This window comes from Sander lucioperca, chromosome 2, assembly GCF_008315115.2.
Source record: "Sander lucioperca isolate FBNREF2018 chromosome 2, SLUC_FBN_1.2, whole genome shotgun sequence".
NCBI lineage: Eukaryota > Metazoa > Chordata > Actinopteri > Perciformes > Percidae > Sander > Sander lucioperca.
This window is the reverse complement of record NC_050174.1, coordinates 42,779,128-42,923,306: the sequence shown is the minus strand read 5'-3', so window position 1 is coordinate 42,923,306 and position 144,179 is coordinate 42,779,128. Positions and strand designations below refer to the sequence as shown.

The following is a 144,179-nucleotide window of genomic DNA, read 5'->3' as shown; positions in this document are numbered from 1 at the left end:
TTTTCTGTTTCCGCACTCTTTTGCTGAAAACGGATATAATGTAGTCGCCATCAGCGGTACCGTATAAACAGAAAATATTTAGGTGAATCATTGGTAAAAACAAAATTCACAATACATATGATTTGGGATCCCCCCCCCTCCCCCTAGTAATCATGGTATCAGAAATGATCAAGTGTCTACCTGATGACCACCTCGGTACGTTTAGTCTTCTCACAGTGCACCTGCAGCCGCTGTAAGATGCTGTACGCCTCAGTGCTCCGGTTCAGAGCCTTCAGAACTTGAGCTTTCCTGTCGGCAAACGCACAAACACTGTGACAGCTACTGACACAAATAACACGTGTGAGACAGCCATCGTTACGATTGGAACTGAAGATTTGTGCCTTGGCGTTACCTGTAGAGACCTTCTGTTTTGTTTAAGGCGGAGATCGCCGTGACTAGTGGCTCTGCCAAATGGTATTTCCCTTCGTTCATATGTCTCTCAAACTGGATTTTCAGATCGCACAGCATCCAGAGCTGAATTGGGACAATTTAGGGTAACGAAACAAAAAACAGTTCACGTAATTGTTTTTACATTTCCCCATCATGGATTCTACTACATTATATCAAGCACCGCAGAATAAAGCAAGCAAGTTTTCACCTCTGCGCTACAAACACAATAAAATGGACTAAAGAATGGAATCAGACTTTTTGACAAAAATATTATGCAATGAAATAAGCATGTGAAAATAGCAGTAACTACAAAACAAAAGCTAAAAACCCAGCGTAACTTCAGTAAGTTCTCTCTGAGTTGGTTATATAGAACAGTGGTTCCCAACCTGGGGTCTGGGGACCCCTCAGGGGGGCGGCAAAGATCACAGGGGGTGCGCAAGTCTTTATCTGGTTTGATGTTGAGGTAAAAAAAAAATATTTGCACATGTTAAACAAATTATGATAATACACTACAATATATAATGTATACAAAAGTCTGTATAAAAACTATATATTTTTGTTCTCGCTTAAAATTGTAAGCAGGCTACTTAGTAGGCCAAACCTCCGGGACCTCTTAACCTGTGGCCCTTGCTGTCATCAGGTCAGCTGCTAGCTGCTATCATCCTCATTTTTCCTGCCGCCACGGCATCACTATTTTATGAACGAAACATAGTGGAGAAACATATAAGTGCTGATAACTCCTCTGTATCAAAAAAGAAAGTAAGGCTCTATCTCGAGAGTTACCTCAACTTCGGTTTCGGAGGGGGGGCTCAGCTTTTCTTAGACATAAGTAGGGGGGGCGCCAAGGAAAAAAGGTTGGGAACCACTGATATAGAAGGTGCCGTCACAAAGCAAAATCATCAGTTATCATAAAGGTTCTATGGCGATGATTTGTTGGGTTACAAAATGAGCCTAAAAAGACATCAAATAGAGGCATTACAAATTCCCTATATGTTCCACAATTTGCCAGCCAACCTGATAACCTTTCTCCACCTCTTTCTTTCTGCAGATACTGCTCTCTGCCTTTATAGGGCAGCACTGAATAATACAGTATGGCTGAGAGAACACACCTTGGCATGATGCGAGTGAGGAGGAAACTGTTCTTTCAGATGCTGGAGAATCTCAGAAACTGCACAGTACAGGCCCTGCAACAGAAGCAAACATATACATGTTGAACTCTGCCCATGAAGACCTGATCGATGTTAATTACCTTCCCGCAAAGCTGGGTCAACTGACTAATGGATATTGCAGCAGCGGGCCGGAAAGCACACAGATGAGATCAAATTAAATGTGTTACCTGCTCAGCGTGCAGCTCGGCCAGGTGGCACAGAGCCACGGCGAACGCCTCGGTGTTGTTCTGCTGGACCCCGAAGTTGACTGGCTCCAGACTGCTCATGTTGAGAAGCAGCTGGGCCTGCTGCAGAGCCATGGTGCTGCAAGAGACACAGGCACGTAATGGACTTTGAGGAAAAAGTGCTGGTCATGCAGACACTTCGGAGTCATGTAGTTTTACACCTAAACTTGTTTTTTGATGCTCATGACAGGTTTGTCTTGTACATTAGATGTCCGAAATGTTAATCCGTGCATATAAACATTTGACATTTTTAACCGTGTTTCACAGAGCTGATTTACTGTCAGTAACAGTGAACACAACTGACAACTGTGTGTCGGGGTGGCGAGTTGAAGAGGCTGACCTCTTGCCGAACATCCTCCATATGGACGTAGTCTGAGCCAGGCTGATCTCGATCAGCTCCGACAGACTGTGCTTCCAGTGCAGGATGTCCGTGTCCTTCAGTGCATCCATCAGTTTGTGGGCTGTCTTACCCTGTGTCGCCCCCTGCTGGACCAGAGACTGAATGCCCAGAGATGCCAGGTACTACAGCAGGGAGAATCAGAATCAGAATACGTTATTTATCCCCTCAGGGAAAGTCCGATTCAAGGTTAAGTAAGAAAAGAGCTAGTCAAAACGTGTATGGTCTCGCTTTGCCAGACCTTCCTCCACAGCGCTGCGGAGGAGGGTCTGGCTAGTCCACACAGCATTATGGGAAGGGAGAAAAAGGTGCTCTGGTTTATTGGCATTTCTTTAAACCAATCACAATCCTCGCGGGTGGCGCTTTGCTCCGCACGGAGCCGCTGATAAATAGCCTCGGGAAGGAACTTGTTTTGGTGGAACATGTGTACGTTCCAAAGTTGTTTTAGTCGTGCGAATGAAAACTCAGATCGGACAGATAGTCTAGACAGGCTGTCTGAATTTACCCTGCAGAGATCTGAGGAGCAGTGAACCATAGTGCTCAGAAATCCACCGGAGTTTAGAATTCCCACACAAAGAAATGCATCCGGCGGAATTTCCTGCGGCACCAGAGCAATCCCGGAAGTGGAACGTCGTGGATAGAGACTAATAAGTGTATAAAGTAACATAGCAACAGTGCAAGAAATAAAAAGTTATGTAGAAGTAAAGTAAGATTAGGTTTAAAGTTAGACTGGGTTAAAAGATTAGCTAAAACAATGGAATGTACAAATGCTAATGTAGTGCAGGGTGAACATAAGTACAGCATAAACATAAAGTACAGTGTGAATATATAAGTAGCAGCAGTGAATAAATAACAGATATTGCATATGTAACTGATACATTATTGCACTGAGGATAATAATAATAATAATAATAATATATACTTTATTGATCCCCAGGGGGGAAAATTACAATTTTATCAGTGTGGTGGACAATACATGTCAAAAATAACATATGCAGACGTACAATAACTGCTGGATGATGCTTTCTATGTTGCTTTTATGATGTGTGGCAAGCTGTGTTTTCTTTTGCAATCTTGCTTCATATTTGAAGCGTTCTCTGTATTCCTGCATGTTATTTTTATGAAGGAATATTTACTTAAAGAAAAAAACGTTAGAACAATTAGCTAGAATTCCTAATGAGAGGTGCTGAATTGCAACTAACATGTTTATCTAATGCCCACCATGGAACAGCTGTTACTGTATATAATTAACATGAAGAACACCTCTATTCCCGTATTTCATGATTGCTTTGGCTCAGTTTAGTTTTCACAAGCAGTTTTAATTGACAAAACTCCTAATGCAAAGAGCCAAACTGACTTTTTAAGTTGTTCTCTACATTCTCGCTGTAGAGGCTAAGCCCAAGCTTGCTGTACCACGGGCTGAATGGTTGATGCACTTTTTTTTTTACCTTGTTTGATCAAATAAAGTTCAAGTCGTATTTGCAGTTCAAAGTAGAGATGGCCCGATACCATTTTTTTCTTCCCGATACCGATTCTGATACCTGAACTCGCGTTATCGACCGATACCGAGTACCGATCCGATACCAGTGTGTCATATTTTATTATGTTTTAACAACTGTATACTACTATCCCTGTATGGATGTGATATGATTTCTATCTTTGTTGTCGGTCTGGCTCAGGCTCTTGGTGAAACATGAACAATGAATGCCACAGAACTTTCTTTTATTATGCAGTTTGACAGTCAGTTATAACGGAAAAAGAACATAAAAAAACTACTTTAATGTAGATTTTCTTTAGGGCTTTATTACGTGGTATCGGATCGGTGCATAAACTCCAGTACTTCCCGATACCGATACCAGCGTTTTAGGCAGTATCGGAGCCGATACCACATCTCTAGTTCAAACCAGTACACAAACGGTGACTGTGTGTGACTGTATTGGTATGCGTATGGCTGTGTGGTCTGCGGTGGTGTGGTGGTCAAAAACTGTCTGTGCTTCCGGTGGAACACCTGACTAACCAAAGATTGGTTCCTAATTCTCCCCTGAGCGCTAACTGGCTCCTAAACTCACCTTTAAAAACAGAAAATGCGGCCCTTGCTGACAAAGTGCAAAACACTAAATCACATAATAAGTCCTCAGAAAAGCAGCTGCCTCATATTAGCATAATGCTTTTTTTTCTAAGAGTACAGTTCACTGAATCAATGCAACAGGTATTTAAGCATTTCTGCTTATTTTAGAATTATGCAGTTGAGAATTGCAACACACCTGAAAACTTTTTATTACTGTCACAAACTATTTTGCTAGAAACGGATATTATGAGTCGCCGTCAGTGGTACCGTATACACAGAAAACATTGTTAATGTGACTCATTGGTAGAAAAAACAAAAGAAAACGAATATATATATATATATATATATATATATATATATATATATATATATATAAAATGTATGTATATAAAATGTATATATCATATTGTCTCTAATTGCTGTGATAAAGGAAATTCAATAAATAAAATTAAGGTTTTAAAAAGTCTTTCTTACTCTACTCTATACATTATTTCAAATACCTCTACTTTGCACATTTGTTCTCATTAATGAGCATTTTCTTTTCTTTTTTAAATGCAACCATGTTTAAAATTCAGTGATGAACATATATAATGTTGAGGTGCTCTGGTAAACTTCCGGTGCAATGTATTACCTAATTTGATAGCGATCCCATCGCATGATGGTGTCTAATTTCATTTGGTTTGCTACGTGAAGTTTACAGCATTTTGTGTTAAAAGTTTGGCAAACTAAAACCACTGGGAAAAGTGAGCCAAGGCAATTATGAAATAATGATTACAATAAACAGCCATAGCCCTTTTAATATAGGCATTCTGTTTTAAGAGCTCACGTAGCACTCACTGGCAGGCAGAAATGGGCAGCCATTTTCACTGAATCCTCAGTCAACACAGTGCTGTCAGATCCCTTCATCTGTTCCAGTGTGTAGAGCCAACTCTGATGTGGAACACAAAGAGACAGGCAGAAATAAACTAGGCACACTCATTAATTCGGGCAGAAATAAACTAAGGCACACTCATATTAAATTCAGGCAGAAATAAACTAAGGCACACTCATTAAATTTAGACATAATGAACCATCGATCATGATGCAACAGTGACACGCAGTAAAATAATAACAGTAGAATTTTACCAGACAGTGCTGTAAGCACACATGATCATTGGACTCCTGGGCAATGCGGATAGCTTCCTGTAGAGCCAGATCAGCCTGCTGACTGAGGAAAAAGAGAAAGGGAGCCATGTTTTATACACATCCACTCTTTGTAGGAACTCCAGCAGGTCTTGTACTCACTAGTGGCCGAAGCGACAGTGCAGGCTTGCCAGGTTGAGAGCAGCGTAGCGGAGACTTCGGCCGTAGCCCTCGTCCCCGTTGCTCTTTCCCTCGCTTCCAGACAAGATGAGGCGGTCAAAATAATGCAAGAGACTGTGGGCGGAGAGGAAGATGTCCTGGACTCTCATGCTGTTCAGGTAGTTCAGGTAATGCTGAGGAGAGAGAGTGAAAAACACAGCGCTGATAAAGAACATACTCCCCCCCCCTCTGGTAGAAGGGTTAATATAGCAGGGAAAGTTAAGTGGATGGAGCTCACCGCCTCAGCAAAATCAGGGTTAAACTTCAGCATGTTGTTGAGCTCTTCCTGCAGCGCAGCCGGCTTCAGGGCTTTGTTCTCATCGTTCTTTAGAAGATATGCCTGTAGAAAGATGTTGGAAAAAAAAAAGAAACTGTAAAAAGCCCCTTAAAAAAGTATTTCACCGCCGGAAAGAGGGGCTTTTCATTAAACTGGGCTGTCCATGCAGTAGGAATTGTCGGTGCTGGTAACAAACGATCTCGTATATAACAGTTAAACAGTGAACTAAAACATGTTGATGAAAACATTTTAGGCAGGAAACAGGCAATACAGTAACAGAATTCTTGTTTATATTTGATCAGCACTGCCTAGTTTTACAGCTTGATCTGAGTTGGGTCAGAGTTTGAGAAAGAGAGAGGGACGGCTCTTTCTCTCCCGATTCGCTTCTATACTCTTTGTGTCCGTATGCCAAAGTACAGTCTGTAGTTCAAGCAACAGGCCCTAGGGCCAGCATCAAACCTCCAAGTGACGCGTTTTGCGTCAAACCCGCCATTAGAGGTTTTTCTGCTGGCCTGCGAGTAGGGAGATCTGGGCACCCGGGAAGATGGAGGGAAGTTCACCATAGTTCCTTTACACGTACTACCAACATTATTATGATACAAAGTTGGTTGAATATCGGCAAAGTATCCCTATAAGGGATACAAAAGCACATCTAGATTTGAAACTCTTGATGTGTGGTTCTTTTTTTACCTATTGTGTCAAATCTGCTGGTTTGACCAAGACAGGGTTTCTGCAGGTTTTACCACGTCAAACTGAAGACTTTAAGACCTTTATGAATGAAATGTAAGACCTATATCACGACATTAAAGTAAAACGAAATGCAGAGTCACAAAAGTACTTTCAAAGATAAATACATGTATTCAAATTGAATAAAAGCGACACAGAGTAATAATAATCTCTTCATATACAGCTAATTATATTTGGACGAGCGAAAGAAAGAACTACAACACCACGGAATAAAAAAAAAAAAAAAAAAAAAAACATTTATTATTTAAGACCTAGAACCCAATGCTCAACTAATTTAAGACTTTTTAAAGGCCTAAAATTTTGATTTTGAAATTTTAGACTTTTTAAGACCATGCGGAAACCTTGCAAGATGACGTTCAAAAACGATTCTAGATTAAAAAAAGCAATTCACTGTATATGAATGTAGTTACTTTTCCCCATGTGATTGCAGTACACATACAATTTAAAAGAAAAGAAACGCAACAAATTAAATGTAGTTTGATATTACTTTATATGTCTTCATACAAAAATAGAAACTTTTTCAACTAAAAACTGCAAAGTGCCAAGCTTTGGCCAGCTTTCAAATACATTTAATTCAAGTATAAATTAAACTGTTAAATAAAAAGAGCTTTTCGTTTAGAGTTGGGTGGGAGTTTAGAGCATTGAAAGAGAGTGCGTTGGTTGACTGGCATGTTAGGTACTTTAGGTTGTTGTTCTTCCATGTTTTTAATGTTAATCTCTGGATGATAGCGTACCATGTGAGTTCTCAAGTTTGTGGTGTTTCCAAAATACTTAACTTTCGCTTTGCAAAGCCTGCATATAGCACGATTCCTATCAAGTTCCGTCTTCCCCTCGAGGTTATAAAAGCCGAAATGTGCCCAAACTCTCGCCTTCAATGAGGATGGAGCAGGTTGAATCATTCTTTCTGTGAGGTTTGCCATTGTTTGCGCTGACTAAACTACTTCTGCTGCACTCGTTCTTCTTTTGATTGATGACAACAGTGCCCAGGCGTCAGTGTGAATTTGACGCAGTGCCATCTATGGGAATGGCGAGCTAAACTAATTTCAGGACAATAGTATACACGGCATTACAAAACAAAACAAAAAATATATATATATGAATCGATTTTTGGAATTCTATGAATCGATTTTGAATCGGTAGAGCTTGAATCGCGACACGAATGTGAATCGTTTTTTTTTTTTGCACACCCCTACTAATGCCCTTCAGTTAATTCCGGCCTTGATTTAAACACTCACCTGTTTTGCAAGAAAGTATTCTGCTTGTTTTTGTGACAGGGGACCTCTGCTCGGAGTATTGTCATTTCTAGAGAAGAGCCAAAACAACAAAGACATGAGATCTGCGTTTAACAATAGTCCCGGTGCATTAACATTAAAATAAAAGTCTTTCCGATTATCATAGACATTTTACAAAGTAGTAGGTGCAGACAACCAAAAAATAAGGTCGACATTTTGAAGATGAGGTTGAAACACTCGTTTTCCCCCCCCTAAAGTAAAATATGTTACACTAAATCAAAAGATTTGATCCAAGAACAGCATCACTAACCGAAGCTCTGACTCGTGCAGCGGGGTGTCCAACTCCTCTCTGTCTATTCTATCCCCAACAGTATCCTCGGTGCTGGTGAGGTCCATGTCGGAATCGTCAGCAACCAGCACTGGCAAACTCACCTGGCCATCGGTAGGCTTGGCGTAGTGACTGTGGTAGTAATGCTGCAGGGACTTGTACAGCTTGTAGACCTGACTGAAAGACAGCTTGTTGTAGGCCAGGAGCATGTGTCTCATGAAAAGACCTAAAACAAACAAACAAACAAGTGAGGTGTAGCTTAACGCAAGTCTTCTTAATGAGAATAACACAGACGTTTCACAAGTTGTAATCAGACTTTAAGAGCTGACAAATCGTGTGTGGGCTACTCACCCACGACACTGGTTTTATAAGCCTCTGAATCAAAAGCAGAGAATGGAGTGGGAAGAGTGGAAAAGAAGTACTCCATGTCTTTCAGCTCTCCGTCTGCCATTTCATGCAGCCTGTGAAAGAGGAAAAACAGCCTCAGAAACTAGACAACGTCAATATTTTAACATTATCCTGAAATTGTATCGTCTGGGACCGCGGTTATTACATCAGTCAGTAGATGTCATCGCTAAAAGGCTACATTACAATTCATTTAAACTATTTTGCTCTTTGGGGAGCATAGGTCATTCATGAACTTTCTCCAGCTGGTTCGGTGTTGGCCGGTCTTCTCTGCTTCCTTAAAGAATGATGACGTTTCCTTGACTTGTGCCTCCACAGACCATCTCTGGGTTTTCCTGTTTTTTTTTTCTACCCCTTGTGGGTTCCAGGTTAAGGCCTGTCTGGTTGTGGTCGAGGGAGGTTTCCTCAGGGAATGCCCTATCCAGCCCCATTTCCTGCGTTTGATTTGTGTTTCAATTGGTTCTTATTTAGTGATTTTCTGCTATCTGTGAGGCTTTAGTGGCTTGGTACATTGTTCGGATGTTCCAGGCGCCAATCCTTGCAGTGTGTTTGGTTGTAAGGAGGGAGATCAGCTGCACAACTTCCTTTCGGCTTTTGTTGTGCAGTAGGGCTGGGCGATATATCGATATTATATCAATATCGTGATACGGGACTAGATGTCATCTTAAATTTTGGATATCGTAATATCGTGACATGACATAAGTGTTGTCTTTTACTGGTTTTAAAGGCTGCGTTACAGTAAAGTGATGTACTTTTCTCAACTTACCAGACTGTTCTAGCTGTTTTATTATTTGCCTTTTCCCCACTTAGACATTATGTCCACATTACTGATGATTATTTATCTAAAATCTAAGTGTGAAGATATTTTGTTAAAGCACCAATTGTCAACCCTAGAATATCGCCGCACTATCGATATCGAGGTATTTGGTCAAGAATTTCGTGATATCTGATTTTCTCCCTATCGCCCAGCCCTATTGTACAGCATCATGCTTGTCTGAGGGAGAGACACCTTCCACTTCCAAACCTTGCTATATGGTTTTCATGAACGTTTCTGGAATCGTTTCTATTCCACTAAGCGGATGTGTGGTCCACCTAGCTTTACCAGAGCCCCGTTAATCAGCATGTTTCCATGTAGATCCAGGCTGGCCTTCATGGTTAACGTAGCAGCCCAGGTGGCAGAGCCATGCATCATACTTCGCCCTGCCCAGCAATCCCGTACTTTACCTGTTTCCACCTCTCACGACTTGGACGAGGGGTAGGATTTGGAGAGGCTACATTACAATTATGTGGTCCAATTTTCCTGAACTTAGCACCAGTAGTTAGTAGCGTTTAGTTACCCTAATATTGATACTGAAGCAGCATACCTGAGTTTGACAGCATATGCAGTCTGAGGGCAACATTCCTCCACAGCCTTCAGGAATTGGCCAAGAGTCAGGTCTGGACCCTGAACACCCCACAAGAAACAAAAGATACAACTATGAAACACCTGCTACAACACAGCGGTATGCAAGATAACTGCATTAATGAAACCAACCTGCTGCAAGGGCAGGATGAGTTTGTTAAGTCGTCTCCTTTCTGGCAGTGTGATTTTGGACGCAGTCATGTCGTACAGCAGCGCCAGGACGGAGATTTTATACGGAGTCACCCAGTCTTTGATACCAAACACGTTAGCATGGACCACTCCGTTCGTCATCATAGGGTTGAAATACAAACTTTCATGCACACTCGCCATTTTGACAGGTTGTGTTAGGCTACGGCGATGAAATAACCCAATGTTGAGGTACACTGGGTCAATATTTAGCGGAAATAAAAGTTAAAGACAGCCAGCAGCAGCAGCTAACATAACGTTAGCTAGCTAGCGTCCCAAGTTTATTTAACGTTAGTCTCGAGAAGACGGCAATAAAACATCAACGATTAGTCTCTGCTAATTTGCAGAAAACGGAATCTTACTGACAGTGAACGCTCACTTTGGTCTTGTCAGGTAATTTGGTTTATTTACATGTTGACAGAAATTGCCGCTTTGCTTTCAAACTACCCTCCTTCTGTCCTCCTCCTCCTTCTTCTTCCTTCTTTTCTTCTTGGTGTAGTATTACATTACAGCGGTTGGCATCCAGGTCATTGGTGCATTACTGCCACCTTCTGCTCCGGAGTGTGGTTTAGAGTAAAGTTAATTGTGTTACAATCATATACTGTATAAAATAAAATAGGTTACAATGCATAATATGCAGTTCTAGGGACATTGGAGCTGTCTTCACCATCATTATTAATTATACATAGGGACGTGCACAGACATTTAGAGGGGCTATTGCTCTAATCTGGAAAAAAGGCAACCTAATATTGTGCTAGGCCTCATCTTGAATAGAATTATTAGAATCTGAATAAAGTATACTGTACTTTTTACTGCTAAAAAACTGAACACTGACACTAGTGCTGCAGTTGACCTTTAGACTGTGGCTGCTTTCAATGATTCTGGTTGAGATAACTAATGTTATGATTTGGCACCATAACACACACACACACACACATATATATATATATATATATATATATATATATATATATATATATATATATATATATACAGTGAGGAAAATAAGTATTTGAACACCCTGCTATTTTGCAAGTTCTCCCACTTAGAAATCATGGAGGGGTCTGAAATTGTCATCATAGGTGCATGTCCACTGTGAGAGACATAATCTAAAAAAAAAAATCCAGAAATCACAATGTATGATTTATTTACTATTTATTTGTATGATACAGCTGCAAATAAGTATTTGAACACCTGAGAAAATCAATGTTAATATTTGGAACAGTAGCCTTTGTTCGCAATTACAGAGGTCAAACGTTTCCTGTAGATTTTCACCAGGTTTGCACACACTGCAGGAGGGATTTTGGCCCACTCCTCCACACAGATCTTCTCTAGATCAGTCAGGTTTCTGGGCTGTCGCTGAGAAACACGGAGTTTGAGCTCCCTCCAAAGATTCTCTATTGGGTTTAGGTCTGGAGACTGGCTAGGCCACGCCAGAACCTTGATATGCTTCTTACAGAGCCACTCCTTGGTTATCCTGGCTGTGTGCTTCGGGTCATTGTCATGTTGGAAGACCCAGCCTCGACCCATCTTCAATGCTCTAACTGAGGGAAGGAGGTTGTTCCCCAAAATCTCGCAATACATGGCCCCGGTCATCCTCTCCTTAATACAGTGCAATCGCCCTGTCCCATGTGCACCCCAAAACACCTTTAACACCCCCAAAGCATGACGCTACCACCCCCATGCTTCACAGTAGGGATGGTGTTCTTGGGATGGTACTCATCATTCTTCTTCCTCCAAACACGGTTAGTGGAATTATGACCAAAAAGTTCTATTTTGGTCTCATCTGACCACATGACTTTCTCCCATGACTCCTCTGGATCATCCAAATGGTCATTGGCAAACTTAAGACGGGCCTTGACATGTGCTGGTTTAAGCAGGGGAACCTTCCGTGCCATGCATGATTTCAAACCATGACGTCTTAGTGTATTACCAACAGTAACCTTGGAAACGGTGGTCCCAGCTCTTTTCAGGTCATTGACCAGCTCCTCCCGTGTAGTTCTGGGCTGATTTCTCACCTTTCTTAGGATCATTGAGACCCCACGAGGTGAGATCTTGCATGGAGCCCCAGTCCGAGGGAGATTGACAGTCATGTTTAGCTTCTTCCATTTTCTAATGATTACTCCAACAGTGGACCTTTTTTCACCAAGCTGCTTGGCAATTTCCCCGTAGCCCTTTCCAGCCTTGTGGAGGTGTACAATTTTGTCTCTAGTGTCTTTGGACAGCTCTTTGGTCTTGGCCATGTTAGTAGTTGGATTCTTACTGATTGTATGGGGTGGACAGGTGTCTTTATGCAGCTAACGACCTCAAACAGGGCATCTAATTTAGGATAATAAATGGAGTGGAGGTGGACATTTTAAAGGCAGACTAACAGGTCTTTGAGGGTCAGAATTCTAGCTGATAGACAGGTGTTCAAATACTTATTTGCAGCTGTATCATACAAATAAATAGTTAAAAAATCATATGTTGTGATTTCTGCATTTTTTTTTTTAGATTATGTCTCTCACAGTGGACATGCACCTACGATGACAATTTCAGACCCCTCCATGATTTCTAAGTGGGAGAACTTGCAAAATAGCAGGGTGTTCAAATACTTATTTTCCTCACTGTATGTGTTTCATGGTGCAGGTTGGCGCAGTTTGTTTTTGTTGCCATTTGTGGAGCCTGTGCTATCTACAGAGACCACAGTTCTTTACAGTGTGTTCAGGGGACAGGCAGCTCGCGGATAGTGAGGAGATGTTTGCTGTATGTGACAAAAAATGTCGTAGCCTAAAAAACGCGTGACATCGCTTAGGGCACCTTTAAATTTAGCATCCTGCTAATGGGCATCTGGAGAATATTGTCAATCAGCAAAGATCCTTTTTGTTCATTCTGCAGGTTTGTTCAGACTCACGGTCTGCGTGCTAACTCGCTGTTTTGTGTTTGGTGGTTTATGATGCTTTTTCCATAATTTTTACTTGACAATTTCTATCTGATTAAATGGACTCCTGATCAGGCACATACTGTTATAGCTGCAGGAACAGAAACATAAATTTGCAAACATTAATGTGTAATTTATGGCTGCAACAACTTATTGATTTATTAGTTAGTTTTTAGGCCTAATTAATCGAGGTCTGAGAGAGATATAGAGGGTATAATGTAACATTGCATTACGTTTAGTTTTTGAAATACTGCATGTCCGTAGTCAGAGACAGTCTGAAGTGAATCCTTTATTTCTTAACAACAGAAATGTGAGCAATATCTTATCAAATATATAGACACTGTCCATGTTTACTTCCTGTCAGCTGGTGTCATTTCATCAGACTGCTGTAACTACAGAGCCGTTTTGATTCATTATTCTACACAGTTTCTTCTGCACATCAACAGGCGTGTTGGAGACACATTGAAAACAGTTCACACAGCTCTTCCTCAGGACCGTTCTTACTGATCCCACAATGTGCCCAAGGGAGCCGGGCCATGACATTACCAATAGGCAGTCTGTAGCGCACATGTATCCAGTTATAGATATAGTTATTAATCAGATTTTCTCTGTGTGAGAAAAGTGAGGTGTGGCGTGTGAAACGTGTCAGTTGCGTGAGTCTGACAGTCACCTGAGAGCTGGCAGCCCTTTTTCTGCCTTAATCATATTTTATACATGGATAATCAGCTATTTGTTGGTCTGAACTAGTCTATATCCAAGACGTTCAACTTCCGGGATTGCCAGCTCATCGATTTCTGAGGACTATGGTTAACTGCTCCTCAGATCTCTCCAGGGTAAATCCAGACAGCTAGCCAGACTATCTGTCCAATCTGAGTTTTCTGTTGCACGACCACCAAAACAAGTTCCTTCCCGAGGCTATTTTGCAGCGGCACTGTGGCTCTGTCGGGTTCTTAGTGCCGCCCATGACGATTGTGATTGTTTTAAAGAAATGCCAAACCAGAGCACGTCTTTCTCCCATCCTGGAATGCTGTGTGGACTAGCCAGACCCTCCTCTGCAGCACTGTGGAGGAAGGTCTGGCAAAGCGAGACTAGTCAGATTCATTTTAAGACTGTAAATAAATGTGCAGCATGGGTTGGGTGACTTGGTCAAGATGTTGTGGTATTCTCCATTTGGACCTTAGCTTTTGAAGTGTGATAATGATGATGATCTCAAGCATCTAGTTAGACATGGTTTAAACATAAAGATGTGTGGCAATATGTAATGGCAACTGTTACAAATTACTCTTTTCCTCCAGCGTGAGTGAGCATACAGTAAAATAACCTCCTGTTCTTTTCTTTCCACAGCATGAGTGTATCTCCATCCACGTTCTTTAGGCTGGTGTCCAGATTGGCAATGCTTGCTGGGAGCTTTACTGCCTGGAACACGGGATACAGCCAGACGGACAGATGCTCAGTGACAAGACTTGCGTAGGAGGAGACGATTCCTCTAGCACCTTCTTCAGCGAGACTGGAGATGGAAAGCACAGCCCCAGGGCTCTTTGTGGACCTGGAGCCCACTGTCATCGGTAAACTCTCACTAAATATATAGACGCTATAGGTACGTTTTTTATAAAGTCAAGCCCTCAAGTGATTTTTTTGGGGGGCTTTTTTTGGTCTTTATTTTATTGACAGGACATACTATTTGTGGGCTAATTGCTACAGGCAGAGAGGCCAAAACAATTCCATAACATTTTAGAATGCCAATCTGAATTAAAATAGGCCTTTTTGTTTTCCATTTGCTAGGCAGAGGAAATAAACAATACAAACTACAGTTTTTGCAAACAAACTGACTCATAAAATTATAATTATATTTGGGCAGTGGTGGCCTAAAGGTAAGAGATGCAAGCTTGTGACTGGGAGGTCGTCGGTTCAATCGCCAGACTAACAGGATAAAATCTGGGTGGGGAAAGTGAAAGAGCAGCGCTTGTCCCTCCCTCATTACCACCACTGAGGTGCCCTTGAGCAAGGCACTTAACCCCAACTGTGCAAAAGGCTCAAGTGCTGTGAGCATGGACAGAGCATGGACAGCGAGTGTTCGTTCAGGCCACGCCCCCTTTTCCTAACATGTTGAGACATGCCCTGGCTTGCAGAGGGCTGTCAGTTGAGTTTCAGTTTATCAGTTAAGTTTCAGTTGGTGTTTGTGTGCGTCAGTGACCACAAGTAAGTTACAATTATATTATATAGATAAGTTAATATTAGCAATTTATTATCGAGTTAACAGTAAGTGACAGCCTTTATCTCCATTGTATAGCTTTATGGCATTCTTATTGTAGTTTCTGTTTTCAGGACATGTTGAGCACTGTATATTTAAGTAACTAGGGAGTCATTAGCCTCAATTGTGTTTATGTTAGTTAACATTGATGTTTATTTCTGTTTCCTATAGAACCACACCTACACTGTAAAGTGCTCAAGATATAGTGCCTGTGCATCTGTATTAGAAAGTATATATTAAAACCTTCAAAGAATATCCCTGCCTTCCGTGTCCTGACTAGACACCCCATATCGGTGACTAATTCCATAACCAGTAAGAGTCCCCATTACACCAACCGCTCCAGTGGAGCTGCTCAGTGGCCAGCAGATCAGACTGTGGTTGTACTGGGCAGCTTCCAGGTATGAATGTGTAACTGTGTGAATGTGATCAGGGCGTTCCTGCAAAAGAGAGGCTGCCTCTCAGTGAACCTTCCCTGAATAAATAAAGGTTAAAAAAAAATAATTTGTGCAGACTTGAATCAAAATAATTAAAGTTTGCAAGGCAGAAATAATAAAACATTACAAATTACAGTACAAACAAACTGGATCATAACATTATAAAATGCAGACTTAAATTAAAATAATTGAAGTTTGCAAGCCAGATATAATAAAACAATAAAAACTACAGTATTTGAAAGTAAAACTGGCTTACAACAGAAATGCTGCCTGCCGCAACTTGAGCTAGTGGTACCGCATCAGCCGTCTCTTCATCAAGAGTCATCTTCATTGTAACTTACATAAGACCGGCTGCTGCTGCTTGGTTTTATAAAGTAATTTGCAATATTTCTCTGTTTCACCATGGCTTGGGCTTTGATTTTCCCGCTTGCTTGTCTCTATTTGTAGATTGTAAACCTTCTACTGCATTCATTCAGAGTGAGTACGCAACATGTATTTTTTTTCTTTATCGCATACACTACAGTACAGTACCACTATTGCAGAGGCCTGGGCTTGGCTGGACCACAAGTTTGATCTGATTTACGCTAAGCGGGCCTATGTTCACTGGTATGTGGGTGAGGGTATGGAGGAGGGAGAGTTCTCTGAAGCCAGAGAGGACATGGCGGCTCTGGAGAAGGATTACAAGGAGGTTGGAGTCTACTCTGTTGAGGGTGAGGGGCGAGGAGGAAGAGGAAGGAGAGGAATATTAAAAGGGACAAGAAGGCACTAGTTAAACATGAAACAATTGATTCCATTCCTCATTAAATACGTTCCAGAAAAAAAAGAAATTTGTCTATTCATTACCAGTTTGGCTGTTTAGAATTAAAACTCCTGAAATGAATTAATGTAATGTGGAAGGCTTGTATCATGCGACGTGCCATTAGTTTTGTTGTCATTACTTAGAATTTCTCATAGGGGTGGCAGAAACTACGCACTATAGCTTTAATTGATTCAAATTAAAGGCATTCCACTATCAAATAAGAGTTTTAGGTTTAAAAAAAAGTGATCCAAAAAATAAATGTACATATGAAGTTGTCTTTTTCAAATAAAATAATATATAAAACATCCTTTAGTCAATCAGATAAGGAAACTAGTTTGACAAATTGCTGTACACCAATAAACATTACAAGTTTTGCAGAAAACAAACAGTACCAACAGTGTTGGTTCTACTTTTAAATCTTAATTTAATTTTAATAAATTAAAATAAGCGTAAAGGTGCTGTAGGTAGGATTGTGAAGATCCAGGACTTAGCCAACATTTTTTTAACATCGACATCTTCTCAGTCCCTCCCTCCTTTCTGCTAAAGCCCAAACGGTCTCCTAAGCCCCTCCCCCCACAAGGGAGAGCTGTGCACGATAGAGCGCGTGTGAACAGGGGGGAAGGGGAGGAAACCATAGACAGTGAAAGAAATGGACACATCTGACTTCGACAGAGACCAGTGAAGGATATTAGACTTTCCCGGTGATGGCTGAGTGTTGCTGCGCAGCCTCAAACTGAGCTTGACGACGTAGATGTGACGTGAGCAACCTGTCTGAAATGTGTAAGTCTTCTGGTAGCTGTGCCAAGAGAAATCTGAATCTGTAAAGAAATACAAGCTTCTCCTGACTATACGGTAATTTCTCTACTGTGCGACAGTAAGTCGCATGGTTATGATGACCCAATCGTTAGCCTACTGCTACGGGGCCATAATGTGAGATACAAGGTAATGGAGCCTTTTATACATTGTCGTGTTTCTTTAGAAATAAACAATGGACAAATAGAGTCTTTAAACGCTTCAGATGTAAAGTTATTCGCTGTCAAAGTGACGCCAAAATGAATGGGAGTTAATGGGATGCTAACGGGAGGTGATGGCTTGTTAGCCTCAGAATTTCCCCATAGGAGGTACGTTTTCCGGATGCTCGCTTACCCCGTTGGAGGAAACCTATCTGCAGCTTGTGCGCAGGGAAGGGGGAGGGGAGGACGCTATGAAATGCGTGTGCCCGAGCAGTGATTGACATGCAGTTAAACACCCCCCCTGGCCCTGATTGGAGCATCTGAACAGGGAGGGGTGGATTTTTGCAAATCACACTACAGGCTGTAGGTGGTGCCAGAGGAGCCAGATTTTTTTTAAATGACCTGCTTCATGTAGTAAGTCTTACCTACTGCATCTTTAAGGGGTCTTCTGTTCAGAACTTTACATTTTCAGTTTATGAATATCGTTCAAAAGTCCGTAGCGGACAGGTGTCTTTTCATTGCTGCCTTTGCAGTTTAAGTTACATTTGCAAGACTCAATCATCATCACCATCCTGCCGAGGATCTCTTCATGTTTGCATCGGAAGTGGACAGGTAACGTCTGGGATCGGTAAGGCCTGCAGCATTGGCCATCAGAGCACGACCCACAGTACCTTGGTTGGAACTTTTTCAGGCTACAGCAGCCTGCGTGGGACAGTTTAACTGGACGTCTGGCCTTTTCTATGTGGTTACATTTCTGACCTTTCTGTTAGAGGGAAGACATCAAAAGCACATGTAAATTGTAATGTTATTCATGGTTAAAGCTATAGTGCGTAGCTTCTGTCTTCCCATGAGGAGTTCTAAGTAATGACAACAACACTGTCGTTGCATCCACATGATGCAAGCCTTCCGTGATCGTGCATCACCCACACCCAAGGAGGACACGGAGGATTAAAAAAACATGATGGACTCTTCAGAAGAGGTAATTATGTTCACTCAAGCTTCTGCGCGCGAAAGTCGCCAGACTACACCATTTTGTAAACATAGACATACTGAGAAATACTGAGTTTTGTGAAGCTGTCTTAAATTAGTTTTGTATCAACTCATTAGGTAATTGTTTGAATATTAACGGATGTCCATTATTATAAAAAAAAGTTACAAACTAAAGCTTTAAGATCTAAGACACATAATGCTTACATTAGATTAAGATTACAAACCACCATCAAATGAAATAATTAAATTGTATCATGCTAAAGAATAAATAAAGTGTGGAATGTACCTTCAATCTGGTAAAGGTGTTTTGGTTGCATGGTCGGACTTCACAGATCTGAGTCTCTTATACCAGTTTGCACTGAGTGTTGCTGTTGGTCACCCTGGTGGATACTCCTGTACTGTGGTTTGAGACACACACTCGACTCCTCTGACCAACATGTGGCCTGTTGGGTGACTCCGGAAAGCTGCACAGAGATAAAAAAACAAGCTTTAGAAGAGTTTAAAGGCAAGACATCTCATGTACATGTCTCTACGTTTGTAATCTCACATACATTTCCTTATATATTTGTCTTTCTCTTTAGCAGTGACACCAGAAAGGATACTGTGCAAAAAATACTCACCAGGTAATGAATTTGATTTTCCTCTCCACACAGGAGCCAGCTCATTCTTGTTGGTAAGGTCGTCTTCAGACGGTCTGTTTTTGTCTTGCTTTTTCTGCGTTTCTTCACCACAGAGCTCTCTGTCTTTGCCTCCTCAGGACAGACTAGCTGTTCACAGCACCGTCCCTGCACCTTGACCCGCTTGGGCTTGGCGCAGCCCAGTTTGGACAGCGTGAGGGAGACACAACAGCACCGTCCATGCAAGTGCACTGGTGTTTGCAGTTTGGCTGGAATATTTCCCCATTCTGGTAAATCTTCTTGTTGTACTATATGTTCTTCCATCTGATTTGGCTGCTTTAGAGAAACAGAGAAAGTAGTGAGGTGGTTTGACATGAGAGGAGTAAAATAATAAAAAAGAAGAGAAGGGAACAGAGCAAAAGTCATTGTACATTTACAGCATCCACATCCATCCAGCATGAGACTGACTCCAGCTGCACATCTGGGGTTGTCAGGGGGACATTGACAGTCCTTTGGACATGAGGCTGACACCTGAGATAAAATAGACATTTCTAATCAAATGTTTGCTTCCAAAAACGGTCCTCTTATAACAGCTAGAAAAGCAGCTTATGAATGAACAGTGATTATTTCCCCACATGTGTAACACAGAGGATCACAAAGACTTTCCACATCTTCAGAAGTTAAGTAATCTTTAATCTTTCCTGAGTGAAATCTCTCTATCAAACACAAGACCTGGCAGTGAGTCGATGAGTTCTTTCTCTCCCTCTTTTGGAGTCCCCATCTCCTTTTATTCACTCCGAGCAGATCTGACGTATGCACGGGCTGAAGAGGTGTCCCAAAACTATGGGAGGAATGCGTCTCCACGAGTCCTCCCATAAGAAGTACCCCCCTACTGTTCTCTCACTCAGTGACCCAAGAACCGTCTAGCTTCCATTCTTTCAGGGCTTTCTCTCCAATGTAGCCATGTAATTGTCATTTTATACAGTATCTGTTATGTAAGTCACTCTTCTATCATAAAGTAAACCAGTTCCTTAAAAATATTATTTCTATATAATGAAACACTACAAATACAAGTGGCTTAATTACATATTCTGTCCTGAAAACGGAATTGTATACTCTTCAAGCAATGCATTACATTGTTTGCTGCTATTATGCACTTCATACCTCAATGCATCCTAATAGGACATTGTATGTGTGGGCCTACTTATGTGGTTTGAAAGTTATTTATTAGAGTTGATTTTGTATTGTATGCATTGTTGTAACATTGTTTTTTATGTCACCTTCTTGGCCAGGTCTTTCTTAACCCCAACTTTACCTGATAAAGGAAAAGAAAGATAGAAACACCACCGGTAAAATATGGTTATGCAAAGTATGCAAAGTATGATACCTGATTTTTTTTTTTATCACCAGCCCAATGCATGTGAGAGCAGCCCTAAAGAAGGATTCGACATCGGGGCACCACAAGTTCTGACATAAATATTGAAGAAAAGCTACATATTTCTATAACCAACTGAATTTCTATCTTGGCTGAAGCAGTGTTTAGACTGCTGCATGTAGTCTGTGATCAGTGTTTGTATTCTCTAACTTCGCTAGTGTTAAAAGTCACAGATGAAATTCCCTTCAGTCACCTGTAAGTGCGTGGATGGATTAGAGTTTGTTTGACTTAAAGATGACTTAAAACTAATTGAAACTGACCCTATGTTGTAGGAGAACATAGAACAATTGATTGTTAGTAATCTGATTGTGTCAACATTACTAAAGACTGTATGCAGCAACATGTATTTGTTTGCATGGGACCAGTTTAATAAAAACAGCTTATATAGCATATTTCTATGAGAACAGGTTCTGCTCTCAGACATATTGATCAAATGCATAGGTCTCAAATAACATTTCCTATATTACTGGTTTCCAGCTAATTTAGTGGCATGAATTAATAAAAACAAAAAAATTAAGTAATTAACAATTGTTAATTAATGATATAGAGCAAATTCATAGTGACTTGTTCATTTCTTAATTCATGATACATCCTGCATTGTAATGCAATGTCATCATCAATAATGCATTATAGTTATACATTACTTAAAGGGATAGTTTGGATTTTTTGAAGTGGGGTTGTATGAGGTACCTTATCCATAGTCAGTGTATTACCTACAGTAGATAGCGTCGAGTAATCGGCACACGCCTGATTTGGAGAAGCAGGAAAGAGGACATTCACATGATGCTGCTAGGGCAGCAGCTTTGATGTGGACGTCTTTTTCATCTATCTGCTGCCTTTTCCCAAACCTTCACTCAACAGACAGTCACACAACTATATGCCTACATGGCCTGTAAGGCTTCTACATAACAAGTGCTAGCCATAAAATTAAACTTTGCAAGTTAGACAGTGTGCAGGAGTTTCTTTGCAACTTTTGACCTACTCATCCCTCTCCTACGCACCTTCCTCATCTAATAGATGTGCGAAGTATTTCTCCATTCTGAGCTATACTTTCTGACACGACAACCAAAACCTTAAGAAGGTTAATGAATCCGTATCAGAACTGTTGAACTGTGTCTTACCTTGAGTTTTCCTTTTACAGTACAGGAGGGCAAAGAGCTGGCAGTACTAGTTAGCGAAAGAGAGAATTTCCCTACACAAATGCCTAAATTGTCCATTCATTATCACTGTGGCATATTATGTGAGCCAGGTTGTTAGTCAGTGCGCTATGAGGGTTTTAATTTGAATATCAGATAGCAGTTCTGGCTGTGGCTTGTCTGGATATGCTGCATTACTGACCTTAACTGCTCTTGTTTCTTTTACAAAAGATAGCTGGGTCAGGTCTGGATGTTGGCTTTGCCCTCATTTCACCCAGCTGATACCGGCTGTTCTCTGACTTCAGGAGATCTGATGGCATTCACATGTAGGTCATCTAAGGGGAGACACTGCAGGTGAATAGGAAAAAAGAATGAACTAATAGATATTACCATGAAACTTCCCCAGTTGATTAGTTACATTAAGACAAATATCTTTTGTATTACAAGTTTTCTGGAATTTTATGTTTAAATATGGAAATTAAGCATTATCTTGTTAAATATGCACTAATTTGTATACATTTCCAGAGCAGAAATCTGAACATTGGAAAAAAGCCAGGTTCAAAATTCTTCTTTTATTTTGTTGACATATTAGAGTCAAATGTTTTTACAGAGGGGATTTTGGATATCTCCTTTTATCACTGCATAAATCAGAATATGGTGTCAACAGCCATGAAAAATCCATTTTCGCCACGTTTTTTAGGTATAAATTGTTACATAATTTAGGAATGATTTATGAATGATATCTGAACAAACCCCTCTGTAAAAACCTTCGGAATATAGATAGGAATGTATCTGGAAAGTTTGGTGTATGTAAGTGCTACTGAAGTGGAGATTTCTGGCCAGAGTGTGAGAAAAACCCATTTCGAGAAAACGACCTTTGAAGATATGAATTATAAAATATCAGACATTTTGCAAGACATAATGAAACTAACAGATATCAACATGAACCTTTCCCAGTTAATTACTTACATTAAGACATATATTTTTGTATTAAAAGTTTTCTGAAATGTTTTGTTAAAATATTGTGGTATCTGAAGGTTTACAACTTTGACTTAAGGTTTGCCATATAAGGGAATTCCTATGAACTTTACCCTACTGTTGCTGAAACATTTGGAAACTGCTAACATTAGAAGGGGCCCCCTAAGACAGAAGATATTCTGTAGGAGCTATACCATGTATAAGGCCTTAAATGGTCAGTTCCCTACTCCAAGCATATACTCACACCCCCACTTTAGGTTATACAATGCACAGAATATATACCATGTGTTAACAGCAAAACGGGAGAGCGACCATTTTGGAAGATCAGGTCTGTCGTCTCTCCGAGCTCTGCAGGGCTCGTAATTGATGCTGAAATCTTTGATGTAATAAACCTTTTTATACTCAAGATCAGTGTCAGCAGAGTTTCTCCTTCACACATCGGCAACGCAGCACTGCAACTAAAGACACAACAATATGCAAATGAGGCATTATCTAAAGTTTTAAAACTTTTGCTGAATTTAGGAGAAATTCACAGGTGCAAATACACAAAGTGCAGTAAAATAAAAACATACACATAAACGTGTATTTTAGATGTATTTTTCGCCAATAGTCTGAGGAAGTAAAATAGCCCAAAACTCAAAATTGAAAAATGATGGTTTTGCCGGGGGATTTCTCACCTAACGACGGTCAGCATATTTGAATTTTGTCTATATATTTATACCCAATTATGCATGTCATTGTTTTAAATGTGAAAGCTTAAGTTATATATTAGCCTTTTACATGTTCAGAGGTAACATTATTGTAAAGAAATATGTGAATGTCGGGCGCCTGGGTATCTCACCTGGTAGGGGGCCCTGGCGCAGCACCCACAGGTTTGGTTTCGACCGGCGGCCGTTTGCTGCATGTCATTCCCCCTCTCTCTCCCCTTTCATGTCTAAGCTGTCCTATCAATAATAAAGCCTAAAAATGCCAAAAAAATAATCTTAAAAAAATGAAGAAATGTGTGAATGTCATTGCTACAGAGCTCTTAAATTTATCCTAAACCGTGCGGTGAATAATCTGTCGGGATTCATATCATCTCAATTAATCTATGTTGGTGAATTAACTAACAGACTGCACGTCAACCACAAGATCATCATTTGTTTGATCCTTTTTAACAGTAACAGCAGCTTGATCATTTAAGAATGATGTGAGTGAATGAGGTAGAGATGATGTGACCCTGCCCGGAGGAAGCCCGGGGCCCCCGTCTGGAGCCAGGCCCAGATGGAGGGCCCGTCAGCGAGCGCCTGGTGGCCGGGTTTGCCACGGAGCCCGGCCGGGCACAGCCCGAAAAAGCTACGTGGCACCTCTCTCTAACCCCATGGGCCCACCACCTGTGGGAGGAACCGCTGGGGTCGGGTGCGCTGCCACATGGGTGGCAGTGAAGGTCAGGGGCCTCGACGGACCAGACCCGGGCAGCAGACGCTGGCTCTGGGGACGTGGAACGTCACCTCTCTGTGGGGGAAGGAGCCGGAACTTGTGCGGGAGGTGGAGCGCTACCAGTTGGATCTGGTGGGGCTTACCTCTACGCACAGTCTTGGTTCTGAAACCATACTCCTGGATAGGGGTTGGACTCTTTTCTTCTCCGGAGTTTCCCAGGGTGTGAGGCGCCGGGCGGGTGTGGGGATACTCACAAGTCCCCGGCTGAGCGCCACTACATTGGAGTTTACCCCGGTGGACGAGAGGGTCGCCTCCCTACGCCTGCGGGTTGTGGGGGGGGAAACTCTGACTGTTGTTTGTGCGTATGCACCAAACAAGAGTTCGGAGTATTCGGCCTTCTTGGAGACCTTGAATGGAGTCCTGTATGGGGCTCCAGTGGGGGACTCCATAGTTCTGCTGGGGGACTTCAACGCGCACGTGGGCAATGATGGAGACACATGGAGAGGCGTGATTGGGAGGAACGGCCTCCCTGATCTAAACCAGAGTGGTTGTTTGTTGTTGGACTTCTGTGCTAGTCATGGATTGTCTATAACGAACACCATGTTCGAACATAGGGATGCTCATAAGTGTAGTTGGTACCAGAGCACCCTAGGCCAAAGGTCAATGATCGATTTTATAATCGTTTCATCTGATCTGAGGCCGTATGTTTTGTACACTCGGGTGAAGAGAGGGGCAGAGCTGTCAATTGATCACCATCTGGTGGTGAGTTGGGTCAGAGGGTGGGGGAAGACTCTGGACAGACCTGGTAAACCCAAACGGGTAGTGCGGGTGAATTGGGAACGTCTGGATGTCCGACAGACTTTCAACTCACACCTCCGGCGGAGCTTTTCGTGCATCCCTGTGGAGCCTGGGGGCATTGAACCCGAGTGGACAATGTTCAAAGTTTCCATTGCTGAAACTGCGGCGGGGAGCTGTGGTCTTAGGGTCTTAGGTGCCTCAAGGGGCGGTAACCCACGAACACCGTGGTGGACACCGGTGGTCAGGGAAGCCTTCCGACTGAAGAAGGAGTCTTTCCGGGATATTATCCCAGAGGACTCTGGAGGCAGTTGCAAGGTACCGAAGGGCTGCAGCCTCTGCCGTGAAAGAGGCAAAGCAGCGGGTGTGGGAAAAGTTCGGAGAAGACATGGAGAAGGACTTTCGGTCGGCACCAAGGTGCTTCTGGAAAACCGTTCGCCACCTCAGGAGGGGGAAGCGTGGAACCATCCAAGCTGTGTACAGTAAGGATGGGACGCTGTTGACCTCAACTGAGGAGGTAATAGGGCGGTGGAAGGAGCACTTTGAGGAACTCCTAAATCCGACTAATACGCCCTCTATGGTAGAGGCAGAGCTGGAGGATGATGGGGGATTGTCGTCAATTTCCCTGGTGGAAGTTGCTGAGGTAGTTAAACAACTCCACAGTGGCAAAGCCCCAGGGATTGATGAGATCCGTCCAGAAATGCTTAAAGCTCTGGGTGTGGAAGGGTTGTCTTGGTTGACACGCCTCTTCAACATTGCGTGGAAGTCGGGGACGGTGCCTAAGGAGTGGCAGACCGGGGTGGTGGTTCCCCTTTTCAAAAAGGGGGACCAGAGGGTGTGTGCCAATTACAGGGGTATCACACTTCTCAGCCTCCCCGGTAAAGTCTACTCCAAGGTGCTGGAAAGGAGGGTTCGGTCGATAGTCGAACCTCAGGTTGAAGAGGAACAATGCGGATTCTGTCCTGGTCGTGGAACAACGGACCAGATCTTTACTCTTGCAAGGATCCTGGAGGGAGCCTGGGAGTATGCCCAACCGGTCTACATGTGCTTTGTGGATCTGGAGAAGGCGTATGACCGGGTCCCCCGGGAGATACTGTGGGAGGTGCTGCGGGAGTATGGGGTGAGGGGGTCCCTTCTCAGGGCCATCCAATCTCTGTACGACCAAAGCGAGAGCTGTGTCCGGGTTCTTGGCAGTAAGTCTGACTCGTTTCAGGTGAGGGTTGGCCTCCACCAGGGCTGCGCTTTGTCACCAATCCTGTTTGTAGTATTTATGGACAGGATATCGAGGCATAGTCAGGGTGGAGAGGGGTTGCAGTTTGGTGAGCTGGGGATCTCATCGCTGCTTTTTGCGGATGATGTGGTCCTGATGGCATCATCGGCCTATGACCTCCAACACTCACTGGATCGGTTCGCAGACGAGTGTGAAGCAGCTGGGATGAGGATCAGCACCTCTAAATCGGAGGCCATGGTTCTCAACAGGAAACCGATGGAGTGCCTTCTCCAGGTAGGGAATGAGTCCTTACCCCAAGTGAAGGAGTTCAAGTAACTTGGGATCTTGTTCGTGAGTGAGGGGACAATGGAGCGGGAGATTGGTCGGAGAATCGGCGCAGCGGGTGCGGTATTACATTCAATTTATCGCACCGTTGTGACGAAAAGAGAGCTGAGCCAGAAGGCAAAGCTCTCAATCTACCGGTCAGTTTTCGTTCCTACCCTCACCTATGGTCATGAAGGCTGGGTCATGACCGAAAGAACAAGATCCAGGGTACAAGCGGCCGAAATGGGTTTCCTCAGGAGGGTGGCTGGCGTCTCCCTTAGAGATAGGGTGAGAAGCTCAGTCATCCGTGAGGAGCTCGGAGTAGAGCCGCTGCTCCTTCGCGTCGAAAGGAGCCAGTTGAGGTGGTTCGGGCATCTGGTAAGGATGCCCCCTGGGCGCCTCCCTAGGGAGGTGTTCCAGGCACGTCCAGCTGGGAGGAGGCCTCGGGGAAGACCCAGGACTAGGTGGAGGGATTATATCTCCAACCTGGCCTGGGAACGCCTCGGGATCCCCCAGTCGGAGCTGGTTAATGTGGCTCGGGAAAGGGAAGTTTGGGGTCCCCTGCTGGAGCTGCTACCCCCGCGACCCGATACCGGATAAGCGGATGAAGATGGATGGATGGATGGTGAGTGAATGCACTCGTGCACCTGTAAAATTAACACCCCTCGTGAACCATTTTGTGTACATTTCCACCTGTACTATTTGGTCATCGCACCAGGGCACATCAGCATTAAAACTCTAATCAAATAAATAGCAGGATGTATCTCTTACTGTTTAACATTGGGTTCTCCTTATTTACCCTCAAAATCTGACACCAGTATTCAGTATCAGGAATTGTAGGGGATCATATAAACTCATTGACCTGCTTATCCAAATGACATGTCTGATTTTCAAGTAAAAAGTTAAAGGTCCTATGACATGCTGCTTTTTGGATGCTTTTATATAGGCCTCAGTGATCCCCTAATACTGTATCTGAAGTCTTTTTCCCGAAATTCAGCCGTGGTGCAGAATTACAGCCATTACAGCCAGTCCCACGAGGAGCTTTCCTTAGGACGTGCCAATTCTGTGTCTGTAGCTTTAAATGCTATTGAGGAGGAGAGAGGCCGGGCAAGGTGGAGGGTGGGGGTGTGGCCTTGACCAACTGCCATGCTTCACTCTCTCTTTCTCATGGGCGGGCCACATTTTCTGGATGGGCAAAGCTGAGAAAGGGGAGGTAACCTTGCCCCTTATGACAACATAAGGGAGAGATTCCAGATCGGCCCATCTGAGCTTACTTTTTCTCAAAGGTGGAGCAGGATACCCAGGGCTTGGTTTACACCTATCACCATTTCTAGCCACTGGGGGACCATAGGCAGGCTAGGGGAACTCATATTAATGTTAAAAAAAAACCTCATAAAGTAAATTTTTCATGCCATGGGACCTTTAAATTTAAATTTGGGTTTAAATACGAGCTGTAGTTGACAGTCCCCTCTGAGGTGAACAACCTATAATGAGAGACCGATGGGTTTTTTCTCCACTACATACACATGATTTCTGTTCACCACAGAAACATTAATTAATAATAATAATAATAATAATTAATCCTGTTAATCCACTCCCCCACAGACAGCATTCTGTCTGAGCGCACAGTTTGCTTTGCGAATGCTGACTTTTCCATTTTATTACTACAGGGCCATAAAGCAGTTACTTTAGTTTTAGTTATGGAAACATAACTTTTAAAGCAATAATGGTCTGGTGGTTGCATTGCATTTGAATTTGAGTCAGTGTGCAAATGTTTTAATCATCAAACTTGGTTTGCAGAGAAGAAAATGTCAAAATATCATTAAATGTGACTTACAATAGTTATTCTTTCATTCATTTATGATAACAGAACATTTATGTTGCATATGAGTTTGTTTACAAGTTTTGGAAAGACTTTCATGATTAATGGTCTACCAGCTCGTTCCTAAATTTCCCTAAAATAATTGAAATGTGGATTTATCCTGAAGTGTTTCAGTATAACACAACCAGTGGTGGAATGTAACTACTGTATGTTAAGTACATTTACTCATGTAGATGTACTTGTTGGCGTACTTTTACTTGTACCTTTTATAGCATATGTCATTATTTAACTTTTATATTTTTTGTAATTGCATGGAAACAAAATATTCAGAATGACTGATTTATTTATCTTGCCTTTTGTTGTTGTTGTTTTGTTGCCTATTTATATTTACCTGTCATGTTCTGTTTCTCATATTGTGGCTTTTGACCTTATTTTTTTTTACATTCTCTGGTGTTCACACATCCTCCAGCAATATATTGCTGGTGGAACCATGCTCAGCTGGTTCCAGATCAGCTTTCAGCAAAGAAAGTGGACTCACCGGTCAGTGACAGGAGTCCAACTTATATGAAGTTAAAGATATACATCCTAATTTTGTTACAGAGCTGGTGTGTCCTCACACTTCAATGTTTATATTTTAAACAGCAGCCGTGAAATTCTGGGATTTCAGGACACTACTATAAAAACCAGAAGAGGATATATATTTCTTTCTTTTTTTACACTCTGTCTGCATGCAGTTACTGCTGCCTCCACAGTTACCACTACAACTACTATTAATGGTACAACAACTAAATGCATTACTGCTACTTCATCTGTTAGTACTTTTCTTGTTTATTCTGATCTCACCTCTCCAGTTCTCCTCCTCTGATCCAGATGATTGCTCTATTTTCTAGAGTCTGCAAAAAGAATCTCAAGTATCTCTGTGGATATAACACCTCAAAAACAGCCTCATGAGGACCTTTAGCACATCTGTCAAAGTAAGAATGTGAATTAGAGCCAATCACCTGCCAATATCTGGACGTTTCTGGCTGCCTTCTGCTTTACAGTTGACAAAGACATTTTCAAGAGTAGTAAATGTTCATTCAGCAGTGTTATGGTTCATTCAGACCTGTTTAACTTGGTCTCACCATCAGTTGCATCAAAGTCTTCCAGAGGGGTTGTCCCAGGTTAACTGATGGGGATATCCTGAAATATGACACGTTACTAAACGCAGTCTATCCAAGCGGGATGATGTGTGGGCGGACAAGAAACACTTTGTTGCTGATTTACTACGAGAGGGTGAAAACATTGAATAATAACAGCCTTGAGTTAAAAGCTTTGTCAGCTTATGTCAGGATCAAATCTGTCAGCTGGTGTTGTAGTTTGGAAAAAATTAATGAATGCATCTTTAAAAGCATTTAAATTTTTATTCAAAGAAAAAACACTCCACACGATAACAACTTCAGAAAAGTTGGGTAGGTACTTGTATTTAAGACATTATCAGTGATGTACAATGTGTGAACCGTGTAAATACTCATAAATTTAAAAACAAGTAAGACATAAACTGAACAATTTTCACAGACATGTGACTAACAGAAATGGAATAATGTGTCCCTGGACAAAGAGGGGGGGGGTCAAAATCAAAAGCCCTCAGTATCTGGTGTGGCCACCAGCTGCATTAAGTACTGCAGTGCATCTCCTCCTCATGTACTGCACCAGACTGGCCAGTTCTTGCGGTTGTTGTTGCCATCCTGTACCTGTCCCGCAGGTGTGATATTCGGATGTACCGATCCTATGCAAGTGTTGTTACAAGTGGTCTGCCACTGAGAGGACGATCAGCTGTGCTTCCTGTCTCCCTGTAGCGCTGTCTTAGGCGTCTCACAGTAGGGACATTGCAATGTATTGCCCTGGCCACATCTGCAGTCCTCATGCCTCCTTGCACCATGCCTAAAGCCCCTGACACACCAACTCGGACTGATCAGTCAGCTCCCCGAGATCCAAAAAGTGCCTCGGAACGCACCAAAGCGATGCCGTCTTGAGCGTACGTTCTGCCCGTGCGCGAGACGTAATACAAACAAATGAAAACCGGAAATGACAATGCGTCACGTGGGTCTGGCTTCTCCAGCCGATAGTAATGGCGGCTTGTTCGAAATACGATCTCGTATTTTACGAAAAGGTCAGTTTAAAAGATTTTCGTCAGATTTTGAGAGGCGTTCGTCACTCATCCCGCTCGTTATTTCCGGGTTAGCACTCCAGCAATCTGATTGGTGGAGTGAGTCCGACTACCTGCCCTCCGACTCAGCAAGTCAGGTCAGCCAAAATGAAGGCCGACAGCTCCTCCGAAGGATGACGGCACGGAACACACCGGACAGACTCAAGTCGCTGACCTCGCCAGACTGTCCGACGGCCGATTATCGGGTTGGTGTGTCAGGGCCATTAGGCACGTTCACGCAGATTAGCAGGAACCCTGGGTGTCTTTTTTTTGGTGTTTTTCAGAGTCAGTAGAAAGGTCTCTTTACTTACCTAATTTTCTTATAACTTTGACCTTAATTGCCTACCGCCTGAAAGCTGTTATTGTCTTTTCGATCATTCAACAGGTGCATGTCCATTAATTGTTTATGGTTCATTGAACAAGCATGGAAAACAGTGTTTAAACCCTTTACAATGAAGATCTCTAAAGTTATTTTGAAGTATGTTTAATACAGTGTCCTGAAAAAGGGGCGTTTCTTTTTATGCTGAGTTTATGTGACGTGCTTTTTTCAGTTTCCCTTATGTTTTACAAACAATAGCTGTATAAGTTAATAATTTACAAGTCATTTACAAAATGTTTTGCAGCACTCATTTGAAGTGTAAATATTTCATAATGAGCAAATATGAAGGACATTTTCTTTTTCTTACTTATTCCAAATCATCCATAAATCTTTTAATTAATAATGTACGTAGAAGTAATTTACAAAACTGTTTGCAGCTGATAATCTGAATGTATTCACATATATGGTGTACCACATAACCTTCATTATGAAACAAAAAAGCAAAACACAAGTAAGCACAAAAAATTGTGTTCAGTTCTCTGAAACCTGCAACGTGTATGATAAGCTGTTTAGCAATAGCTGGTTAGCCCAGAAGTTAGCAAGTTTGATAACCATTCTTCATATTTATCTGTTCACCACTCCACCAAACTGTTACATAGTTAGCATGGGCCAACATGGTGTGGCTAAACAATTATCTGACAATCTCCGGACAATGCTGATCTTTTAATTATGTACTGTATATCACCGTATGTTATTTTAAGGAAACAATTCCTTCAAGGATACAGAGTAAACCTCTGCTATTATATATGCAACAAAATATATGATGTAGATATGATACAGTATACATACAGGTGACAACATTAGAATTAGTTTCAAATTTCTAAGGAAATGTTTAGATTTCTAACTTTGCTTGGCATAGTTTACATGCACAATTACATGCATCCATCACCATAGTAACACAATCTCACTAACTGTAGGGCTAAGTGGAGATGAGTTCACCAGGAATAAAATAATTGGTTAAATCCACTCCTGTAGTAGAAAGACAAATCCTTTCTCTACATTTAAATTGTCTGTGTCAACAATGTGTTTTGTCATTGGTTTAAAGTTTAAGTTTAAAGTTGGGGAGAGGAAGCATCATGATTGGACGGGCTGGGAATGTTAACAGGTTGTGTGGAGAAAAGTAGGGGATGCTTATGACAGTACAACAGGCAACGTTACCCAGAAGATGGCAGTATTGAACTAGCAGATTATATTGTCTGGTTCAAAAATTGGATCTCATCAGGGACAGGGTTGTGAGAGACAAGAGACACAAAGAGTCCAAACAATGTGGTCCTCTCCACCCCCACCATCACCCACCCACTCACCTCTCTCTCTCTCTCTCTCCCTCTCCCTCTTTCTCTCTCTCGCTCTCTCTCTCTGGGTAAGATGAAGTCAGTACATGGTGTACAATGACACCTGTCAGAGCTGATATTTTTGAAACGCTTAAATGAATTGACTGTTTGCCCCTGTCAATATGAGTCACTGTAAGCAAACATTACCAACTGTATGACTGCACAGTTTGGAGGATTTGATACTCAAAGGATCAGTACAAACAATCTTGTGTTGTGTCTTGTACGCCTGAGAAACTGTCGTTAGCATCTAGGTTTTGTGATGCAACGGCTAACAAAAGAGTTGTACTTTGACTTTCATGTAAATCTATCCATCCATTCATCCATCCATCCATCCATCATCCATCTCCAATCATCCATCCATCCATCCATTTATCTCCAATCATCCATCCACCCATCCATCCATCCATCCATCCATCTCCAATCATCCATCCACCCATCCATCCATCCATCCATCCATCCATCCATCCATCCATCCATCCATCCATCCATCCATCCACCCATCCATCCATCCATCCATCCAGAATTATGCTATCACATAGTTTGACTAGTCTAGGCCAATAATAACTCCAAACACTAACTGATGTAGTTTAGTTTGTGTTTTAACCACATGCTAAATGAACACATTTCCCGAAACTAAAAGAATATAGGTTTCAGATGAAGCCTCATACATGCTTTATGGCCTTGTGGTTCTTCTGTTAGAAGCGTTTCCATTTGGATATGGCGCATAGGCGAAAAATCAAACAAAAAGAGGTGGATATGAACAGGTTTTAACAACATTGCACACAATGATTTGCTCTCAACAACAACAAGCTGTGGCTGAAAAATTACACATTTGAAATTGTACTAACCATTATAGAAAAACATATTTATTCAAACACAGATTTAACACAGTACACTGGTTTGAACACCCCTTTTTTGCCTTGAATGGAAACAACATCATAAAATAGTATAAACAGGAAGGCACTTCAAAATGACGAGGAAGGAAATATTAAAAAGGCTTTATTATAGTGGCTAAATAAAAAAATAAAACCTTTAAAGCCCTGTTGAATAAAGGCTTTTTAAATGTCCTTCTTCATTGTCATTCTGGAGTGCCTGGATTGCCTTCCTGTTCATCCTGTTTGATTCGGTGTTTTCCAAGAGCACCAGACACTTGTTTGAACTAAGTTTGAGTATACAGAGCAACCAGTAACCTCTTCTTTTTAACTTCATAAAATACTTTTGAAAAAGTAGTAGTTGAGGAGGTAAGCTAATTGCTTTGATTACTGGCACATCATCAGTCCCAAATACTTTACACTTTAAGTGATTTCTCTGGATTTCCATTACAGGAATAGTTTGACCTTTTGGAAAAATATGCATATTCCTTCCAAGAGTAAGATGAAAATATTGACATCACTCTCTGTCAGAGTGTTGTCAATCTTCTCATCTCACTCTTGGCAGGAAATCAAATAAAGTGTATTTCCCAAAATGTAAAACTATACCCTAAAGGTTTCATGCTTATGACTGTCAAAAATGTTCATAACAGATCCATTCTGTACAGTACATACAGTAATAAATAAGCACACTAGCATACTAGCATACTAAGCTAGTGGTGGAATGTAACTAAGTACATTTACTAAAGTACTGCCCTTAAGTATAAATTCAAGGTACTTGTTCTTTACTTGAGTATTTCTGTTTTATGCAACTTTATACTTCCACTCCACTACATCTCAGAGACAAATTCCCTTCCTGTCCAGTGAGAACCACGTATGTCCAGATGTGTTGATATTAAATGTATGTGATGAACTGAAGTATGAATAGTTCCTTGATGGGTTGAGAACATTCCTCTACTTCTTAAACTTACAGTGGTTAGAAAGCAAAACCAAACAGGATTTGAAGTAGAGTGAGACCTCTTCCTGCAGCTCTCCCTCTCCCGTCTCTGTCGCACCGGCATATGCAATGTGCAGAACAGCCAATAGGAACACTTTCTCTATCTGAAATGACCTGTGATTGGCCAAAATCTTCCGTCACGGGCTAGATTTACTAAAGCTAGAAAACAGAGCCAAGAGGAGGTGTAGAAGTCTACTCTTCTCTCAGACCACTTGAATTACAATACGCTAATATGTTATTATGAAATTATTGCCCAACAACACTCAAAATAAATTGCTTACCACAACTTTAAGCTAAATAAACAATTTAAAAAGCATCTTGGATCAGCTGGAAAATGCATCGTCAAAAAGCTAAAAACAGGGCTGTTTTTTTTTTAGCTGATGAAAAGTAGATTTTTTATAAATACATGGTTCTCAGAGTACAGTATCTTATGGAATATGATGCATTACCTTTCAATTCTGTTGGTTAAACTACCCAACAGTATATAAAGGAGTTAAAACTAGCCCAAACATAAACATCTACAGCAATAAAATGCAACATACGCATTATTGCAGCAGTATATTGATCCAAAAAACATCATATATAATAGTAAAACACTGACAGGGAACATTTCACTGCACAATGACTTGTAGTGGAGTATTTGCACGATGTGGTATTAGTACTTTTATTTCAGTAAAGGATCTGAATAATTCTTCCACCACGGTAAGCTGGTCAGATCAAACATTTCTGTGTAGCTAGGAGCTAATGTCATCAGGTAGGATATTACTTCAGTGTCAAACTATAAACCATGGAGCTATATATCACCTTTTTAAAGTAAATTCTCTTGAAGAAGCTATATTGAGACATTGGGGGAGGGCACAGGTAGTTCTATATTTTCTCTAATGGCTGGAACTTTACTTGTGAAAGTCCATCACATCATCTTTTTTTATAATCAGACTTGTTCCCAGCTTCTACATCACTTTTCTCTCTGCGGTAGCGCCAAAAGTTCACAGCTTCTTTGTTATCTAAGCCACCACACTGTATATTCCATTTTCACCAAATCTCTTCCTCCTTTCTTCTGCGGGTACTAATAGGAGAGTCAGCGAGGCCGCTGTGTCCCCAGCCAATCTTGCTCTACCTTGGATCATGGCCTTATTAATTAACATATTAAACTGCTCCGTTTTCAAAAGGTATTTTTCTCTACCCTTCGCAATCCAAGGATTATGCATTATATATTTTTACATCAACACAGCGATGTCCTTACTTTCATGTTTTGATATGTTTTAATCATCATGATTTCAAAACAGGATAATTGTGTTTTTCTTCTGATTGCCTGCTGTTTTTGTCAGACTCTTAAGCGTGTGGAATAGATGAGAGATAAACTTAATGTGCCTCACGTGAGAACTGACAGACCTCTGTGTACACTGACCCTGACTCAGCTTGCTGCTGCTTACTCAGTGTCTCTAAATGGATTAAGTTGTCAGTTGGACAGCCCTTCTGCGATTTTTAATATCCAGCCTGAGGTATATCAAGCAACCGTCTGCCAAATGGTATCAGAGGGATTTACTTTGGTTTTATTGCAAATTTCTTTCTCTCTCTTTCCTCCTTTTCTAATCTAAGATATGGCCATGCCTCCTATGATTCCTTGAGGGTGTTTCACTTGTACATTAATAACACATTTAGGAGAGGGAATAAAAATATATTCCACGAACACCAGAGAGAATATTATGTTTTATAACTGCAATTTATAGCATATGTGAGGTGGAGAAATGAAGACCACTTTACACATTATTAACTACTTCTTCAAGCATTCATTTAGCAAACGTGTAAATTCTGGGCTATTTTTACATCTCGCAGGTTCCCATCGTAATTGTGTTGTTTCCACCCAACCAAAAAATACACGACCGACTCTTAATGGATTTGGGAAGAGGCACAAAACTGACCAGAAGCTTATTGACCTTAAGCGAGAGGACACAGAGCTCATTGGAGCGAAAAATGACACCGACCGCTCCATGTATGCAATAACCGCCCATTTCAGCCTCTTTGGAGGGATTCAATCTCTTTAAATAAACCTTGTCTTCTTCTGTCCGTGGTGCTGAAGTACTGCCCATAGTCAGTGTTAGGAAGGATACTTTCAAAACGTATTCCATTACAGAATACAGAATACATGCCCAAAAATGTAATTTGTAACGTATTCCGTTACGTTACTCAATCTGAGTAACGTATTCTGAATACTTGGATTACTTCCACATTGAATTGCATTTTATAAGTGTAGGAATGTGGCCATCACATACAGCTTACTAAACAGGCCTATTCTGGTGTGTTCTTCTGTTCCAACTGGCTGAATGTGTACATGAACAAGCAGATACATTTTTGTATTTGTAGTCCCGAACTGCATACTACAGAAATCTAAGAAGTCTAAGCTACCACGAGCTAATTTTAGCTAACGTTAGCTAGCATGTCAAACGGGGCTAGTCAGTCTTTCAAAGGCTCTAGGGCTAGTAAATTAGCACGTAGAAGAATGTAAAGTCACACTTCAACTATAAAATAGCAAGGTGACCAGTAAAACTACAGCAGACGACTACACTTGGCTAATTAAAAAAACAACTTACTTTAAGATGCTTCTTCAGGTTGGAGGTGGAGTAATTTGGACGCTGAAAGGAGGTTGGTTGCTGGCAAGCAGAGGTTGCACTGCACAGTTATATTTTGTTCTCACTTCTCTTTCTTTAATGTGAAATGGTGTTTGAATTTCCAAGATAGAAACGCATTCCTGCCTTGGCTCTGTGGTGCCGGTTCCGGCTCCATCACTACCTCAGTGGTTACGCAAATAGCTAATTTTTTCATTTTCATACAGTATTGGGGCTTCTGGGAAATGCATGGAGTTGCGAGAGTGAATAAACTCGTGAAACAGAGAAGTATGTAATCCATTGATTTCAACAATGTAACTGTATTCTAAATACCAACTATTTAAATTGTAACTATAACGGAATACAGTTACTCATAATTTGTAATACATGTATTCCGTTACTCCCCAACACTGCCCATAGTGCTGAAACACTTTAGTATAGAATGAAGTCTGTGACAGTGCATTTGGACCGATTTCAGCACATCAGGCTTCCACAGAGACAACATGTCAGCTGTTTGTGTGTGCTCGTGGATTTCCTTCTCTGGGAAATGTGTTTGGTTTTTTGAGTCTGTTATCTGTGCTTCTTTGTGTATCTATCCGTATTGTGTGTGAGTGGGTGTTTTTTATACCACAACAATATTACGAAACTGTTGCTGCTGGTCGTGACAGAACAAAAAAACAAAAAAACCTGAGTGAAATATAGTTAGAAAAGTTTTCAACTATCACTCCAGACGTTACAGTTAGTTTTAAGCAGAGAAAATTGGTCAATTAGGTGTAGCACATTACATTACTGCTTAATTTCCAACAAGAAAATACACACATCCTTTTTACACTATTTCGTACAAGTTTCATCACCACAGAGAGGGTCTGAGTATTAGCTTTTTTTTTTTCAAGTGTTTGAAAAAGAATTTAAATTATTATATAAAAGGGATTTATAAGCAATTGCTGTTTTCCAGAGGAGTTTCCATGAAAGAACAGCTAAAGACTTAAAGGTCCAGTGTGTAACGTGTTTAGTTGTTCATTATCAAAATCCGTGTTGCCCGTTCACAAACTTGTCCTTTTTCATGAATATTTACCACCACCATCAATTCCAAGTATTCCTTTTGGCTTGAAATTTTACATTTGCATTCGCATGAACTGGGGTAGACGCTCAATATTCATGCACCATCTTGAAATACGTTAGTCGGTAAGGGAAATACAGGACATACTGCTCCGCCTTTCGCATTTTCGCTGTCACATGATAAACTCACAGGTGCTGCTAATGCTGCTAATGGGTATCGTCGCTTCCCGGCCACGGCAAGTTTGAAGAAGGAAACATGGAGGACCACACGTATTCAAAATCCAAATTTCAAGAACAGGAGTCTTCTTCTTTGCCCAGAAAAAGAAAAAGGATATTGAAAAGAGCAAGAGACCGGCTTTTTGAAGCGTGAAGGCTACCGTAGCTGTAATACGTACTTTGAACTGCGTGGCGCGAGAGAGTTGATTGCGACATATGATCTCAATGCTAGATGGGACAAATTCCTACACATTGGACCTTTAAAGCCCCTGAAACTTATTTCTCTATTTGTTAAGACTTTACCCCAAGAACTCTTCATCAGGACTGTGAGAGTGGTCTGATCCGGTTTGATTGACAGCTGATGCACAGAAGTACAGGACATCACCTTTTTCCAAGTGAGCCCCGTCCACTTCAAACCTGCGATAAGGGCACAGAGAAACAAAAGAAATACAGAAATCTCTCTTGTCAAATAACCTAAACTGTTTGATCGAAAACAACATTACTCATAGTAGGAAGCTGATTGACAGGGCCTTAAATGACTATTTTGACTATTTTTGGGAAAACATGTTCTCCATAATCGTTGATTTGTTTGCCCCCCTGTAATTTACAACACGACAGAGAGACAAATTTGACATGTTTGCATGTTCACGACCTGCTGTGTATGAAACAGAAAAAGGCTTTCACAGTTCTGCTTGCAGCTACTGTAGTTTGATTTAGTTAATTGGTGGGTTAGGGTTAGTGACTGGAACTGAGCAATAAGAGATACCGCAGGCGAATCACGGGACGCGTTTTCACCTCCACCGAACAGCTATTTGCAATCGTTTGTTTTAATCCACTGTGATTTTCTTGCATGAAATATCTCAAGGACACCTTTATCAGCTCCCACCCACAGATCGGCGCTCTCCTTGTCTCGCAACGTTCCAGCTAATTTATTTAACACATTGCAAAATCATTTATCATTTTTAAGGAGTGACAAGAACAAGGAGGCGGCAGCAAAGGCTACATGATTCTTCATGGTACTAAAAGAACTTTGAGTTTGATTAGTATCTCCTGTCTTGCCGTTTTGAAAGCATTGGGGAGGGGGAATAAACATCAGAGATTTCGCCATGCAGCCATGGCAACTCAAGCATTGACGTAACTCTCTCAGGAGTGTGTATGTCTTCTTTTCAAAGTGACTGAGGCTGTGTCAAGCTTCTCACAGCTGGAGGTTAGCTCAGTCATTATTTTGAACTGATAGCATATATCATGTAGAACTTTTGCACAGTTTTATATTTAAACATCAAGGTTCTTCTACTAACTATACCAACATTTCAGCACACAAATAAAAAACATTCTGCAATAGTAGCATGGGAGACAAAAGAAAACAGACAAAATAATCCTTTAAAGCTCGTTCTGCTAAAATCTATCATCTCTGAAATGTCCATCCAGTGGACATATGTGAGGATGATCTTCACGCCTGCTAAAAATGTTGGCGAAAGAAATGCCCCTAAATCAATTTTTCTTGCTATCACCCCTCATGCTGCTCCCATTGTCCTTATGTCACGATGACATACCGTCTCACCTGTCGAATTTCAAGTTGACCCATCGGATATCATTATGGGTGGCCCGACAACCGTGAAACTGTCAAAGAATAATAGATGTCTTGGAATGGGTGTTGCTGAAGCTATACATCATCTGATCTCGACCAACTTACCTTTTTTTTTATGATAGAACATTACAGAATATAATAAAGCGGCAGCATCCGACTTAAGCCTGTCCGCAGAAATGCCTGCTGTTATTGTAAATTACCTTGTTAAATATAAATTCAGTTCAAGAGTGATTTTGCATGGCAACATATTTTCTATGATTAAAGAAGCCAATCACGCTCTTTTGTTTAAGCATTCTCACACCAATTTTCTTTTACTAAGTACAGTGGCTCTTTATGTAAATTGCCTACACAATCATAACTTATAAGTAGCTGTTTATGGTTCTAAATGCCATCCACTGTTGCACTCTTTTGGTACAGGGTTTAATTCTGCTGTGCCAGCATCCCTGGGACTGCCATTAAATGGAGCTGAGCCGTTGGAAATGATCTCCTCTTTTCTGCTGATGAACTAATTGTCCTCGTATGCTGTAATAACGGCATTAAAATGCAATACACTTGGGATCATTCCTTCACATTTGATATAGTTTGCGTATTGCAGGTCAAAGAAAAAGAAAGCAAGTGCTTCAGTGACAACAGTGTTTACTCACTGGTGATGAAATCTACTTTTCAAATCAGGAAAGCTATCCCTCAGTGGGATAAGTGACTATAAAGGGAGGTGTGTTTTTCTTTTTCATCGTTGAAAATTGTTCTCCACGGGTGCGTTAAACAATCAGGTGAAATAGAGGGAGATATTCAAGTATTACGGTGTAGAACTACAGATAAGAAGTAATCTGAGGTTTGTGAAGAAAAAAAGGCAGTTCCAGCTGGTGGAAGTGAATGATGCAATGCTGTCATCTCAGCCTTTGATGGAAGATCTTTCATTTTTTTTTGGTCACTAATGGGAATTCTGACAGTGTCAGTGAAGTCCTCATTTCAATTCCTTTTTTTAATATATCACATACTGTAATTTCTTCAGGGCCAAGATAATAGCATGTTTGCCACAGTATTCTTGCATTTTTAGGGACTTTGGATTTTTTAGAAATTCCAATAATCTATTGTGGCCTATTTGGGGAGATGAAAGTGACGATTTTAGGAATAAAGCTAACACTGCACACTAACTTACACACGCGTTCATGCAGACACACACACAGCCACGGACAGTTAAACATATTGTGGCTTCAGTCTGGTTTTGAGCAACATTCAGTCCCACCAAAACAAACAGTTTAAAGTTTTCTTTCCAAAGCCAGCCAGATACCCTTCCATTAAGGGACATTCATGACTTAAAAGCTCAGACGGAGTACAGGGATAGGATCGTGGTTGTATTAAAGTCCCAGGATTTTCATAGTGTAGCATTAATGAATGTAGCAGTGGGAAAAGGTCCTTGCCAAGAATAATGAATTTAGATGTGAAAAGACTTTGATATTGACTTTACATAATTAGTCAAGATGCAATAACACTGCAACCTTGGAGCAGCGCACCTGGATAATGAGCGATCAAACAGCCCCATCCATTCACACTTGCCTGTTGAAACAGGCCGCTACCTTGAAGCTAAAGCTGATTAACTCTTTCAGACCTTGTTATGCACTCCCGCTTTGACACTTTGCGAGTGTGTGTGTAATGAGTGTGTGCCCGCATTAATACCATGCTATCAACATGGGTCTTTTTTGTCTAATGAAGGCTACCACCACAGCCTTGTCAGATGAATTCAAGGACTTCATTATTGAAACCAGCCATCGTGTTAATTTGAATTGATTTAAAACTAGATGTTCACACTACGATTGTTGTTGCTATCAGGGACAGAGTACCCATGGAGTCCTGGACTCGGACTTGACTCGAGTCGCTATTCTCTGGACTCCTGACTCGACTTGGACTCGCGCACTGATGACTTGGACTTGGACTCTGACTTGGGATTTATTAAATCTAACTGGAGCATTCATAAAATAGGACTCTGGAGTTGGATGAAGTTTCTGAGTACTTTTATGTGTAATAGCTCATAAAAATGTTTATATAAGATTTTGTTATATATTTAGTCTGTAACTGTTTCATGCAGGGGTCAGCGATGGAGTACTTGAGTCCTGGACTCAGACTCGAGATGCTATTCTCTGGACTCGTGACTCGACTCAGACTCGAACTCAGGTAATGGTGACTCGACTCGGACTCAACTTGGACTATTGGTGACTCAGACTTGGACTCGGACTCGAACACTGGGGACCCTGAATTGACAGTTGGTGACTAAACTACAACACTGATTGTTACAGTAATTTTTTTTCCATTACGTTAAACTGTCAAATTTACATTTACATAACTACTGAGTGGAATCTATTTCAACAGTTTATCCATTAGGTTCTCCAATTAGTTACTTTTTGCTAACTATTATAACCATGTATCCATTACTTTTGACCATTTACTTTAATAATATCTATTTAAACCAGTTACACATTATTTAGCTAAGGCAACCATTTATCCATTACTTTTAGCGAACTATTTCAACTGTTTATCCATGAGCTACTTAGCTAATAGCCATACATCTATTACTCAGCTAACTATAGCCATTTTTCTATTAGCCTACTAAGCTAACTTCTGTATAGCAATATAATATATAACAATTTCAACTGTGTAATCATTACTCAGCTACCTTTTTTAACTGTTTTACTTTTAGCTACACTTTTAGGCAATTTGAACAGTTTATTCATTACTTTTAGCTTATGCCAATAGACATCCCTGCTTGCTTGCCAACTAGTTCAGTAGTATCAGGCATGCTTAATCACAACATAGTGAGGTGTTACAGCTGACTCAAGTTTATATTGGCTATATATTTTGAAAAAATCTTTCTTTTTTCAAATTAAATTGAGCAGTTTGTCCTTGCTAATTTTTCATAATGTTTTATGTAAAGCACTTTCAATTGCCTTGTTTCTGAAATGTGAAGTATAAATAAAGCTGCCTTGCCTTGCCTTCCTCATACCCTGCGGCAACTGTAGAGGTTCCCCCTAAGGCACAAATACGCCTGGTTGGGAATCACTGATTTAAACAACCTGTTAGTCTGTCTACTACTATCTACTACTACTATCTACCACTACTACTACTACTACTACTATATACTGTGAAAATAGTATTTTTTCTTACTTTCCCTGTATTTACTTTGAAGGAATAAAAAGTATGCATAACATGACCAATGCATTACAAATTTTACAAAGGTCCAAAACACTAAGACTCATTTGAATCAAATACAATTTGAGTGCAATTTATTTAGAGGCCCTTATCAGTGAAATTATGCTGTTTTTCTGTTTAGGGAATCCAGGTGCAATCACTGAAGGGGGTGGAAGTGAATCTGTTGCTTAATTTATTTATGTAAACTTGGCTTCTCTCCAGTTTCAGCAGATGATTTCATTTGTCTGAGCAGAGTGCCTGATATAATAGGATTACAACCTGACTGTTGGAAAATTGTCTGTGGACCTCACATTTTTCTGAAGGTTTGAGCAGGTCTGTTAGCCCATAATGGCATCTCCATATTTTTTATTCTACATGTTTATCTGGCATTTAACTATACATTATATAATTATATATTTAAGGATGATCCTGATTAGTGAAATAACTAACTGATTGGGATTTTCCACTCAAAAAAAAGATGTGGTCATTTCAAGTTGAGGCACTGTTCAAGGTGTTTTAGGCTCTTTAGCGGCTAAATGCTCCGCTATATTCACCAACTAGTTGCTATACCTGCTGTGTCTGGAAGTGAGACCAATGAGTCGCAGGCCAAAAAAAAAAACAACCAATGAGCTCAAGAACATTAAAATGCTCAGTAGAGCTGACAGGAACTGCAGGGTTGGGTGATAATTCTCTGTGGGTTGGTCACAGGACCCCAAGAAGTGCATTGGACATACTGTAGTGGCCAAACAGTGGAATTACAACTTCCCGGCCCGTCACGTGATGCCCTCTGGCCCAAAAATACTTTTTTCCATAGACTTCCTTACAGTGGTGGCCTAAAGCTTAGAGAAGCGAGCTTGTGACCAGGAGTGGTGGCCTAAAACTGCCTACACATGGCCATTCTGCTGTTTTCCTATGGGGAGAGCCGTTCCGCCCAACTAGGCACTCGGAATTGCCGGAATAAGTTAAAATTATTTCAACTTTGACCTCGTTGCCGCTGACCTTTCAAGGCGCAACCAATTCCAGAACGTTCCTGCGCTGCGCTTTGCCTTTTCGCTCCGCACCAACTCGCGGTTTTGCCGCGGATCATGCGCAGGCGGCTTTAAGCATAGAAAAGCGAGCTTGTGACCGGGAGTCGTGGTCTAAAGCTTAGAGAAGCAAGCTTGTGACCGGGAGGTCGTGGGTTTGATCAAATCTGTGTGAAAGTGAAAAGAGCAGCATTACCACCCCCTTCATTACCACCACTGAAGTGCCCTTAACCCCATCCGCTCTTGTGGAGCTGCTCAGTGGCCAGCAGATCAGGCTGTGGTTGTACTGGGCAGCTTCTAGGTGTGAATGTATGTAACTGTATGAATGTTATCAGAGCGATCCTGCAAAAGAGAGGCTTCCTCTCAGAGAACCTTCCCTGAATAAATAAGGTATGTCATTAAATCCCTATTCAAGTTAGCGGAGCACTAAATCGGAATAGTTTGTTCGGCCAGCAGAAGTCTCTAGTGCACCTGCTCTATGGGCCACACAGTGCAGAAGCAGTGCCTAACATCCGTGTAATTTTATACGCGGTTTTGGCTCAATGATGGAGCTTCATGTGCCACTGAGGACCTTCATAGGAATGAACTGGCTCCTGACTCAAACGTTGTATCCAGTTCGTTTTATACTTCAATGGTTGTTCATTATGCAACCCCTTTAACATAACAAGTATGTAACATAATAAAGACAACATGCAAAATACTTATCACATTCTTTGAATGTATTGTACTATAGTGTATTTAATAACTGCAAATGAAAACATGGTGAATGCTGGACATTTGATATGTCCAGAAACACTCTCACAATTTAAATGGAGCCATTATAACTTCACTCAAGTTTCCTCTTGGGAGACGTTCCTCTGCACTACCCACCCCCGTTACCGAACTGTTAGTGCGTCAAAGGGAGTTTGACTTTTAAAAGAGATGAGAGGATTGGCCGTGATTTTTTTCTTCCACCCCTCACTTACCCACTGATAAATAATGATAATGAATTCTTCCTGTTCCTAACCTGTTTTTATGTGCGTCCTGGCCTCCTACCCACAGAAATACCAAAAATGCACCACCACCATGCACCCGACACCTATATTCCCCATATTAGCACTGTCTGTCTCTTCCAGTTACCATTCACCGTTACCAGGGACGCCAACATGGAAATGAGGTTCAGTGAAGAAAGACTCATCAGAGGCTCATGTCTCCAAGGCATATTCACATATAAATTTCCTTGGAGACATTTGGCAGCTTCATGAATGTTCTAGGTGGTATTAAGGATAACGTTTTTTCACACCAGGGACCCAGTCACACGGGGCACTACGTGCTGCAGTATGAATATAAGACTAACTCATTATCTATTATTCAAAATATGATGTTCAAATGCATTTAAAAGTTTTAGATGCTGTTGGTTTTTTATATCACTAAGGGAAGGTGTGTTAATACAGGGTTGAACCCTTTACTCAGTTGTATTTCTTTCTGTTTTTGGTTTATTTACTCACACACGTTTTTGTTATTACAAAGTTATCATCACATCCCATTATGTAACTATTGTATGACTGATGGGTTAGAATTTGCATTTCATTCAGAAAGCAGTATTTGCTTCTCTCTGTCAGTAAAATGGGTTTGTGTGCTTATTCATCTTGATTTGTTTTTAAGCATTATAAAAAAAGCTAAGCAGTTTTAAATGTAATGCTTCAGCTATTTTTGTCTGCAGCACACTCTACAGAGCACAGTGCCACATAATCCTTGAGCAAATATACAAGTCAAAGAATCTAGAGGGATCAGGCATATACCTTTATGTTAAAATTAAGCACTGTTGTCATCTTACAAGCAACAGTGCACAGGGCTGCGCATGAGTGGGTGTACTGCAGTGAGTACCAAAGGAGACAGCAATCTGCATTTTATTCCCTAGGCTACCTACTCTGAACACAGGCTCAGATACTCAAACAGGGTGAGACCCAAAGAGCAACAAGGGTGAAAATATCTCACAGGCGGAATATATGATATGATAGATGCGCTACGAACAGAAATGAGGTGCAAATGGGGGAAAACAGCTTGTAAGAGCACATCTCTAAATAGACTGCGGGGCTCATTTTCTGTTTTCTGTTTCATTTCCGTCTGAACTTACACTATGGAAAGTTTGTACTATTTCATCTCGGCAGACACAAATCCTGGATGACATGGCAAATCCATCCATTGGTGATTAGCACCAGTGACGCAAAGAGAAAGAAATTTGTTATTTGACTTTAGGCCCGACCACCTACAACACAAGCTCAGCATGGCTCCTCTCTCTCTCTCACCTGATGTTTCTAAGAGCCCACTGCGGGCTCCCCGAGCACTACTTCATTGAGTAGGATGTCAAACATAATGTTGACAGTTAATGTGGTCATTTGGTGCATGGCTGGCAGTGATGGCTTTTCAATTAATACAGCCCAAATGGCAAAAATGCTCAATTAGCTTTAATGTATTCTACTCTCTGATGAATGCTGTGTAAGTGGATGAGGGGGAAGTAATTTATCTGCTGCATTTCTACCTATAATGACTTAACCTAAAGTTGCAATGTTCAGCAGACCTACAGAACCAGTTCATTTATTTCATTTTGTTTCAAGCTAAACCTCGGACATGATACAGACTGTTGTCTGAAAGACTTACTGGGCGGTGGAACAGACAGCAGGAAGCTAGACAGAAAGACATGTTGGCAAAGCTGGCTATATGAAAAGTGAAATTCCAGCTGCAGCACAAAAACTTCTTATACCCGCACAGACAAGAGGAACAGATGTAGATACACTGGTAAATATCAAACACTGACAGCCTTCAGAAGCCATGTGAGACTGCGGGCCCCCCGAGTGTTGACTACAATTGCATGGCACATGCTGCTTGTGCTGGATTGAGTTCTTAGTTGCAGTTATTCTTCCTCATTCTTTCATCATGCCAGCCCTGTGTGTAATGTGTGTGGTGTAAACAACAAACATTTTAGTATAAAAATGTCACTGACCACAGTTGTTTGAATTGAATATGCAATCCCCGGCTCTGGCCAAAACCAGCAAGTGGTGTCTATAAAACTCAAACTGGGTAATCCTCAAACTGCCTCTGAGACCGGTCTTCGAGTCTGCAAATCTGAGTTGGATTAGACCGAGTAAACAGGATTGCCTTGGAAACATAACAATATTTATTTTAGTCCTCAAAAACAGAACCAGCTACACTTTATGTACCGCTGCGTCAGGGCGATGCACGATGTCGAGGCTCTAAAGTGTCGACCAAATGCAGTTCTTCTCAGGAGGAGAATAACTCAATAAAGTCAGAGAGGCTCTTCTTGAGCATTAGTTCCAGATGTTTGGCCTCAGACGTTTGCACCACACTGACAGTATGGGTGTGTATATATGTCTGCACGTGTGCATGTGTGTGCCAGTCCTTGAGATTTATCTGCTGGTGCAGTTGAGCGAAAGCCAACAGCAGGTGTGAGATTATGGTTCGCTCGTGTTTTGAGGTGAGCAGATGTGGTGCTATTAAAGCCTTACCGGATACAAAAGCTGCTCTTTTGCATCATTCTTTTCATCATCCATCTAATCGCATCTACTGTAGGACTCCAACATGAAACCAGGCAGCGGGGATGACGGCTTTGTTAAGACAGATCTTTAACTATCTATCAATCTAAACTTGCTACTCACGTGTATGATGGCATTCTTAAAGACATTTCCTGAATATTTTCTAAAAGGGAAACACTCATGATTTCCAAAATTATCTCTGTATATTGGTATTTTGACTAACAGACCATTAGCAGCCATAAAACTAAGCAGTCTTCAGCGTTTCTGCGAAAAACTGGTTACTTTGTTGTACTGTGAATTTGCTAACTACATTTTTTTCCCATGGAGACTAAGTACCCATGTTCATAAATTAAGAAGCTTAGACTTTGGGTTTAACATGTAAAATAATATGTAAGTAAACCTATATTATTACCTGGTTCAACTGTTTCTTTTTTTATTTAAGGGCAGTGCAATAAGATGGAAACAACATTAGCATAATGCTGTGGTAAGATGTCGCTGTTCGTAACGCTAGATTTGGTTTATCAAAGATGCTAGCAAAGCAAAACAATACAGCAAATAAGCACAGCAGAAACGTCACATAGGTCGGACAACCATGTTTACCTATTAAACGTTACAGTTACGGCTGTAAATGATAACAGTAATAAACAAGTTTGCTGATTTTACATATCTCCACAATTCAAATCACCTGCCATTTGTCTACCCTAAAGTGATTTTTGTGTTTTGCGTGGGGATTCAGTCTATTAGTCTATACATTGTTTTTTAGGATAATCCTGCATATTATACATAGACTGTTAATATTAATGGACAACGCATGCCTTATGCATGAAGTGCCTTAAACCTGCATTCTATCTGAATTCCAGCAGGGGGCGACATGTGCGGTTGCAAAAGGAGTTCGGTTTCTGTAGAAGTCTATGAGAAAGTGACCCACTTCTCACTTGATTTATTACCTCAGTAAACATTTTCATAATGAGTTTATGGTCTCAGTCGCTAGTTTTAGGTCTTCTGCAATACAGAATGATGTTCATTTTTTGAATTATGGTCTCGTTGATTTCAAAATCGGCGATAAAGCAGGGGGTGTTTTAGGGCGTGGCTATGATGTGATTGCCAGTGAAAGTGTGTAACATAACATAGAGTATAAGGGCCCGGTGCGTTCCATGCAGACGCTAAAGGAGTGATTTTTGCGTCGGTATCTGACGCTGAGAGCCACTGTCCAAGCGTCAGTATTTTACGAGTTGGGAGTGAGAACAGGTTGTGCCGGTACATAACGTGGTGTTGAGTAGTCGTGGTCATTTCACGTATTTCTGTGAGATCAGATCAGGCTGAGGGGAAAAGCAAAGTCAGGTGATGATTCACTGTGGGCTTGTCACTACAAGTGACCCATTTCACAGCATTTTTTATCAATTGTTTGTATAAAAATATTGATAAGAGCTGGTTTGAGGAAACATTTTAGAAATGAATTCCTTCGCGCTCATCTTTTAGGAAGCAGAAGCATTTCAGTGAATATAAACTAGCACTATGAAGACTCTAAGAGATTCTTTCGACAGCAATATTTGATCAAAAGATTTAACGTTGAGCTGTGGATCATTATTCTTCTGACAAGGGACTGACTCTTCACTTCCTGCTGCTATAAATGCCATTCATTTGTCCATAGGTTTCCAAGCAGTAGCTGTAGAAAAGGCTGATTGGTGCTTCATCTCAGACAGATTTCCTCTCTGCCACTCAGGCACTGAGCAGCTCGTAGAGGTCTGGGCTAAATGTTCTGGTCATTAGTTGAAGACCATTGACTTGATAATCTCACCTGGGAAGGACAGGTAATGGTTCCTATCGGCGCAATTATGGCTCCTCGCACAAACAGCTATTCCTACTTGTCACGTACATATCTGCTCAATTTCTCTGACCTCGGGAGCTAAGTGGTGGAGCCTGACATCTGGCACAGAGCTTAGAGCACAGTCACAAAACACTGTCACGTTTCTGCCAGTATTTTCTAAAGTTTAAGAAAACATTCCACACAGTCATACACATTTTTAACAGTACTTCTTGGTACATTACTTTCTTTTTTTTTTACTGCTTAGTTTAACTGGTTTTAAAAGCTAGTTGATTTAAAAAAATGTCTTTTTTTGTGCATTTTCTCACAATGCAATCTTTGTATTTGGTATTTGGTATCTAATTAAAGTTATTGTGTGATATTTTGGCATCATTTTGAATCTTGCCTTTTCTTAGTGTTCATCTCCTATTCTGTGTCTTTGAGCCTCACCAATGACAAACAACAGAGGAGTCAGTCACCCGCAACACACGCAGACTCAGACGGAGAAGATCAGATGCTACAGGCCTTGAGAGGTGACTACGTATCCTCGCTGTAGAGAATACAGTATTAAGGCGCTGTCTAGAGGAAATGAAGGAGCAACAAGTGTACTACTCACGTTTGAGGCATCATAGCCCTGGGGCCAGGGCTATCTCCATGCACACCGATTTCACAGTGCATGGAGACGTCTCCAAGCTGTGGTGTGGATCCCATGTTTCAAGACTCCTAGGAAAGTTGCCTCATGATTTAAGAGCTAGCTTCAGGAGATATGTGAATCCCATAAGAACTCTCATTCCCACTCTTCTTGATCTAGCTGAATGGCTAGAATATGAGGCAAGGGTGCAGGTGGATGTTTCACAGTTCAATGTTGACTACAGCAAGGAATGCCAGTGCTCCAAAGAACAACGCAAGGACCGCCAGTCAAAGCCCAGGTCCACAGCAGTGAGCCAAAAGCATCCCAGTTAGAACCAAAATCAAGTGGTTCAGATCGGCCCAGCAAAAAGCCCAAGAAATTCTGTCCCTTTTGTAACACCACTCAACACTATCTGAATCAGTGTGCAAACTTCCAGATCCTCACTACGGAGCAGATCGGAAAGTGGATCCGGTCCAATCAGAGATGCTGAAGTGCGGAAGGAACACTTGTCAGCCGAATGCACTTTGAGGGCCAAATGTAAGAAATGTGACAAGCGGCATCTGGAGATCCTTCATGAGGTGAACACAGGTGGAGGTAAGACCGCCACTTCCATGAAGAGCACTACCAGGTTTTCAGTGAGTGCCAAACCAACCAGCTCCACTACTGAAACCCTCTATGTGGACAGACCCACCAGGAGAGGAAAGCCACATGAGATCCTTTGTAACAGAGGAACAAACTTCAGGGGCGGTGACAAGGAACTGAAAGAGGCATTCCAGGTCCTCCAGCCAGCCCTGAAAGAGCTGGCTGCCCAACAGATTGATTTCCACTACAACCCACCAAGTGCTCCCCACTTCGGCGGCTCATGGGAACGGGAAATACGATCCATTAAGGCAGCACTGTACACAGTTCTTGGAGCACAGACTGTGCCAGAAGTGGTGCTCAGGACAGTCTTGGTAGAGATTGAAGGCATACTTAATTCCAAACCTCTGGGTTACGTGTCCTCGGATGTCTAGATGGAGGCACAGTCAAATCCTGGCTGACCAGTTTTGGGCCAGATTTGTACGCCAGTACCTGCCAATGCTACAGACACGTCAGAAGTGGCAAAAGGAGAAAGAGAACCTGACCAATGGCACAGTGGTGATGATGTTAATGCTAGGACATGCTAGTTGCTAATATGCTAGCTTTCTTATTTGTTTCATTGTTAGCCATGTTGCTATGTTAATGCTAGGACATGCTAGTTGCTAATATGCTAGCTTTCTTATTTGTTTCATTGTTAGCCATGTTGCTTAGCCTCAGGCTGTGTATTAGCTTAACAGGTCAGGATGTAATGTTAGCTATGCTAATTGCATGTTTTCATAGGACATTGAATTGTCTTACTTTTTGTTGTTTATTTCAGAACCACACCCTAGCTCCCAAGCTTTCATTCACCTGATCCATCTCTGTTCTGTGTTGTGGGTGTGAAGACTTAATGTAAAATAAATCTTTGAATGACCTTGACAAGCCTGGTTTCTGTGTTCTGACTGGACACCCTGTAGAGGTTGCTACCAGAAATTAAGAATGATGTCCCTCATCACCCAGAATCCTTTTCACTTTTGTTGCTGGTGTTTAGTGTTCTGTAAAACAAAGACATGCAGTTACCTTAATTTACAAAATGTATGTTTTCTCACAGATTACATAAAGGAGACACAAATACAGAACTTGCGCAGTGCCATCAGCTCTGACTACAAGAATGTAATTTCCACTGAATCTGTGTTAACAAAATGTAAATTGTTCAAATTTGAATTACATTTTTCAATGTTATCAAAACAACTGTGTACCAACAAAGTGCCCAGTATCTCAATGTTTGCACATGAACACACACAGGAGATGACTTCCTGTATCCCTGCATGTTTACACCTCTGTGCTCCCCACACTATTCTTTTTCTCTTTGTTTGTTTTTTCACCTGCCCAAAATACAATTACAGAGACATCCAGGATAGCATTGTGACATTTCACAGGCAAGTGTTGGTCTTTTTCTCAACCCAACAAAAGGTCACGTCCAGTGATAAAGGTATCGGCACAGTATAAGGCATTATTCTTGCCTGAAATACATCAAAACAAAGGGAAATAAACTGGAGAGAAAATAAATCTGTCTTGTCACTTGAGGCTGAAATAAAAAAATAAAGGAAACACTTCTATTTCTACTTGAGACAGTTTAAGTGCTGGGGATGTTAAATTACATACTCAAGCACTTCAATACCTACCCCACCACCAGATATGTAAATGTAGGCCTATTATTGTCTTAAAAATACTTTAATTCTCTACAGAAGATTAGAAAAACAGATCATTTTGTTGAGTTTTTAGAAAACAACAGGTTAAAGTTTTAAGTAATTGAACCACACTGTAAAACTAACCTTCTATCTTCCTAGACAAGATGTTGTATGCTATCCAACATGACTCCTGCTCACTTTAGTGCCCTACATTCCTTGCCTTTCAAATGGAATGTTTTGGATTTGATTGATTTCCAACTTGATCTATCTCTGCACCTGTACTCAACCACCTCCATCAACTTGGCAGAAATGCAACTAGAGCGCTATTGATTTTCCGTAGCCCTGAAATCACTTAGAAGAGGATATACGCTTTGCTCTCACTGTACCAAAAATAATTTTATCTCTCCAAAATGGTTTCCTATATTCTCAATTTCACAAACTCATTTCATTCAGGGGAACATTACTGTGGGGGGAAATTGAACATGGACTGGCTGTGCCCAGGTCAATGAAACTTTAAGATATAGAGCCAACATTTACAGTGTGTGGAAGTGCTGTGCAGCCCACTGTGATCAGCGACACGTTGAATGTAGAGCTGGTCTTATAGGTTGCAATGGATATTTATAAAAGAACCCAGAATAAAGAATGACTTGGTTCACATAGAAAGATTGCTGTTTTCATAAATCCAATTTAAAGTGTGAAACTTCAGTGGTGTTACAGTAATAATAGGAGCCTATGGTCAATATGATGTACTGGCCATACAGTATCCGTTAGATCTGTACTGTGGACACAGCAGTTTTCATAAACCAAATACTATATCAACAAAGAATTTAGGATCCATGTTTACATCCAAGAGCCCAATGGCCGCTTCTTTCCCAGCTTATCAGACGTTGTTGCACTGAAATTGACAAAAAAAAAAGGCCTGCTCCCACATGACAGAGTGTCATCCACAGCTCTACTCTTTGTGTCAAAGTCACCTCTGGTGTCACCGCTTCATGGAAAGCTGCCCAATGATGAGCTGCCAGGTATTAGGCATTTTTAATCTCACTTAATCTCCCACGAGTTTCATCCAACCTTCCACTTTCAAGGAGTTAAAACTTTATGATTTGTGATACACATTTATGATTCTCATATTTCCTTCCTTCCCCTTTCCTTCCCAGTCCCTACAGTGACATCAAGTGTGCATTTTACTTTCCTATGCTGTATATATACTTACTGCGACGGAGAAGCAAATGACCTACATGGAAACCATCACGTTCTTGATGATTGAATCTTACATCTCGTGTAACACTTAGGGTCTCGCTGAAAGAAATATCAAAACAGATTAGCAGTAAATTAGATTGAGAATAATCCCATTTTTTAGAAACGAAATCCTATCTTTTTTTCATCACTGGGTGTTTTGTGTGATGCCCTATGGCCAAGTATGTCACCCTAAGACTTGAAGACAGAGCCGTAGTCGCAGTAGCCAAACTCTGCATGTAAACTGCACAATTTAATTTTACAGAGCTACATTTAGTCTAATCCTGTTATCCCCTGCACTAAACAGTGCAGTATATTCAAGGCCATGTACAACACATGAAATATAAAGAGGACACGCGCACAACCACCCCACACACCCGAGGGGTCCTTAAACAGCTGGAGATGGTCTGTGAAGCCTGTCAATCAAATCATGTGTTCATTTAATTCCAAATGATATTATATTTCAAGGAGATATAATTAAGTAAATGGATTTTTAAAAGAAATTAAATTGTTCAACAAAAACAGACGGTGCTGGGTTGAGTGTAGAGAGCGCAGGCTGTTTTTCTGCACAGCAATGCTGATCCACCATTTCTCCCTCAAGTATCTCTGTTTCTTTATCCGTCACTCCTGTTACCCCTACATAACATGGCACCGGTGGAGATAGATGCGTACTGCCCATAGGTCAACTCAGTCTCAGATGCAATTGAGAAAGGAGATATGACGCTGGCAGGAAAGCGCAGCTTGAAGCTCTTCTTCAGATGAGTGAAAAATGTCACAGAAAAAGTGACATATCCCACACAGGTTATGACGGTGGATATGGCTTTGCATAGCAACTCAGTATAGCCTCCAGGTATTCCAAATTTTTTGTGCGGCAACTGCTTCATGTGATGCTTACAAGGTGGATAAAGCAACCACAGGAAGCACAAATAGATTTTTTTTTCTCTCCAAGATTTCTGCCGAATTAACTGAAGCATTTCCAATGTCATAGTCAGTAAACAAATATAACCAAAATAGATATTTTTTATGTTCCTTGTTTTGTTTGTGCTGTATTATGTGGAGGAAAATTGGTGCAATGTGCCTCTGCTCTGAAGTACGAAGAGCTATTTGAATTCCTGCTGTGCATAATTATGATGGATGTGCATAAGTCTGGGTGGCGGGGAAGCTGTGTGTGTATGTGTGTGTGTGTGTGTGTGTGTGTGTGTGTGTGTGTGTGTGTGAGCTGTTACTCAGGTCAGACAGAGAGACGTAGAGATTGTGTGGGTGATCTCTGGAGCTGACAGGAGTGAGAGGTTCCTCATGTAGGAACATTTTAAATAGCCTAGATACAAGATACTACAATGTGCCAGCACTGAAAGAGGACTGACAATTTAGATTTCCTTCCTCTGACAGAGAAGAATGCATTTCTCTTCATTCATGCCTCTTACCAGTGTGGGCATGCACAGCTGTGAAATGTTATTATCTTGTTTTTGTGCAAGGTGCCATCCTTGCAAGACACTGATGTACTGCTGATGTCTAAATAGGAAATTAGCAGCATTTGAGAGTGTTTGTAAAAATCATCCCTTTCGCTCAATATTCTCCTGCATAAAGTGCTTTTTAAAGTGCCCATATTATGAAAAAATCACTTTTTCTGGGATTTGGGGTGTTATTTTGTGTCTCTGGTGCTTCCACACACATACAAACTTTGAAAAAAATCCATCCATGCTGTTTAGAGTGAGATACGGTTTCTGAACGTGTCCTGCCTTCAGTCTCTGGGTGAGCTGTTCAAAATCGGCACGGCTTGTGACGTCACAAGCCGAAACGAGCAGGCTAACCGCAACCATTAGCTCGTAGCATTAGCATGCTAACGCTATGGCTAAAGCTAGCATGCTAACGCTAGCATGCTACCTCGTTCTCAATAGCAAAGCACTACTACAACACACACAAGTTCACCATAATCTACAAAAGAACTACTTACATGTGCGCCCTCATTTAGAAGTCTCCCAGCTAATCCTGCCTTGTAACTGACCGAAGTTGTAGAAACAGCCTTTCTTTTACTGTCTATGGAGCTAGCTAGCTGACATGATCTACATCTGAGCTACTGGGCATGTGCAGTGCAATCAAAGATAGTACAGAAGAAGAAGAAGAAAAGAGGTCTCACTCTGTAGCTAAAACAGAGACCAGCTGAAAAGAGGATCTGCAGCAGTGAGAGAGAGCAGTGCAGTACAACACAAATATGGTGTTTTTTGAAAATTAAACCATGTAAACTTATTCTGGTACAACCTTAAAATACAATTATGAACCTGAAAATGAGCATAATATGGCTGCTTTAAATATTTGATTTTTTTTTTTTTTTTAAATGTCTCTGACATTTAGTGCAAAAGTTCAATCAAACAGCCAACTTTTCAGGTACACGCTGGCAGAGAAAACCAGTATGAGGGGAGCACAATGTTTTAACAGCCACCTGAGCAAACATCAAAGCATTTCACAGTTATTGGGTTTGGTATAGACACACAGTGGAAATCCTTGAGATTTAGCAACATCTTTGATTCTGAATCCTGTGGTGTTCATGCACTGCACATCTAGAGATCTCACCAGTTTGGTTTTCTGAAGACGGCGCTCTTTAATTCGTCTGTTCAGCCAAGGTGACTACTGCTGCTCATGCTAATTACACAGGACTTCAAGTGGGAACAAGTTCACTCACCAAAGTGTTTTACTAATACCATGCACATAATAAATGAGTACTGGTTACATAAGGCCTTTATCTATTAATTGATAACTACATGTAGATATTCAGTAAAGCGTACATAAAATTGTCACTGATTATGAAATTTTAAAGGGGACCTATTATACTAATTTTTTATATTTTTATATTTACATGCTTTAATGTTCAAAAAATGCTTTATTTTTCTCATACTGGCCATGGCGGCTGCACCTGTATTCACCCTCTGAGGAGCACTGTTGAAGTGCCTGTCTCTTTAAGCTCCCCTCCCGAAACAGCCCAGTCTGCTCCGACTGGTCAGCCTTTTCATATTTCTGAAATCTCGGCAGTAAAAATCACCAATGACGTCTTTTAAACCAAATATTACACAACCGGACAGGTTCCAGGAAGAATGTGATTTGGTAAACAATTAAAGGAGAATTCCGGTCGATTTCAACCCGTAGCTCTGTTGTTTGTAAATTTGGAGTGCTGTCAGTAGCGAGAAAAATGAAAACAATCGGTGCTGCCTACACCGTGTTATCCTCCTGCTAGAGTTAGCAGCCAACAGGCTTAAACAGGGCAGGTTTTAAACTTGTTTTTAGCCTCTAAACATGTTTGAAATGTCATTACAAGTGCCTACCCATGTGCAGTTATTCCTACCGAGGGAACACAGCCAATTTGACTGCAGTAGCTGTGACAGAAATGCATAAAAGTTGTGTTAATCCACACCTCTGTTTGTTTCCTGGTTTCTAGTGAAGTCCACACTAGTCGATTGCCGAACTCATACAATCCAATATTCCAAAACGTATTTCCCCCCCAAAAAACGATTTGCCGTGGTTATTTCAATAGTAATGAATGTAGCAACAAGCTGTAACCTGACACCACACCACAGCTCAGCCTGCAGAGTGGCCGGCTGGAGTTCAAAAGTTCAACAGCTATCGCGCATGCACATAAGGTAACCATTGCAACGGTGGAGCTTGTTGGCGAAAGCAGAGAGAAGCTCTTTATCTTTATACACTTCAGACTATGTTGCGGCATGATTATGTATAAAACCACACACTGCACTGTACATACTTTACATTGATTGTGTCTAGATTGTGATATTGTAATTTCCTTTTTGATGTTGTTGAAGTAAAGACACAAAAGCACAAATGAAATGTGTACTGTTATATTATAAAACCACTGATAACAGACAGGTGTTAGCAATATATTATAGAACTGTCCAATTTACTTATTCTTACAATTTACTTAATTCAACTTTACTTTACTTTACTTACTCTACTTTTTCCTTTCTCTCTCAGCTCAGCTGACAGTCTGTGAGTAAAAAAAAAAAAAAAAGTCTGTGAATCTTCAGTGTTGCCATGGTTACCTTATGCATGCACATAAGCTGTTGAACTTTTGAACTCCAGCCGGCCACTCTGCAGGCTGAGCTGTGGTGTGGTGTCAAGGGGGTAAGCTTCTCCTCGGACCGCGAACCTCCTATTGCGCCATTTTAATGCTACAAAGCGATCACCCCCCGTTAGCATCCCATTGACTGCCATTCAATTTGACGTCACTTTGACAGAGAATAACTTTACATCTGAAGAGTTTAAAGACTCTATTTGTCCATTGTTTATTTCTAAAGAAACACGACAATGTATAAAAGGCTCCATTACCTTGTACCTCACGTTATGGCTCCGTAGCAGACGTTTTTATAAAAATAGGCTAACGATTGTGTCATAACCACGGGACTTACTGTCGCATAGTAGAGGAATTACCGTATAGTACAGGAGAAGCGCGCAGGCAGTTTCGACTTACATTAGCTGTTTAAGTGTAATTACTATTGTTAACTATAATTTTAGTTAGCAAAAATTAGCCTGTGCCTATGTTATCTCCTTACATATACCTACGCTCTCCATCTCTGCAAGATTGGGAATGATTGAGATTTCTCTTGGCACAGCTACCAGAAGACTTACAACTTTCAGACACGTTGTCTCTCTCAGTTGGAGGCTGCGCAGTAACGCTCAGCGCTCACCGGAAAAGTGCTTCTAACGGCCTTCACTGGTCTCCGTCCAGAGCAACGGGATCTGTTGGTCCATTCTTATATACAGTCTATGTGTGGTGTCAGGTTACAGCTTGTTGCTACAGTCATTACTATGGAAATAACCACGGCGTGGTTCGTTTTTCTCGCTACTGACAGCACTCCAAATTTACAAACAACAGAGCTATGGGTTGAAATTGAACGGAATTCTCCTTTAACAACATCTGCAACCAAGATTGCAGGTTTTCCCTGACGTTAGCATGTAGCTACATGTAGTGAGCAGTGGATTGTAATGGAATGTAGTAGCACTTTCTACTGTCTAAAACCACCAATAAAGGCTTTTACACCAAATACCAAACAATCGGACATGTTCCACCAGCAATGTAATTCGGATTTGGTAAGCAATTAACATCTGCACCCAAGATTACAGTTTTCCCTGACGTTAGCATGTAGCTACATGTAGCAGTGTATGTAATGTAAATGCTGCAGCATCAGGCCTTGATCAGATGTCCATATATAGAAAACCGGCCTGGAGTGACATCACATAGAGCCGAGAGTAGAAAAAAACTGTTGAAACCAGAGCGTTCAGAAAAGCGTGAAATCTGAGGTTTTGGCTCACACTCTTAAATACGGAAAAAGCATAATAGGTCTCCTTTAATCTTTCAATAACACGAGAAAACAAGTGCAAGGCTAAGCCACAGTTAAAAAAAATTAATGCTTCATCTCACTCAATCCCTTGTTAGTGCATGCTGGTCCCAGGTGTGGTGATGCCAAATCCAAAGCCCAGTTATAAGCTGTGTCCCAAATCCACACCACATACTACATCTCATCATGTGGAGTGTTCACACTGGAAAAAAAAAGTGAAGTTTACTCAAACCGGTCAGGATGCATACTAAAGAACTCTTGCTTTTTGAGTGTGCTGTTGATGGACACTGTTCTCCCACAATGCAATGAACAAAGACAATGGAGGAGTTTTACATGGTAAATGCTAGATCAGATCTGCTAGACGTGTCGACGTAGTTAGGTTTAGGATCGAGGAGTGGGGATTGGTTAGAGTTAGGGTAAGAAAAATGGTAAGCCAATTCCAAAAGAATAAGGCAAAAACAGGGCATTGACACGTCTTGCGGATCTGATCTAGTATCTAGCGTTTTTCACGTGCTCGGAAAAAAAAGATAAACAAATTGTGGGCGATGGGGAAACAGCTTTGTGAACGCCCCAGCAATAAAAACATAAATATCAAATCCTTGGAAATACATAATTTGTGCTGGCTTTTTGAAGTAGCAGTTTGATTAACATGCAACTGCACACATCCTTTCATGTTAGTATGAAACAGTTAAGTATGTTGATCTTTTTGTCTGCTAATGGAAAAAACAATATTCTAAGACAATTATCATGTAGTGTATAGGCAGTTGTACTTAGTATGGAACTGGGACACGCTGACTGTATCCCTGTGTGTAAAACAGATGTGTCTCTTTCTTTTTGACTATAGAACAAGACATATGGCTCCACCACATTTTTGTCCACCCACATTTATGAAAAGCTCTTTTGGGAAATTGCCACTTGTTTTTTAATTCAGTCAGAGAGAACTAGTTAATAGAGGCGATCAATTCATTTGCCTAGTGTTAATTAAATCAGTATCTTCCAATTAAAAAGCCATATGTCATTTTTTTGGTGCCATTTCATTCAGTGGTGGAGGAAGTATGCACATCCTTTATTCAATTCACAGTAGCAATACAGTTATATAAAAATACTCCATTACAAGGAAAAGTCTTGGTTGTATGAGGCAATATGAATTGCAAATTGGACTCAGTGAAAGATCATTCTACAGGTACTGATAACATGCACGCCAAATCTAGGAAATTGATACAAGAGTATATGAAAGACCTAAACCTGCTGGATATTTAGAGAGACACCTTAATCAGAGCTCCATATCTTATCATGCTATTCTGGTACACACTACTCACTCATTGATTACTTTTTGGTGTCTGCACAACTGCTTCCTTAGATTACAGATTGCCAATATACCCCAGTGTAGTTATTTGTGACGATGCAGCAGCATCGTTAATTTAACACAAAATAGTGAGCGATCCTCCCTAATGGCGTCTTCTAACAGGATGGCTTCGGGACTCATCATTAGAGTTCCTAGGCAAGCAAATCAATTTATTTTTTGAAACAAACACATGTGAAACTTCTGCATGTGGAAGATGGGAAGCATTCAAAGCTTCCATTAGAGGTCAAATTATTGTTTTTTTGTAAAAATCTATACAGAAATATGCACAAGAGATTAAACGATTACACAGTCAGAACAATCATAGGATTCGAAGGACATTTTCCAAAAAATGACAATGCAGATGACCATAAGAAACTACTACTCAGGTCCCAATTAAGTGAACTGTCTGCAAGTAGAGCAGCTGCAAAAATATGAAAGTTAGAACAGAATTGTTATGAACATGGAGACAATTGAAGGTCCAGTGAAAATGAATTTAGGGATTATTTTAAAATGTATATGCATATATATGATACAACATCATGGATGCTAAGGATATGATTAGATATGTCTGTAAATAGTGGTTTCCAATAAAATGTTATGGAATTGTACAAACCATATCTTTAAAGGCCGTTTTCTCAAAATTAGTTTTTTCTCGTACTCTAAGCCAGAAATCTCCACTTCAGTAGCAATTACACCAGGCTTTTCAGTTTTATTCCTTTCTATATTCTGAAGGTTTTTACACAGGAGTTTATTCATATATCATTCATAGCCTGATTTATATAACATTTTATTCCTAAAAACATGGATAAAAAGATTTCTTTCTGGCTGTTGACAGTATTTTCTGAATTTATGGAGTGATAAAAAAAGATTCCCTCTGTAAAAACCTCTGACTCTAATATGTCAAGAATTTTGAAACCAGTGTTTGGATTCTGTTTTCGAAATGTATGCAAACGAGTGCATATTTAATTAGATATGCCTAATTTGCCTAGCAATTCAAACATAACATTTCAGAAAACTTGTAATACAAAAACATTGGTCTTTATGTAAGTAAAAAGTTTGATGATGATATCTATTAGATTTTTTTTGTACCCTATTCACCTGTAGTGTGTACAGGTGTGTGTGTGTGTGTGTGTTCCTGTGTCAGCGTGTATGTGCGAGGGGCCTTGCTTGATGTAATATATCATTTTGCAGCCCTGATGCACCAGTCAACAGTCTCCGGCTCCGCTGTAATATTGGAGATATTTGCGGTTTTTGTGAGGCACAACAATTGCGAGTGAAAATATATATATGTGAAAGGAGAATCTATGTATGTGAGAGTACCAGAATGAATAATGTCTTATACGGCCACACGGTGCCCCTCGGCTTTACACACAAACAACATGCCCCAGTATCCAAAGACTCCAAAAGACAGATAAGAAGACATTAGACAGTCTCTGTAAGGAAGGCTTCTAACTCCACAGAACATTACACTACAGAGTAAATACAACTACAGTACACAACATTTGTATTCCTTGTATAAATATGAACCAATAGCCGTACTGTCTAGACTTAACAGCAATTAAAAGAATCATTTCCAGCTGCATTTGCTCATTTACAATCCTTTTTATATATTTAAATGATTCTAAATGAATTGTGCGACTCTCCTCAACATAATAGAGAACCAGGAGATTAGCTGTAGATTAATTTAGTGAGTAAATTAATAAAAACAGGAGAATGGGGGGAGGACAGCCTCATATCCTCAAATGAAAATAAATTATGTTTGGATTTTGGCTACACATGCAGTGTTTAACATGTTCATTGCAGGCTACTGGCACATTTATAAAAGAGCATTAGCTGTGTGTAACAGCTTCATTACACGTTTGTATGACAAGAGTAGTGATGTCAATACAATACATTTTGGTTGCTGAATACATTTCCAAACACTTTATTTCCAATCCAAATGCTTTTATTCTGGACTTTGATATGCAGCCAGTTAGATAATGCACGTGACACTAAAAGGAATTTCCGAGTTATGAAATGTGTCATCAAGCTGTTATGAAAACAAAAAAAAGGATCTGGTTTCAAAGAGACAAGAGCAATACATGGAGTGGTGTGCACCCAGCTCAGATGTCTCTAATGGATTTCCCTCCTGCCAGGTGTTTGTGTTTAACAAAAAAAAAAGATTACTCCCGGGTGAAACCCTGCCAGTTACAAAGAGCCTTTCTTGCTGAAGCTCCCCTGACCGTCACTCATCAATACGAGCTCTTATAGCAGGCAGAGATCTTCCTGTTACTTAACCAGGTTCCGTATTATAATTCACTTCTGATTAAATAGCCACGCTCGCTGATTAAACATGATCCGCAGCCATCCTTCCAGTAGCCTTTCTTGAAGTTCTTGATTAGATCTGCCGTGATAGAATCCCAGCCATGTGGAAAAATAGGGGGAAAATGCTGGATTTCTGCAAGTCATGAATTGCCTTCTGCCAGGGAGATGTAAATCAGTGTAGCAAGCTAAAATTGATGGAGCATCCTCTGGTTTTATTCCTGGCCCCCGAGATCACCCCTTATGCCCCAGCCGGTGCTCACAGACACTAAAAGATGGATTACAGGCACAAACGAGAGCTGTGAAACAAAAAAATTCAACATCTGAGCTATCAATCACATTGGTCCGATACGGCTTATTGTGGCTCTTACTTTGTTACATAAACTGTAAATATGGACACAGCTGGATGTGAGGCCTGCATCTGCTTTGATCCCCATTGACAGTGCTTATGTTGAGTTAATTGAGCTCATATCCCAGGATACATGATGCAGGGCTGTAACATTATCCATTTCCTGCTTGCTAGCTCATTGGGATGCAAGGGCAGTGCTGTCAGAGTAAACTGCGCCTTGGCAGAGATGGCGAGCAGTGCTGCTGCTGCTGCTCCTGCAGGGACATGACAGCTACAGTCTTCCCAGCCATAAATCCCCCCCACACTCCGCAGGGCACACAGCCACACCTGTGTATTAAGTTGAAAGACAGCTAAATTCAATCTGCCCCGTCGTGCCATGTCAGTGGGTGAAGTTGGTCGGGTGTAAGACATTTGTGCTGTTTCATCAACAGCCCATTATTTATTATGGGTGGCTTTTTTCAGTTGCCAGGGAGGGGGGAGTTGGGGGTTGGAAGTCACTCCACAGTGTGTGAACCCAATTATGCCACCTCCTTCACTTGTCCCACTCAAAATCAAAGCAGTTTGCTCAAAGCCACATCCCAAGCTTTTCTCACTATGTCAGTCATGGATATAAGCACGTATTATCCTGAATAGAGTGTGATGAATGTTAAGCTTTTCCCTTCTTTTTTTTGTTCTTCTTTAAAATCAAATAATCAATCACTGACTACTTTATGGAGTGTACTTAATTGTTCACGGCAGCGCCTGTGGATATCAACCACTTGCTGCCGCGCGCGGTTGAGGATGAGAGGTAAACAGCTCTCCTTCTGCTTCCCAGCTCAGTGTGATATGACTTTGATTGTCTACTTGCAATTTACCCAGCAACTGCCAGCTCTCTGTCTTCGCCACATCTCAAACAGACCTTTTCTTAGATCTCAATGGATTGCCTAGCAACCTTTTTCCTCAGAACAAATACCAATCTGTGCACCCAGCAGCGCATGGTGACCAATAGGCCTATAATTATTATGCAAAGGGAGACTAACCACAGACGTAACACCTTAAGAAACAATGGAGTTATAGAAATCCTTAAATACATACACAGTTAATTAAACATTCAATAGAAACACTAATGGTTTATTCATAACTCCATATACCTTGCATGAATTATGAGAGCGACTTCCGGTTATTCCTTTCATTGAAGTGGCAATTTAGTGCTACAGGAGTCCTCCCTTTTCTTTGAGCTTTTCTGAAAAAAGAAATGATATGGGAACACAACCTGTCACACATAAACGTATACATAGTATCTGTGAATCGGCATAGAGGCCACTGGTGAAGAATGTATTTAATAGAAGTCCTTGGAGTAAGCCGACCCAATTGACCTGTCATCTGAACTGCAGCTGAATGTGAAACTAGATTAGCTACATGTATGGATGGGGCTTGATGGAGGATTTTCACATTATATAGCACATACCGCAACTATAATCCTGCAGCGAGCACGTGTCTGGTAAAGTCAGGCTTTTATATAAACCACACAGCACAATACCGCCCTAACTATGGCTCTATTTATCATAATTGATTTGTATTTTTAACCCTGAATGTGGCATTGAGGGAGATAGATTCTGAAACTATTTAAATAGCAGCAAATGGGGGTGGGCGGGGGTGGTTGGGGTGTGGAAGAGGATATTGTAACTTAAATTTTGGTTGGAGGTCTGGCAGTCTGAGTTTTTTGGGGAGAGCAGGGGAGAATCTTTCACTTTCTTCTCATTTCTTTCTCATTCATTCATACTTTATTTCAACCTTCCTTCCCAATATAGTTAATAGTTACATCTATTATTACATCAAAAATACCGCTTTCAGCTGGGCCATGATTTATAAAGGTGCACTTTGCCGCAAAGAACAACAATTCTGTTTCTGTGTCAGGGGTTTATTAATGTGTACACTGTGGCGCACATTAGAAGTTCCGTTAAGATTTTAAGGTTTAAATTGTGGTACACCATTAATCAAATTGTACTATGTTAAAACTGTTATAATAATTTTGTCATGTGTGTGGGGACGGTGATGCAGTTTATTCTGAGTCAAGAATTTGGGTTCAAAGAAAACATGAATTGCTTTTTAACAAAGTGAAACATAAGGTTGGGGCCCCCTCACCACCCCAATCATTTGTGTACAGCCCCTAAACAATGAGTCTGTTAAAATTACTGGGTTATACCCAGGAATCTTTTTCCCATCACATTGCAGAAAAATGCCATACTAGGCCTACTCTAACATAGTTTTAACTTGTAAAATGGAGGATTAGGTAGTTGAATACGAATGTGGGAGTCATAAAACTTTCCACTTCAAAAGCATCCCTCATTAAAACAACTTTAAAACAAGACAAACAGAGTTATGAGTCATTGGGAGTCATTAAAAGTGGCCACACCTTTGACTCTGAAATGTATCAGGAAAGTATTGCCTTGAGTTTAAAAATAAACTAGCAGCACCAGTGTCATAGTGGGCTTGTGAGGTGGTAAAGGTAATCTCAAAGTGTGGGCATAGCAGCAGGGTAACTCCCCAGGGAAATCAAGAGCTTTTACAGCTGCCCTGCCCGCCAGCAGTCGCAACACAACTCTAAAATGACACGGCAAGAAGACAGACAGAAACTTGAGCTTAAATCAAAATACTTCAAAATACACCATCAACTGGTGGGTGAGACAAAGCTGCTTGTTTCCAGATAAATATGCCACTGCCTGAAGTGCAGCCGAACATGAAAGCGTGTTTAGCTTTCACCCTGCAAGTTTGATATGAACCGTGCATCTGTTAAGAATTATATTCCCACTTTTTTTGTGTTATGCCAACCACTCTGCATTCATAAGAGGAATATAGGTTAGACTATGCCAAGAGCCAAAACATCTGGCCCAATTTTATAGTATTCTAGGTGATTTAAGTAAACAAGAAGAGTACAGAGTTACTGTATTTGAGTCACGTAGCCGTTTGAAAAGAAGTGCAGAAAGTACATAAAATGAAGGAGGTATCGTGCCTTTTTAACACTTCTTCTACCCTTTAGTTTATTGTGCTTTTATGAGTCTTGTAAATATAGAGAGCTCTCTCGATGACGTCCAAGATCACTGGATGAAATCAATGGAACAGAATGAGGGATGAGAGGATTTTAAGCCCACATAATATGAAGTGTTACATTGTCTAGCTTACTTTGACAGCTCCGAAGAGGGAGAAAATAGCTTGTGTCCGCTTTCAAAAGAAGTGCCTACAGATAGTCAGAAAGACCAATATGTGTCCAAATAGATAAAATGTCAAGTGAATAACAAACCTAAAAAAATCGTCTCTTGCTATTACCATAACACTTTTAATTTCTGGAAATTACAGTTAGGGACCGTTCAGTATTTATGGAATGGACCACCGGAGGAAAATAGGGGAGGGTCATGTCTTTTTATTCTTTGTTGAGGGGAGGGTCACCCAATGTTTTTTAGTCTGGGGGGGGGGGGTTACATACTTTTTTAGTGGCTTGTTTGGTGCATATTTTTCCATTTAGCTCTCAGTCTCGGCCCCCCATCTCTAGCAGATGGGTCTGACCCAACAAAAATCGCACCATCCCCCACCCCCATGATGCACCACACCTGACCCTCCCCCCACGATCACAGGTAGGACTATTGTGAACAACAAGCTATTTAAGCTCTTGTGAATGCGCACAGATTCAAAAAATGGATCACAATGAGCTGAGGACGAAAATACGGACCGCTAGCTGGAAGCACAAAAACCTAAGAGTTTCACTCCAGACCCTGTCGGGTGAGGAAAAATTGATTTTTTTATAGATAATGTTGACGCTCCAAAATTACGAGGAGTCCAGAGAGTGTTGGAGGAGTTGCTGGTACCCTATGAAGACAAGCCATGTGGTGTCTTGGATATGGATTTTGTTTTTTTGAGAGACAAACAATTGAAAAAGAATGGTTCCAACATAAATAAACTACTTTAACGTAGATTTTCTTTAGGGCTTTACTCGTGGTATCGCATCGTTGCATAAACTCCAGTACTTCCCGATACCGATACCAGCGTTTTAGGCAGTATCGGAGCCGATACCGATCGGTATCGGAACATCTCTAGTTCCGGGACAACATACTGAATCCCGAATATGGGATACCAGTTTTAATATATAGACGAACAAGTAGAAAACAGCTAAAATATACAATGACTGAGGAAGCCTAGTGACGAGTCCATAGCAACCAGTTCATGTGTTGAATTTGTTATTACCCAGTATGCTTTGTTGAATGGTCTCAATGTTTTGTTGTTTTATTTCATGTGAACTAGTTTACTAGAGGAGTAACTTAGTATTTGAAGTAATGCATTAATGCAGGAATGCAGGAAGTGTGCATTTAGTTTCCATGCTTATTGTGTTTCCACAACAATGTTTGTGAATAAGTCTACTGAAATGGCCACCATCTTGGTGTGATGTGTAAGATGAGAAAGGAGAGGTTAAGTCGTGTATGTCATGATTGTAAAAAACAGTGGCTATCTGTACATCTTTGCCAAGCGCAAACCAGTCATGAAGGCATCAATAAGTTGTTGGGGAGGATCATGCCTTTTATCCCAATCATTTTGGAGGGTCATAGAAACATGTATTGCTGGCAAAGGTAGGGTCAAGTCTATTTTGACTAAAGATCCCAAAACTCCTCCGGTAGCCCCTTAAATAAAAATCGAACTTAGCAACTTGTTGCTCCTTCACTGTGCGGGCTTGGAAAAATGTTTTTCCCAAGTGACCCTCTGATATGAGCGTGCATGCACACAATTCTGAACACTGTTTTTCAGGCTGTTTCAGTCTATTACAGGTTGAGTAATTTCAGGGACTTCAGATGACAGCATTTCTCGATTAGAAAACTTTTTCCACATACCAACCCTCCTGGTTTAGGCAAACTCCCAGAATGAAAATATCTTGTACTTCGCTTCTGTTTCTATGAGTCACACAGTTGATTTAAGACATGCCGTGGGTGATAATTATTTTCCTAGTAAAGGTGCAGAGACAGAACAGCTCCAGAAGTGGTTATCGATTGAGGCATCATGAGTCATCAGCCTGTTAGTGTAAATGCTTGTGAACACATAAGTCTGAATGCTATGCTGTTGTATCTGACGCTCCTCCCTATCCTGATTCTCTCACCCGACGCTCTTCTGGACACTTAAAGTGAGTGCAGTGTATGCAATCTATCAGTGTCGTTAAACTGTTCCGTGTGTGCGGCTACAGAGCAATAAATTCTACAGCAGCGTGAATCTGTCATATGTCAGAACGTGTTGTCATAAGCAGATATATCTTCTGCACTGCCTATTTTTTCTTTTCTTTCTACAGAGGAAAACCAGGCGGAGCATTTACAAAATATCTGTTATTGAGGAATCATTGAAAATCCAACATACAAGTGTGCAGTTGTACACAATCAATGTGTCATTCATTTGCGACTATGATGTTGGATGACTGATTTTATACAGTCAGCTTTAAAATATTCAGATTACATATATTACATATTATGTTTAATATTATGTTTTATAATATGTCCCCGTCCACCAAAAAAACAAACAAACAAGGAAATACAAGGAAAATAAAGTTTCTATAAAAAAACATAAAAAGCAAACATATAATAAATAGATATAAGGACAATTTCATTTATGTCACATGTTCAAAAGAATTTTGTTTTATTATCAAATCAATATTGTAAAAAGCCACTCAGCAACTTTGAATTGACCACTTGCTAAGCTCTGCCCCCTTAGTTACTTTTGCCACGCCTGTCAAGCTCTCTGTTCTCACACAACACTATGAAACCAGGACCAATTTACCACTCAAACTTCTTAGTCATTTTTAAATCAGTCGCTCCAAGATTTCAGACAGTGGTACAAGAAGCTTCTCCATTCTATCTGGCGACTATTGATTTTCCCAACTGAAATGAAGCTGAAACTGTTGCTGGCAGATTGTATCACCTGTAGCAAGCCAGCTAATTAAGCTTCAAAATTAAACATTTGCTACATTAATTGATTAAAACGCTTACTCCGGGGAACTTTTTGAAGTTTCCAGCTGACCTTTTTTAAACGCTTGATTTGATGGCTACATGCTAAAAGACTGAGGCTAAAGATACATTTCCAAGACATTTTTCTTTTGTTTTTCAGATGAGTGTGTTTGCTGAACATAATCCTATCTCTGGTAACGGGTTTGCTGGAGTGTAAACGTCCCAAAATCCAGCAGTAGAACAGGGGCAGGACAGAGCTGCTAACATTAGCGTACCCTACACATTAATATCTAGGACCTGCGGCCATGCAGTGGGATATATTACACAGTGGACGTGCTAGTCGTGAAGAGGGCTTTCTGTCTAACGTACCCCACAAATGTAGTTAACTAATGAAATACTCCTTGGCCTCGAAAACAACACTTTAGCCAGTAAGCTAGTTAGCCAGGCATGCTAACGTTAGAGCAGGAAAACACACTTTTATCAATTTTGCTCTTGCGTTTATGGTCTATGAAAGACTAGACAAAAAGACACAACCCTCCTAATTCTTTAAGAGACTGTCCTCCCCCAAACCAGAATCTTTTTCTAAACTTAACTAAGTAGTTGTGTTGCCTAAACCTAACCAAGTAGTGTTTGGGCCTAAACCTAACCAAGCTAAAACCGTTTCATGTTAATGACCTGTTTAAAACTGCAACGGTTACGTTCAGATATGAGGACAGAAAACGCTCCTGTGGGTAGTTTTTTCTGCCCCCGCTAGGGGCACAAATTAATGAAACACTCTATGAATGAACAACCTATATGGTCTTATGGTTTGGACGACTTGTTCTTTAAATGCTGAGTATCACTCGTACGCCAGAAACACACTGCACGCGGAAGCACCATGAAGCGGAGCTATTTTCATTTCGGCGCCCACGTTATCCAATTGGCTGCGATCAGGCGCGGAGCAGTTGCACCGGCCCGCGTACTGCAACGATCGTTTAATCACATACAGGAAGGCTACAGTGCAGCCGGATACTTTACAAAATAAAATAAATGTCAAAATAAAACTTTTTTGGCTGTCTTGACCTCTCAGCCATGTGTGTACAGCGAGACACGCGATCAGGCACACACACACACACACACACACACACACACACACACACACACACACACACACACACACACACACACACACAAACAGAAATGCACGACTGGTATGAACAGCCAGGCGCGCGATCAGGCACGATTGGTGTGTTCCCGGTGTTACAGCACTACGCACAACAATAAAGCTTGACAGGCCTGGTGCACCTTTTTACGGTTGCCTAACTATGACTGGACAATTGCTATTGAGGGGGCTTGTTTAACTAATGGTCAATTCCCAGCTGACAAACGTGCCAATTAAATACATTTAGCTTTCACCAGTTTCATGGCACACTATTTGTGTGTGAAGAACATGTAGCTGTTGTCTATTAATACCCAGGACCTTAATTGGGTATTGTTTTGTACAAAAGTTTTTTTCTTTTCCTGGAAGCAACATGGAAGTCCATTAGGCGAATTCAGAAAGTGGAGTATACTGTATTACGTCAGATAACGGTCACACACAGTCACAGGAGGGAAAAAAGCAAGTGGAAGTTACCATCAGGGTCTTGATCACTAAGGCAAAAACAACACACATGATTTTTAGCAGTCTTGCCATCAGCGCTGTGCTCTTCAGTCTTAACCACATATGCTGCTGTTTAAATACAGCAAACAGTTGGTTGGGTTGATACCAGTCATCTTGATGAATGACAATGTGACTGGGCATTTACCACAGTTTATTTACCATATATTATGATGTAACATCTTGTAAAAAGCACACACATGTAGATATATGAGTGCACAATCAGATAATTCATCAAAGAACACATTTCCAAAACAAAAACCATTAACTAGAGTGATTTAAATGGATGGTGAAAAGTAAATACCCGCACATCCCAGTGCACCGAGAGCTGTTATTTATTTTTCATCTGTTTATTTCTTAGCTCGATTAAATTAATTATACATCCTAAATCATTTAGGAAATCAAAGGTCACCATGTAAATTATACTTACTGCCGGCAAGATGTGTAGGCTGTACATTTTATATGACAATCACTGTCTGTTGTTTTCTGACTTGTTTCTCTCATCCTGGGTAATTTCATTTGGGTGGCTCATCTCTCGAGATGAGAAGCGCCACGGGGACGTGAGTTAGAGAGAGACACCTCTGACTGACAGGGTGATCAGAAAAAAGCAGCAGAAAACCTTTGAGCTTGGCTGAGCTTTCATTTGTTCTGCTACTCAATTGCTCATCATGCTGTTCCCCTGCTCTGTTAATAGCATTTTGCATTTGATTACCTTACCTGACGCAGCGGAGGGGTGCCCAGATAAGGATCAGTCGAGGAAATATGTTTTAATAAGATTAACAAATCATTAAATTATTAGCCTTAAGAGGCAGAGCAGAATGTGGAAACAATGCTGCTGCTCAGCCTCCTTTGCCTATTGAGGACATTGCGGGTCAGGTGGGTCAGAAGCTCAGTAATCAATACTGCTGCACCCTTTTATTTTCACTGAGAACTATTTTCATTTTCATTACCCTGGGTCCAAGATGCTCTGCAGTAGATTAATTGTCTCCTTTGCTTCTTTACCAGTCCCAGTTCCCTCCCACGCAGCCTTGTGTTTCATCGGTCCCATGATTCTGTGCAACAGACATACAGTAGTTTGAACACAGAGCCTCACAGTGGGCGCAGCTCACTGGTGGAGGGAGTGGGTCTGGGGGCAAGGCAGCGCAGGCTCGGAGGGGAGGGGAGCCATGAGGCCGGGGTGGTACTTGGCTTGCCTGGGACCTCCCAGTGCCTGAGTTGGGGGCTCCATGCCCATGTTGAGGTGCAGCGACAGGTGGGCATGGCAGTAATCCAGAACCGACTGCTCACACCTGTACAACGTCAGAGCACTCAGCTGCCGCCGTATCTAGACAGAAAACAGAAAACAGGATAGGCAAGGGAGAGAAAAAGAGAACCATGTGTAAGTTTTCTAAATCAGCCAAAAAAAGGCTTCATTTCAACATTCACAACACACAGCTCTCGGAATATTTGGAATTGGCTTAATTTACATCATGAAGTCGTGGCACATCGCTGTCATTAATGCAGCCTTGGCAGCTGATACAGTGCGCGCTCCAAGACCTGAAATCTGTGGGGCTCAAACACCCACTTTCAGCTGGAGTGATTTATATGCAAGATGAAAGCCTTAAGCAAGAGTGCACACATATTTTTTGCCCTCTTTTAAATGGAGTCAAGACTCCATTTAGAAGAGAGTGCTTATTACATTACAAGCACTTTGCTGATTCAAAGACCCCTCTTAGTTTTCCGTGTTAGTGTGGTCTGAATGTTGTCAATTAAATGGAAAAATGCTGCATCATGGCCTGATATTAATATCATAATGCCTATTATTGCTTGCACACAAAATATGAATGCACTCATATATCTTGAAATGCACAAAGCAACATAATACAGTGTATAGAAACATCTATATTACAGTATGTCAGACAATGCATCACTTACATGCACTACGTTCACCTCCACATAGAGATATACACTGCCATTCAGAAGTTTGGAATCACCTGTTATATTAGTAGTATATTATATTATAGTGCTAAACCCAGACCAACCTACTATTTCCATTGTGACATAGCTTTGCTAAAGCAACACGTTGCCTGTTGATTCCAGCTAGTTATAGCCATTATTGTGCACTTGACACACTTGCCTGTTCCTATTTAAATCTGCACACATTTTGATGCTAATCTTCCAGTTTCTTTATCCAGCAACTGCTGGTTTCTTGTATTCTGATTGAACTGTTGCTCAGAGGGATCTTTGTCTCTTTCTGCCCTTTCAGTTGCCAGTCTGGTTGAACCATTGTACAGCGTACTGTTCGCCATGAACAGAACATGACTTTTTTGCAAACCCTTTATATAAAATAACATCTATTTGTAAAGGATTCTACAACCTAAAAGCACCAAAGACCATTCAAAAATATAGAGCAGTCCTCTCATCCAGCCATCTGACATCTGCCATTCTGCATTTTATTATATATCATACATCTTATAATGAATTATTCCCATTTTCAAACACTGCATATTCAACTTAATGAACATCAACAACACAAGTGCCTGCTTGAAACATCACTATAATATAATTGTAAAATATGTTGGATTAGATTATTGTGTTGAATCACAAAAGCTGATTTCATGCAGAAATGACTTTAAGATTTCTGTTTTCTCTGTGTATAGTTAGGTCAAGTTTCACAGCGGAGTGACCATTCAGAGAGCCTTAAATTTAAAATCACAGCTCATTAAAAGGTTATGTTTTCCTTACTGGAAAAAAGATATGGCTCTGTTTGCTCTCTGCTTTAACAGGAAGATTAGTTATAAACACTCTATTGTCTAATTCAAAAGCTGAACTTTGCACACTGCTTCAGAGGCCTTAATAAAAAAAACGTCAACAATGTTCAAATGCAAAATGAGCTAAGGAGGGGGGGTTGAATCTGGGAGTTCTCTGTACAAACTGTCAAGGGGAAAGGCTACATTGTGGACTTGTTTTCTCCAATTATTGCAATTGAAAGAGTCAAACCTGTAAGTGCAGTCAATATAAATTTGGTTTGTTGACTGGTTGAACCGATAGCCCTCTCTCTCTCTCTCTCTCTCTCTCTCTCTCTCTCTCTCGCTGTGTGTACAGCAGTTGGCAGAGCACTTGCAACCTTGGTCTCTTCAACATCTCTTGCCTCCTCTGTTGTGTTTTCCACATTGCCAGTTTATCCCAGCTGAAATCCAAAGACGCCATAAAATGAACTGAGCTGCAGTTACTGAGACAATAAAAGGCGTTTTTGCGTTCCCTCTACAGACCTGTCAATACATAAATAAATGCACCTTTTAAAAAAAGGTATGGCGCTATTATTATATAGGTCTCCTCACTATAAACACAGGATGAATAGTCCAGACGGCATCAAATAGAAAGCTTATGACCTCTTAAACTAAAATGAGGACTCATATAGCCTTTGTTTAGGACTGAAATAGCATTTAGGGTTTTTGAAGGATTTGTGTCGTTCATAATAGTCAGACGAGATTTTGAATTTCAGTTGTTAATTATTTCACAATTAACAACGGAAATTCAAAACTTTGAGAGTTGTGCCAGGTTATTTCTGCTGTGCTTTAAACATTATACAGTATATATCTGCTTATACCATCAGTGTGCAGATTCATGTACACCTCAGAGAACCTGATACAACTAGCTGCTAATTTTTTATCATTATGTTTAGTCTGCGGCAAATGCATCAGTGTCAAAGTTTTTGTCTCTGTTTGCAATTTGCTGTTTGAAAGATCTTTTTAGACTACGGCAGAGGATCCAAATTGTGCCAATTATAAAACAAATTTTTCTGCTCGGCCAGGAGGTATAGTGTGATGGAGGTATAGTGTGGGGTCTAGCCCCCCCACCCCACCCCAATCCATTGGGCTAGAGTGCTGTCAATCTGACAAATTTGATTTCCATTGGCTCAGAGTCACTTTGCTGCCTGTTCTACCAATTGCTGCCTTTGGTAAATAGATATATACTTGAAATGTTGAGGCCAGTTTAGAAGTAGAACATATTGAACTCACTGCAGAGCACTTGTTGCTGTAAGAAATAAATTCTGTATTGCACTTTATTTCTGTTTTGATACCTATTATCTGAAAACTGTGTACAGCAAGATTTTCTGTGTTGAGGTTTGAGGCAAGTTTATTGTAAGTGTATTGCACCTCATTTTTATACGGTTCTGTGAAGAAAAAAAACTTCCCAGCCCTTGTCATATGACAGGTTTTTTTTTCCTTATGAGCCCATAGTAAATGTGTATTGTAGGCCTATTGGGATACACAATTTGTTGAAAATAAAAACAAGCGAAATTAATAATGAATGTGATGTGTTTTATTTAGTAAAATTACATTGTGTTGTTCTATCCTATCCAACATTTAACTATATTTCTAAGCAGATTTTCTAGGCTGTATTCTGATAAAATCCCCTGGCCCCCCCAGACTGATTATTGGTTGCCCCTGTGCTAACTCACTTAAAAAATCCTGGAATCGCCCCTGATAATGTGATGTAACACGTGTGGTAATGCACTGAAAACTCATTCCCAAAATAGCATGTATGCAAATGTTGTCTAATGTTTGTCTAACCTATATTTGTATGCTACCAATCAAAAAGCACATTGACATGGAGAGATACACTATCCCTCCTAGCAAGTTTGTTAAAAAAAACAACCACACTGTATGATGACCTTTTTCTGTTTTTTATTGCCTCCTCCACAAACACTTTAGTCAGGTACTGCCTTTTCCAGCACTTTGCTTGAACTGTCACCTACTGTAGCTTACATAAAGTGCACTCTTACTCTGCAATTCACTAAGTTGCAGTCACGTTTTTTATTAATATGGAGCAGCTTACCATGGAATAGACTATAATTTCTATTTCATGGGGTCTTAACTGTAATTTTTTAGTAAGGCTCTCCTCAATATTTTTGCATTGACAGCCGAGGGTGGTATATCTGGAACTTTTCTCTCTTAAATGTCGTAGTATAACTGAAAACTGAAACATTTGAGCCCATATGACTTGCTCCAGATCAGCCCTCTAAAGCCACACTTCATCTAAAATTCATTATATGAATGTGTTCTACTGACACTACAGAGTTGAAGTGACACAGAAACATCACTGAGTTTGTGAATCTTCAACACTCATCATTAAGAATGGGTTGAAGTAGTGAGATGTGAAACGCCAAATGATGGAAACCAGAATACCACACAGTATGAATTGTTCTAATGACATTTGTTGAATGTCCTCTGCTCTGCTGTATATTTTGGAGCGCTCTCCTATATTATATTTAACAACACTAAACAGCCCTGTGTTAAAACAGATGGAGGTGTGTTGCTTCAGCTACCGGTGAGACAATGAAATTTGATCCAGAAAGTCCAGTTTGGGTACGATCTGTGAATTTGAAGGCTTACCAGATGCCATAATACCCTGACACAGGATGTTTAAAAAGTTATCACAGTGGCAGTTATTTTTTTTCTTCCATTGCAACTGAGGTAAACAGTAGAAATAAGATCTTCATGTGACTATGTACAAAGAATATATGTATTTGACAGACTGTCCTCACCTAAAAAAACGACCGTATAGGTTGATTGTGCAAGCAACTCATAAATACCCATATATATGTTTGCTGTTATGCGGCGACCTCTTGTGGCCATAATAATTATCGTGGCAGCAAACAAAGAAGTGAGGTGACAAAGTATAAGAGCAACAAATTCCACAAGGAGACAAATTGGGGTGGTTTATGGGTCAAACAAACACAGGAAACCAAAAAAAAAAGTAAAACCAAAAGTCAATGGTCATTTTTGAAATTACTTGACTGTTACGAACCTTAGTCCGTGATGCAGTTACGTCCTTATTTTAGTAGTCTTACGTGACTAATTTTAAGCCAATCCCTGATGATTACCTAACTCTAAGTAACTTTACTAGTTCCATTTCACAACATTAACTACGTGTTTAAAATGGCGCCCGTTACGTTAATAGAACGGTCACATGTTTAAAACCATGCCATCGCAGCAGTAAATACAACTGTCATATATGTCGTTTTGGGAGTCATTGGAAATCAACCTATTCTGTTGTTTAGGTATAAGGATGTGTAAATATTTGATTGGCCACCACAGCGTTTTTCCGGATGCCATGCCATCTAGCTTTGAGTTAAATGCTAATGCTAGCGTGCTAACATGCTCACAATGACAATGCTAACATGCTAATGTTTAGCAGGTATAATATTTACCGTGTTCATCATCTTAGTTTAGCGTGTTTGCATGCTAACATTAATTAGCAATAAACACAAAGCAGAGCTGACGCTGATGGGAATGTCTCTCTGTAGGTATTTGATCGTAAACATATTGGACAATTAAAGGTTTTGACCTGATGTTGGCAGTAAAGGAAAAGTCAGGGGATCACCAAAGTGATAACAATTTGTTTTGAGGGGAACATGAATGTGTATATTAAATGTCATGGCAATCCATCCAATGGTACGGTAAGATATTTCACTCAAAACCACAAATGTGTAATTTACGGTGGTGTTTGAGTCAGAGGATCACCAAAGTCAGAAGAATTCACTCATTAATATCTGAACCAAATTCTCTTGCAATCAATCCAATAGTGGTTGAGATATTTCAGTTTGGACCAAAGTGATGAACCGACCAACCGACCAACCCAACGACATTTCCATCCATAGAGCCAGGCTATGTGGCTACTAAAGCTAAAAAAAAATGATGAGGACTGACGCAGCACAGACAGGCTGACTAAAGTACCTGTTTGTATATTTGTGGTAGTAAGTTGTTCTAGTTATTAGAAAAACTGCTGTCTAGTAACCAAAAGGTCACCTTTTTGATTTCAACCACATCCTCATGTCTTCCAATTAGCCGACCAATTATCACACCCTCTCCAGCGTTTTTGTAAAAGATTTCAAACAGCTTTTCAACTCAGTGTCAGTCTCCCTGGACAAGGAGGCCCACTAATTTCTTAAATACACAATGTCAAAACAAAGTCAATTAACTCAATGCCAGCTCTCTTCAGAAGTGTGATGAAGTCTCGATGAAGTTGAGAGTCATTAAATTGGAATCAATGTTTTATAGCTTGGCAGTACTGCATGTCTCCCAGGTCAACAAAACACTGTCTTGCATTTTAAACGTGTTCCACTCACACTGAGCAGATGCGGCCTTTTCCCATTTCTCCATGGGTGAGATAAAGTTTAAATATCTGCAATTCTGAGGCAGTAAACTAAAACAGGCTCAGTTTCACGTCCTAGCATAGAAGAAAAGAATAAAAGCCTTTTTGGCCAACTGAGCTGAGTGGGCATTCAGGTTTAATCAGGAATATTGAGGAAACGTTGGCTGTTCTGGTTGGAGCTCTTAGAGATGTGAGTCATTGGCTAGCATAGCTTGGATAGCCGCCAACAGAGCGGCTTAGGGTTGAGCGCTGCATACAGTTGGATTTTGCCTGAGGCATGATCACCATCTTTCCTCAACTTTAATGGCTCAGGAAGTCCTTTTCAATCTAGACACAAGCGGATAAATATAAAATGAATTCAGATCTCTTGATTACAATAGCTATCTAAGAATAGCCTTGTTTCCTCTTGACAAGTGTAAGTCATTATTCAGTGAGTCAGTGGCTACTGGCCAAGGTAATAAAGTGGGCATCTGGCATCAGCCCGATCTTGTCCTCACTTTATGTTAACAGTTTAAACTACATCTCAACCGGTTTACCCTGAAGTGAATTTAAGTGTCCTGTACAAAGGCTGCAACGTGCAAATGTGGAAACTACACTTCAGTTCCAGCTGATGTATTGTATGTGTATACTGTGTAATACATTTGTATTTGAGGCTAATACATCCTATTTCAATTTGATGATACACTTCTTCCTCTCAGCTAGAATGACTCATTGTTTATCGCTGGAAACCTCTAGAGTTTGAAGTGTTAAGAAAATATCTTCTCAATTGGTCTGGGAATTGTTTTAGGCTTCAAGTAGTATCAGCTATTAACATAAACAGTCGGGCTCTTTTTTATTTATAGTTTGTTTCAGTTTAGTTCTTTGGGTGTTGATAACAAAAAGTTACAAAATGTTATTTAAAAAAGAAGAGGATGAATGTAATTGTTAGCCAAAACAAAAATGATAAAATATAAATGACAAAAACATTAAACATAGGGGGAAATTTGGAAGGTTGGAAAAATAAAAGACAGTCGGCCTGATGCAGAGACAGAAATCACAGGAGACATGAGAGTTGTTTTTCAGACAATTTTGAGCCTCAGCAAAACATAAGCACTGAAACCCTCACCCCAGGCAATATGACAAATTATTCACTACCAGTTCTGTCCAAGACTGCAGTGAGTGGTTAAAACATTTCTGTCTAGCACACACATCGTCTAGCTATTCTGATAGATCTTACTACACAGAGATCAATGCAAAAATATTAAGAAGAATAGTAGGCATTTAGGAATATATGCTTATTTCCTTTTTTTCAGTTAAACAATGAGATAAATACCACTCTCATGTCTGTACAGTAAATATGAAGCTAAATGTGAAGCTATTCTGTCCATCTGCTGCTGGCTAGCTAGCTTCATATTTAGCTTAGCACGGAGACTGTAAACACTTACAGATACCTTACAGATTACAGATTACTAGCCTATGACACACCCTCAAAATGGTTGCAGTTGGGTTGCATTTAGGCACCAACTCCACTGGTTGCAATAAGAAGTCTGTTTTTTTTATAGAAGTTAACCCTTCTCCATGTTTCCAGTCTTTATGCTAAGCTAAGCTAGCTGGCTGCTTCATATTTATGGTACAGACATGACAGTGGTATCAATCTTCTCATCTAAATAATATTTCCCAAAATGTCAAACTGAAAATAGAAGAGGTGGCCTGACTCTATGCAAAGCCCTAATATCAGAAACTTCCAATGTTAGCCAACATCTTGCTGGTAAATGAAATGTTTTCTAACAAAAGGCAGTGTAGTTCTTCACTAAAGCCCTCCTCTGACCCACTCTAAAGCACTTTACTGCACATGTAGAAGAGGACAATGATATAAACTCTTTTCACACAGCAATTAATTCTAATTCCCAAGCTATTAGCTTTGGATTGCTAATAAAAACATTCACATAGGTGGTCCCCCTTTGCACTGCTCTGAATGTAGGTCAAGCTGCAGCTAAATGATTCCCAATTAGGTGATAGGCAGCTGCACCATGCCAGCATGCCTCAGACTGGCACGGGAGCCATGAGCTCTCATTGGCATATTAACAGGCCGAGCTGTGCTGCTGCTCTCTGTCAGCTGGATAATTCACTCAGTGGTCAACGCTGTGTCGAGAGAACACAGACAAGCCTCTATTATCATTGCTGTCTATTAGGCGACACACACATGGATGCTGAATGGCATGCTAATGGCCACAAGACCCACGTTCCTGATTGTTGCTTAGCATGGATAAATTAAAAAATGATTTCAGGGTGAGTGACACAGACATGAAGCTGATAGCAAATAAACTTAATCAAGCAGGGCATATTGTACTGTAGGGGAAATACACAATGTGTGTATTGTACATGTTCATTATTATGAATGTTAGAAATAGTCACAAAAAAGCCAGGATGAGTTGCAAAAAAAAGCCATAATAATGAATAAACCTTAAAGACAGCAGACCATTAGCATCCTCCCTATAAGCAGGGTGTGAACTACAGGGGGCGGCTTGGCTCCTCTTAATAAGACATGAGGAGCCAAGCCTGAAGACATGATTTGTGGATTTTTGGTGGGGTCTGTAAAGTATTGACAGTATGCTATGTTTTGCCATGCATTTCTATTTTCTGTATCTTTATCATGGATCATGCGTAAAATGAGGCTAGTATCGAATCATCACTCTTTTTTTTAAAGTGAATTCACTTTAAAAAAAAAAAAAAAAAAGATACCGGCATGCATGCAATTCTTTCCATCACAATCGAAGCGTGGCAACAAAATAGGAAAATGCAGAGTATACTGTGTCCTACCTAAATTGGCTGTATGGTATCATACTGCGATGTTTGGTTTTGATACCCGTGTGGAGGTTTGATGTGGCCATTCATTTTCCGATTCAAACTGATCTTCATTTGAATGATCCAATATCAATTCATAAAATCCTAAGATCCATCTTTTAAGAGGCTCCGTTTTAAAGCTAGAGTTATTGGGATCATATGAAACTAGATGATCTAGGGCAGGGATCTTCAACAGGGGGTCCGGGACCCCCTAGGGGGGTCCTCAGAGTCAATGCAGGGGGGCCTCCAAATCATTGTTAATTTTTGAAAGTTTTTTCAAAAATGTAAAAAGTCTTAACATGAATCCAACATATTATTAGCAAAGATAAATCCCCACTGCTTACTGGCCTATAGTCAAGGTAGTCACTAAGGCCACCCACAGATGTGTGTCACATGTATGTTTAACATCTGTAGGAGGTCCCAGTTCCATCTCTCTTTTTAGATAAGGGGTCCTTGACTTAAAAAAACTTTGAAGAGCCCTGATCTAGGGAATCCATGTCATGCTAAATATCGTTCCAAAGTTAGGCTAAAATTTGGCGAGGCAAAAACTGGCATTGGCTGTTTTCGCAGATGTATGGCTTTAGGTATAGCATCTCTGCATCACACCCCATGCACTAAAGAAAGCAGTTTTTCTGTCTCTATGTAGCTGCTTTGGGCTCAAGTCTTAACATCAACATTCATATTTTTAATAGTGCACCATTACTAAAGAGGGTACCTTGTACAATTTACAACATTAGTTCTCTGAGAATGTCTTTCATTTCCGAGCAAAATTGGTATAGTAACTGAAATATCCCTGATTGAATCCATAACGTATCAAATCAAATCGGAAATCAAATCGAATCATGACCTTGTGAATCGGAATTGAATCGGTTTTAGGAAATCGGTGGCGATACCCAGCCCTATATATCAGATGTGCTGACATAAAGCAAATAGGCCTGCATGCTTGCAGCTATGAATGTTTCTTTGCAACAAGAGTCACAGTCAGTCCTCTCTTTGAGCTTCCCCGAAAGCCAAAGCCATAGTACTATATATTTCGCACACTGTCTATACAATTCCAGCAATCAGGAGAGAAAAAAACTGACACCCATCAGAATGGAAACTGAAAGTAGTACATTGTAATACAGCATGTGTTAGAACTCCCAAAAGATCACCTTTTACTGACTTTAATATTCACCATGAAATTACATTTCTATTTGAAAAGCGCTTTGCATTTGTCAACATAACCATAATCCTTCAGATGTGGGGATTTATCTTCTCCTAATGCTGCTCATCCCATTTTCTGCTCATCAATGTTGGCAAGGCATGCTGAGATTTACTGTTATTTACTGGATGGACAATTTATGAGTCACTACAGACTCTTTCCTGATGTATGTAGATATAAGTAACCTGGATGTAGATACCAAGAAATATAGATGCATAGATGAATCCCTACAGCGAGAAGCAATGTGTGCTACAGTGTCTATCCCGCGCTGGCTGTTTTCCTTTCTCTTTACACTCCCACACATATTTCTGAGTGCACACACACACACACACACACACACACACACACACACACACACACACACACACACACACACACACACACACACACACACACACACACACTGCACAAACACATACAGTATGTCCTGATGCTGCATATCAAAACAGCCATTAAATACCTCAACCCTGAAAAAAAAAATGTCGCTTCTAAGGTCACAGTTATTTACTTGGAACTGCGATGGTATCTGTATTATTCTTTCATATCTGTTTCAAGCTTCATAGTTCATTTTTTGAACAAACACACATAAGGTAGAGCTAAAGGCTACATGCATTGGACTGAGGATTAAATATTGCAGTCCTTAATTCAATTCCAATAATATTTACAACAAGAAATACATCTACAACATAGGCTTTTCATTTAGACAGAGACCTTAAGTAACCCATTTTGATAGATGCCAAATGTTCAGTGATTTTTTTTTTTTTTTATGTATAATGCTACATGTTGGTATTATTTAATTTGGGCTCTGGTTGCATGGGTAGACCAACTGTACTTTACTGGGGAAAATATAATAATGTGTTTTTGGGGCCTTGGATTGTCCAAGAAATATCTTTGACCAGTCCTAAATATGAAAGAACAGTTAAAGTATACTTAAAGCTGCCCTAGTCAACATTTGTATATTTACAATGGCTCACATGACTACTTGTATGTGAAAGGTCTCCCTCTTACCCAACTCTGTAGTTCTCTTCAGCTCTGCAGAGGGCATCTTTCAGTTCATCATTTTAGTTTTCTGACACGCAACTTTTTATGTTTGGTTTACTTTCACCGCTACCATCCCATCACCAAATGACATGAAGAAAAAGTTAGCACCTACCTGCCTAACATAGTGGGTGGTTTAGCAGCTAAAGAGCCAGATATTTCCCTCAGGAGTGTGGAGACCAAAAGTTAAAAGGAGAGTCAATATTGGACTTACATTCATCAGGTGGACAGAAACACGACTCCAAATGAATGATAATATTGTGCCCTATCAGCTTATCAGAGTTCAAACTTTTATTTCGGATTTCTATTAGAACATACTTTAATATTCAAAAAACACTTTGTTTTCTCATACTGTCTGTCTGAATATAACTCTGTCTGAAACACTCCGTTTTAGCACCCGTCTCTTTAAGCCCCCCCCTCTCAAGAAACCCAGTCTGCTGTGATTGGCCTGAGAGAAAAATGTGACACACCTTTGCGAAGGTATAGTCATGGATGTATTATAAGACCTGAATGCAACATTAATAGTGGAGCCCTGTTTACTTCCATGAGAGTTGCTCAGTCAGTCTGGGTTTACTTCTGTGATATGTGACCACTGACTATGCGCAGTAGTGTTACTCCCATAATGCCTCAGGCTCTTTTACAATGCTGGCCAATGAGGAAATCCTTTCTGTGTCGCAGGGGGATTTTTAGTTGCAATACCGTGAGTGGCCACTGGAAAAAATCAGCGGAGGGGCTGAGCACTGGGGGCCTGGGTGTAGTTCTCAAGCTGTGGGTGGAGATACTCAGATGGGGGCCAGTATATTCTGAGCTTGCTTGTGACATAGGAACGGGAGCCAAATCTGAATGGCTTGTTAAATCCCATGTTGTCAGCTCTAGGCAACCCACAAAAAGTGACTGGGATGTCTTATTTCAGTTTGTGGGTTGGTAGGCACTTCAGATACCCAAATGTATGTGCACAAGCATGACATGATATGTCCCCTTCAAAAGGTAATGTAAAAAATAATCAGCGTAATATAAATAGTTATTCAGTTATGGTCCTAATGTTTTTTTAGGATCAAAGATGAATGGTGCCTAGTCCAGCATGCACTGGAAGAAAAGCAGGGACAAGAAACCAGCCCCTCATAATAGAAATACAGCACAGTTATTCAAAACGTTATTCAACATATTAAATGAAAGGTATTTTTTGGACTTTTTTACTTTCTTACCAAAAGAAAAGAGGTTTGTCAAGAGGGACATAGTCGGTTGCACTAAAAGAAAGACATTCATTCAGTAATTCAGTGCACTAAGGCCAAGCTATATAATTCTCTAATGGATCTCCAGAGTTTATCAGCCTTGCTTTGTCCAGATGAGATACCAAGCTAATGTTGCAAATCACAGATAATTTAGTACTGTAGGTTCTAAAAGGATACAAAAGGATACGAAAGACTAGAATGACAGACGTGTTTAATGGATATGGTAATAATACAATCTCCTTGGTTCAGATTGAATGCTCACTGATTGTGCAGATGACTGCTTCAGAAAAGTTGGGCAAGATTTTGGTTGATATGACAATTTTACAGTTACAGTGTCTAGCTGGAGTCTGCCCTTCTCTTATTTAAAACATTTGAAATATGTGTGGATATGCTGATATCCACACACGACATTAGAGACGTGTAATCTGCCCACAGTTTACTTGGAGAGTCCAATTAAGTGATTACATTTACTAGTTACAAGTCTGCAGTCATTATACAACATTATGTGAAAAGGATAAGTGAAAATTTAGAGTAGGGGTTAATTTGGGGATTACAGTAACACTTAAAATATGGAGAGGATAGAGGGTTGGGGTTTAGGATTACAAATGGGGTTGGGATAACCCTAAACTCAGTTTTGGAGGGCACATCAGGCTGACTCAAAAGAGGCCACTGCTAAATCCTCCTGTTTTTCACTATACCATTTTGTTTCCTTCCAATCTTCTTTGCAGTCTCTGTTGTCAGTGAGACACAACAACATGAAGCAGTCAAGCTAACACACTATGTGCTAATTAAGAAAAACTCTGACAATGCCTGAATTGTGCATAAGGCAGGTAATTAGTTATGTGCAAACTGTTCCTCGGTTACATTTCCCCTCCAGTACTATATTTAGAGAATGAGCACTGCGTAAAAAGTTCTGCATCTGAAGATTCTGAAATTCAAATAACTTGTGACGACATCTTTTACCAGAGAAATCAGTCTGTGATTAAGGGATCCTCTTGTGATTTGGTTTGCCTCTTGTGGCCAACTTTGTCAGTTATTGGAGCCAGAAAATCCAAATTTGGGAAAACAGGGGTCGGGTTGAGGAGGGAGATGAAGAAGCGGCAGTAAGCACGGTTGAGTGAGATAGGCTTAGATTCCTGTCAATCACCAAACATACATAACCTTCAACCAATGCACACGTTATTCCTTCTTGTTATTCCTTTCTGTTGTCCTCCTTCCTACACATAACTACCTGTTTTTTTCCCAATAAGTTAATATACAGTAGTAGTAGTAGAGTCTAAGCCCAAGCTTTAAGCCCTTGAGGTGCTGTTCCACGGGTAGAGTAATTGACACACTTTTTACCTTTTTGATCAATGAAAGTCCAAGTCATATTTGCAGTTAAAACCTTTGGTTCCATTTATTTCCATGAGATCTTCATTCATCTTCTTCAGGGTTTCCAGACAAATCACTGCTTGTATGTATGCCTGTGTAGTGTTGTGGTGTTGTGCGCGTGTGGTCAAAAACTGTATGTACTTCTGGGTTGCACCCGAGGAACCAAAGATTGGTTCCTATTTATACCAAGGGCACTAATTGGCTCTTACATACAGCATATTATGACATAAATATCAACAAGTAACGCTGTAAATAAAAATGTGCAAAGAAAGAAGCTTTTAATAAATCTTTATAAGTGCGTGAGTAAATCCAACCACTCATGACAGATTTAAGTTTCACTTTCCATGATCCGGGAACGATGGATGAGCATCTTGGCTGCAGGAATTTAAATCTTTACCTGAAAATGTCTAGGAAAAGAAAATCTAAAGTGTGGGTGCACTTTGAAATAGCAAAAGATGATCCAAAGTAAAATGCAAGTTGTGTGCCACCGCCCGATACAGGAGCACGGCATGACCCGTCCGCTCCGACAGTCACTAAATCCTGCACACCAGACCAGCAACGAAACAACGTTTAAGTTTGTGGCAGAAAAAAATTATGACAAGAGGATTGTAAAAGAAGTATAGAGTGGGTTATTGTTATTGCTTTCTTTTTTTTTTTTTTCACAAAAATCATGCTACGGTGGCTTTTGTTTCATAAAATTCAGGATGTTTTCATTGTTCTGATATAACGATATCTATGTTGCTTTATAATATTTGCTTATGTTTGTTTTGTGTTGGACCCCAGGAAGAACAGTCTTCGCTATGGTGATGACTAATGGAGATCCTTAATAAACAATACAAAATAAACATTAAAAGATTAATTAACAGATTTTTTGTCCACTTGGGAACACAGGAAACAAGCTGTAAACACACACTGACATCACCCTATGAAGTTGATAATATGTTTTACACATCTAGCATTTATTTGGAGTCTTGTTTCCGTGCACTTGACTAAGCCCAAAGTGCTCTTTTCTTTTGGCTCTGGTTTGGTCTCCCCCAGCTCCTGAGGTAAACAGCTGCCTCTTTAGCAGCTAAATACACCATTACGTATGTACATCAGCTATTTCCTAACTTTGTCTGTCTGCTGTTAAGTGCTGTGCAGGTAGTGTACAGTTGCTTTATCAGAGCTTTTTGCCTGCTGTGTCTAGAAACAACAATAAGTAATGTAACAGTGAACCACAACAACAAGCTGAAAGACGTTATGAACCTGCGTAGAACTGAGGGGAACTGTAGAGTCAGGGGATAACTCTCTGTGGGTTCATCACTACAAACTACACCTGTAAGATCATCTGCATATGGAAAAGTAGTGCTGAGATAAGGTAACTCTCTTTGGGCTTCATAGTCTCCAAAGTAACACCAAATAGACAAGTGACACCATTAGACAACTACTTTATGTTGGTTAATAGTTATTTGAGTAAGATCAATGGGCAATCAAAATAAAGGGGACATATCAGGCACAAATTATTTAAATTAGAGAATATTTATGGCCTAAAACATGTCTGGAGGGGGAAGCTGACTTTCTGAAGAATGAAAGAATTTAGGTAATACCTTTAATATAGCCATTGAAGCAACATGAGAACTTTTTTGGCTACTGATGTATAACTGAATAGTGTTGCTGAGGAATTTTCATTAGTTATCACTGTCGCTTGTTTCTGATCACTGAGCCCTTCTAACAACTCAGAACTGCATTCATTCAGTGGTACTAGAGTGGACAAAGCAAAGCAAAAGATGCAACAGTAGGAATCTATACATTTTTGCATTTTAGAGGAGTTGACAGATATAGTTTGTACACGGTGTGAAACAATTTCATATAAATGTCACAGTGTAGGACCAGGAGGCTGTCATGCCATTGCTCCATCCCACTGTAGTACAGGCTTTTCACTCCTGTCCAGTTTCCATGGTGATACCTCTAAAGAATGGGCTGTATGTCTAACTCTTAATGCTGTGGAAGATTGCATGTGTGTGTGTGCGTGCCTGTGTATGCCATATGATATTTTATGTGCTCTGTCATCACGTGAGTATCCACTTTACTTTCTGCTCTGATATAAAATCTTTTAAAGATATTAAACAGAGATCTCATAGAAACAAATACGCACGCACACAAACACACACACACACACACACACACACACACACACACACACATCATTTGCTCTAGATTTGATCACTATCCTCAGTTGTTGAAGAACCAACATATCTGCTAGGAAACAACTGAGTGCACAAAATCTTCAAGACAATGAACTGCAGGGAGAAAAAAAATCTGATTTGGCTCATCCCTGCAGAGGATGGCCATCTGTTTAAGTGCTACAATCTCAAACAGCCCCTGAACTTGAACAGACTTGTCCAATATTGATGTGGCTGGAAATGTGAGGCGACAAGAGATGAACTGCAGCCAGCTGTTGGCCTCCCATGATATTTCCACAGAGGCACGATCTGCACCGGGAGGATCGGATTGTTATTAAGGAACCAAAGCCGGGCGAAGATTAATCTGCAGTGATGAGATGTGAATATTGCAGAAGGATAATATACAACTCAAGTGAAATGGCGTGAGGCCAGTGCTGCGATACAATAGCTGCTGCATGGAACCATACATTATCTTGCCATTCTTTTCCCTGTCACACAAAGGCACTGATTTTGATGACGTTGCTCCACTTAAAGTCGTCTCAAACTGTCATCTTGTTTTAATTTGGTATAATGTGTGGTGCTCATGCCTCTTCCCCACAGGCATGGTATACAGAGGGACACGTTAACCACACTGGCCGTGCACCTTGTTGTTGCACCCTTATAGTAGTGGATAACTGTGCTTAACCATTGTGTTGGGAGCAGCACCATCGCATGAAATTCTCCTTTCTCTACCAAACTGTCTTCAACGTGAGAGGTCATGCAACAGACTACAGAGAAAACATTATTTTTTTAAAAGCTCACTATGATGAGCTTTGAGTAGCTAGGCGCACCAGTGGCACATGGGTTCTGTAGTTTTGTTCAATCCCTGCATTTCTGGTAGCACTTTTATCTTAAAGCTAGTGGCCTCACTGCTCACCTGTATCTGTAGTAAATGTAATAAAAACACATGTGGGTACAGACATACATAATGTTTAAACTGCTGAAACACTATAATACTCCACATGGCTAAAGGACCATTACTGGCAACAGCACTGTGAAATAAATATGTTATTATTTCCCTTACTTTGGTACAAGTCTATCAAAAGTAGCATTTGTCACATTAAAACATATGATTATCTCATCTGTGAATTTTTTCTTCTTATGCTGAAGTTGCTGTTGCTGCTATTTTATACATAGTATGTGTGCAGGAGGGTGTGTGTTGTGTGGGAGGGATGGGAGGGTGTCAGTCAATTGCCTGTATTCAAAATACATGTGCTGTATATGTGAGTGGGTGAGTGTGTGTGGAAGAGAGAAAAGAGAGAGTGAAATGTATGTAAGGGATGGGGGGGGTGTTTGTTCGTTACATATTTTATTGATTATTTATCTTTTTAAAAGCACTGATCTGGAGTAGCACCTTGAATTTTGTTGTTTTTAATACACTGTATTCTTGCAATGACAAATAAAGCTTGATTGATTGATTGATTGATATGAGCTAGTCAAGCACCAACTTTAGTCACAAAACAACAAGTGTTAATGCAACCTTAGTCTATATCCACAACGTTCCACTTCCGGGATCAGGTGCCGCAAATTCCGCCAAATGTCTTTCATTTCGGCCGGATGTCCGTCACCTTCCACTTTCTTTGTGTTGGCATTCTAAACTCTGGTCGATTTATGAGGACTATAGTTAACTGCTCCTCAGATCTCTGCAGGGTAAATCCAGACAGCTAGCTAGACTATCTGTCCAATCTGAGTTTTCTGTTGAACGACTAAAACAACCTTTGTACGTACACAAGTCCTTTCCCGAGGCTATTTTGCAGAGGCACCGTTGCTCCGTCCGGCGCTTAGCGCCGCCCATGATGATTGTGATTGGTTTAAAGAGATACCAATAAACCAGAGCAAGTTTTTCTCCCATCCCGGAATGCTGTCTTGACTCGCCAGACCTTCCTCCACAGCGCTGTGGAGGAAGGTCTGGCAATGCGAGACTAATGCAACCTGAACACTTTGTGCTGCTGCTGTCCATGCCTTTAAAGCTATCAACTTGCCACTAATTTGCAGGCACCTATTGTGAAGTCACCAAGGTTAGAGACTAACTGCTAACTCAACTAGAATTACTGCCTTGCGGTTATATGCCTCCGCCAACCAGTTAAGTTGCCATTTACATCCATTTGGGTCCAGACTCATATGCCTTTCATGTGACTTGAAAGCAATTTAATGAACAATATCGAGTGTATTTTTTGGCAAAACATTGATGCTTCACACACATCTATAACCCGGCAGCACAGAAGATTTATACAACACCACATTTTCAAGGTGGGCACCCAAGATTAGTGTCACCAATTCAGTGTCCGACCAAATGTCTCCCCTCCTGTTCCTGAGTTATGGTGTTGAATAATGGCCAGAAAAGTGTTTTTGCTGAACATTATGATATCACAGTGAAGTTCACCTTTGACCTTTTGGATAAAACATTTCATCACTTATTGGGCATTTGTGTGAAATGTTGTCATAATTAGCATAAAAATTCTTGAGTTATCACAGTGGCCTTGACCTTTGACCACCAAAATCTAATCACTTGAGTCCAAGTAGAAATTTGTGCCAAATTTAAAGACGTTACCTCAAGGCGTTCCTGAGATATGGCTTTCACAAGAATGGTACGGACGGACAATCCAAACACATAATGCCTCCCCGGCCACAGCTGTCGCCAGGGCGGAGGCAAAAAAATCTGTCTACATCAAGAGACGGGTTTGGACTTTTTTTGTGATAGTTTTAAATATTAGAGGGAATGGAGCAGCTGGTTGGATAAGGAGGTACGAGGTGTTGCACTACACCTTTTTTCCATGCCGTGTTTCTTGTCGGGAAAACCACTTGTGCGGGTCGATGGTTGATCGACCACCAATTTGGTAACACTTTACTTGAAGGTATCTACATAAGAGTGACATGACACTGTCATGAACACATGACACTGTCATGACACATTCATGACACATGAACCCTAACCCTAACCCTAACTTGTCATGACAAAAACCGAATGACACTTACTAAAAGAAGCGTTATGTCATAAATGTTTATGACTTGTTTATAATGTTTATGACACGTTCATGACAGTGTCATGTCACTCTTATGTAGATACCTTCAAGTAAAGTGTAACCACCAATTTGAGCTTCTGTTGGTGGCTACTTTCCTTGATTGTTTATTGCTTTTGCTAACAACCCAGTATTTATTACAGACAAACTGCACTGCAGCATAAAATGCATTATTCTGTTTGGCGAAGACATCTTAAGGGGATGACTTTACAGACAGGTGGTGTTTAAACGAATAATGTAACAGCCTTTGTGAAGTGACTACACTTTGAAACTCTGTTGTGCTGCAGAATGTCAGCCAGTGATGTGGAGTAGCAAAACACGTTTCTTGAAAGTGTGTGACAGATTTTTACTTAAAAGAATAATTGTGCTGTCAAGCATTTGGGAGTCAAATTAAAATGTGCTTTGCAGTAGTTCTACAAAAAGAAGCTTTTCTGTCACAGAATGTTGCCAACAGGTAGACAGGTACTTTTCTATTCACAGAAATGGTGGGAAAAGAACATTGTGTTTACGTTTGAGAAGCCTCTCTCACAGCCCTGTCTGCTTAGCTCCTCTCCTCTCTCTGTCTCCCTGCATTTCCTCCACTAACTAGCACCTCTGCAGACACATCAGTTTGATGGTCAACTTTATTAAGATGAATGAATCTCATCCGTGTGACGCCTTCCTTCATTTTACCGCAGAATATTCCCAGTGTGTGCGTGGCATACTTTGCTCAGCTGTCACCTTGGGTAGCCCGGCAGGATGTCCCTGGAGTTCACCTTGGGGATGTAAGTTCACAGTCCCAGTGCAAACGTTGTGGTACCCTTACAAAACTGCTGCAGCATGACTCAGTTACACTGTCTGTCTGCTGAACAGGGTGAAATGTACCGAGCAGAATGCACGGTAATAAATCACATAAGAAAAACGAGTGGAGAGAATAAAGGAAACAGGGGAGTGGAGGTCAGCAACCTCAATGTTTTCTGAACAACATGCATTTAAATTCAGTGATACGATGAAGGATAGGGAGGCGTAAAAGATGTCAGTGGGGTCTGTCTGTATCCTGCGGTGATATAAGATGACTCTTGATGAAACTTTGTTTTCAAGCAAAAGCACAACCCTGCATCTGTTCTTTAAGGCTGGCAGGACTGGAGACAGTAAATGCAATTGCCTGCAAGATCTAGCGATTCAGTTTTGATTATTTAGCGGTGCACAAAATGGGGAATTAACAAGAAGCAGATTAAGGGTTGACTATTAATCGACTACTGTGTGCTCAGCATCAATCACATTAGCTCAGAAACTTCTAACACTGCTCTGGTTTTAAATCCTTATTTTTAACCACGCTAGAGGCCTGACATTAGTGCCCAAAAAATCCATTAATGCATTTTTAAAGACAGTGAAATGAAAAATACGTTACCCAAGCTCGAATCCTGTTTCCCTGTTTATCATGCATCGGTAACCCTTTACAATAAGGTACACAAAAAAAATAGGTAGTTAATGATTAGTTACTGTTTTTGAAAGAGTAACGAATGATTAGTTACTGTTTTTCAGAAGGGTAGTTACCCTTTTTCAGAAGGGTAACGAATGATTAGTTACTGTTTTTCAGAAGGGTAGTTACTGTTTTTCAGAAGGGTAATGAATGATTAGTTACCCTTTTTCAGAAGGGTAACGAATGATTAGTTACTGTTTTTCAGAAGGGTAGTTACTGTTTTTCAGAAGGGTAATGAATGATTAGTTACTGTTTTTCAGAAGGGTAACGAATGATTAGTTACTGTTTTTCAGAAGGGTAGTTACTGTTTTTCAGAAGGGTAATGAATGATTAGTTACTGTTTTTCAGAAGGGTAATGAATGATTACTGTTTTTCAAAAGTAAAAACAGTAACTACCCTTCTGAAAAAAGAGTAACTAATCATTCGTTACTCTTTCAAAAACAGTAACTAATCATTAACTACCTATTTTTTTGTGTACCTTATTGTAAAGTGTTACCCATGCATCTCTTGTTGCTAAAACCTTTTTTACAACATTTTTGATCTTGACCTCGGGGGCGTATACATCCATTTATCCATTTAAATGTGATTCGGGTCAACTAGCTAACCCGCTATCATATTAAAGCACACTTGACTGTTAGCTTGTGGGTCTAGTAGTAGCAGAGGGATATCATAGTAGGAGATGTTTGTTTGGATCTCAGTTGGCAAAAACTTTGTTTATATTTCCAACCATGCAAAGCTAATGTATTCAGTTCTCCCTGGTCCTCCTCCTGCTGATCTAATGAGGAGGGTGAGGGAGGAGTGGGTGGAGGCCAACAGTCCTCTACAGCGGTCTCTCACTACAGCTCCACATCAAGCCGCTGTACATGCTTTCAAGATATTCCTGCCCTTTTGGTCCGATTCACTCAGTAATATGACACATTACAGATAAAGACGTTCTAACTTCTATTACACAGTGACTTTAAAGGTCCCATATTATGCTGATTTTCAGGTCCATACTTGTATTTTGGGTTTCTACTAGAACATGTTTACATGCTATGATATAAAAACACTGCATTTCTTTCCCCATACTGTCTGTCTGAATATACCTGTATTTGTCTGAAACGCTCCATTTTAGCACCTGTCTCTTTAAGCCCCCTCCTGAAAAAGCCCAGTCTGCTCTGATTGGTCAGCGTTTCCAGCTCACCGTCATTGCAGCCGGGGAATGACTATAACGACACTGTAGCGGGCGGCACTTACTACCTTAATATAGTATAGTTGTGACATCACAACTGTACGGAAGTCCTGACAGCACGTTTAAAACGCACAGTTTCGAAATGAGGGCTGTCTTGCATTTCTCTTTGGATTGAGTGTTTTGATACTTTCGCAGCATTTATATAGCACCTCCAACTGCTTTATAATCATAAAGGACATGGAAATCTCACTCTTTAAAATATGGGACCTTTTAAGTCTGATACATGTGGAGCTGAGCCTGACGAGCTGAGTCTGAGATGTCCTAAGTGGATAAAGCCATTTTATTTTAGATATGAACATAGTGTTTCCTGTGATGCCACCATCAGGCCAGAATTCACATATCTTGTCCCACTAGTGGAAAGGATTTAAGAGTAGCAAAAATGTCTTCATTCTTCATTCTACGATTTTGTTTTCTGGTGTGTAATGAGGATTAAAGCCAGGGCCGCTAGTGTGGCTATAGACCTTTAGCTTTTTAATGTGATGAAAACTGGCACAACAGAGCACTTTTATTAGCCAGTGTCTAAATTCTGTAGACTCCACTAATTACAGGATTACAATGCCTGTTCCAGTCTGTTGTAGCAAAGATCAGGGACTGCTGAAAACAATATAACAAGACAGAGGCCTTAATCTAAATGAACACGACTGAACAATACACACAGCTGTTGTATTGTATATCTAAAGAAGATGTTCTTTTAAATACCAATTAAAACATCACTGTACTATCTTTCAAGCGACTAAGAAACCAACAGGTCTAATTATTCTAAATCGAGGTCAAGGAGGAGAGAATATATTCTGCTGGAGAAAAAAAAGTTGTCTGATTTTCCTTTGCCAAACTTTTGGCAAGGAAACTGTCTCTCTCTCTTTACCCCCTGTCAGACACAGCTGACATTAGTATTCTGATACAGCCTTCTTCAAGCAGTGTTCGGTGCCAGCCACTTAATTTGTCATTTATTGCTCCATGACAACTGAAGTAATTGAACCTCTTGCCCATGGACCAGATCTGCCAGCCTTGTGGCCGTTTTCTCTCATTGTGGGAGAGATGGAGCTACAAGACCTTGGTGTGAATAAGGGTACAGATCTCATTTTATTGGGCAGTGAGATGGTTAGTATGTACCCAGGCCACAAGGGCCTCTGAGATGTTTATAACAAGCCTCAGAACCCCAATAAAGGGGTTAAAAAGAGGATAAAAAGCAGAAATTGGAGAGGGTAAATAGCTATTGAAAATGATAAAGCAATCACAGAGGAGATGAAAATATACTTTGTAATACCTTTTCATTAAATGCTTTGTTGAAATAAGTGATTTTAGGAAATCCTATAACAGACAATTAGGACGCAAACTAATTGCGCAGCTGCAGACTGGGGATCATTTGCATGTTTATCTCAAACAGCATGCACCTGGGAATGAAAGTGATTGCGTATCGGATAAAGATACGATGAATTAAAGATTAATCTTTGATCTGCTGATTTACTGTTCTTGTTGTTTCTGCAAGGAAGTGACCTCGGCTCATCTATTTGTTTTGTGTTATCCTCTAACCAAGTGGTTGTTCTAAAAAAATAATGGCTGGATAGAGATGACATGGTATGAATATTTACACAGCAAACGAAGAAATCTATTGATTTTGATGACCACCGAACTTTACTGCAGCGCTATCACTGAGGCAAACTGTGCATACCCTTTATTATTCTGTCATGTTCTCTGCAAATTATTGACTGTGAAAGTAACATATTAACTATACAGTACACTTGTTATGCCATCTACCCAGTTCAGTGTTGACTCATTTATGTTGACATGCATTTTGAGCAATCAAATGATATCTTGATAGGGATTTGCACTGAAGAAAGCAGATGTAAAACAAGAGGTCTTAAGAACAGATTGAAATCCAATTACTGCAAGAGGTGGTCTGAGACACATTATAGCCAGATGGTACAAGTGTTGGCATATTCATGTCTTAAAGCCACACTCCCGCCAGGATTCTCAACCCGTTCTCATTCCGAACTTGTAAAATAAGGACGTTTGGACAGTGGCTCAGTGGCTGTCAGTGGCTGTCAGCGTCTGATGCGACGAAAAAGGCGTCTTTCAGCGTGTTTGTGTAACGCACCGGGGAGAGCAGCAGTTAGATAGGATTTAGCGAGTAGTATGTAAGGGCGAATTTCCACGTAAGGAGGTTGGTTGGGGTGGTAGATGGTCAAACACAGGACTTTCACCCAGGAGAGTGGGGTTCGCATCCCGCTTGTCACGCTTGCTTTAGTCGTTTTTTTCTTTCCTCCCGCGTGTTACAGAACCGTAAGCAGTTACAGTAAACCACAACATTAAAGGGATAGTTTGGATCTTTTAAAGTGGGGTTGTATGAGGTACTTATCCATAGTCAGTGTATTACCTATAGTAGATGGCGGTCGGCACGCCCCCAGTTTGGAGAAGCAGACAAATGTAAGCAATGGAAGGTAAGCAAGGTACTGCTGTTGACGGGGCCAGCAGCTAAAGATTTTTTAGTCAATAAGGTCCACCTAATAAAAATCAATATCTGTTTAAGTGTATGCTTTATTTAGAATAGTTGTACCGCTTTACCTTGCCATTAGACAGCCCTTTCCGATGGGAAACTGAAGCCATTGTATAAGACTATGCTCTCTTCAAAGCAAACAGACTCCTTACGTAATTTTAACTCGCAGAACACGCAGTTGTTGGTCTATTGCTGCCTCTATCGATGTTCTGCAAGGTAAAATTACTGTTTTTGTCAAGGGAGTCTAGTGGCTTTGAATAGATCGATATAACGGCCTTCAGTTCCCTGTTGGAAAGGGCTGTTTGACGGAAAGCTAAAGCGGTGAAAATAAAATGCGAAAAATAGCGTACACTTAAACTGATACTGAATTTTTTCCTCGTGTCGGGACTCCTGTCTGCTTCTCCAAACTACACCACCATCTCATCATCATCATCATCTTCTTCCGCTTATCTGGTAACGGGTCGCGGGGGTAGCAGCTCCAGCAGGGGACCCCAAACTTCCCTTTCCCGAGCCACATTAACCAGCTCTGACTGGGGGATCCCGAGGCGTTCCCAGGCCAGGTTGGAGATATAATCCCTCCACCTAGTCCTGGGTCTTCCCCGAGGCCTCCTCCCAGCTGGACGTGCCTGGAAAACCTCCCTAGGGAGGCGCCCAGGGGGCATCCTTACCAGATGCCCGAACCACCTCAACTGGCTCCTTTCGACGCGAAGGAGCAGCGGCTCTACTCCGAGCTCCTCACGGATGACTGAGCTTCTCACCCTATCTCTAAGGGAGACGCCAGCCACCCTCCTGAGGAAACCCATTTCGGCCGCTTGTACCCTGGATCTCGTTCTTTCGGTCATGACCCAGCCTTCATGACCATAGGTGAGGGTAGGAACGAAAACTGACCGGTAGATTGAGAGCTCAGCTCTCTTTTCGTCACAACGGTGCGATAAATTGAGTGTAATACCGCACCCGCTGCGCCGATTCTCCGACCAATCTCCCGCTCCATTGTTCCCTCACTCGCGAACAAGACTCCAAGGTACTTGAACTCCTTCACTTGGGGTAAAGACTCATTCCCTACCTGGAGAAGGCACTCCATCGGTTTCCTGCTGAGAACCATGGCCTCAGATTTAGAGGTGCTGATCCTCATCCCAGCCGCTTCACACTCGGCTGTGAACCGATCCAGTGAGTGCTGAAGGTCACAGGCCGACGATGCCATCAGGACCACATCATCTGCAAAAAGCAGCGATGAGATCCCCAGCTCACCAAACTGCAACCCCTCTCCACCCCGACTACGCCTCGATATCCTGTCCATAAATACTACAAACAGGATTGGTGACAAAGCGCAGCCCTGGCGGAGGCCAACTCTCACCTGAAACGAGTCCGACTTACTGCCGAGAACCCGGACACAGCTCTCGCTTTGGTCGTACAGAGATTGGATGGCCCTGAGAAGGGACCCCCTCACCCCATACTCCCGCAGCACCTCCCACAGTGTCTCCCGGGGGACCCGGTCATACGCCTTCTCCAGATCCACAAAGCACATGTAGACCGGTTGGGCATACTCCCAGGCTCCCTCCAGGATCCTTGCGAGAGTAAAGATCTGGTCCGTTGTTCCACGACCAGGACGGAATCCGCATTGTTCCTCTTCAACCTGAGGTTCGACTATCGACCGAACCCTCCTTTCCAGCACCTTGGAGTAGACTTTACCGGGGAGGCTGAGAAGTGTGATACCCCTGTAATTGGCACACACCCTCTGGTCCCCCTTTTTGAAAAGGGGAACCACCACCCCGGTCTGCCACTCCTTAGGCACCGTCCCCGACTTCCACGCAATGTTGAAGAGGCGTGTCAACCAAGACAACCCCTCCACACCCAGAGCTTTAAGCATTTCTGGACGGATCTCATCAATCCCTGGGGCTTTGCCACTGTGGAGTTGTTTAACTACCTCAGCAACTTCCACTTACCATCTACTGTAGGTAATACACTGACCATGGATAGGTAACTCATTCAACCCCTCTTCAAAAGATCCGAACTATCCCTTTAAAGCTGAGGTCCATAAAAACAAAACAATGAGCTGAAAGCTGCTAAACGTTTAATAGAGCTCAATAGGTCAGGCAATATTCATCTGTGAGTTTGTCACTACAAGCGACGCATTTTACATTTCATAGTCCTTTGATCCAGTATTAATCTAAAAACATGAATTAGTGAAGTTAACTAAAAGAAACAAGAACAAATCTGGAGCCCCTACACACTTCATCAGAACGGCAGGAAGTAGAGAATAGTCAAAGCTGAAACTATTCACAAAGAGGTGGGAAAAGAAAGAAAAACCCTGTATTGGGCTGCGTTCAGAGCCAGTGCTGGAGTAATTCCCTAAAGCAATGAAACAATGATAAGTGAAGGAGACACATTTGCCTCCAGAGGATTCCCAATACAATAACAACAAAGCCAGGAGCTTGGCCTAACAAAGCCTTTGCCCTGTTTAGATTTAGACAAGACTGGCTCCTAGGTATCTAGTGAAATCAAACTGTCATGTGTAAAAATACACACCCTTCTTACCAACTTCTCCAGCTGGTAAGTTACGGTAGCCAGGTTCTGTTGTTGATGCATTATGGAAATATATATATAACGTTTCTTATAGCTACTGTATGCGTTACATGACATGGCATTCCTTTCACGTTCACATGTTGTGTTAGTTAGTTGTGTCAGTGTTATTTTAAATGCTGATATGCAATGGAGAGAGGTGATATTTTCCCAGGGTTCGGATCACTGGAGCGATCCACACATCTTTGAGAGAACAGATCATTTACATCGCTTTAGGATGCGTCATCAATGATGAGATGCATCCTCCCTTTTAGCAGACATGTAATCAGGCATCCATCAAGTATTCAAGAGAGCACATCTCTGACAAGGTCCAATCATTTCCCTAGTTAACCATCACTTTCATAGTCAATACAGTGCTGTGTGGAATTTATTTTTATTTAACTACAGTTAAGTGCCAGAATTTGACTTTCTATTTTTAAGCCAAAGTTGGAGTTGATGGTGGTGGCGCTAAGGGGAAGGCCATGGGGTCAACAAAATCAATTGATATCCTGTTGTTGAGAACATGTGCGGCTGTGAATAAGAAATGTTGTGAGTTTTTTGGTGGCAGTATTGTAGCAAATGTAGCTCTCCAGTCAGTGTCATTTTTAAAATACCAATCACATAAGTCAGTCAGCGTGAATCTAAAAAAATACCAGCATCCCTGTAGTGTTCAATTCACTTAAATCAAACTCGGAACATTGGTATGTATTAGTAAATACATAAATAAATAACCGAAAGGAATGGGTTATATCAATTTTCAACACATGCTATTATTCTCACCATGTGCTATCATAATAAAGTAACCATCAATGACTGTGAGATATCAAACACTTTTCTACAGCATCTGACATTTTTGTACAATTCTACAGACTTCAATGCGCAATCCTGGCTCGTGAGTCATCACAGGCTTTACTCATTTGGCATGTCTACATCCTTGATATCAATCACTTCAGAGAGACTAATTAGCCCTGTGGTCTTCTACAGTGCAATCAGCAAAGGTGAAAAGTACAGAACATGTGAACTCTTTTTCTCACGTCACAATTTATAAGATCCAAGTCCAAGGCCTGTCTCAAGTCCCGTAAAAAAAAGCCACTTGTTCAGTTAGGTCACAATAGGATCACATTGACAGAGCCGTGCAGAGATGCAATGCTAATTGTATTCCTAGCTGTGTTTGCCAAACCAAGCTCATTAGCTGAGTGTGGGTCAATGATGAAACATTTTGCTGTCAACTGTGTATTTTTCCCACTGCAGTGCAGACACGTGGACACAAATTAGGGGGACACTTTATCAAGGAACATAAAAGTGGTGTAGATGCTAATTTACAAGCCAGACCCACATCAAGATGTTGGGTCTGGGAACTCACCATTGGCAGGGCTCAATCCGAGGGGTGGGATAAACGGTTGTCTTTCAAATTCACTCTGCACGCAATAGGATAGTGCTACAACCAACCAGAGCAACGCTAGTTGATAGATTAAACTTTTGCCGTATCCGGTCGGCAAAACTCCAAACACATCTTACTTTTTTAAGAATGACTTCAGTGCCGTTCTTTGTTCTTTTCTCAAAGAAAAGCTTAACTCCAAGTCTTCCAGAGTCGCGGCCAAAGCTTTTCGAAAGACCGCTGTTCGCCAGCAGCAGCAGCAGCCATCTTCTTTGTTTTCAAGTAGCAGGGAATTCACGCAGAACCGTTGCAACTCTGCCGTCAGTATGTTAAGCCCGCCCACCGACTCTATACACGATGTGATTGGCCTGACTAAAGTTTGGTTTTTCCAGCTTGCAAGCCAACGGAGAGTTGCTAGACTGACCCTTGCTGCAAATTACATTTGCTACCGCTAGGGTGCATCTAGATTTCTAGGCTAAATTGAATGTGTATTTGTCTTGGATGTTGGACGGTTGGTCTACCTCCCACTTTGGCTCAGACTGATATATCTCAAAAACTATGAGATGTATTACCATGACATTTTGTACATACACTCATGGTCCCCAGAGGGTGGAGCCTAATCACTCTGGCGAAGTCCTGACTTTTTATCTAGCTCCATCATCACATCAGGTCAAAGTTGTATGTGTCCAACACTTTGGTGTCTGACCAAATACCTGCAGAACTGATGACATTCCCATCAGCCTCAACTGTACTTTGTGTTTAGTGCTAATAAGCAAATGTTAGCATGCTAATATGCTAAACTAGGATGGTGACTGTTGTGGAATTTCCATCTTATGAACTCATGCTATGTGTAACCGGACGCATGGAGGGATGTCGGCTAAATTGTATTACAGGTAAAAATATCGACAAAGGCCACCATGGGACTTTCACCCAAAAAATATAAATAATCAGAAATAACAAAATATAAAGGTTGTTTTATATTGTTGTTTCTGATTATTTTAAATCCCAGGCATTAGTGTTTTTACAACTTTAATTTTCCTTCTTATCTTAGTTGATGTGTATATTTTGTTCTGATTGTTTTAATACAGTATATTTATATTTTTTGGAATCTACGTCTCTAAGTTTTTAATTGTGGACTTGCCTGTGATCGAGGGAACCCCTGGTTTAAAAACAAATGAGTCGTTAAAAGTAAGGAATTAGGTTTTAATCCCAAGCTTATTCTTTGGGTGAAAGTCCCATGGTGGTGTTGTCGATATTTTACATAACACAATTTAGCCGACACCCCTCCACGTGTCTGGTTACATATGCATGTTGAGACAATGGTACCCAGGTGTCATTCAGGTCAGTGTCCAACATAACCTCATAACCTTTTCAGGCAGAGGAATACTTCAACTTTGTGCCTCCATAGATGACGGGAGACGTAACAGATGTATGACAAGACAGAGCTGCTCACCCTGCCAAGACCATGGAGGAAATAAACACATAACACATTTAGTCTGTGCTGAGATATTTGGGCGCCCGCAAAATCTTTGTTTACCCTAAAAGTTCAGCTAAACTTAAAGCCTCCAGTAGGAGTTTAAAATACACCTTCAGGAAAACAGGAACTTCAGAAGTTGGGATGGCACCAAACTGTACTGTGTAATCCTAAATTCTCCTCAATTGAGTGTTCATTAAATGCTCCTGTGTAATTCGTCAAGGTCTCCCGAATTTTCTTCACGTATGTGAAATAAGTTGTGCTGCTCCTGAGTTTTTCCTTAACAGTGACCATCGTAATTATGACCTGCTAAACATCAGCATGTAAGCATTTTTATTGTGAGCATGTTAGCATGCTGACATTTACGGTGGCCGACAGGGGCAAACGCACTGCAACTCAAAAAAACACATGCAAATAGACAAAACACAAGCAAATTAAGAAAATGTCTTTATGAATTTGACAACACATGCACAGCATTTAGCAAACACACAACACAACCAAAAACATAAATGCGCTGCAAATACAGAAATAATGCAAAATGTAAAGCACACAAACCCCGAAAACAAATGCAACAGAAAAACTCTGCATTCAGTTTACACAATGGAAGTTCTCCAGGCCTCTAGGGGGAGCGCTAAGTGGAACAGCTTGATTTTCGACCCCACGGGGGGGGAGAGAGAGAGAGAGAGAGAGAGAGAGAGAGAGAGAGAGAGAGAGAGAGAGAGAGAGAGAGAGAGAGAGAGAGAGAGAACACACAGATGAGAGGTTTGTTTTGGAAATGGGGAGAAAAGTGTAGTAAAGAGGCAACATAAAAACGTGCATATTCATTTTTACGTTTGGCCCTAGTCTTTTACAGTATTATAAAAGAGCAACAGGTTTACGTGGCTACAGTGTTAGAGACTGACTTCTACAAGAGCTTGCTAGTTAGTTAGCCCATATATGTTACTGAAAAGTAGAACACTTATTAAAAATCTAATTAAAAAATTCTCTTTGACATAACCTTGCTTCCGTTGTGTTAACTGGATGCAGCGTTTTCTGTAGCATTTGATTTTGGGGTTTGTGTGCTTTTCATTTTGCATCGTTTCTGTGTTTGCAGCGCGTTTATGTATTTGGTTGTGTTGTGTGTATTAGCAGCTTGTTTGCTAAATGCTGCGCATGTGTTGTCAAATTAATGAAGATGTATTCTTAATTTGCTTGTTATTTGTCTATTTGCATGTGTTTTCTTAAGTAGACATTAGCATTTAGCTCAAAGCAGTGCTGTGCCTAAGTACAGTCTCGGAGTGCAGCATGGCTGTTGACCAGGTCCTGAAATTAACACCAAATGCGGGTGAATTCTGCCATTGGCAGATGAAACTGTCAATCTCCCTGCCACATTGGCGGGCAATGAGCCAATGAGAATGAGTGATTCATTAGTTGTTTTTTGCCACTGTTGTTCTTTCACATTTCAACCAAGTCCGCCATTTCCTTTGGTTTGAGCTCAAAAATGGGGAAATCAATAAATAAAAAGATAAAAATATATATTCTAAGAGTCATTAATTAAAGCAATTTCCTTAATAACTTGACCCCTGCTAAAACTTGTGTCAAACATTAAAGTTAGGGTTTTCACATACTGTATATTTATATTGTAAAAAGATGAGCTAAGCCTGTATAAGGTCACATTCAGATATACGTAAATAGCCAAGTAAGTGTAGATAGCCATGTGTCTCTTTCAATGCATTCAAAGTTGTTGCCTCTTTTCTTTGTTTCCTGTCAGCAGGAGAACATCAACATGGGGGGTTCAGGCTATATCCTTAGATCCGGCCCCCTTCTGCACACACCAATCAGTACGACTCACTATGTCGAGAAGGACATGAGCTCTAACTTTGAGATAACAAGCCAACTCTGTTGGCCATCCAGCTAAAAAAAGACCTACAGTGTTTTTTTTGTTTTTTTTTTAAGAATACCACCCTCTGTATGTGTTACTTCACTTTCATGAGCAAGCTATGTGACAAAGTGCGGGGACAACAGGAGGTGATGGACAGTTAGTAGAGGGCAGCTTTTATCTTAGCCTTGTTAGACGGTGCACACATTTGGCTTCCATTTCACTGCATGCCTCATATTCTAACGATGCTAACAAAGTCATTTATTTAATCTGTATATAAACCCCATTTTTACTTTACATGATTCACATGATTACATGATTTCATAATGCACCGATCAAGGTTGTCTTCATATGCAGTTTGTGCACACTACATTTATATGTGTCAGAAACAATCATTATCAGCAGCCATATGGAAAAATCGCATTATGTGTGCTTAACTTCTCAATGCTAGGACAGTACTACCTTTCCACAATGACAGTAAACATCTGTTTTCATTCTACTTCATTATAAGTGTCATCCATGTCCAATGGCTGGAGCCAATCCCAATGTGCATTGGGCAGAAAGCAGGAAAACACAGTGGACAGGATTCCAGTCTACTGCACACACACACACACACACACACACACACACACACACACACACACACACACACAGTCATGCTCTCATTCACACCTACAGTCGAAGTGCTTTTGGAGTCATCAATGCACCTGGCTTGGTTTCAGTGATTGTGTGGGGGCATTTGTAGTGTACAGTATGCAGTGGAAATATCACTTAGGCATTTGTGTGTGTGTGTGTGTGTGTGTGTGTGTGTGTGTGTGTGTGTGCGCACACATGTGCTAAAAATCTCATCACTCAAAACGAGAAGCACTATTTGTTATTATATTTGTCACGACACACTATTCAGTGTGACAGCTATTTGCTTAATGAGGTACAGCTTTTGTGATTTTACTGCTGTTAAACAGTTGCATGTTAACATGCAGAGAGGAAAGAGACAACAAAGTAAAATCGCAGCAATGTGGATGGGGCTCCTTTGTTTGCTTTACTGCAATGTTCTTATCTCGACTGTTCAAACACTGAGTCAAACACAAGTGTAGATGCAGTAAAACCCACATAAACCCTGTTAACACCCAGGTTGGATATACCTGTATATTAGGTCGATTCAAATTTTTAATCGTGATTAATGGCATGACTGAGTGTCCTAGCTAACTCCCCAATAATTACAAATTGGTCACACGTTTTATCTGTTCTAAATGTACTACTAAAATGCTACTACTCCTTTAGTAACTCAGTTCACATCGACAGTAGGCCCTACATGCAAATAATTTTAGTCTTGTGGTGAGAATCATCTGGAAGGGCTTTAAAACTCAACTTGCCATTCAAAAGATCCTTTTCTTTATCCATTTTTTGCTCAAGTAGCTTTGTTTCTGCTAGCCATCCGCTTAGAGCCCTGCACTGTTTTTTTAATCCCGCTCTTGCCCGTTCCCGGGGGATTTCTGACCATTACCGCCTGCTCCCGAAGTGTGTGTGTTTTGCTCTTGCCTGTTCCCGCAGCTTGTGTGTGCCGCACGGCAAACATTAGATTGATTCTCAATAGATTGACAGCACTGATCAGGAGCAGCGCTCCTAAATCCCGTGACCCGCTGTCTATTTTTGGACCGCCCGCTCCCAGCCCCTATTAAAACCCCCCGCTCCCACGATATTTGTGTTGGGTCCCGTGGGATCCCAATCCCAATGCAGTCCTCTACATTCACTCCCATTCATGGATGTATTATAAGACCCGACCCGCTCCCGTTCCGCCGTCTCGTCTCCGCTGCAGGCAAAGTCACTTAATCTAGCAAAAAGTCGCCAAATTAGCGACACTGTATCACAACGTTACAGCTGCAGCTTCCTGATTTCTCAAACCATAGAGCTAAATCACAGAATGTGAGTGCGCGTTAAAATAATTAGTGCCGTTAAAAGGAATTTGCGTTAACTTGTTATTAACGCGTGCATTTTGAATAGCCCCCAATATATTTATAAGCCGCTAAGAGGGTCTGAAAAGTCGCTAAATCAAGCGAGAAAGTCACCAAGTTGGCAGCACTGTTTAGTGCTGCTGCTTCCTGATTTCCCAAATAATGGAGCAAAATCACAGAAGGTGCAAGTGTTGATCACACATTTATATATATATACATATATATATATATATATATATATATATATATATATATATATATATATATATATATATATATATATATATACATATATATATACAGTATATAATATATAATATACATATATTACAATATACAGGAAATGAGTTTTGGGTGCCCCTACTGCCATGTGCTAAAATTACAGTATTTCCACATTTAACAATCAATCAAATTCTCCACAAAGCATAAATATAGCCTGTGATAACATTTGTGATTTCAACAAGTGGTGAGAAGGAGGCCTCTAATGGCTCTTTTTCTGCTTTTGTAGATAAGTGAGCTGGCAGCTGTTTGGTAACACAGTAGACATAGCAACCTGTTAAACTCATATAAAACAGTTAAACAAGAGCTGTTTCCAAAATTGCTCCCTAACTACAGTACTATGTAGGGCACTAGACTTCTGGAGTGTTTGCATTCTGAGTGTAAAATATGTTATGATGCATTATATATTCTCCCTTAAACATTCTCACAATAGAACAAAAAAAAGCAGTGCCCATGGCATGTACATTCATTTCATTTCTGCGAACAATTCCACAATGCAATGTGTTGCATTTTATAGATGCTGAAATAACAGTTTTGTAACACTATCTGTCAGATGATGATGATTCAAAAGTGTCCCGAATCTCAATGTACTACTCACTATGGAGTAATCTACTGAGATTATAATGCTGGATTAAAGCTCCCTAAAAAAAATGCATTAGACTGAAAAATGCAAAGTTAAGTCAACCCTACCGGCTCTTCATCAGGCTAATGGCACACATGACAAAGAGCAATGTTTATATGGACACCAAATTGATTACATCGTGCCTGACGTCACTACAGTACATGTACAATTCATTAGCGTAATATGTACAGTAATAATAATCCCATGAAATATATCCAAAAATATCTTGATCACTTTTAAATCATTTCTTGAAAAAGAGAAGTACAGCATAACAATAAATGATAAATGAGTGAACAAGGGAATCGTTCCGTACAGTTTTCTGCCTCCTTGTGGTCAAAAATTGCTTAATTAAGGTCAGTTTTAGAGTATAAATATACTAAATACAGTGTCAGCAAAATTAAATGTTTCGTCCTACTTGAAAATCCATCTTTGTTGCTAAGCCACTTATATCTGAATAGGTAACATTGACTCAGATAGCATCAATACCCAAAGTGAATGTGGCTTATCAATAAAGTCACAAATCCACAAATTCTTGTAATTCTGTAATAAAGCTCCTGAGTCACTGGTGGATCTTCGTTCCAGCCTTCAGCTATAAGAGCCTTAAACGTCGTCATTACTGACACAAGCAGCCCAATGAGATTCCTTCGCAGAGCGGCTGGGCTCCCTTTGCATAACAGGGTGAGAAGTTCACTCTGAGCGGCGTCCTGCCGCTGCTCCGCAGCGTTGAGGGGGTTGGCTGAGGTTTTTCAGGAACCTGATAACCCGCATCATTGAATGCTGTAAATAGAGCCCATGGTTGTTGGCTTCCCCATAAGCTATGATTAATGGAGGTAATTTTGAGATGTCAGGAAGTTCAACTTTTCAACTTGTCTTTTCTCCAATTTCGCAGTCAAACCACTATAGTCCGAGTTTTTCTTGTCCTTAAAGTTACTCAGAAATGCAGGATGTAATTAAGTCCCGTACATTATGCAAAATCTGAATTATTACCACAAAATGAATTCCACCGTGAAGTAGCCCTTGCTGCACTTTTTGTAATCTTACTGGAGCTTTCATAATCGACTGGGAGAAGCCTTTCTGTGAGTGTAACCAGTAGTAATATAAATACACAGTTGCCCAAGAGAGAAATTCATGAGACTGAAAAATCTTTCCATTAAGCATCTTTCAAGTACATTAACGGGAACTTGATGCAGTGTCAGCCAACACACACACACAAGCTTTAGTGCCCTTGTCATGCGTTTCCAGTATCTGTTGCGGTAATTGTCACTGAATTGGAAAAAGCCATCGCCAGCCGTCTGACTCTAAATTGCTGACAAACAGATGCTGATTTATTCAGACTATCCACAATGAAACTTGTTTTCCTCACTTTGCTGTCAGACGTAACTGCTACCATGTTCACTTCACACGGCTCTTTGCTAATGAATGCCACTGTGTCAGTGAATGTGTGGGTGTGTGTGTGGGTTTGTGTGAGTAAGCTGTAAGAGAGATGTCAAGCCATGCATGACTCCAGCAGTACAGTCTGTGTGAATGTGCATCTCTTTGACCTGTGGGTCCACGCGATTCAGATTGAACTAAATGCTGCTGCTCATAACGATTGATATCAGCAGCCTTGTTTTCTACTCATTTGAGAATGAATTCATGGAGCCCCTTCCTCGACTATTAAGTGTGTCGCGGCACCAGAATGTTAAGTTAGAGCGAGAAGGGATATCTTACAGTGTTCTGCTGTATCGCTGTAACAGATGTTGGAAAAACATTACCACTCAAAATGCATAGTGAGCAATAAAATGCTCTGCATGGGGAAAATAGCTTCTATCATTGATTCTATAATATCTTTAGCAAGACATTACATTCTTAATTAAACCGCTTTAAAGCTATAGTGCGTAGTTTCTGTCTCCCCCATGAGGAATTCTAACAACACTGTCAGCGCGTCCACATGATACAGCCTTCTGTGATCGTGCCCCCCTCCTCCACACAGTTGCTAGTAGCCAAGGCTCTAGCTTCTGCGTGGGAAAGTCACCGGACAACACAATCTTCTGAACATAGTCATGCTGAGAAATACAGAGAGAGTTAAGTGGAGCTGATAGTCTTAATTAGCTTTGTAGCAACTCATTTGGCAATGGCTTGAATGTAACGGACGTTCAATAATATCAAAAATGTACGCACTAAAGCTTTAATATGGAGGATTACATTTGCATTTAAAAAATGGTTGATTTTGTATCACTGTGTACCACAAAGTCATGTTGGGTAAAAAAAAAGAACAAAAAAAACTGGCTGAAAATCCAATTCATATAAGGACAGTGTCTGTGCAATGTTGTTAAACTGTTACACAATAGAAACTGTTTGACAGGTGGGAGGAAAAAAGGAGAGAAATAACTACCTCTGGAGCATGACCTCTGACTTATGCCAACTGCAGCCAGCTCACACCTCTGTGCTCTATGGAAATGGGGATCGACTGAGATCCAAGAGTCACCAAAAACAGGGAGAGGTTTCAGTCATGTCAAACATGCATCGGCTGCGAAATCAATACAAAGTCCTGATCTCCAATTGATTAAATGCCTCTCCTCCAGGCTCCAGGGATAATCTCCACTGCTGATTTATCTGTGGTAGCAATGCTCTGCAGAACACGCAGCATCCCTGCACACTGGTCTCTTGTGTGTTGAATCTATCTGTTACATCAGAATGAAATCCCATACAGTATATGTGGGAGACTGTCCACCCAAGAAAAACAGCTGCATCATATGTGGTGTGTGTCTTTAAACCAGGACCACAATCATTCCCTAACCTTAAACCAAGTAGTTATTATTTTAACATGAAGGTTCCTGAACCTTAACTTTGTAGTTATTTTAACCCAAACGGCAATCTGTCTTTAACTGGAGGACATTTACAAAATTTGGATATGAGCCATGACTACCAGCAACGGTTACTGGATGAGACCTCAAAAGAATATGTTACCATAATCATATTCAAGGGTTTGTTCAGGTTCAACCGCCTGGTGTTCAGAGTGGCTTCCAGCTCCCACAGAACGATGAATGGTGACCCCACCAGGGCAGGGAGCCCAGTAACATATTTGAAAAGTCTATAGTCATTATTATAAAATTATAGTTACTGTGATTTGTGACAGTTTTGGGAGGCCCTGACAATTGATATTATGGCTATAGGGGCATCAGATAAAAAACACTTATATGGGTCATTTGGAAAGCAATAACAAACAATGTATTTTATTTATTTTGCTTAAAGCTATATTGCGTAATTTCTGTCTCCCACATGAGGAATTCTAAAGCTGCTTACACACCTACCAGACGGCCAACTGTCGGCAGAAAAGGCAGTTGGACTGATCAGTCTCCCCGAGTTGGTCAAAAAAATGCCTCAGAACACACCGAAGAGACGTGACGTAATACGTCTCCATAAGAGCAGGTGCCGCTAATCTGTATTGTCGCCCTAAAATGAAAACCGGCAGCTGATTGGACGAACGTGTCACGTGGGTCTTATTTCTCCGGAAATTCAAAGACAGACGGACGGCGGTCATGGCGGCTTGTTCAGAATACGATCTCATATTGTACTAAAATAGTTCAGCAAAACGTGTTTCTAAAAACATTTTAAGCAAGAAATAGACCATGAATAGACCATTGCTGAATCTGTCTTCATTTCAGATCAACAAAGGTCAGTTTAAAAGATTTTCGTCCGATTTTGAGAGACTCTAGTCACGCTCATTCCGCTCCCCGTTTCCGGGTTGGCACACTACCAATCAGATGGGTCATTTGAGTCCGACTGCCAGCAGTGCCCCCGCCGATTACACATGTCAAATCGGCCAAAATGTAGGACGATGGCCCCTCGGACGGACGATGGCACGGAACACACCGAACAGACTCCAGTCACTGGCCTCGCCAGACTGTCCAATGGCCGATTATCGGCTCTGTGTGTCCGGGCCTTTAGGAATGATAACAATTCTGTTGGCGCGTCCACATGATACAAGCCTTCTGTGATCGCACTTCACCCCCACCCCTTTTCCACACAGTTACTATTTTAGTTCTGGTCCGGGTTAGAGCTGCAAAGACTAATCAATTAGTTGGCAACTATTAATCACCAACTATTTTGATAATCTATTTCTCAAGATTTGTCCGATTCCAGCTTATTAATGTAAATCTATTTCCTAGCTCCTTCACTCCTCTATGATAGAAAAATTAATATCTTTGAGTTGTGGACAAAACATGACATTTGGGGACGTTATCTTGGGCTTTGGAAAACACTTATTGACATTTTTCACAATTTTATGATATTTTATAGACCTAACAACGTATCGATTAATCGAGAAAATAATCAAAAATAATGGTTAGTTGCAGCCTATAGTCTGGTTCATGTTCACGCTGACTTTTTACAAATGAACCAAGAGCTTTAAGCATGAAGTCATACAGACTGACAGCTAACTCACTGACTGGACAGTGTTGGAGTGACTGACAGCAGGACAGCAGAACTTTAAAGCTTCTAATGTGTATATTTATGTTAGAGTTAAAAACGAATTGAATATGAACATTAGTCTTACTATACTCCAAATCGATCACTTATTATGAATAATAAATTAAAAAAGAAAAAGAGGAATATTACGGGGCTATTTCTGTGAGGCCGCTACGTTCCACACTTTTTTATTGGACTTGATGAACTGCCAAAGTACACAGAGTTGGATACAAGTTTAACATATCGCAATTTGAACTGCTGTTGACTATTTGATAGATCAGGGAAAATCCCTGCACTCACATGCTGACATACCTGTGACCTGAGACTATACTGACTATGACTATGGTCACCAAAAGATGCAAAAATATATAGCTTATACAGGTTGATTAAGCGCCTGCTTTCAGAACAGTTCACAAACAGTAGATGGATTTATTATTAGTTTAGCCTTTGAATTCATGCTGAAGTCACATATCTTCTATCATAAATTCCTGTGGTTGGTCTGTTTTTAGACCACAAATGAACTGCACCAGAATTCAATTGTAAGGACACAGAGACTCTCCTTTTCAAGCACTCTCAGTCCAATTGTTTCGTCTGCATCAAAGTTTGACTGACAGTTTTTACACCAGCCCAAACTAACCACACGAACCAGCAAACGCACCAAATGGTATGGCATCAACTCTCTAGGTTCACTTTCAAAATGTATGTACTGTACGTGAAGGCATCTCTGTTTGAAGTGTGACTCATTTGACTAAAACTAATATCGTTCTATCCATTGCATCATTTTGGTGGGAAGGAAATAGTGGATGACATACATACATAATCATTTATCTTTTACCCTGGCTCTCAATATTGTCATAATGTAGCCTAGAGCCCTGCGCGGGACTGTTTTCTTCATCCCACTCCCGCCCGCTCCCGGCGAATTTCTGACCATTACCGCCCGCACCCGCAACATGTGTGTTACACTCCCGCCCGCTCCCGCGATGTGTATGTCCACTCCTGCCCACACCTGCAAAACTCTGAGAATTTATGCCCGCACAATAATAGAGATGCTTTGATGTTGTGTCTTCTCCCGTCCCGCATGAGAAAACACGACATTTTATAGGTTAATAGGGAGAAGATGCAGGCAAAGAAGGCAGGTGCTTGCTGCTGTTAGAGGCGGAGGAAGGAGCAGAGGATAAGGGAGAGAGGAGAGGGAGAGAGGGGGAGGAAGGAGCCGAGGATGAGGGAGCGGGCGGACGGTGAATGGAGCCTTGGCTCGGAGCTCCCCCGTCCTGGGAGGCTCAGACACGCTGGTGTCTGCTCATAGATGGGCTATACAGTATATACTCAGTCAGTATATATGAATATCTATGGTGTCTGCTGGCGTGGGGGGGTTCCAGGCTACATCCCAATCCCGCAGTGTTTTTTAGCCGCCCGCTCCCGCCCGCAGCAAAGTTAAAACCGCTTTATTTCAGGAGTTTCTTGTTATGATTTCCTGCAAAATGTCCTTCAGATTTCTTCTCCCTGACCAAAACAAGACCAAGTGTACTCTAAAGAAAGGCATCACATTTGAAATTCTGCTGCTAGCAGCTTTCTGTCTTTTCGTTTCTGTCTGTTTACTGCAGGTTACCTTTGTTGGCCTGTTTATTTTTCCACTGACTGAGGAAACATGGCTAGAAGAGGATGTTGGTGTTAAAAGACATGGCACTAAAACATGGAGGATAGTTAAGGGAATGGAGAATTGAAGGGAAAGAAATCAGTCTGTCTAAATTGTGCTCGGTCAGAGCACATACTCTATAATCCTGACAGGATGATCTGCCCCACATATTGTGTAGAGAATGACCGCATGTACTATCATTGCCCAGCATGGAGTGACATTTTAGGTTAATATTTGCCATATGGCTGCTCACTGACATCCAGAAAGGATTTTCGATTTTGATTGCTGAAAAACCCCGCTGATCAGAGTGTATTACATGCTTTTCAGATAGGACCTGTAAAAATGTTCCGCCGGAACAAAGGACTGACCCATTTGTTTGATTTGAAAAGGATACATTGGCACATGGAGGGAAAACAGAGAGATGAATCCATCCTCTTCTTCCACCTCCACAATACATGTCACAACAAATTATACGCCAGCAAATATTCAATTAGGTACAGAGAGTACACAGAGGAGGAATTCTTCTGACTTTGGTATTTTTACACTTTTCATTGAATACCAACAGTAGGCCAAAGTTTTCACTCATCCAGTAAAATATCTAAACATCTACACAATGAATTGGCTCAAAGTGTTGTACAGACATCCATACTTCCCAGACGAAGACTTCCCCTGATCCCCTGACTTCTTCTCTAGTGCCACCATGAGGTGGAGATTTTTTACGTACAAGTACTTACATTTGGGTACTTGCCGATACGAGTACCGATACGAGTGCTTAACACACAGATGATTTTGGCCTTCTCTGATATTGTTGTTAATTAGAACAAAGCAGTATTTTCAAAGTACCATGCCTTTTTTCTATTCAAAGCGCAGTGCCTGGGCCTGGACATTTCCCCGGGCTAGTGTCAATAAAATAAATCATATAATTCCTAATATCAAAATACTGAGTGAAGTTTAGAAAGAATGAAGAACGCAAAGTCCGATGACATCATTCACGTGCATATTCAGCACCCATGTGGATTTACTGATCCAGCGAAGAGGATGGAAGTTCACAAGATTTTGTCCTTGTGGCAAACTATAACAGTTAAAACAGTTAGACTACACACCGAGAGCTTTTGTTTCAGCCTGTTTGTCAAAAAAAAAATCGCTATTTACAGAGTAGTACTGTGGTTGGTAAAACAGCGCTGTGTGGAAACTGCATACAGATGGAGCAGATTGAAATATCGCTTTTTTTCATGTTTTTGCTCGTTAAGCTGATGAGGGACACTGAGCTAACACCGCTACTCCAAATATCAATGGTGAAGTTTAAGAGCAACAGGCTGCTGATGTGCTTTTTCACAAAGCAGCTTTGGAAACACGGTTTCTGTGATGTGGTGATGGCCAGGAATGTCTCACCTCCAGTACACTTAGAAGACATCAAAACCCAGTATTACTAACGACTGGCAATGGCTGGTCGTCAAGTGCATTCATGCATTGGGCAAGAGCCTAGTTATTTTTTTTACAGCCAAAAATCTCCAAACGGCTGGCATTGTTCCTCTTCCGTCTCCTATACCTGCTTGACGGAGAAGTTATTGTCACAATGCTATGAGGTGGTATCGGGTGTGGTAGTATCGGAGTAATTTTATGACTACAAGTACGAGTACATGCGCGCGGCATCGGACTGATGCCCGATACTGACATCGGTATCGGTGCATCCTTACTAAAGTTAGCATGCTAATGGGCCAAGCTAAATCTGGGAACATGGTATACATTATACCTGCTAAACATCAACTCTGTAGCATAGTTTCCATCCAAATGTAGCATGAATTGTAACTGAAAAAAAAACTGAAAATTTGCCAAATCATTAATGCACATGAATGCACATTTACTGTGAACATTAGTTGAACATAAGTTGAACTCATCAACATAAACAGTTAGTTTCACTAATTCTACAGTTAGATACCATTAAACCATTGCAGGAGTAGAGAGTACAACAGTAATTAGAGGAGCGCCAGTCAAACCTCAAATGATGGAAAACAATGTGGAAACGTGATGGAAAAATGTATTAATTTGAGGAAAGTTACAGTCTCTTAATCATTGTATCTGATGTTTTCATCTCTCCAGTGGAGGGAAAGCATGTCTGATGTTTAAAGGGCCCATATTATGCTCATTTTCAGGTTCATACTTGTAGTTTGGGTTCTACTAGAACATGTTTACATGATTTAATGTTTAAAAAAACACATTCTTTTTCTCATAATGTCTGTCTGAATATACCTGTATTTACCCTCAGTCTGAAACGCTCCGTTTTAGCGCCTGTCTCTTCAAGTCTTTTTTAAGTCTGCTCTGATTGGTCAGTATTTCAGGGTCTTCCCCATCTGCACTCTCTGAGTCTCTGTGCCGTCATCGCAGTCAGGGGATTGACTGTAACGGCACTGTAGCAGCACTTTCTACCTAAATATTGTATAGTTGTGACATCACAACCTGCGGAAGTCCTGACAGCTGGTTTATAGGCATCGTTTCTGAATACGGGCTGTGTGCATTTCTCTGTGGATTGAGCGTTTTAAAACTTTCACAGTATTTATATAGCACCTCAACCTGCTTTGTAATAAAAAAAAAGACATGGAAATCTCACTTTTTACAATAAGTCACACGCTTGACACATGAGTCCACTGCACTTTGTGCATTTTGCTTTTATATCAATACCAATGTTTCCACCTCACCCACGCATAAAAACGTTTTTGCAATATAGCTACTTTTTTTTTTAAATGTCCAACGTTTCACTCAGAAAATGTGCATAGAAACAGATGAATGGAAACGCACTTATCGTTAGAATGTCAGCATGCTGACATTAGCATACAGCTCAAAGCAGCGCTGTCTCCAATTGCAGCCTCACAGAGCTGCTGGCATGGCTGTAGTCTCTTGGTCTCGTTTAACTGTTCTTTCTTTTTCTAGTAAATATCTCTTTTGTGTCAGCAGTGCCTGTATAGACCACACAAAAGTAAGAACACTGCCAAATAGAAGGTAACAGAAATGTGTCAGGTTGTGCTTATTTTGGGGAAAGCTCACACATGCAGCTGCCTGACAGGCATTTTACAATAGGGAGGAGGAGAAGTTGGCAGAGATGCCGCATCATTATCAGTTCGTGCTCACTGACTCACCATTTTGTCCCATCAGACAGACTCAGACGTTGTAGCTACATGATAAAGGGGTTTTAGTTTCTGGGGGAATCACAATACTATTCTTGAGGAAGACTTCAACATTACATCAAAACCCTTCCCAGTGGAAAAAGGTAAAAGAAACTGTCTTGTCTTTATGCGGAGGAGGGTGGAGATACAAGTTGCAGTCCACCAACTTACTGGGACATTTTGTTATGTGCCAAGTCAACACTTCATTCTCTTCATCACTTACAAGTTATTTTGCAGTGAATGAAAGTGACATAGTAGAGAGAACTATGGCATCTCGTTCAAATTAACCTTATAACCCTAAATAAATCAATCAGAATAAAATGAGGGGCTAAATAGGCAGTAACTGCTCGATGTGGAGTTGAAAAATGAACGTGGCTGAACAGCATAAAATGTTATGTCTAATATTTTCATGTTATATTATCCATTCTGTCTGTGGTGCCCGACTCTATTCATAAAGTTCTAGATAAGCTGTCAAATCCCATTAAAGCCAAAGTATCAATGATTGAGTGAGCAGAAGCTATAACTGGGGGAATCCAGGGCATGCGATTACTGATTGATAGATATGCCATAATAATAGGACACTCAATATCGGATTTAGATTTTTGAGAAGTTATTAAAGAATTTATAGATTTTGCCAAATACTTTTTTCAATGGAAGCACTGGTCCTGACTCCCTGAGAATGGAAATAGTTCTTTTGTTCCTTGGCTCTAACTCAGGCTGAAGACTTAATGGAAAAATCCTCCCTTGGATACACTTACACTGTTATGTATTATCAATCTGTGCTGCTCAGTGCATGCCAGAAGTGATTTAGCACTGAGTTGACATAAATAATTTTTCGGGTATCCAACTTCCCTTAACTCGCCACACTTGCTTCGACTTCAGTTAGTGATTCCCAGCATTTCCCTAAATGCCTTTCGACAACTGCAGAGAAGTGAGGGTGAGCCTGTTGCATTGGGCCGTATGTGTTGGCAGACAGAGAAGAGAAAACAGCGATAGCATACATTAGTGAGAGTCAAAAGAGTCACACCCCTCACTCAAACCACAGCATATCACGTGGCTGCATTGCATTGTGGTCTGTTGAGGCTGCTGTCAGCAGAGAAATTGGTTTCTGTGCCTCTTCTATAATACATTTCTCTTTAATGATAGAGTGTTGAATGCCAGTGTGAGATTGTGAGCCAATCTTTCAGAGTGTCTGACACCAAAACTAGATGTTCACTCCTGTGAAAGTTATAGCCAACTGTAAATGTTGCAGTGGATGAGACATTAAATGTTCGAACTACAAACTCAGTCGAGCACAGCAAGGTACAACACATTGTACATAATTAAAATTGCTTGATAAAGTAGTTCCTTTAGGGCATTTGTATTAATTGCACAGATAAGACTGGAAATTGACAATTTAAGAATTCAGACTTTTAGACTCTCCTCCCGAGAAAGACATTATGATTGTCCTCCCAAGAAAAACAATCAGTTGTTTCAACAAATGCCCCAAAACGACATGTGTTTAAATGGCCTGTAGGAATTATGACTGTTGTCCATTGGGAGCTGAGGTGGAAATAATGTGACGTTATTATAGCGCCACAAAGTCAGGGAGGAAGTTTAAGGGGTGAGCTGGGACTATTAAAATCCAGACTTTAACAGATCCTTGTTCATTTCATACTGACAATCAAAGTTGGTTTCTTTCAACTGTGACTACCATCGTTCCCTAACCTTGGCCAAGTGGTTATTATTGTTACCATGACGACAATTCAAAGTAGTAATTTTAACGCAAACCACATGTTTCCCTAACCTTTACCAAGTGTTTTTTGTGCTTAACCTAACCAAACTTTAAAGTTGGGGTAGGCAGTTTATTGTTGGCGTCGTTGGACAAAAGTTCCATAATAACCTTTCAGCATATTGTAATTGAAGTAGTCTGAGAGAACACTAGACTTTTGCACCTCCTCTTGGCTCTGTTTTCAGACTTTAGAAAACCTAGCCTGTGACGGGAGACTTTGGCCAATCACAGGTCACGGCAGAGAGAGAGAGCATTTCTATTGGCTGTTCTACAAATACACAACTAAAACATTTGTTGAAACACTTTTGAACAAGCACATGTTCCACCAACACATGTTCCTTCCCCAGGCTATTTTGCAGAGGCACCATTGTTGCTTCCGGCGCTCAGTGCCGTCCAAGTTTTAGCACCTGTCTCTTCATGCATCTGGGACCTTTTAAGTCACATGCTTCATGTACCTCATAATTAATTAAGTCTGAGTCCATTGCACTTTGTGTATTTTGCTTTTATATCACACCAATTCTATTTTCAGCATACTGTAATTCAAGTAGTCTGAGAGAACACTAGACTTTTGCACCTCCTCTTGGCTCTGTTTTCAGACTTTAGAAAATCTAGCCTGTGACGGGAGACTTTGGCCAATCACAGGTCACGACAGAGAGAGAGAGCATTTCTATTGGCTGTTCTACAAATGCACAACTAAAACAACTTTTGAACAAGCACATGTTCCACCAAAACATGTTCCTTCCCCAGGCTATTTTGCAGAGGCACCATTGCTGCTTCGGCGCTCAGTGCCACCCAAGACGATTTTGATTGGTTTAAGAAATGCTAATAATGTTGTGTGAATTAGCCAGAACCTCCTCTGCGGCGCTGTGGAGGAAGGTCTGACAATGCGAGACTAGTAATCCGCTGACTTTTCCTTCCATCTTTGGTTTATGACTTCATATTTGCAAAATGAATGACAATCACATCAGCCTCAGCTGTACTTTGTGTTCAGCAAATTTTAGCCTGCTAATGTGCTATCAACTAAGATTTTGAACATAGTAAACATACCTGCTAAATATCAGCATGTTAACATTTAGCTCAAAGCACAGCTGTGTGTATAAGTACAGGCTTACCCTACTAGACAACCCTTGTTTTCAGTAATGCATCCAGTTGATTATTGGCATCAGCTGTTCTCACAGAGTGGAATGTGAGATTTTCACTGTCAGGGAGATGTTTCCATCAAAACATACTACTAATTAACACAAAATTGGGTTCAGCTGATTCACCATTGCCGGAACAAAATGGCCTTAAACACAAAAGAGAAGAGAAGTTTGATATCCCATTAAATATTCATTAAGGTTTATGTGTGGCTGCAGGAGGGGAGGACCACTGGAGATTGGGTGATGGGAAAGGATGATGATTAGTTAGTGGCCTTTTTCCTTTTTACCCAGATTAGTTTGGTGAAAATGGGTCCTCTAATTCCATTGACAATACATTGACAAAGTTCTTTGTTGCATTATGTTGTACAGTATAATACATGTACGGATTGACTTAATTTGTTTATAACAGCCAAGTTAATTTGATTTTGGGCTTTAGTGAAGGACCAGGCTATTGTGTGCATATCCAAGTTAATGATGTTGTCAATCAATGCCGACCTCAATTTAAAAACGGAGGTTTGGAGGTCAACAAAGCGATGACTTTCATTTCTTTTTCCTCAGCAGCAAAATGTTTTCTCAGTGATCTAGCTGCGACTATCACTCGTCTGGCTTTAGGCCTAAGCTGCAAGAGTCTGTAATAATCAGTCAGAGACACAAACAGCAGCTCATCGTATATGTTCTGTAAATAAGTACATCTAACCCAGAGTGAAATTCAATATTGTCTGTGTTGAAGCGTGGAGGAAGAACATCAAATTTTACGCCTGTGCCAGATTAAGCTATTAGCAGGCTAGGCCATGTTCTATTAGTACATCATAATGAGAATAATACAATCCTGAAAAACATCAATTGGATGAAAGAGATGCTAAGATTAATTATTATGAAACAACAGAATTGCCATATTAATTTGAACAAACCGTGTTAGATTACAGGCTATAATTGTGTTGCATCTCTCTGCTGCTAGCTTTGTTAAATGCATTCCACCTCCTCACTAGAGCAGACTTTACTGAATCATACATATTGCAGATTATGTTTATTTGGGGGAGATGTCCCCCCACGCACAGAGCAACCTAAGAGGTGCTTCACACCAAAGATAGGTCCGAGGTCTGATTATGTGCATTTGTGCTAATGAATCGCACTGCAGCGCTTTAACTCGGCATGAAATCACAGCCTGGGCTGGAACGAAAAGGGATACTGTGTAAATTCAGTTATGTGTGTTTTAGGGTGCTTTCACACCTACCTTATTTGGTTCGGACTTTTGGACTTTTCAGTTTGATCCAAACCAAAATTACAGGTGTGAAACCTCCCCCAGACCCCGGACCGAACAGCCGAAATTTGGTCCGAGGAAAACAGGTGGACTCGGTACGGATCAAACTGAGGACTTTCGGACCAAATACAGGAAGTTCTAGCAGGCTATCGTAGTGTTTTGAGAAAAGCATAGCTCCTTTAAGGAAGAGCTCAGAGCTTGTATGTCTTTTAAAGCTTTAGTGCGTAACTTTTTGATATTAATGAACGTCCGTTACATTCAAGTCATTGCCAAATGAGTTGCTACAAAGCTCATTAAGACTATCAGCTCCACACAACTCTCTCTGTATTTCTCAGTATGGCTGTGTTCAAAAGATTGTGTTGTCCGGTGACTTTCCCGCACAGAAGCTTATTACCTTTTCTGAAGAGTCCATCATGTTTTTTTAATCCTCCGTGTCCTCCTTGGCTACTAGTAACTGTGTGGAAAAGGGGTGGGGGTGAAGCGCGATCACAGAAGGCTTGTATCATGTGGATGCGCCGTCAGAATTGTTATCATTCCTTAGAATTCCTCATGGGGGAGACAGAAACTACGCAATATAGCTTTAAGCAAAATAAATAAAATACATTGTTTGTCATTGCTTTCCAAATGACCCATATAAGTGTTTTTATCTGATGCCCCTATAGCCATAATATTAATTGTCAGGGCCTCCCAAAACTGTCACAAATCACAGTAACTATAATTTTATAATAATGACTATAGACTTTTCAAATATGTTACTGACTATAGACTGTAGGCTGCATTCAAATATGTTACTGGGCTCCCTGCCCTGGTGGGGTCACCATTCATCGTTCTGTGGGAGCTGGAAGCCACTCTGAACACCAGGCGGTTGAACCTGAACAAACCCTTGAATATGATTATGGTAACATATTCTTTTGAGGTCTCATCCAGTAACCGTTGCTGGTAGTCATGGCTCATATCCAAGTTTTGTAACTGTCCTCCAGTTAAAAACAGATCGCCGTTTGGGTTAAAATAACTACAAAGTTAAGGTTCAGGAACCTTCATGTTAAAATAATAACTACTTGGTTTAAGGTTAGGGAATGATCGTGGTCCTGGTTTAAAGACACACACCACATATGATGCAGCTGTTTTTCTTGGGTGGACAATCTCCCACATATACTGTATGGGATTTCATTCTGATGTAACAGATAGATTCAACACACAAGAGACCAGTGTGCAGGGATGCTGCGTGTTCTTTCTCACACAGAAGCTCAAGTGAAGATAATTACTTTTTCTGAAGAGTCCATCATGTTTTTTTAATCCTCCGTGTCCTCCTTAATTCACACACACACACACACACACACATATATTTCCAGTATTTGTGCTAAGCTAACTGGCTGCTTGCTGTAGCTACATATTTACCGTACACTCATAAGAGTGGTTTCAATCTTCTATCAATCTAACTCTCGGCAAGAAGTCGAATAAGTGTATTTCCCAAATTTTCAAACTATTCCTTTAAACAGCTAACATATGAGATATAACATTGAAGCTGTTGCTGTTCATTTGGCTTGTCTGCAGAAAAGAAATGTGAATTTGAAAGAATAAAAGTAAAATTTCCATAATTATACACACGTAACTAACAGGTCCCGAATGTAACAAAGCACCTTGAGCCACTGTGATAATACACAAACATCTATTTCAGTGATTTGTTTTTATACCACCACCACATACAAAATGACAAGTGATACATGACACTACAAAAATTATGTTTTGTACAGGAAGAGCCATTACAGCCAATTTACCTAAAATGCTGTTTCTCCCTGCATTTTGCTGCAATTGAGCTGAGTTGAGTTGACTAAAGCCCATTTTTCACAAAATCATCAGGTATGATAAAAGTTAAGTAGTCTACTGTGGAGCCATGGATCATTGCCATCCAGTCTGGCAGTTACAGTAATTTTCGATTCCACTAAACAAGAAGACGACCAAGAAAAATGAGAATTAATAGCAAAAGATATTGCTTTCTTTATGGAATAACTTAAAACACAAACGATGTGTCATTTGTCATAAAGTACGTGCATCTTTTATCGCAGTATGACGCGTTGTATTATCATAAATTACACCAATGCGTGCTGTCACACAGCACACGTACAAAGTGATGTGTTCAAAAAATGATATCCTTTTTTAGAGGCTGTTCTACTCATGTGGCTAACCTTTATTTGGCAAGTGAGTGACAAATATTGAAAGATGTCAAACTGACTACATATGATGAAAGCCTGCCTTCTGTGCATTTACGCACAGATAAAGTGCAAGCTGCCATCTTGGCAAGCCGAGGCTGTATATTGTGACCGCACATCATCTTTGTTTCTTATTCGTGATATTTTAACAGGGCTCATATTCTAGAGCCTTAAAATTAAACAAATATTTGTTGAGCAAATGTACCCACAGCTGCAGGATTTGTAATTAGCAAACACTAGTTAGATCCATAGGAGCCATTAGTATCGAATATAACCAGGAGGGGGACGTGGGGTGCCACATTTCTAAGAGCAAATGCAACGAAAATAGAAAACAACTTAATGCATGATTAAGGCTTGTGCTGACCTAAATTATAACTTCAAATACCAGTTTGTTTATCAGAGCGTTAACATTACAAAGCTCCCGACCCTATCAGCTTTAAAAATTTGTTGTTGTAATTGAGAATTGTAATTATTTTGAGTCTACATAGCTGTTCAGACAGCATTTGTAACAGTCAGTTAGATGCACCGGCAGTGGTGTTTCCTTTCTTTGTCCTTACTTCACTTCACCCCTCTTTCACAGCCCACCTAAATTATGAGCAGGATCTCCTCACCTTATTAATGGCACCTGGCAAATTCAGCCCAAGTACAAGAATCACCTTTAGCTAAGACGGTGGGATTTTCACCATAATATTTTCTGAGCTAACTTTGCAGGGGATGATCTGTGGGTGGACGTCAACCACTGCAGCTGCTCTGTGAGCACAGAAGTGGATGGCATTCAAGGGAGAGAGGGCTTTATATATATATATATATATATATATATATATATATATATATATATAAACACAGGAAGACCGTGGAACCTCACAGTTCAAAGTGTTCAAGTTCAAAGTGTTCATGGAAATTCACACTACTTGCCGAGTTCAGTTTGCAATGTCGAAGCCAACCTGCTGAGCTGTGCTGGAGGAAATCTATAGAAACAAATTGACTTACACATCTGTTGGTCTGGGCATGTGCAGAAGATAACAGGCTTCAATTACGAAGCTCTTTTTCCTGATTGAAAATGCAGCTAATAGCTTAAGTGCTAGCCTATCTGGGATAGCTAAAATAATGTGCAAGGGGATCACTGGGTTGGGGGCAATGACAATATGCTTCTGACTGTTGGGGGTTTGAACCCTGGAGCAGCCTTTTCCAGATATGTCTCAATCACTTTCATGTTTCTTGATACTCTCCACTGTGTGCCATTCAGTAACACTGAAAATCCTTCTCATATATCAGGAGAGATTGTGCTGCATTGCCTGTATTGTAATGCTAATAGCCCTAGACACTATCACTGCACATCATGGGCTTCTTGTACTGCGACCTATACTGACTTCTGATGCAAATGACATGGCCAATAAACATGATACTTCATTAGATTAAATAATGGAGCCGTTTGAAACCGTTTAAGACGCACCATTCTAACTTGCATAAAAATCTGGTAGTTTCGAAAGTCCCCTGCTGTACTATGTGTTCTTATATTGCAGTGCTTGGCACAAAATGTAACACACACATTAAGGAAAAAAACTCCCATTACGTTTTAAACAACTAAGGCTGCTCCCTTGAGCTGTAGAGGGCGAGGAATAACAAAGCAGAGGGAAGTCTCGGCTCCTTACCTCTGATGGGCTATTAGTTATTCTAGCTAGCAGAAGCCCCATTAGGTCTGCCATTTAATGTTCCCATGCCACATTCTCACATGAAGGCCACAAGATTGATGAGGCGACCATCTCACCTCAAGCTTCTTTCGCGTTTGAGAAATGCTCTGCCACAGATAATCTGACAAAGCGCTGATTTAGCTACCTGTGTACCTCGTACTATATGACATTACTGAAAACAATGAAACGTATTTGTTCCGGCCTGTCCTGTGACTTCAGAAAAAAGGAACACGACAAGAATGTAAGTGGTGCAACAGTACTGGACAATCTACTGAGTTAAAACATGGACAGAGATGATGTATAGGGTCCATGTGGAATATAGGAAATGAGCTGTGCAGGAGTGTGAGATAAAACTTTGTTTCTGGAATGTGCTGACAGATACAACAGAGAAGAAAGATGTCTCCTGTACTTTACAGCGTGTCTGGTGAGGTAGACAAAAGTTGCAGCTAAGATTCCAGTGACACAATGTCAACATGTCCTGTTAATCACACTTAGCTATACTGCTAACAAAAAAAAAACTAGAAAGATGCTGGACAAAGGAAGATGGATGCATATGCATTAAGGGGAAAAGACTACACAGACAGAAAAGTGCCTAATTAAGCATGAGCAAATTGATTAGTCTTTCTGTCAAGGCTTTCTGTCTCAATCCCTCTGTGCAGTACACAGAGTCAGCCATGTGAAGGAGTCTGGCTGAGAATTTCAATTGAAATTTTTTGGACAAAAGTTAACCGAATAGTTTCTTTATCTTTCTGAGATTAAACGAAAGCAGCATCATTAAATTTGTTACTGCAGTAGTACACTAGAGCCAGACAGAAATCGAGCCCAAGTGCATAATGTACCTTTTATTTTGGCTGCAGGCCTTTATAGTTGTTCCCCAGCCTGCGGTGACTGTTTGAACTTTGTAAATTAAACTCCTGAGTAAAATCTTAAGTACATGATTGCTCGTGGTGGAAAAGGAAAATGGGATGTATGATCAGCTGGTACGATTGTAAATGTTAACATTAATACAGCAACAAAAAAAATACCTCACACGACTGGTGTGTTTGCTACTATAGCTGTTGTAGCAAACACACAGGATAGGAGAGGACCACCTGCACAGTGACTTGATCTAATCATTTCTTATCATTCCATTCTGGACATCAAGCCATTTTGTGAATAAATAATAGGCTGGCTGATAATACGTAGATTCATCAATGAGCTCTTTTATGTCAGGAATGAAAGATGAACCTACTTTGTGCATAATGCATCTTACTGTACATTCTCCAGGGAGAGGAGCTGCCGCTGCAGTTTCAGCTAATGGGTATCATATTTTAGCAATAAAACTGTGTGATTCAGAACAACAGCTGGGTAATCATATGGAACTGAGCAAACCCAGTGTATTGTACAACAAGTCACCATGCACTGACCTTTGCTTCCTTATCCCAAAACAGACAAGAGCAGAGGAAGGGGGGAAAAAAAGTACTTTTCTCTGCAAATTGTTAGAAAATTTACCTCTCATGCCTCGCAGTGGAAATGGATTTTTGGAGGGCAACGGTCATACCTCGCATTCCCTGGAGCCTGAGATGGTGTATGTGTAAGGTCCTGTCCCATTAACCAGCACATCCATAGTCTCTGAGTGTGAAGGCTTGTAGTCCACATAGTACTCTTGCAGTGGTGAGTTAAGGGAGCGCTCGGTCTCCCGGGCCTTTTTCTGCCGCTTTTTAACCACCGAGCGCTGCTGAAGCTGTTTGATGCTGCTGGGATAGCGCCTCCATGAGACATAGGTTACCAGCAGAATTATAGCTACAGATAAGAGGAGGGCCACGCTACCAGCTATGATCTTGTGGAAGGACACATACTCAGTGTCTGGCAAAGGGATGGTGGGGGAGGCCTCGGAAGGAGACGGGGAGGCTGTCCTGTTCCAGATCAGCTTCTTATCCACCACAGACTGTGTGGGGAGAGGCAGCAGCTCAGGTCGAAAAGCAGAAGTGAGGGGCGATGGTGTTGAGGAAACAGGGGATGGGGTCGCTGTACAGATGTTATAAGCCTCCACCACATCGGTCACTTTCTCTCCTTGTGCCTCCTTGGGGCCAGCACAAATCATAGTGGTCTCCTTGTTACCTTTGAAGGCCTTGAGCCAGGCCAGCAGGGGACATATGTTGGGGTTACAGTGCCACAAATTACCAGCCAGACTTATGGTGGTGAGGGAGATCCAGGCCTCCACTGCCTGCTGAGACACATTGGTCAGCTTGTTGGAGTCAAGGTTAAGAGTCTGCAGGTTAGGGAGGCATTGAAATGTACTCGGGTCCAACACTTGGAGCTCATTCCCTGAGAGGTCCAGCTTTTGCAAGGAGGTCCACATCCAGGGGAGGCCCTGGGTTAACAGTTTGATACGGTTCCATTGCAAATAGAGCGCCCGCAAGTTAGTCAGGCGGGGGAAATGAGCAAAGTTGATCTTGGAGAACTGGTTGTGCTCCAGATGAAGCTCGATGAGCTTAAGGAGTCCTGCGAAGGCATTGCGTGTGAGGCTCCGTAGCCTGTTGTAGCCAATATCTAGAAACTCCAGGTTGCGACAGTCGAGGAAAACTCGCATCGGGACAGTTTTTAAGGAGTTTGACCTCAAGTGTAAACTGAGTAGTTTCCGTAAACCCACGAACTGATTAGGCTGGAGAACCTGCAGTTTATTGTAGGAAAGGTCTAGGTTGCGTAAATTCGGAACGTCGTGAAACGAGTTGTTTTTTAGCAGTGTGATCTTATTTGAGCTGAGGATCAGTTCTTTGAGCCTCCGTATCCCGTGGAAAGCCTGGCCGTCCACATCATTGATGTAATTGTGGTCGAGGTAGAGCCAAACCAGTTGACTCAGGCCTGCAAACTGGTGAGCTCGGAGGTTCACCAGGCTGTTGTAACGCAGGGAGAGGCCCTGTGTGCCTACAGACACATTGTTTGGCACGTCACGGAAGGCATTGGATTCGCAGTATATTATTTTCCCATCACATCTACAGCTCTGGGGGCAGGGACGCTCACGGATGCCGCTTGGAGCAGCAAGCAGCCAGGCGGGCACCACCGCTGTGAATACAAGCCATCTGAAAAGCACGAGAAGACCTGCAGACACACAGAAAAGTGATAGACATGTACAAATCAGGACCAATATACACAGTCCAGAAGATAATAAAAACAGAATGAAATATTAAATGGAATTGAATCAGGAAATTGAAACATTCATTTATAACCCATAGAGTGTTCTGAGTCATTTGTTAACAGAGGGGGTTATTTGCAGCCTACTTCATTTGCATCCCTGTGTCCATGGCAGATCTAGACACACACTTATTCATTACCACAGTCAAAGTCACGTTCTTGAGACATTGGAAAGGAGATTGATAAGCATCACATGCATCAGGCATAATCCGTCAAATAGTTGCTGAGAGAAAAACCTCCATCAGATCCCCCCCAGTCTGCAGTCATCACTCATAAACCGCAGGGGGCACAAACACCAGCAACATTAGCTTTAAGTGAATTGTATTTAGGAAAACGACTGAAGACTTTCTGCTGAAATGCAGACCATAACTACCTTGCGGAACAGTGTACATACCCATATTTGCGCGGTGTCGGCTCCTCCTCATGGTTAGGGCTCTCTGTTGCATGCGTCCCAGGTCCACATGTTAGACGCACTCGGCGTTTTGTCCAAATAGTTGGACACGCACCCAGGACGCCTGTCTGTACGGAAAAAATATACGCACTTTGTGCCGCAGCAAGGTCCGCTTTGCGCACAGCCGCACACCTGTCGGAGATGTGAGCCGCTCCAAAAGGTGCGCATCAACCTCTGCCTGATAGTTTCCCACGTTAACGCACAACATCAGCTTGATAATGCATATTTATTTCAGACTGCCACCTTACACAGCCCTTGAATGGACGCACTCAAGCTTTCAGCCTGGTGAGAATGACACTAGTGTGTGAGCGCGTGCTTTGGGGAGGCTAGAAGACACATTTTAAAACACCGAGTCGCCAATTGTTCAATCTAGGTGAAGTGGCAGAAAAGACACCGGACACCGAGCAAGTGAAGACATTTGAGAGGAATAAACTGAGGTCCAAACCCGACAAGTTGGATGTATCCAGATTCAGATGTGGAGAGCGGAGGGAAAAGGCGCAGTCTGCTGTGGATTAGACTGACCGTGGTATCAAGAATAAATCAGTTGTATAGCAACAGGAATGATGTTGGTGGAGGGTTATACTGTGCTCAATGGTGCTCGTTTCAGGACTTGAGATGCCCTCTCCTGGTCGCTGAGTGACTTTCCGCAGCCCACACCAGAGTAGACTTCATTGTCCTCATGATCAGAGCCTGCATATCAATTAACCCTTGTGTTGTCCTCGGGTTAGTTTTTTCAGAAATATGGGCTTTTTACAACCAAATTGCCCAAAAATAACTTGGATGCATGCATGTACGTTGTATGGAACCAATACAACATTCTTCGCAGGTAAAATTAACGATTACTTCCATTGAATTGTGGTTGTTTTATTCAATTTCATAGCATTTAGAAAACAATGTTTACAGAAAATGGTTTTAATACAGTATCCTGACTAAACTTTGACATAAACCAGTCTGTGATTCACTCAACATCCTCTGATCTTAACTATTAGTCAAAATAATTCATAATTTCTGCTTTTTGTTAACTCAAAAAAAATAGGTACAATGTCATTTAAATTAGGTTTAATGACCATGAATAAAAATCTTTTTTTTAAAAATGCGTTGAAAAAATTAACAAAAACGTTTAAAAAAGTGTCAAAAGCATTAAAAAACAAACAAAAAAAGCAACAAAAACATCGGGAAAAGCCCCAAAAACTGTTCATTTTCGAATTTTGACCCGGAAGGACAACAAGTTCATGGTCAACGGGAAGACAACACAAGGGTTAAAGGTGCAATTAGTGATTCTGTGCAAAGACAACCTCCCCCTTCATAAGCTCCGCCCCCCAGATTTATGGACAGATGTCAAATGTTGCCTCCCCCCTAGTCTATATCCTTCGCATTCCACTTTGGATTGCTCCCGTGCTGCAGGAAATTTCGCCGGATGTATGTATTTTCCATTTCCGTTTCCTATTGTTAACTGCTCCTCAGATCTCTGCCTGTTAAATTGACACAGCTAGCTAGACTATGTGTCCAATCTGAGTTTTCTCTCGCACGACTATTTTGCAGCTGCATTCTGATTGGTTTAAAGAAATGCCATTAAACCAGAGCACGTTTTCCTCCCATCCCCAAATGCTATGTGGAGTAGCCAGACCCTCCTTCAGCGCACTTTGGCAAAGTGAGACTACCTCCCCCCTACCATCAACTGTCGCTGCCAATTGGCTGGAACACTGTTTTGTGGCTCTTGCACTCCTTTCTCTTTTTTTTCCATTTACACAGCCAGGGCTGTGTATTAACACCAGATTTTTTTTTTTTTAACACAGAAAACAGAGAGCTAGGTGACCGTGAGGAGATATTCACTCATTTTGACAAAAAGTGTACTGGATTAACATCACTTACTATACCTTTAAAGCAGAGTAATGGGAAGGCTGTTTGCTCTGCCTTTAGATATTGGTGAAGCTGTACTGCCAGTCAAACGCTTCTGTACAGCCTCTATTTCAATATTTTTAGATACATCTCATGCAAAAACGCTCATTGCAAGCTTACATACCAAAACATCTAGAAATTACTGGGAATTGTTTGTAAATTTTATGACCTTAATTTTGATTACAGGGCAGGCATACAAGCGTCAAACGTAGACGTACTAATTATACATAATGGCCCTATTTAAATACAGTATATATTTATGTTGGAATAGCATTACTGAGTAATTAACATTTAAGGAGCATTTCGATGCTCAATGTCAAATGCATGCAGATGACTAAAAATCTAAATGTTGTGGAATAGAAATACTGTAGCATAAAAGTAAAGTACAAGTATCTCAAAAAGGATTTTGCGTTACATTACTTTGAGTAAATGTAGCCTATTTAGTTATTTCCTTCATTGTAATGAAGTTGAATTAAGCATCCGTTTGCTGTTGTGTTGCAACCTGTCTATAGTTGAATGCATTATTTGCTATTTGATATCATACATGTACCTGACACTGTATTAGCCTGGGCTATTTATGATTACATTGCCTGTCTGCAAAGTCTGCAAGAGTTGTAGCTACTTGTGAGCCCCTCACTAACTTCAGAGGCCCCCCAGTGGCTTTACTGGACTCTGGATCTGAGGAGTTATTGGTGAACTGTCATGTGTTAATATGAGTCTTAGTGCTTCATAGGCAGGTGGTGGTCCTATAATGAAAAGATCAGAGTTTGTGCTGCCATAAAACACAGTAACAAGCAAGAACAATAATGTGCATTGTCTTCTACAGCTATCTAGAATCCACATGTTGGCCATTTCCAATAAAATCTACATATTGCTTTCTTTATATTTTCTGACTAAGCATATTGCTTGAAATTTAACCAGAAATGCTAAAACAGTATTAAAAATCTTCACTGGTGTAGATTCAGCAGACCGAGGAAAACAACAGATGGGTTGCAAAGTGTGTATATATTTTTCGTCTCATTTATCTGGTTTTAAATGTCATTTCTTTAATCTATGCCAAGACAAAAAAAGTTAGGAAAGTTCAGTGGGTATTTTTTCCACAACTTATTGTTGCGTATTGACACTGAAATTCGTCATGCGTAAACAAAGGGTGCTGTCAAGGCCTCATAATGGGACTTTGAGTCGGGGTCAAAGTCATCACTTCTAATGGGTCCCTCTGCCCTGGTACTTAATGAGTAGCGTAGGCTCATTACCGGTGATGGACATTAATGAACTCAAATGGCATATAGTTTGTGAAATCGATGGAAACAAACATAAAACTGACGCATCTAGCACTTCAGCGGCGGTCACTGATTGAATTTCCATTGTTGGATCAATTAGCGAAACGGAGTTGAAGGACAGGGCATGAACCTACACACACACACACACACACACACACACACACACACACACAAACAAGGTGACTGGAAGAATGACAAATATACCCAATTCACTGTGCACCGGTTTGACTGTAGCATAATATTCTTTAGTGTTCTCGCATAGGTCTGACCATGCTTTCAAACTAAGAATGGATGACATTCACTAAGTTTCATCAATTCAGTCAATCTCTGTGTGTGACTAAATATGGTACGAAAATATGGTACACAAGATTCATTTCAAACCAAGTTGGTTATAATTTATATACTATATATACTGTACAATTCTGCTCTGTCCATTATGAGTGTGATAGTCTCTATTGTCTTTATCCACAAGTCAAAGCACTGGTCATTTTGGTCTGTAAATTATGTTACAGTAATGATATTTGGAAATGAATAATAGCCTGTGATTCTTATGGGGGAAAAACTATCTGCAGTTGTAATCCCACTCTTAAAAAATCACAGCACGTCGCTGCTGTGCAATCCTCCCATAATAAGTTTGTTTAAATTCCCTGTGGTCTGTGCATCAATATTTGTGTTGTCAAACAAATCTGAAATGACCAGCTTTCACATTTCATCTGGCTTTTTTTGGGGGTACATTGCTATGACTGGCATATGCGAGCAATGCAGAAATGTATGGATCAATAATTGTTTCACCGTTTGTTTGTAGTCAACTTTCAACATTGGAAGGAATATCACAATTGTTAACTTTTATCTGATTTACAGAATTGACTGCTTGTCAAAACATTCTTCAAATAAAATGGCTTATGTGTTTTAGATTTAATGAATCGCTGACTCCTTGGTGATCATCTGTAGTTCTTTATAATGCTCCCACAGCCGTCATCAAGTTAAAAATGAACCCCTCAAGAGAACAGAATGGTGTTCTCTTGACATGAAAAGCTTGGTAACCCAAGCCATAAACAGCAAAGGTAATAGTGCCACCATATGCACTCACCTCACTTTGCAAATAACTCGGCAACCAAATTGCTTCCTATGAAACTTTAATGACTGTCTGTGACTGACTGAGCCCTGAATAATAGAGCAAGAGAAGGACCTGCTTTTTTGCAGCATAATGAATCCCACTGAAACAGTGTAGAAATGTAGAAATAGTAAAAAAAATTTGAACAAAGAGAGACTTCAAACAGTGTTGAAACAGGTATTTACCGGGAACCTGACTCCTAAATGTGTAACTTCAATTACCCAGCAAATTATACATAGGCCTACAAAATATTCTAACAGCAGGTAAATATTTTGGAGACAGAGGGCTCGTCCCAAAACATCTGGCACTTTATACCCTGCTGCTTCTAAGACTCAAATGAGGGGAACTGCATACACTTAACTTATTTTTCTCTTTTGACATATGCGGCTGTCATTTGACTTTGCTCTGATTATAGGCTATGTATCAAGCGATTTCCTCATAATTGATCCTCAGCTTATCACAATTCATTGATGGGGTCAAAGTTCTTAAAGTTGTGCCTCTGCTGGACAATACTCAGAGCGCTGAGGGGATTCCGGACGTTTTCTGATGATTGCAAACGAAAACGTTCGTCTGACATGAATTCATATTCTGTTTCATTTCACAAACTATTTTGTTAGTATGTGGGCTAAACATCCCATCTCTTTAGACCAATTCACATACTGAAACACCAGCAGCAGAAGTGCTTCACCATATTCATAAAGTAAATCAAAGAGAATGGTGGTTGAAAACACCGTTAAAACACTCTATTATTAAATGCTAAACCAGCAGCCCTTCAGAGTTTTCTCCAGCAATATTCGACAAACCTTCATATGGTAGTCTACCTTTTGAAATATTGCTCTCATGCATAAGAAAACACACTTCTGCGGGGATGCCGGTGAGGATCAGCTGGTAATGCATTATAGAGATGATGATAATGGGCTTCTCCATTTGAATCCTGCGTCAAACAACCACTTGATAGTTCCCTGCAAAATAAGTATGGAAAAAGGTTCTTCCTTTGAAACTCTGTTTATTTCATTTTTCATTTGTATATTTCCTTATGAATAATGCATCACGATGGCATTGCACTGCACACATGAGACCATGGGGCAAAGAGGTTGTTTTTATAAAAAAAGTGTTCGGTGTTGTGCCTATAATAACGGTTCTAAAATACAAGTTAAGGTTGCAACAGGTAACATTTTTACATGACATACATTATTTAGAACCAATTCAAGAAGTAAATAATATAAAACACAATGACACACAGAAGCCTTAATACTATTTGTGTTCAAACAGGAAATGTGAGAAAGCAAATTCAGCCAATTAGAAAACGTCACTCTGTCCTGTGAATCATATCTAAGCCTTAATTTACAAATGACTTTATCTAAATAACAAGGTGATGTTCAAAAATCATCTTCTATGAATCATTACATATGTTATTGTGACACAATTATCATTATAGCTCAATATAATTTCATAAAAGCATCCCTCCTTCCCAATGAACAATGTATCACATAGGAACCACAACATTTTTTTTATCATAATTTATGTGCAGTGATGCATGTACTCTAACTAAATAACTCCATAATGACGGTCATTTTGCCACCTGAATGTTTATTTTCTTCTTTCATTTTATTGTTGATTGTAGTTAGAATGCTGTATGGCTGTGCCTACCTCGTTTGGACTTTATGTGCAACTAGAATTTTAATGAAGCACCTGAGTTTGAGTGACCGAGAGCTGTGTGTTTACATGAGCGACAGGATGTTCTGAAAACCCTCCACACACTATCAGTCTTATAATGGGTTCTTAAGCACTCAATTCAATTCAGTGCACCTTGTCCTATAGTAGTAAAACATCATCAAAAAAAAAATCAGCCATAACCTGCAATATATTTAGAATACAAATACCTCTCAAAACAGTTGTCAAATACCAGAAAAAATGTCACAAGTCCACAAACTGCACTCTCTTTTTTTCCTGCTCTGTACTCATGGCTTTCAACATGGACGACAACAACAGTGATTGGATGTCAAATTTACCATGAAGATCTCTTGTTGCACTGATTTACTGAGATGTGTGTACCATGAGATATTCAATGGGAAAGGGTTTTTGTGGATAACTGTTATGCGATCCACTCATCTCAAGACAAAGGCCACGGACTTGTGTCAATTAAGATCAGTTTCCAGATTAGGTATTTCAAACAGTGGAGAAAAGAAAATTCTGCGAAACAATGTAAAATATGATAAAGTGCCCTTTAGGGTGCCCTTCCAGTGGAGAAAACGCAATGTAGGGCCCCCTAGGATGCCGTTCCAGTGGAGAAAATACAACAAAGTGCACTTATGGTGCCCTTTTAGTGGGGCAATTGCAATACAGGGCCCTCTAGAATTCCCTCCTGGTGGGGATAATGCGATGCAGGGCCCTCTATGGTGCCTTTCTAGTGGAGAAAATGTCATCCATGGCCCTCTAGGGTGCCCTTCTAGTGGGGAAAAACACAATGCAGGGCCTTAGGGTGCTGTTCCAGTGGAGAAAACCCAATGAAGTGCCCTTTAGGGTGCCCTTATAGTGGAGAAAATGTGATGCAGGGCCCTCTATGGTGCTGTTTCAGTGGAGAAAATGCAATGAAGTGCCATATAGGCTGCCTAGATGCTAGAAAACCTTCTGCACGCTGGTGTTCCACCACATGCAGTTGGTGCTCTTTTTACTTTTTTTGTCCCTGGCCCAATGTCCACCACTGATTTCAAATATCATGAAAGGCCATTTTAAAAGTACAGGTGATAATCTGCTGTTTGCAGATGGGTAACATAGCTGCAGCTTTTGGTCAGACAAATAATTGCTGGAAAATACATGTCAGTAAGAAGAGGGAAAGGTCAGTGAAAGACGGATAAGCGGATGAACAAATCTTTCTCTCCGTCTGTTTGTATTTGACATTAACAGGGACAAGAATCTGCATATACAAAACAGTGTGTAGTGCGTATGTACAGCATAGCAGGCCTTGAACAAGTCAGCCTACATATACATATAGGCCTACATATGTGTCTACATTAACATCATTTAAGATGGAATCTACTTTCACTTCTCTATGTGTCTTCTGTAATTGGCAGAATATAGTAGTTATCATTGAGGGTGATTACATTGTCAAATGTCAAGATCTGGCTGGTGTGCACACATGGTCATTTCCTGTATTTTCATATACAAGATCAAATCCGGCCCATTAACTCATTGCATAGTCGGTACAGCACATCCTGAATACATCTTTCACAGTGTTCTTAATTGTTGTCTATAGAAGCAGCCTCATTTTTGCAACGTCTTTGTCGATGTTTTTCCACACTTCACATTTCTTGAATGACGTGTAATCTCCCAAGACACATGTGAGACAGTTTACTCTCTGAAGAGCAAATTTTGTTGACTTTCAGTTGTTCAACAAACACAAAAAAATGCTACTATAAGTCTGTTAGGTATTATCTTAACAGAATAGCTCATTTTCACACATCCTAGGTTCACCCCTGCTGTGGTGTTCATGGAGCATATTTCATAAAGACATTTCTTTTTAACACAATCCACAGGCATCAGAAGAAATCCTGTCGGACCAAGACTATTACCACGCTCCTAGCCAGATATTGATATGAATTCATTAGCTCATTTCTTTAAAGCGCAAGTGATCCGGGTGCTGATTTCTCTCTTATCTTTGCTGAACTCATGTATTTGTAGATTAATGTCAACAGCTCTGAAAACATGACATTTCTTTTTGCTTGCACAAGGGGTTGCTGTTGCCACACATTAGGACTCAGACTCTCCAACGCTGAGCAGTCAAGAATGGTGTTTTCCACACTGCTTTGTCCGGTGTGCTGAATATCTGTGTGAAGCATCCTGAGCAGAGTATAAAAAACAAGAATTAAATAAATACAGAATACCAGGTTACCCTTTTCTCTCCTAATTGCAGCATGTTTTTTCTCCTTCCTCTCATGTCTGTTGACTGCCCACTTCCTACTATAAGGGCCTTTCATTTGAATACCAATAATCCTACTGTCGCCACTTCTTCAGCAGCATCTCTAGACACCAAGAAGTGCTAACTGTTTATCTCCAGTACTTTCCCTCTGCTGCCTGAGAGTGGATGGATGGATGCTGCATATCAACATCACACTTGAGCTGTTACCATAATTATGATTTTAACAAGCTACAGATAGAGTCCAGAAATCCTGATTAACCAACTTCCTGTCATTTTCTGTCATCTTTTGGGGGATTAATGATTATAAGAATGAATGACTGATGGATGTGGATCATGCAACCTTCTTATTTTAATCAGGGAAATATTACAGAATGTTAGTTGCTAGGTCATCATCATGGTCAGCTGTGTGTATTATTACATTGTGTATGATGCCATCTTTATACTGTGGATCCTAATGTCACCCCACATTTTAGATACATTCAAATACATTGAAATTTGAAAAAAATAATAAAATCTAAGAGCTACTGTGAAAATATACACCAAATTTCATAGAAAATGTATTTTAAGCAAATTAAACATATCTTATTATGGTATTAATACTTTATACAGATGTATTTAACCTATAACACGACATAACACATAGACAGTTAATGACAAAAAAGATATTAATGAATGAATGAAATAATAGCTTAACATACATGGTTGGTATACATAGTATGTTATAGGCTTATATGTGCTTAACGACGCCTACGCCTCTGACAGGGTAGAAAGAGACAGAGAAGAGGGGAGAGAGAGAGAGAGAGAGAGAGCGAGAGAGCGAGAGAGAGAGCGAGAGAGAGAGCGAGAGAGAGAGAGAGAGAGAGGGAGAGAGAGAGAGAGAGAGAGAGAGAGAGAGAGAGAGAGAGAGAGAGAGAGAGAGAGAGAGAGAGAGAGAGAGAGAGAGAGAGAGAGAGAGAGCGAGAGAGCGAGAGAGAGAGCGAGAGAGAGAGCGAGAGAGAGAGAGAGAGAGCGAGAGAGAGAGAGAGAGAGAGAGAGAGAGAGAGAGAGAGAGCGAGAGAGCGAGAGAGAGAGAGAGAGAGAGGGAGAGAGGGAGAGAGAGAGAGAGAGAGAGAGAGAGAGAGAGAGAGAGAGACACTGCATGGAGTGAAGGATCAGTCTATCGGCGCTCAAATGGGTTATTGCGCACACGGCAGGCTGAACTATAGCGGCGACTCCAACTACGACCCAAGTGTGAGGGCGTCCTGTTTCCGCGCGGCAGACCCCCCCCCCCCCCCACACACACACACACACACACACACACACACTCAGTGGGGGGCATGCACCGCTGCAGAAAACTTGCGTATATTTAATTTTAGGTTGTCTAAATTGAAGACATAAGTGATGCGCGGTATGTGGATCGACTCTGTGGCTGCATGAACTGCGATTTTTGCCATCTGAGAGCCGTTTAATGTGCTCTTTATTCCGGGAGGATTACTCCTTCCCTCAGTAACGATGGGTAAGTCATTGTGCTCTTAATTTACTGACACAGTTTCTCCCCGTAGCCAAGGTGACAGCTGTGAGCAGTTTAGACTGACAGATGTATTAGTTCCTAAACTGAATGCCTTATATCTAAAGAGTGAAGAAGTCTGCTATTTATTCAAGCTTTCATTTAATTTTCCTTTTTTTTTCTGCGCTCGAGAATATTTCCTCTTTTTAATTCTTCATGAAGCAGGTCTGGTGTTTCAGACATCAGATCTCAAGCTGCTCCTCGCCACGTGATCTCCTGATTGAAGAATGAATTGCTCCCATTTTCTTATTTAAATGTCTTTGAGCAAACACATTTTCTGAAACCAAGTCATTCCTTTGATTGCCTGTGCCCCACTCTACCCCCAACAGGTTCTGTGATGTTGGACTGGAGGTTATCATGTCTTCTTCTGCAGGCAGCTGTTCTGCTGCTGCTCAGCAAGGGGGAGAGGATGTGCCCTGCGAGTTGTCGCTGCGAAGGAAAGATTGTTTATTGCGAGTCGGGCATCTTCCAAGCCATCCCAGAAAACATCACCACGGGGTGCCAAGGACTCTCTCTGCGCTACAACAGCCTGCTGGTTCTGTTGCCGTACCAGTTCGCTCACCTTAATCAGCTTATCTGGCTTTATTTGGACCACAACTCCATCAGAGATATAGATGCTTTAGCCTTTCATGGTGTGCGCAGGCTCAAAGAACTCATCCTCAGCTCCAACAAAATAACTCATCTGCACAACAACACATTCAGCGCTATACCAAACCTGCGGAATCTGGATTTATCCTACAATCAGCTGCAGTCTCTGCAGCCAGGGCATTTTTATGGTCTGCGCAAGCTACAAAATCTCCACCTTCGATCTAATGGCCTGAAACAGATCATCATCCGTACATTTCTGGAATGCCGCAGCCTGGAGTTTCTGGACTTGGGTTACAATCGCTTGCGGAGCCTCACCCGCACAACCTTCTTAGGGCTGTTCAAGTTGAAAGAACTTCATTTAGAGCACAATCAATTTTCCAGGATTAATTTCTTCATTTTCCCACGCCTTACAAACCTCCAGGCTCTTTATTTGCAATGGAACCGCATACGATCCATCAATCAAGGCGTGCCTTGGACCTGGCACAAACTACAGAAATTGGACCTGTCAGGGAATGAAATCCAGATCTTGGACCCGGCGGTTTTCCAGTGTATGCCGAACTTACAAATACTCAACCTCGAATCGAACAAGCTCAGTAGCGTGCCTGTAAAAGCCGTGGCGGCGTGGACCTCGCTAACCACCGTCAGCCTGGCAGGTAACGCCTGGGACTGCAGCCCCAGCATCTGCCCGCTCATGGGATGGCTCCGAGGCTTCAGAGACTCCAAAGACATCAGCATGATATGCAGCAGCCCAAAGTCTGTGCAGGGCGAACGAGTCGTGGATGTGGTGAAGAATCACTCGACGTGTGTGGACGTGTCAAATGATTTCTCAACCACCGCTCTCATCGTTCTGACTTCCACCCAAGTTGTGAACATCACAACCTTCCTCTCTCCCTCTGGTGTTACACACCCTGGGACTGAGTCACCTGTACAGAGGGTAACCCCTTGGCCTGTCCGTTCTAGTGGGACAAACAGGAAGACAACAGGGCCCGCAAACATGAGCTCCACATCGCCCATCTCCCCTGAACCCCCTACATCGTTTATCCCAGAGCTACAGTTTGAACATATGGCTTTCCATAAAATCATTGCAGGCAGCGTAGCCCTGTTCCTGTCCGTGGCATTGATCCTCTTGGTTATTTATGTGTCCTGGAGGCGCTACCCCAACACCATGAGGCAGCTGCAGCAGCACTCAGTCAACCATAAGCGCAGGAAAAAGGCCCGCAAGCAGGAGCAGGACCTTAACTCTCAGTTGCAAGAGTACTACCTGAGCTACCATTCAAACTCCGAGACAATGGACTCTTTGGTGAACGAGACAAGGCCGTGCACGTGCACCATTTCAGGATCCATCGAATGTGAGGTCTGAGGTGGCAATTCCACCTTACGGGACTCAAAGTGCAATTGCTTAGCAGAGGTAAAGTGTTTTTATCCCCACTGAGAGATGATAGATTCTGCCGCACTGAAGGAAATACTTGGGGGCATAGTACAATACCACGATGTGCACAGAGACAAAGACTGCAACGGAGAGATATATTTGGAGCTAATTATCACTCTGACTGACACCAGAACAGTGGCGGGGTCAGCCAGGTCAGCTGTGTACAATCTAAAGTAACACCTGGGCCTCTGCTGCAGCAGCCATCCACCCTGTAGAGAGACTGACCTTATTCTTAGTCAAACTATTTCGCCATAGAACATTCAAACCAACAAAGCCACTTTTTACTTGCTAGTTTTGATTTTTCTTATGTAGCTTGTGAAACATTTGGGATGTATGTGTGCATTTCGGAGTGTATGTGTGTGTTCATATGGAGATGATCTGACTGATGTCTCCTGGTTTACTGACTTCTGGTTGGAAGAGTTACAGTGTTGCACCTTATTCTCACAAAATACTAGGGATGTAACGATGCATCCTGAACCGGTAACAAATCAATATAAATGTGTAATGATTACAACCGGTTGAGAGAAAAAATAAAAAAATAAATAAACGCGTGTTTGAACAGCCTAGGGCGAAACCTACTCTTGACTTCACTTGTTTGACTTCAGACGTCTTCTTAGTTTATTTATTTGAAGAGATTTTTCTTCCTATTCATTTGGTCATTTTGATATTAGATTTTATTTTTTAGAACAAACGTCTAATTTTTTTTTTATTTGAGATAAAATACAATTTCAGTTTTGCACTTTTGATAAGAGTACACATCTGTTGTTTTGCACAGTTTATATAAATAAAGGAATGTTTTCCAGCCCATTCTGTTAAAAAAAAAAAAGGTGAGAAAATCGTATCGTGAACTTTAAATCGTGATTGTATCGAATCGTGAGTTGAGTGTATCGTTACATCCCTATAATATACTACGTGTCCAATTAAACTGTTCTGCATTTGATGGTGCACACACTAGAAGTAGCACGACCAAACAGAGGGGGGGGGCAATCGTCCTGAGATCTTTTGCATGAATTAATTCTCCTTCCTCAAGATGCTCCTCTCTCTTATTACATGATCAGTTCTAATTGATGTTAAAGTTGCATTTGGGTCCATTGTGGTACACGCCAATCAAACTAACTATATTTAGGTCTAATCTCAGGACTGATGTTTACCAAGCTGTAAAAATCTGTCGGCTCCAGTGAAGGCCTTGGTGTGTCAAAAGTAACGGTGTTCATTTTCATAAAGATTTTTGTATCGATTATTCCTATCATTATGATTATTCATTGTTTGTGTAAAGACATAACAATATGGGTATTAAGCATTCTATGTGATGATGACTGTATAATTAAAAGAAACACTTGACAATTGATAAAACATTGTGGTTGATGAGAATATCAACAGAAAAAAAAAAATCCCTTCTCTAAATCCATGCATTGTGCTCTTGATGTTATACAACTCATTGGATTTGCTGTGGCATGCGAGGGGAGCTGACATATTTTCCATCATGTATCTTGTTTTCTGGCTCTCTTCTCTTCTCTCCTATCCTTGCACTCCAGTATTGACAACAGTATTGATTCTATCCTGGTAACACACCTCAAACTCAGGGTATTAGGGGGCTGAGCTGTTTTTTCTCATATACAGGTTTGCTTTTAGTGCAAGTGGTGCCCAAGAAGACAATGCCTTTTTTTTGCTTGTACATGAGACAAAAAGATATTCCAGTCACTGACACAAAAAAAAAACAGATTAAGAATCTCTCTTTTATATAACCATGTATTCTCGTCAGTTTGGAAATATTCCTCCAGTGCTGTGAGAGGAAAGGGAGAATAGAGACAGGCTACTGAGAGACAGTGGGTGTTACGGGTCAAGGTAGTTCTGCTATTAAAGATATCACCCACTTTGGTCTGTCATGTTCCTGTGCCTTGCTTTTCTCTTTGCCTTGTTACTCTTTCGTCCTGCTTTCTGAATGTGAGGAGAGAAAATTAACCTGCACCAAGGGACATATGTGCATGTGTCAAACCAGACAGGATTAGGCACTGCTTGTGCAACCATGTAAGAGCTATCAAAAAGGTGTTTTTTTTCCCCCTGTGTGAGACTAGAAATAATCATCTATGGCAAGGGTCTTTAATGTTTTTTTAAGCCAAGGAACCCTTAACTGAAAGAGAGACAGAGCAGGGACCCCCTATACATATATATTGTTTAAAATGAAGTTGCATATAAAACTGGGCCTACAATTACTTGCAGGGCAGCCTAAAGCTTTTCTATATACATTTTTAGTGAATAGAATACTAAGCTATTAAAATAATAATTGTTGGCGTGATTTCATAAATCATGTTTTAATGTTACACATACATGTGGCACAGTGAATCTTTAGGATGAACTGTATCTGTGGGTGGCTACTTTAGTGACTACCTTGCCTATAGGCCAGTAAGCCTATCATTAATGTGTGTGTGTGTGTGTGTGTGTGTGTGTGTGTGTGTCCAAATAGGCTGATTTATATTTGCTATTAATATGTTGGATTTATGTTAAGACATATTACATTTAGAAAAAAATAAATAATAATAATAATAATTAACAAGAATTTGGTGCTTCCCCTCTGCAGTAACTCTGAGGACCTCCTAGGGGTCTCGGACCCCCTGTTGAAGATCTCTGGTCTATTCCATCAATCACCCCCCAGTTTGTTTTCTCAGACCTGCTGTGACGTAAATACATCTGATTCCTTCACCTTTTTATCAAACATTAGCATGTTCACACATCTCGCGTGCAGCACGTATAAAGTTTTACTGGTCAAAGGTGGTTTGATAAGGATTTATGATCTCCCATAATTCATATTCTAAACATGACTCAGGTTTTCTCTAGCCTCCAGGCAGGCGTGCTGGCAAGCTGCCAACAGAATTTATATCCATATATTTAGTTTCCAGCACTTGCATATATGATGAATTTCGTTCGAGAGCCAATGGGAGAATAATGTAAAATAATGTAATATGAACAGAACAAACGATTTGTTGATCTAATTTTGTCAGATATTGTAATTAGTGTTTGGTTTGCCATTTTGAGACTGATGAAAAGCAATTCCCCGTGTGTTTGAAATCTTTTGGTGTTATGTTGCTAAGAAAAGAATGCTGATTAGAAAGCTGTGGTCTGCATCTTGCAGATCATTATTGAGGAGATTTGTTTGAATGAAGAATTGTGGGAGTGCGCAGTATTGACTTGGTACAACAATGCACAAATAGAACCACACTCCACCGGTGAAATCGGAAGAAGAAGAAAAAAACGCAGCCTATACGCTCCAAGAAATGAAAAATGTCTTTTTGAGTTAATTGAGGTATAAGGTACTCCAAGAAGATTAACCAAGCCAAAAACAGAATCTGAAAAAATCTTGCCTGGAAACATCTCGTGCTTTCTGTAAACACTCAGTGTGATCGCTGTGAGGGATAAGTTGCGTCACTGGCAGGCATGAAATTTTGATTTACATCTCTTACTGAGGATCTTTTCTAAGGTAACGTGCAACATTCTGTTCATCTTTGTCAATATACCTCACATACATATTTTTTTATAATTTAAAGTAATAGTTCAATATTTTGGTAAAAAGCCTTATTTGCTTTCTTGCAGAGAGTTAAATGAAAAAATCAATATCATTAGTTGTGTTTCCATTCAATTGCAAACTTGAAATGTCGCAAAATAATAAACGCGAATGAGGCGCTTAACTGGTTTGGAGCGAATTAACTCAGCTAGACCGTAGTTTGATCAGAAGTTGGCGCTTCAGGGAATATCCGAGAAGCGATGACCGCGCAAACAGCACGTTCGCTACGTCAGAACTCATCTGGCAAAGGTGTTTTCATATCTCATTTAGTGAGTCAACTCTTTTTTGACAGAGGCAAAAACCATGTAAGGAGACCGTAAAAAATGTTTTATCAAATTTTGCGGTTTCCATTCAGCGTTTGCAATGCAATACTTCAAAATGCGCAATTCAAATAGGTGAATGGAAACACAACTTTTTTATTTTGTGTCCAGTAAATATAAGGCTACAGTCAGCATCTTAGCTTAACATGAGCAAGGACTGGAAGCAGGATGAAACAGCTGGCCTGGCTCTGTGCAAAGATAATAAAATCTGCCTACTTTAAATCTGCCTTTTTTTTTTTTTAAATCTGTACTAAAACTAAAGTGTGAAAACAAGAAGTTGCAGTTTACAGGGGGGTTTATGTACTGGACTATTTTGTAGCCAGGAACAATAACTTGCTGAAGTCTGGCAACTTCAATGTGACGACAACACTGCAGGACAAACCCAATATAACTAGTGAGCTTTAGAGGTGCTGGTACACAGAGTGTTACGTTTGGACAGAGCCAGACTACCTCTTTCACTGTTTATAAAATATAAAGCTAAGCTAAGCTAACTGGCTGCAGGCTGTAGCTCATATTTAGCATACACACATGAGAGTGGTATTGATCTTCCCATCTAACTCTCTGCAAGAAATAGAATTAGCATACTTCACAAAATGGTGAACAATTCCTTCAAGCAAAGATATTTTGAGAAATAACTATCAGCAAATCAATTGTGCTAATGTGCTGCTAAGTTCTATAAATGCATATAGCTTTGTTCCATGAGCGTATTTCATTATTGTACTCCCTACAGCCTTCCATCCACTGGAAGGGATTTCTTCAAGGATCATCGAGCCAGAGAGGTCTTAAATTGGACAAAAATAACTCACTAGACAGAAGTTTTTTCTTTCTTTCTTTCTTTCTTTCTTTCTTTCTTTCTTTCTTTCGTTCTTTCTTTCGTTCTTTTCTTCCTTTCTTAACAACTAGCAGCCCCATTTCTACTCTAATATGAATTAAAGCATCCAACATGTAGTACCTTTAAGCTAGCTGTCAAAAATAATGAGTCCTTTCAAATTCAATTCATTAATGTGAGCTGAAAATAGAGTTAGTGAAGTATGAAAGTATTCGAAGACAGTTGGCACAGTTTGGGAGAAAAGTTGTCTTCTGTTCTCTTAAACGGAATGCCTTTGTCACTCCACCTTTTGTGTTCTGTGTGTCACCTGTAAAATTCTTTTGAATGCTAAAGCTTTTGTTACGTGTCCCAGTGGACCTTCAGAGGAAGAAAAAAAAATTGCTCCTTTTTGCTTTTTTTGTTCCTGTCAAAGTGTTGGTGGTGGTCAGAAACACCTTTCATTGTGCAGTAAAAGCAAATAACTCCCATGAAAATGATTGGAAATGCATGACTTGAAACATGAACAGGATGCTTAATGGGAACTGGCTCTGCATTTCTTAAAGCAGACTTCAGTCAACAAATATATTCATTGTGTGGTTTTGTCTGGTCAGTATCTTGTGATTTGTGTTCCTGTAATGATTCCGACATTCACAACAGTTTTTCACAATAAAATAGCAACTGTAGAATCCTTTCAGCGATTTTGTATATTATAAGGAACCAGAAGTGGAAAGGTTGTTCCCAACATCTCGTGTGATATATGACGAGTTACTTTCTCTTCCAAATGAAGCGATCCCAGAGCAGCTTTGGTTTACTTAACATCAGGAAATCATTTGCAGCATAAACCCAGTTAACAGCTTGACCTTTATAGCTGCATTTTTACTTCCCTTTGACACAATATCTGCTACATGCACAGCACTAAATTATAGTTAGATATATTGTGCAGTAGTAGAAGAAGTATTCAAATCATTTACTTAAGTAAAAGTACTAATAACACGCAGTAAAAATACTCGGTTACAAGTAAAAGTCCTGCATTGAAAACTTAAAGGTGCCCTGCCACACAAAACCGTTTAGGTCCATATGTGTTTGTGTTATGTCGTGAATGTAAAAATGAACTGCTACCTCCTCTGTCAGCTCTAGCCACTGAAATAAGCGGAGAAATCAGGCCAATTACAAAAGCCGGTCAGTCTGACATTATGTTGCCTGAGCTCATTACTATTCATGAGCTCGCCCAGTTGCGCTGGGTAAAGGTGCTGATAGCCAGGCTTTCATTGGCTAGCTGTAAGCCAATCAGCATCAAGCAGCTTAGCTCATTGAATATTAATGAGAA

General features: G+C 40.8%; 3 protein-coding genes, 2 long non-coding RNA genes and 1 pseudogene across 6 annotated transcripts in view; 3 read left to right on the top strand and 3 right to left on the bottom strand.

Moving 5' to 3' along the window:
- anapc5 (anaphase promoting complex subunit 5) overlaps positions 1-10,694 on the bottom strand; it is a 14,336-nt gene extending 3,642 nt beyond the window's left edge. Inside the window, exons 1-14 of the mRNA XM_031300777.2 lie at positions 10,152-10,694; positions 9,982-10,061; positions 8,564-8,673; positions 8,195-8,438; positions 7,888-7,954; positions 5,867-5,968; positions 5,572-5,762; positions 5,413-5,494; positions 5,125-5,217; positions 2,163-2,344; positions 1,766-1,901; positions 1,539-1,613; positions 392-513; positions 181-288 (exon numbers count right to left, since the gene is read on the bottom strand). Of these exons, the coding sequence (XP_031156637.1) occupies positions 181-288; positions 392-513; positions 1,539-1,613; positions 1,766-1,901; positions 2,163-2,344; positions 5,125-5,217; positions 5,413-5,494; positions 5,572-5,762; positions 5,867-5,968; positions 7,888-7,954; positions 8,195-8,438; positions 8,564-8,673; positions 9,982-10,061; positions 10,152-10,349 (1,790 nt within the window). The 5' untranslated portion in view covers positions 10,350-10,694. The remainder of the gene's footprint in view (positions 1-180; positions 289-391; positions 514-1,538; positions 1,614-1,765; positions 1,902-2,162; positions 2,345-5,124; positions 5,218-5,412; positions 5,495-5,571; positions 5,763-5,866; positions 5,969-7,887; positions 7,955-8,194; positions 8,439-8,563; positions 8,674-9,981; positions 10,062-10,151) is intronic.
- Positions 10,695-16,351: 5,657 nt separating this feature from the next.
- On the top strand, positions 16,352-26,449 carry LOC116050610. The gene is made up of 3 exons (XR_004105112.1): positions 16,352-16,504; positions 21,327-21,336; positions 26,437-26,449. It is a non-coding gene; the product is annotated as an uncharacterized LOC116050610 (long non-coding RNA).
- On the bottom strand, positions 18,005-19,855 carry LOC116050593 (annotated as a pseudogene).
- Positions 26,450-58,804: 32,355 nt separating the features above from the next.
- Positions 58,805-68,723, top strand: LOC118494349. The gene is made up of 3 exons (XR_004896475.1): positions 58,805-58,940; positions 59,343-59,344; positions 68,713-68,723. It is a non-coding gene; the product is annotated as an uncharacterized LOC118494349 (long non-coding RNA).
- A 1,050-nt stretch (positions 68,724-69,773) lies between these two features.
- Positions 69,774-127,238, bottom strand: LOC116050587 (leucine-rich repeat transmembrane neuronal protein 4). 2 transcript variants are annotated; one of them, XM_035998102.1, is made up of 3 exons: positions 126,334-127,238; positions 124,306-125,846; positions 69,774-71,433 (listed from the first exon to the last, which is right to left on the bottom strand). In XM_035998102.1, the coding sequence occupies exons 1-3, from the start codon at positions 126,383-126,385 to the stop codon at positions 71,215-71,217; spliced, it is 1,812 nt and encodes a 603-aa protein (XP_035853995.1). In that variant the 5' UTR covers positions 126,386-127,238; the 3' UTR covers positions 69,774-71,214. The 2 variants fall into 2 exon arrangements, with proteins under 2 accessions (XP_035853995.1, XP_031156648.1); XM_031300788.2 differs by having other exon boundaries at positions 71,187-71,433; positions 124,257-125,846.
- An 8,653-nt stretch (positions 127,239-135,891) lies between these two features.
- lrrtm4l2 (leucine rich repeat transmembrane neuronal 4 like 2) lies at positions 135,892-138,689 on the top strand. The gene is made up of 2 exons (XM_031300787.2): positions 135,892-136,097; positions 136,478-138,689. The coding sequence occupies exons 1-2, from the start codon at positions 136,094-136,096 to the stop codon at positions 138,094-138,096; spliced, it is 1,623 nt and encodes a 540-aa protein (XP_031156647.1). The 5' UTR covers positions 135,892-136,093; the 3' UTR covers positions 138,097-138,689.
- The last annotated feature ends 5,490 nt before the right edge of the window (positions 138,690-144,179 follow it).

Bases quoted from the DNA above. Each gene is read 5' to 3' on its own strand.
- LOC116050587 (XM_035998102.1), bottom strand. From the start codon at position 126,385: ATGCAACAGAGAGCCCTAACCATGAGGAGGAGCCGACACCGCGCAAAT. The intron at 125,847-126,333 runs GTATGTACACTG...GTGTGTCTGCAG, and splicing joins CCGACACCGCGCAAATATGG to GTCTTCTCGTGCTTTTCAGA. The intron at 71,434-124,305 runs GTATGACCGTTG...TTTTCTGTCTAG, and splicing joins CAGGCTCCAGGGAATGCGAG to ATACGGCGGCAGCTGAGTGC.